This window comes from Pseudochaenichthys georgianus, chromosome 17 (genome assembly GCF_902827115.2).
Source record: "Pseudochaenichthys georgianus chromosome 17, fPseGeo1.2, whole genome shotgun sequence".
NCBI classification, from domain to species: domain Eukaryota; kingdom Metazoa; phylum Chordata; class Actinopteri; order Perciformes; family Channichthyidae; genus Pseudochaenichthys; species Pseudochaenichthys georgianus.
In genome coordinates, this window is record NC_047519.1 from 42,147,906 (window position 1) to 42,292,084 (window position 144,179).

General features: G+C 42.5%; 6 protein-coding genes and 1 pseudogene across 6 annotated transcripts; 2 read left to right on the forward strand and 5 right to left on the reverse strand.

The window, feature by feature from the left end:
- The first annotated feature begins 28,240 nt into the window (after positions 1 to 28,240).
- On the forward strand, positions 28,241 to 37,623 carry LOC117462664 (uncharacterized). The gene is made up of 3 exons (XM_071206414.1): positions 28,241 to 28,321; positions 32,834 to 34,302; positions 37,363 to 37,623. Exons 1-3 carry the CDS (start codon positions 28,267 to 28,269, stop codon positions 37,621 to 37,623), a joined length of 1,785 nt encoding a protein of 594 aa, XP_071062515.1. The 5' UTR covers positions 28,241 to 28,266.
- A 1,279-nt stretch (positions 37,624 to 38,902) lies between these two features.
- LOC117462257 (GTPase IMAP family member 4-like) lies at positions 38,903 to 40,988 on the reverse strand. The gene has a single exon (XM_034104396.2). The coding sequence runs from the start codon at positions 40,930 to 40,932 to the stop codon at positions 40,114 to 40,116; it is 819 nt and encodes a 272-aa protein (XP_033960287.1). The 5' UTR covers positions 40,933 to 40,988; the 3' UTR covers positions 38,903 to 40,113.
- A 3,346-nt stretch (positions 40,989 to 44,334) lies between these two features.
- LOC117462665 (GTPase IMAP family member 9-like) lies at positions 44,335 to 46,838 on the forward strand (annotated as a pseudogene).
- A 5,313-nt stretch (positions 46,839 to 52,151) lies between these two features.
- LOC117462464 (GTPase IMAP family member 4-like) lies at positions 52,152 to 57,589 on the reverse strand. The gene is made up of 3 exons (XM_034104710.1): positions 57,490 to 57,589; positions 55,729 to 55,824; positions 52,152 to 54,261 (listed from the first exon to the last, which is right to left on the reverse strand). Exons 1-3 carry the CDS (start codon positions 57,515 to 57,517, stop codon positions 53,318 to 53,320), a joined length of 1,068 nt encoding a protein of 355 aa, XP_033960601.1. The 5' UTR covers positions 57,518 to 57,589; the 3' UTR covers positions 52,152 to 53,317.
- Positions 57,590 to 65,427: 7,838 nt separating this feature from the next.
- On the reverse strand, positions 65,428 to 75,023 carry LOC117462667 (GTPase IMAP family member 4-like). The gene is made up of 4 exons (XM_071206415.1): positions 74,960 to 75,023; positions 71,837 to 71,953; positions 67,175 to 67,921; positions 65,428 to 65,785 (listed from the first exon to the last, which is right to left on the reverse strand). The coding sequence occupies exons 1-4, from the start codon at positions 75,021 to 75,023 to the stop codon at positions 65,646 to 65,648; spliced, it is 1,068 nt and encodes a 355-aa protein (XP_071062516.1). The 3' UTR covers positions 65,428 to 65,645.
- A 22,910-nt stretch (positions 75,024 to 97,933) lies between these two features.
- Positions 97,934 to 100,081, reverse strand: LOC139435544 (GTPase IMAP family member 4-like). The gene is made up of 2 exons (XM_071206223.1): positions 99,986 to 100,081; positions 97,934 to 99,201 (listed from the first exon to the last, which is right to left on the reverse strand). Exons 1-2 carry the CDS (start codon positions 100,008 to 100,010, stop codon positions 98,315 to 98,317), a joined length of 912 nt encoding a protein of 303 aa, XP_071062324.1. The 5' UTR covers positions 100,011 to 100,081; the 3' UTR covers positions 97,934 to 98,314.
- Positions 100,082 to 102,911: 2,830 nt separating this feature from the next.
- LOC117462668 (GTPase IMAP family member 4-like) lies at positions 102,912 to 107,252 on the reverse strand. Its single transcript, XM_071206416.1, has 3 exons — positions 107,178 to 107,252; positions 105,485 to 106,402; positions 102,912 to 104,038 (listed from the first exon to the last, which is right to left on the reverse strand). The coding sequence occupies exons 1-3, from the start codon at positions 107,200 to 107,202 to the stop codon at positions 103,665 to 103,667; spliced, it is 1,317 nt and encodes a 438-aa protein (XP_071062517.1). The 5' UTR covers positions 107,203 to 107,252; the 3' UTR covers positions 102,912 to 103,664.
- Between the last annotated feature and the right edge of the window lie 36,927 nt (positions 107,253 to 144,179).

The following is a 144,179-nucleotide window of genomic DNA, read 5'->3' on the forward strand; positions in this document are numbered from 1 at the left end:
AGCATAAACAGCTAACCGCTAACGTTTGGCTAACTTGCTAGTTAGCTCTGCTCTATATATTACAAGCTAACATGACTAGCTAATGTCACAATGTGTGAACTAAAATACTTTTTGTATTACAACATCATACATGCTTGGTCCAAATCACTGCTAAAATTAATTATTTTTGAAAATGTATAGTAAAGAAACACTCAGCCATGCATGAAATAACATAGCAAAAATAATACGGGTAATGTTTGACCCATGTTGTGCCTTAGAAGTGTAGTGATACAAACATTATTTTTATTCAAAAAGTAAGAAAGGGAAAAATACAAATTGGTGTTGATCCAAAACAGGTTAATTGAGGAATACCTGGAATCCTGAATGGTTAAAGTAATTTATTGCAAAGATATTTACAATTAAAACTAATTCGGGTCACTTTTGACACATGTTGGTTGTATGTTGTTGTGTAACAAAGGGTTAACATGACGGCTGTGATGTTCACTCTTTTGACAGAGCACCAGTGGACAGCGAGGACTATGGAAGAGAAGATGTGATGGCTTTGTGTGGAAAGCTGCTGACGCCAGCCTGTGTCCCTCATCAGTCTCTCCAGGCAGCACCCAGCTATTCTTCCATCCTGGAGATGAAAAGACTTTGATATGTGAGTAATAACTAACTTGTGTCTAACATAGTATTGAATGTGGTTTAGTAAAGTATTTAAAAATACCCCACATTGTACATGTACAGGACAATCAGACCTTGTTCAACAAAGATCATAAGACAATTGTTTTGTCTTTGAGGTACAGCCGCAGCAGAGAGTCTGAGTTTGAAGAAAGCACTAACATTTTATTTAGTGTTGTTTAATCAATCAATATTTACTGGTCTTGAATTTCCTCACTGGATTACAAAATGCTTGAATCTTATTGTACAGGGACATTATGCAGATTTAATCACCTGAAGATGAAAATATAGATTCATCGATATGTACCATTTTAAGGAAATAGACTGTTATGCGGCTTTCACACCAGCGCTTTTCAGTTTCTAGCTCCGAGCGGGAGCTTTTCTGGTTCAGCTCCGGTTTCCCTTTTCAGCTCCCGCTCTGTGCACACCGCCCACTGGCGCCCCAGAGCTGCCCCTGCTGCGTCATGACGTCACCGTTTACATCGCTGATTTGCTCCCCAACGGCAGCCATTACGGCGCTCACAACAACAACTGCGTCGGGTCGATGATCGTGTTGCTTTTAATCACATGAAGCCAGAATAAATTGAATAACGACTTCTCCAACCTTATACTTTGCTCCAGAGTGCCGTGGTTCATTGTTTATTAATGTGTTTCTGCAGAATTTACCGACCACTGCAGTATTGGCTGCTCTTCCACGGGAGTTTATTCTCCCGTTAGCTCCCGGTTAGCTCACACTGCAGCGGCCGCTCTAAAGTATTCACTGTCCGACTCACACAAGCAGCTGATGCATATCCCCAGTTCCCCTTGGCCTAAGTGAATGTGTGTCAGTCTGAATTTACGCTGTTTGGTATCACAACGCTGTTATGAAAGTTTCTCTGGTATAAAACGGGTGATGTTGGCATAGCAACCGAAGCTAAACTGACTACTTGCATCCGACAGCTGCAATAATACAAAACAACACGTCTGCCTCTCTCCACAATGATCGATAACAGTGAACGGATGGTCAAAGTAAGGTACAAATAAACAGAATCACACGAAGCCTGGTTAGTGTTGCCTGACTTTATAAAGTGTGTTTATAAGCACACTGCTTGTAGGCAGGCATGACAGTCGACCCATGTTCAGGGGAGGTGGGTTTAGTTTCCTGCACGCCTCGACGTAAGAGAGACGTAAGCGACGTCGCCTCTTAGCTCCAAAGCTCTTGCCTCTGGACCGACAATTTTTTGGAGCTGGAAATGAAGCGGATTCCGGAGCTAAGAGCCGGCGCCGCTGCGGTGTGAACAGGAAAACCCGGCGCTTTTCAGGCTCTAGCTCCGAGCCGGAGCTGAAAAGGCGCTGGTGTGAAAGGGGCATTAGTGGTATTGACCGAAGCTCCGCAGCTGTAGCTAGGCGCTGCTAATGAAAACTCAAGTGCTCAATTTGTTGGTTTTTCTTTATTATTAAGAATTGAGCAAGCATATCTTCCTCTTCGAAATCCCAGTTGTACTTCGCTAACACGTAGTGCCTGGGAGGGTGTGTTTGATTGTTCCCACCCTTACCTCACTTATGGACTAGGTCATGTTAGACAAGCAATCCAGTGGTTAGTTTTAGGGTCACCTCCATTGTTTTATTTTTTATTTATTCACTTTAAGAGAAAGGGATTTCAGAAACAAGTCTCACAAGTTTGTCTCGAGGTAAAATTAACAAAAGCTAACTGTTGTTAGACTATGTTCCCCCCTTCTAAACTTATGAAATAATCAATGCCCTGATAATAACATCCATCATTATGGTTTACTAATAGTTATCACTTCACTTCCTCCTCCAGCACCTGGACACAGCAGGAACCTATGCCAGGATCCTGTTTGTGGACTTCAGCTCTGCCTTCAACACAACCCTCTGGCTGGAGGCTGCGTACCATCAGGACCAGAACCTCTCTCCATCAGGACCAAAACCTCTCTCCATCAGGACCAGAACCTCTCTCCATCAGGACCAACACCTCTCTCCATCAGGACCAACACCTCTCTCCATCAGGACCAGAACCTCTCTCCATCAGGACCAACACCTCTCTCCATCAGGACCAGAACCTCTCTCCATAAGGACCAGAACCTCTCTCCATCAGGACCAAAACCTCTCTCCATCAGGACCAGAACCTCTCGGCACCTCAACAAGGCCCGTCCCCCCCACTGACACTTTACCTCAGCCACAACGCAGACTCTGTAATATAGTTCGCTATCTGTGTAGTTTTTACATTTTTTTATTTGTATGTACGACACCTCCTCATACGTGTGAACATACCTGGCAATAAACCCGTTTCTAATTCTGATCTTGTTGTCCTCTAGGTTGCATTGCCACGTCTACAGTAGCACAGAATGGACAGAGGAAACATGATTGGGCCTCAAGTTTTTTGCAGCCAATATACATTATCCTACAAACTTGGGATAGGAGGGTGAGTGAACAAGTTATCCATTGGTTGGAACCTACATCCCCATTGTTAGACGTACTAAATCCTGCACACTGCTCCTTCACATTGACAATGTGAACATATGTCGCCATTTTGCCATTTCTGTTATTTTCAGTTGAATGTTTCAAAGTAATCTTAAAAAATTCAACTTACTTTTTGTTTCTACTGTTTATAAGTATGATGTTTAAATATGAAATGCTGTATTCATTAGTTGTACTATAATTCTACAAATATTTTTAAGTTTTCAGAGTAATTGTTTCCTACAGAACATTTTGTGATGTCATTTTGTTGAACCTGTTTGATTGGAATATGTTAGAAAAAAGCTGTAAAATAACAGTATTCTAGCTCTTTAGGTTCTGTATTTATTTTAGTGTTTGATCATACAAATCTAATAAAAGAAAATGTAAAAAACTGTTTTTCTCATCAGAACTTTATTTAAGGTATTTTAATGTAACATTTTAAGACAATGGATTTTGAAAAGAGAGGAAAGTTTCCTCTAAAATATTTAAGGACAATTTCTGTATACGAATTGCTTTTGCACTTTATTTCAGTTAAAGTATTTTTACTTTAATTTTATGGTTTTTGTTTGGCAGCCTGCTGCCAGTCATTTGACCGTTTTTTCCGGGTTTTTTTCCCATATAAGTTTTAGTGCTGTACTTTTATTAAACGTTATTGACTGTAAAAAGAGCAGATACATCTGTAAAACCTGTAAAATATTTAAGGACAATTCCCGTAAATTAATGTTATAAATTCTGCAGAACCATTTTATAGAAAACAATAGCAATGTTCTATAGATTATTTTACAGAATCTATAGTAAAATCCATAGGTAAATTCTATAGAATATTTGCCAATATTCTGCAGTATATTCTACAGAAATTCTATAGAAACATCAATAGATTCTATGGAATATAGGTCACAAATTCTATGGTATTCTCCAGAACAGTTCTATAGAAAGCATCCATGGGGTTTTCTATAGGATTCTATAGACTATTGTCTACAAAAAAAACATCTACAGTGTATATTTTCTATACTATAGTATTCTATAGATTATTTCCCAGAATCTATAGTAAAACACGTAGGCAATTTCTATAGTATATCCGCAAAAAGCCTGTAGTATTCTACAGACATTTTCTATAGAATGTGTGCATAGATTTTTCTATAGATTATTTCCCAGAATGTATAGTAAAACTCGTAGGCAATTTCTATAGTATATCCGCAAAAATCCTGTAGTATTCTACAGACATTTTGCTAAGGGTACTGTTCTATGAGTCCCGGATGACCGCCAGAGGCGGTGCTTTAGCACTGGATATGTCCATTGCGCGCATCCGCGGCTTGAGTACCAATACCAACAAAGTCACCTGTGACCCACGTAACACCGGCGATATATGTTCCCAGAATCTTCTTGCGAGCACACAATAATTCTGAGTGACAGGATACTCTGGCGGTCATCCGGGACTCATAGAACCGTAGTTACAGCCTTAACTATTGTTCTATTTCGTCCCTACTGACCGCCAGAGGCCTCTCAAACTCCGGACTGAACTGCAAATCAATCCGGACCGAACCCTGTGTCCCATTATTAATTTTTTTTTTTTTATCTGATTCTGATATCAATTAAAGTGGACCTATCATGCTATATTGGAAACAATATATTGTAGGGCCATACCTATACAAATATAGGTCTGTGAAGTTTTTTGCTTAAAATACCAAACAGATCCCCCATTGTAGCCATGCCTCATACTGCTCATACCCCTCTTGTGCAGCCCTGTTAGAGAAACGCGGATTTTTAGCTTGAAAAAAAAGAGGAGGCGGAGCTAATGCCTGATCAGAATTCTACCGGAGATAAAGTTAAATTATGTTGTAATAAAACGCCATCCTGTTCTTATCGACATCAAGGATTATTTCTGAAACAGTACTGTCTCGCTCTTTTCCGGCCTCCAGCTTTTCCTGCTGGAGCCCGCCGCTTAAAGGTGGCGGGCGCGGACTGGTCATAGAGCCCATGGAGTTAAAGGTGGTGGACTGTAACCTGTAAAATCCATAGATTTAGGAGGTCCCCTAGTGGCCGTTAGCTGTACAAATCCATAGATTAGCCGCACCGTTATATAAGCAGCAGGGTCGAAAGATGGGAAAAAAGGCGCGGCTTATAGTCTGAAAATTACGGTAAGTAGAAGCGCTCCATCTAAATGACTGCTGTATATGTTATCATTGGATCTCAAATGCTTTTTCTCTTGCGGGTTTATCACAAGGTGAGTTCCTTTTTTGATTTCCTGCTTTTTAAACACATGTGCTCTCCAGTACAGGTTAGCTCTGAGTGTTAACGAGGCTTACTAATGTAAACAAAGACGAGATTACGTCCAAAACACGTTCAAAACGCGTCAGGCAGTGTTTCTGATAGCAACTTTCTGTGGGTCCGCTGCCGATTTGACGTCAGATTGGCAGCAAATCTGTATCCTCTCGTTGTACCCCTGTTTTTAAAAGATTTGGGTACGGAGGAAAAGAGAGCGGGTTGTATTTTCTGACGCTGCGTGAGTTCCCCGACGCACCGGGGACACATATTTATGTATAAAAGACATCACAAAGTGCATTTTGCATGATAGGTCCCCTTTAATGTATATTGTCTTGTGTCTTACGCGTTCTGAGAATGAACGTGCATATATTTACTTATGTGCGCGAGTGTCACACGCATTTAAGTTAACCACAAGTTTACCTTGACTTTCTAATGCTTCTAATGCCATTTTTGCCGAGGTTCAAGGCATTGGCTACAGACAAACACTGCCATTTCTCCCACTAGTTCAAGCCATGATACTGTATGTATGTATGTATTGAATATCTGTGTGTATACAGGGGCGCCGTTTACCGACAGGCAAGTGCTAGGACCAGAAGGGGGCCTCCAAATAAGGTAGATTAATCCAATCCAATCCAACTTTATTTATATAGCACTTTAAAACCTCCTGACCAAAGTAAATGCATAGCGCGCCGAAACTGCTTCTTAATTTCAGATTCGTTGCTCTGCTCCGGGGGTGTGTGTGGGGGGGGGGGGGGGACTTTACTGGCATTGATCCGGACCATTGACCTTGTATTCACAAGTGGACCTTTAACAAAAAAGTTTGAGTACCCCTGACCTATACCAACCATGTCATGAAGAATCCAAGCACTTACTCACCTAGCTGGAAGCAGCGGAACTTGGCAACAGGACCACACCCAGAGTGTGAGGAATGGTGACATTGACCCGGTAGAACCTGGAGAATGTGCCAGAAGACGCCCATGCCGCCGCGGCATAGATGGTCTCCAGGGGCACCCCTCTTAGGGCAGCCCACGATGTTGAGATGCTTCTTGTAGAGTGGCATCTGACCCCTGATGGCGGGGGGCGGCCACTGGCCCCGTAGGCGCGTGTGATGGTATCAACCACCCAGTGGGATAGCCGCTGTTTCGAGAGAGCACGACCCTTCCTAGTGCCGCCATGGCAAACGAAGAGCTGCTCTGACTGCCGTATACAGGCTGTAGCATCAATATACGCCCTCAGGCCACGCACAGGGCACAGCAACTCAGGCGTGCCGCTCTCCTGTGGAATGTTAAAGCGTGCCAGCTGGATCGGCCGATTGGAGTGGGCTAGTGGAAGCACCTTGGGCAGGAACGCCACATTCGGCCAGAGAGCAACACCCGAGCCATCGGAGTTCCACCTCAGGCATGTACTGCTTACGGAGAGGGCATGAAGCTCTCCGACTCGCTTCCCTGAGGTTATGGCAAGCAGAAATGCTGCTTTCAGGGACAGCCACTTAAGCCCAACCTGGGCCAGGGGCTCGAAGGGAGGAGATGATAGGGCGTCCAGCACTAGGGGCAGATCCCAAGTCGGGGCCCTTGGGGTGCTAGGGGGACGCTGCCGTAGAGCCCCTCTTAGAAAGAGGGACACCAACATGTGGCGCCCCACTGTGGCGCCATGGACTCCGACATGTCGGGCAGAGATAGCAGCCATATACACCTTCAAAGTGGAGTGAGAACGTCCACTATCCAGAAGGGACTGCAGGAACTCTAAAATGGTGGCCACGGAGCAATGTCCCGGGTTCTCATTCTTACTCAAACATCAGTGGGAGAAGAGCTTCCATTTTCACTTATACTGAGCTCGAGTGGACGGAGCCCTGGCATTCAGGATAGTTTCCCTACCGTGAAGCCGCTCAACAGTGGGTCGGGCCCTGCAGAGGCCAAACCCAGAGCTGGAGGCGGTGAGGGTCGGGATGCCAAATCTCACCCTTGAGCTGTGACAGAAGGTCCTTCCTGTCGGTGAGACACCATGGTGGGCTGCAGCAGAGACTGCGCAGCAGTGGGAACCAGACTCTCCCCGGGACCAGAAGGAGCCTGTGCCCCCGAGTAAGGACCCTCTGAAGCGTCTGCAGTATCAGAGACGGCGGCGGGAAGGCATACATGAGAGTATCCAGCCAGTCGTGCGCCAGGGCGTCCTGACCCATCGGGCTGGTCACCTCTGTCCAGGAGAACCAGAGGGGGCAGTGTCTCGACTCTTCCGAGGCAAAGAGGTCTACCTTGGCTCTGCCGAAAAGGCTCCAAAATTGTCTCCACCACCTCTGGGTTAAGCCTCCACTCCCCCGGTGAAGGCTTGCGCCGTGAGAGGAAATCTGCGACCTGATTCATGTGTCCTGGCAGAAAGACTGCCCTCAGACTGGCGAGGTGGGGGAGCGCCCAAGGCAAGAGGCTCTGTGAAACGTGGAGCAGCTGTGTGGACCTGGTGCCCCCCTTGTGGTTGATTTGGGCAACGGCAGACATGTTGTCCGAACGAACCAGCACATGCCTGCCCGCCAGTTGGGGTAAAAAGTGCATGAGTGCGAGCAACACCGCCCGAAGCTCCAGCACATTGATATGGCGTGCACCTTCCTTGGCAGACCACTGACCCTGAACAGTGCTGCCCTGCCACACCACACCCCGAGAGACACGCATCTACAGTGACAGTCTCCCGGCGGGATGGGATTGTGCCCATGGACACACCCATCAGAAGATAGGCCCTGTCCCTCCAGCAGGACAGAGAGTGGAGGCACCGCTGAGACACCCTGACTCTCTTGTGCCTGTGCCGCTTGGCGTCCAAGTGAAAGTTGTTCAGCCACATCTGCATGGGGCGCAGTGACAGCAGGTCCAAGGGCACAACGGCTGAGGCAGCTATCAGTCAAGAGCCGGAGGAACTGGAGGTAAGGCAACCTCTTGCCTAGTCTGAAGATGCGAAGATGGTGGGAAATGTCGTCCACACGACGAGGTGTCAGGTAGGCCCTAATGGCGACCAAATCTAGAACCATAAGTAAGTAACAGGTAAGTAACCTGTTGGAAAGGGTCCAGGCAACTCTTCCCGGTGTTCACTATTAGGCCCAACCGGGCTACGTGGGATAAGAGGCACGCCGTATCCTGGGCCAGTTGGGGCCGGGACGGCGCGCAAACCAGCCAGTCGTCCAGATACGGCAGGGCCTTCATGCCCTGTGCCTGCAGGGGAGCGAGCGCTGCCGCAACGACCCTGGTGAACACCCTTGGAGAGAGGGAGAGACCAAAGGGAAGCACCCGGAACTGATAATGTCGGCCCTGAAAGACGAACCTCAAGAACTTCCGTTGATGGGATGCAATTGGCACGTGGAAGTAGGCGTCCCTCAAGTCCACGGTTGTGAACCACTCTCCCTGTGCGACAACACGAAGGGTGTCTGCTGTGGTTAGCATTTGAAAGGGCAGTACCTTCAAGAATCTGTTGATTCCTCTGAGGTCCAGAACTGGACGGAATCTGCTGACTTTCTTGCTCACAAGAAAGTATGCCGAGTAGAACCCCCCGCCCTGAAGCAGAGGGTCCACTGGCTCGATTGCACCCTTGGCCAAGAGGACGGACAACTCTTGGGCCAGAGCTAAGGCCTTCGCCGGGTCGTTGACAACTGTCATTGTATCCCTGGGTTAGGCACAGCAAAAGCACAGCAAGGGCAACTCCTGGGAGAGGGAACGGAAACACCTCCGTCACCGAAAAAGTTCAAGCCCAAAGCAAACAGACAGTAATCAGGACAACCAGGCTGGGAGAGGGAGCGAAAACACTGTCATCACCAACCAAGCCGACACCAACCTGTCCGAACGAAGTCTCTGCAGCTTCGCCAGCCACAGCTCCTGGAGGACGGGTAAGCCCGCGGCTCCGACTGGATAAGTCGCGAAGCTGCACGCAGCCAGCTGTTTGCAGAGAATCCTTGACAAATGTTCCAATCGAACGAATGCTGTCGGCTACAAAAATGTATCCACGGTACTCTCGCGCAGCGAGAAGATGAAAGGGAACAGATCCTCTGACGACACCGGCTGATATAGCCAGTGTCACGTGGGTCCCCCTGGGGGGCGCAGAAGCATGACAGGAGGGGCGCTTTAAAAAAAAAAAAGTTTTTAAAAGAAAAATCATAATTTGAAAAATTATTGATTCGAAAATAATATGATACAGTACTATTACGTCGGGGTCTCTGTGTTTCATTAAAGCTCGGCTGTGTGTGTGTGTAGAACGAGCCATTTTGTGAGAGAGAGAGAGAGCGCACCGGTACCGGAGATCGTAGTTGTTAGCTTCTGGTGCTAGCTAGCTACGGTAACGGATATAAAGAGTTTTTTCAACAACAAAGTGGAGGAGAGTCCTCTCCTGTCAGACTGAGAGATTCAGTGAGCTAAAGGACTCTCTCAGTGTTATCTCAGTGGGTCTCAAACGTTTTGGTCACCATTAATGTAAACAATTATTTCCGAGGCACACGTTTATATGATCATTATAGTTATAAAAAAATAAGAGAATAAATGAAAAACAGGTATGAAATACTATATGACAGTAAAAAAAGAATAAAGTTTAAAAGGGTGATTTGTAAATCTGTTTACAGTTCTGTTTCATATGGGTGTTGAGAGATGTATCCATAGATCTCTTCATTTTGCTCTCAAAGTGCACCAGATTGATGCTTTTAACTTCGATATTTAAAAATAAATCTTCCCGGGGGAGCTTGCCCCCGGACCCCCCTATGTGAGGTCCACACACCACCTATAAAAATAGCACTTTACCCCTGCTTACACCTATATGCCTCGAGCCTTCATTGTCACACTGTGTATATGTGTGGGGAGTGTTGCAGGAGAACATTCAACTGTAGCGCCCGGTACATTAATAGGAAACCCTAAATGTTCGACCACCCTCTATGAAACGTCAAGCTACCCCGCAGCACCCCAAAATAAATATCTGGCACCGCCACTGAGTCTGACTTTTTGTGTTGGGGGGCCTGACTTATTTTTTTCTCCAAAGGGGGGGCCTGACAGAAAAAGTTGGGGAACCCCTGCATTAGCTGATGTTAGTTTTTGACTTAACCTAACAGTCAGCATGTGAGTATCACTTAACGTTCATTAGATACAGTTAGTTCTAGAACATTCTACTACAGACGGAGATCAAGCAGTTTTAATGTGATGTGGATTTCTCTGTATTAATACTTAAGGTTGGCCATCATGTATGGAGAGCTATATCACAGACACATTATCTTTATGGCAGCATTGTTTTTTACTGAGAGAAAGTCTTACTAGAAATCCTCATAATTTGGGGTTGGCTGACCAGGCCTTGATATTGGCACAAAATGCATTTGAGAAGGAAGTGTTTAAAACATTCTGTGCCAGCAGGAGAAGGGAAAGACCAATATTTGGTTTTTGTATCTTTATTTACGTCCTCCTTCCTTCCTTGAGTTGTTTTTGTCATGGTCCTCTGCAGCAGCTCTGCAGGTATGCTGTTTAGCTAAACAAGGCCAACTGTCGTCTGAAGGAAGTGTTGAAACTATTCTGTGCCAGCAGCAAAAGAACAAGGTCCTTCTTTGTTTGCTGTAATGTAAAACATGTACGAAGGAACAGAGTTATTCACATCATGCTGTTGTCACAGAAAATATATAAACTAAATATATAGCTTAACAAATAAATAAATACTTTGAAATAACCTTAATAAAGAAATACTGTGAGATTACTAATATTTATGAAATATGCTTTATCTGCTATTACAGTTGCAATATTGGGGTGGGATTACAAATGCTACATTCATTTTAGAGTTAAGCTATTTGTGTAAAATGTATGAATGCTGATCTGTAATATATCTTCTTTGATCAGGGAGGCTGTGGCTCAGTGGGATTGTGGAACTTAGTGCGCTGAACTTTGAATCACGGGGTAGCAAGTTCGAATCCCACTGCAGTCAGCATGTCGTTGTATCCCTGAGACACTTCACCCCAAATTGCTCCTGTGGGGATTATCCACAGTACTGCATGTATGTTAGCCGCTTTGGATAAAAGCGTCTAATAAGTGACATGTAATGTAAGGTAATGTAATGATCATCTGCAGTTTGAGAAGTTACTCGCTATTGGGTAATCCCCACTGCACGTGTGCAGCACTGACAGACTTATTCCACGCCCACCTATAACGTGGGCCCCACCTCCAGGCTCAGTTCCGTATAAATAGGAAGTAGGCCCTACAATCCACTCCTACTTTTCTTCAGCACTCCGTTGCAGAAGCAAGGCCCACCGGGTAAGCCGGCTGCCCCTAACCTGTCGGTTATAGGCAGCATGGCTCACTGCATAACCGGCTGTATTTAAAACCTATTGGTTTTTAGGCAGCTCGGATTGTTTTCCTCTGTCCCAAACCTACCTCCTACACATGGTCGTAATGAGCCACGAGTGCCATTATTACAGTGAGGACAGCACTGCACAGAGCTCCGCTCATCCCTTAGGGGTGTTGAGCGTGAACGCACCTTAAATGTCCGGTTTACGAGCCTTCTCCTAAATGCGACATAAGGAGAGCCTGTGTGAAATGCAACGTCTGCTCTAGCGTGGCTCGTCACCATGACAAACACAGCACATCCAGAGCAGGTTCGCGCCTGGAGGACGGCGCGTGGGTTAGATGGACAGAGGGAAGTTAATATGCAGCAAGGCTCCCCGGTTAAGCCAGCTGCCAATAGCCTATTGGTTACTTGGCAGCATGGCTCGCTGCCTAAGCCGGCTGGGTTTTTTAACTTATCGGTTAATAAAACAGCTGGGCTTGCTATTCAAATCCGTCTACCGTAAACTTTTTGAATTTAGGCAGCATGGATTTTTCCTCTGTCTCAGACACCTCCTACCCACGGTCGTAATAAGCCCACGGAGGCCATTATTACGCCTCGTGTGGACAGCACTGCACACACCTCCGCTCATCCCTTAGTGGTGTTGAGCGTGAACGTGCAGTTTACGAGTATTCTCCTAAACGACGACATATTGAGAGCCTGTGTGAAATGCAGCGTGTAGGCTCTGGCATGGTTTGTTACCAACCACAGCACACCCAGACAATGTACACCCGGCACTATCAGAGTACTGTATGGTACTCAGGGTGGCGGCGAGTGTGTCTGATGGACAGATGGATGAGCAGGCGGATGGGCAGAGGATAGTCTCTGCAGTTCGCCTCTCCCCCCGCAGTTCTACGGGATACAGGGAACCCTGTCATCCCAAGAACAGTGTCTCGTGCTCCGTGCAGAGCGGCAGGAACTCTGGTTAAAAGAAAGCTTTTTTCCAGGGTTCCTCATGGGGAAGAAAATCAGGGGTTTTTACTCCCGCTATTTTCTGGTCCCGAAGGAGACGGGGCGGGGGGAATGAGACCCATCCTCGATCTGTCAGTGTCCAACAAGGGAATGGCCTTTTCCCATGCTAACGATCAAACAGGTGCTGGAGTGTGTTCACCAGGGAGACTGGTTCACATCCATAGTCCTGAAGGATGCTTACCTCCACGTAACCATCATCCCGAAACACAGCAAATTCCTGCGTTTCTCATTCCTGGCTCCACACACTTTTTTCAAAGTGGGTGGAGACGGTTGGAGCAGCTACTCAGAATGGGGATGAGGGTTATTTTGCCTGGACGACCAGCTATGGCTGGCTCGCTCCAGGGAGGAAGCGGTTTTTCAGACGATACAGCTCGTATCTCATCTGTCAAGCCTGGGTTTTCATGATCAACTGGAAGAAGAGCTGTCCTCTTCCCTCCCAGACATTTAACTGGGAGTGGAATTGAACTCAGCCCACATGAGAGCGCGACTCTCACAGCAGAGAATGGAGAAAGTGACAGCTCTCCTCCGGTGCAGCTGTTAACCTGTCGGTTAGCAGGCAGCACGGTTTTTCCTCTGTCCCAGATGTGCCTACTATACTACACACGGTCATAATGAGCCCAGGGCTGTTATTACGCACTGTGTGAATAGCACTGCACACACCTCCGCTCATTCCTCAGCAGGTTTGAGCGTGAACGCGCCTCAAGGTCCAGTTTACGAGCCTTCTCCTAAACAGAGACATGATGAGATGCAGCGTGTGGAGGCCCCCTCGCAGCCTTTGCGGACCGGGCCCCTCTTGGGTTGCTTCACGGGCAACAGCGGCTAGGGCTCTGACGTGGCTCGTCACCATAACAACCACAGCACATCCAGAGCAGGTCGCACGCTCTCAGAGTATTACTCAGAGTGGCGACGCGTTAAGCCGGCTGCCCCTGACCTGTCGGTTATAGACATCATGGCTCGCTGCATAAACCGGCTGTCTTTAAAAACCTATAGGTTTTTAAGCAGCTCGGACAGCTCTCCTCCGGCGCGTCACACCCCGCGGGGCGGTGACAGCCCTCTCCGTGATGCAGCTGTTAGGCAGGATATCAGCTGGTCACGTGGTTTATTTGCCTGCGTATCGACCCCGTGCGTCAGAGGAGACGCATGGTGTACATTCCTCCTTCCGTGGGTTGGGATTGAACCCATGGAAAAATCTCCACGTCAGTGGAGATTTTTTCAGGGTGCCCCTGAGCAGAGAGACGTCACACACCACAGTGTTCACAGACGCATCTCTCGCAGGCTGAGGAACGTGCATGTCGCAGGCAGTGGGGGGACAGTGGCCGGGTCACATGTCTCTCCATATAAACGTGCTGGAATTACTATATGGAAAGTAATCCAGCACTTCGTCCTGTTGCTGTACAATCAACATGTGTTGATTCGAACAGACAACAAAGCAGCAGCGGTGTTCGATCAGCGCAGCTGCTGAACACACATCCTACACAGCCAAATGGACAGCGTTCCGTGTGGTGTGTAGGGAAAAGCCTGGACCCCGTTACGGGCCCCCTGCCTCGTGCTGTTGTTCCTCCAGCTGTTGCTGGACAGGAATTGGCTTATAGCACGGTAAAAACATATGCTGCTGCCATTTCATCTTGCCACGTAGATTTGGGTCAGCACGGTGTTTAGTCACCCTCTGACAAAACGTTTTCTACGGGGAGCACAGAGACTCAGACATGTGTCACGCGCTTTGGCCCCTCCATGGGTTTTTGGCTTTAGTGTTACGCGCACTGAGGAAAGCTCCATTTGAACCTTTAGATCAGGTTCCCCTGAAGTTCTTGTCAGCCAAAGTAGCTCTGCTCTTGGCTCTCACATCAGCTAAAGGGTGAGTGATGTGTCTGCTCTCTCTGTGGCTCCGTCATCTCTCCAGATCCAAGGAGATGGCAGTTCAGCTGTTTTGCGCCCTAACCCGGTTTTTATGCCAAAGGTGATCACAAGCTCTTTTAGATCGAGAGGGATCACTTTGGATGGCTTCTTTCCTCCTCCTCACACATCAGAGGAGGAAGCCACATCTCATCTCCTCCGTCCCGTGCGCGCTGGCATGCTATGTTGCACGCACGGCTGCTTTACGCAAATCCCAGCGTCTGTTTGTTTAGGCTCTGTTCTTGGTCCCCTCCTCTTCTCCTTGTACACAAACTCGCTTGGATCTGTCATTAGCCCGCATGGTTTTTCATACCACTGCTACGCTGATGACACCCAATTAATTCTGTCCTTTCCCCGCTCAGAGACCCAGGTCGTTGCACACATCTCTGCTTGTCTAGCTGACATCTCTCAGTGGATGTCTGCTCATCACCTCAAGCTCAACCTTGACAAGACTGAACTGCTTTTCCTTCCGGGAAAAGATTGTCCCTCTCTTGACCTGACTATCAACATCGGCACCTCTGTTGTTTCCCCGACTCAGACTGCAAGGAATCTGGGTGTGACCCTAGATAACAACCTGTCCTTCACTGCAAACATCGCTGCTACAACTCGCTGCTGCAGATACACGCTTTACAACATCAGGAGGATGCGTCCCCAGCTGACCCACAAAGCCACGCAGGTTCTGGTCCAGGCTCTCGTCACCTCACGCCTAGACTACTGCAACTCCCTCCTGGCTGGTCTCCCTGCATGTGCCATCCGACCTCTGCAGCTCATCCAGAATGCAGCGGCTCGCCTGGTCTTCAACCTTCCTGAATGTTCCCACACCACGCCGCTCCTCCGCTCCCTCCACTGGCTTCCGGTAACTGCTAGAATCCACTTCAAGACCCTGGTACTTGCGTACCATGCTGCGAATGGATCTGGCCCTTCCTACATCCAGGACATGGTTAAACCGTACACCCCAGCACGTGCACTCCGCTCTGCATCAGCCAAACGACTCGCTGCAGCCGCACTGCGAGGGGACTCAAGTTCCCATCAGCAGAAACACGTGGGTTTGCTGTCCTGGCTCCAAAATGGTGGAATGAGCTCCCATTGACATCAGGACAGCAGAAAGCTTACACACCTTCCGGCGCAGACTGAAAACTCATCTCGTTCGACTCCACTTCGAGCAATAGAACTATTAACAAAGCACTTATATACTAATAAAGGACTGGCTTACCTAAAGCCAGCTGAGTAGCACTTGAAATGATTTTGCTCTATGAAGCCTGATGTACTTATATGATTCTGTTTTCTTCAAGTTTGTATTTTGTTGGTCGAACGCACTTATTGTAAGTCGCTTTGGATAAAAGCGTCAGCTAAATGTAATGTAATGTAATGTTTGTGCATTATAGAGAGCGCTCATTAGGGCAGTCTCTATCTGCACAGCGCCTGTCACACTGGCTGTGTGAGGCTGTGTCACAAGCGTATGTTTCCTCTGGGTTGGATCCCCCGGAAAACATTAAAGCGCACAGCACCAGGAGAATATCAACGTCTACGGCGTTGCACGGAGGAATGACAGTGGAACACATTTGCATTTCTGCGTCTTGGTCTTCACCCTGTTCATTTATTGGTTTTTATTTGAGGGATGTCTCCCATTCCTCTCTGACACTGGGGGGGCGCCAGAGAGCTTCAGGGGAGGCGCAGCGTGAGAAGAAAAAAAAACGAGAAACAGTGAAATCTAGTTAACTTCAGCTAAATGTATGCGAGCGGCAACATGGATCGATTTTTTGTGAGATTACCTAAAGTGAAAAAGGAGACAGCGTCTGGCAGAAAGCGTCAGATTTGTTTTGAAATAAAAGTTGTGGCTCATCGGACATTTATGAGAGAAAATCCTGAATGTCCGAGTGCAAGTGAATGCAGCACAAGACGCGAGCCTTGTAACCCCGGCCCTGGCGCGAGCGAGGAAATGTGATTGGCGGCGATTTCATTTGAACAGGACGACGCATTCGGACCCCAAGTAGACGGAAGGAATTATGTATTTGCGGTGTACAATACTACACTAACCACAATCCGGAGATATTGTTGTGATGACGCCTGTCCGCTTTGACAAACCTCGTGATAAGTCAACAAGCTCTGTGATTGGATGAAACTTAAATTCATACAAAAAAAGTGACGTAGATTTTACTCTCATATATTATTCAAAACCATTCTAATTATCTCCCATTGTACTTTTAGAGACTCTAGGAACAACCAACAACCATGCATTCTTGGAATGCAATGCCCTAGTAGGACAGTAGGGTATAATGAGTTATTTAAGGTAAGATGGCGCCTGCCCATTAGGGGCTTTGTAGGTGAGACAAAGAATTTTAAATTCTATCCTGTGTTCTATAGGGAGCCGCGTACCAACCGTTGCAAAAAGCATTAAAGTAGTGAGTGAGGGAAAGGAAGAAAGAGAGCAAGAACAGGCGGATGAGAGTTGGGATGATTGTGTGTCTGACAGCAGTGATGTGCCAGGTTTTATGAGCAGTAGCCAACAAAAAAAAATGTACTCGGCCGAAATGATAAAAAATTACCTGGTGCAGACAAAAAACCAACATAATGTAATCATAGAAGAATATTTCCCAGATTTGTCCGTTTTCTGTGCCTCAGCAAGACTCCACATGAGCCGGAAAGAGCAGTCTGTCCTGGATGAGCTGGAAATATACAGACTAAAAAGAATTGTTACAAAAGTGAGGAAGCAAATGGGCAGCGTTGATTTTAAAAACCTCGATGTCTGTGTTTAATTTATTTGTTTTTATTTTTGCTTTTAACATCTCACTCGAAATGGACACTTTTAGAGTGGGAAGTTTAAATGTAAATGGAGCCAGAGAGGAAAGAAAGAGGGCTTTAATATTTCAGACTGCAAAAATAAAACATATCGATGTCCTCTTTTTACAAGAGACGCACAGCGACGTTTTTAATGAGACGGACTGGAGAAAGGAGTGGGAGGGGGAAGTCATTTTAAGCCACAACACCTCTCTTAGTGGGGGGGTGGGCTTCCTCCTCTCCAAGTCTTTTAGTCCTGTCTCTCTGGAGGTCGAGCATTTTATCAATGGGAGGTTGCTTTTAATAAAAGCACGGTTTGACCTTTTTACAGCTGTTTTTGTAAATGTGTATGCTCCAACAAACGGTGCAGAGAGGAAGCTGTTTTTACTCAAAGTTAACGATGTTTTAAACGGTTGTGCCACGGAGGATTTTTTATTCTTGGGTGGGCATTTTAATTGTACAGAAAATGCATCTTTGGATCGCAACCATGCAGAGTGATCCACTCACTGCTGTCAGACACAGGGCAGGAAATAACAGAGCCAAGCCAGATCAGGAGGCGAGCTGTGAGCTTTTATTCCACCCTATACACAAGCGAGTATGAGGAGGGGGAAACTCTGTCCGAGGGGTTCTGCAAAGAACTACCTCAGGTCTCCGAGGAGACCAACTCACAGCTCGAAGGGCCGTTAACGATCCAGGAGCTGCAGACCGCCCTGCAAGGCATGCAGGGACGGCGAGCTCCTGGTATCGATGGCCTCTCCGTAGAGTTTTATAAAGCCTACCGGGACGTCTTGTCACATGACATTTTAGACGTTTTTAATGAAAGTCTGGCCTCTGGCTCGATGCCTATGTCCTGCAGGAGAGCGGTGATCACGCTGCTACCAAAAAAAGGAAACCTGCAGGACATCAAAAACTGGCGCCCTGTGTCTCTGCTGTGTGTGGATTACAAACTTCTGTCCAAGGCTTTGGCCACCAGGCTGGGGAGGGCTGTGGAGCAGGTCATCCACCGGGACCAGACCTACTGTGTGCCCGGCAGGTCCATGGTGGACAATGTCCACCTAATTCGAGATGTTTTGGAGGTCTCCAGCTCATTGGGCATTGATACTGGTCTGATTTCTCTAGATCAGGAAAAGGCTTTCGACCGCGTTGAGCACAGCTTCCTCTGGAAAGTAATGGAGAAGTTTGGGTTCAGCGCTGGTTTCATAGCCAAGATCAAGGTGTTGTACAATAAGATTGAGAGTGTGCTGAAGTTCAACGGTGGGCTGTGTGCTCCGTTTAGAGTGTGTAGAGGGGTCCGACAGGGCTGTGCTCTGTCTGGCATGCTCTATGCACTCTACTTAGAACCCCTTCTCAACAAAATACGCTCCAAACTGCAAGGGCTGTTTTTACCTGGTTTTAGTGGAGGCATGGTTTTATCAGCATATGCGGATGACATCATTATTTTTATTAGAGACCAAAAAGAGACAGACATTTTAGTTAACATCGTGAGGGATTTTAGTTCAGCATCGGCAGCGAGGGTGAATTGGAGGAAAAGTGAGGTCCTCGCTGTCGGTGAGTGGAGTGGCGGTCTCCCAGTTCTTCCCCAGAACATGCTATGGAAGAAAGATGGGCTAAAGTACCTGGGTGTGTTCCTGGGTAATACAAGCATAGTCCTGAGGAACTGGGAGGACGTCATAGCAAAGATAGAGGGAAAGCTGTCCAAGTGGAGGTGGCTGCTCCCTCAGATGTCTTTTAAAGGTAGAGTGTTGGTTTTAAACAACCTTGTGGCATCCCAACTGTGGCACCGTCTCACCTGTGTGGACCCTCCCTCAGGCTTACTAGCCCAAATACAAAAGAAGTTGGTGGATTTCTTTTGGGAGGGTCTACACTGGGTGCCACAGGGGGTGCTGTTTTTATCTAGAGAGGAGGGGGGACAGGGCCTTATCCACCTGGCCAGCCGAACAGCCACTTTTAGGATACAGTTTTTACAGAGGTATCTGACTGGCCCGGCTGATTTGGTGTGGAGAGATGTGAGCAGCTGCATTCTCCGACGCGTGAGTAACCTGGGGCTGGATGCTGCTCTGTTTTTAACTGATTTAAACATTTTAAAGTTGTGGGCTACCTCCTTTTTATCAGGGTGTTTTTAAATCTTGGGCCCTTTTTAACCATAAGAGGTGTCCAAAGACTGACTCTCTGTACTGGTTGTTGAGGGAGCCTCTCATTCACAGAGCCAGGTTGGACGTGTTATGGAAATCTAGGGCCCAACACAGCGCTGGAGAGTACAAGTCAAATGAACAATACAAATAAATGGTGAATCAAGCAAAGCTGTCTTTTGGTTATTTATTTGAAGCTTCAAATACACGATACAATAATATAAATATGTCACAAGTCGCACAGAGTATAAAATAGTCTGCGCGAGAGTGCGCAGAACAATGGAAAAGCAAAGGTTATATAGAAAAGGAGTGGGAAAGAGAACAATCTCTGTTCACACAGTCAGATTGTTGATGAGACACCCAGTGGCCTTGAGTAGATAGCATAACGGTTCTCAGAGCAGGCTGTGTATGAGTCTCCCAGTCTGCTGAAACAGCTGTGGCCTTGCAGAGACTGGGAAACTCATAAGAGAATATAATAGAATAATAATAGTAAAAGCACAACAAGAGGAAATAAGAAGCATTTGGTTTAAACGTATGAGGAATATAATAAGGATAATAATAAGGATGATAATAATAAAAATTTCCACTACATTCTCCCCTTTTGATCATACTTGATCAATAGAAAAAAACCAAATGATAGGATAGACTGATATAACACATCAATGAATACACTCCATCGCTGGTTTAAGTAAACACATCACAAATATATCATAGAAAACTGGCTGTTTTTGTGGAGGACAGACTCCAATATAATGTAAGCATAAGAGAGGAGATACACACATGATTATATTGATAAATCGGAATCAGACTCTTCTGATTCTAGCTGATCTATCTCACTGTGGCGCAAAGGATTGTCTTGTAATGGAATAGTAGTATACTGAACGAAAGCTGAGGATACCATGCTGGAAACGCATTTCTTCAGTATTGGGATTATCAAACAGGTACAACTGATTAATAGGCCAAAAATGATCGCCAGGGGTGTAACTATACTAGCCAGCCATGCTTTCCACCCGCCTGATGTAAGCCAGGCCCACCAGTCCCAGCCACCTGCGTTGGATATGTCATCAGCTTTCATGTCAGCTAACAGGTTGTTAAGATGCAGCACGGTGTCAGTGATGTTCTTGGTGGCATCGGGAATGTAAGTGCAACAGGAGTCACCGATCACATGACACAGGCCACCCTTTGAGGTGAACAAAAGGTCAAGAGCAAATTGGTGCTGCATGAGCATGTTCCTAGAGGCTATTATGAATGGGGTCAATGCCTGGAAGCCTTGCGTCGTCTCATAAGTCAGATTCTCTAGCCGGACGTGTAAGGTATCTATTTTATGGGCATTGTTTACTGTACCCCACCATGGGAACAGGCCACCCATGAATTTAGCTCCAGCGGACGTCATATCTCTTTTTACCTTGTGGTGGTCGGGGTGTTGGAACTCTGGGTAATGATGTGTCGTGTGCATTAAGGACGTGAGTACAGTGACTGCTGGATTCAAATCCACTAGAGTGCATGTACCTATCCCAAGGGGAGCCAGAACTTGATAGAGCTTGTTGCCGCACAACCAAACGTAATCTTCTGGCGCGCTAAACCCAGCATCACTGGGCCACGCCAGTTGGAGGGAGATATGTTTAACATCAGGGAATGCTACGTTAGAAAGGATTGTTTCAGGGGCACCGGATATGTGACAATACGAGATTTTGTAAGCACCGTCACCGCATGTGTTCCGTAGGATGCGAGTACAACCAGTAGTAGTGCCTAGGAAAAAATAATGTGGTGTAAGAGACGTTTTGTGGTAAACTCTCTGGATGCAGAGGCTGTGTTTCATCCCTCTCAAATGACTGGGGTGCACATGGCTGACGGGTTGGTACTTTGCGTATGTGGTGTCAAGCGTGGATGCACGCAAAGGGGAGTTAGACCGATTACTGCATGGTGGGGGAAGCTGCCTAGCATAACGCCACTCGGTTACGCTGTCTTCACCCTTGATGGGCTTTGTCAGAGCCATAAACGCGCAGTGTTCAACCTGGGTCAGAGAGCGCGGACGAACTGGCACGGACATTGATGAGTCCTGGGGGAAAAGGGTGCATGCATAACATGACCCATTTTGTCCTGCGGCCTGCAAGAATGATCTCAGAGTGTGCCGCCAGACGTTACCGGTGATCCCATTACTGGTCTGACCCACATCAATGTTGCTATGGTCGCCTATGTATAGATTAAATGTAGATGTACCTATGGATGTCAATAGTGGCGTCAAAGGTTGCTTACGTTTTTCCGGGTCTGAGTTTTGGGCGCGATGTCTATGTAAAATGTGCCACACGGGTCGGCGCCGGATACATACATACAGACAACAAAATAAAATAAATGTGGTTCGCCCTGCTTTCCCCAAGTACCTCTTAGATACCTCGATTTTGGCTGACATGCTGTGTGCTGAAATGGATACATAAAATATAGGACTAGTCCTAACACAACTATCATGGCAAGTATGCAGAGGAACCATTCTATGAGTGTCCAGGCTCTCCAGTAATATTCACATTGCTCACGGTTGCGTTGTCGTCTCTCCAGGCGAGCCCTCATCACGAGGGGGAAATGTTCCATGGGGTGTGTGAGTGTATTCTCTCGGTCGATTTCGTGACACGGACCGTCAGACTTCGCACACTGATAACACAAACGAGGAACCAGAGAGCATATGGAACCGCTCAGCTGGCACTCGCTCGTGACACCTTGTGTGTAGTGTGTTTTGGTGTATGTAGTGCAAGTGTGGTGCTGGTGGTGACTAGGACACGTCACTTGCTGTCATCTCTGTTGGTGACTTGGACACGTCACTTGTTGTCATCTGTTGGTGACTTGGACATGTCACTTGTTGTCATCTGTTGGTGACTTGGACATGTCACTTGTTGTCATCTGTTGGTGACTTGGACATGTCACTTGTTGTCATCTGTTTCTATCGTTTCTCCTTTCCTGTGACCACGACCTTGCAGTGGCTGGCGTGGACCCATGTAGCTCTCTCGGCGACCTTGACCGCTGTCTGGGTGACGAGAAGCACCTGGTAGGGACCTGCCAACGATTGGATTTCCAGCTCTTTCTCCGGAAATCCTTGACCAGCACGAAGTCGCCCGGTTGAAGGCGGTGAAGCGGACCAGTGGCAGTCGCTAAAGTGGATGATAGGTTAACACAATATGACAACATAGCATCCTCACACAAAGTTGTGGAGGGAAGAGGACATCCTGGAGCCTTGAGTCCAATCTGTGGAGGAGCCCCAAAAAGGATTTCAAATGGGCTGAGTTGACTCCGTGTTCTTTTCCGCATCCTCATGTACATCAGCACAACGGGCAGAGCTTGTGTCCATGACAGACCTGTGTCTGCACAGCATTTTGCTAGTTTGTAATTTTGCATAATGCAGATTAGCATGCTTCACAGTGCTTTTGAGCTGTTACTGTGAACCCCCTTGTGAACCACTCCTGATTTCTCCTGACTCTAACATCCCCCCTTTTGACACATGATCCCACCCATGTGTCAACTTAGCGAAATGAGGGAAAAAATTTCTTTGGGCCAACCCAAAAACAGCCCCAGCAGCCTTCCATTGAGCCTTCTCAACTGGCGTAGCTAGCTGCTGCATGGAAGTCAGTGATGACATTTTGTCAGTGAAGGAGGAGACAGGGATTTTAACAAATGAGTGTGCGTGAGGTGCGAGAGGAATCAGGGCAGCTGCCTTTGCGGCTGAGTCAGCAGACGCATTTCCTAGGGAAACTGGGTCTGTACTGCTTGCGTGTGCGGCACATTTACAGACTGCAACCTCAGATGGGAGCAGAATGGCGTCTAGTAAGCCTGCAACCAGTACATGGTTAAGTACTGGTTTGCCATCAGATTTAAGAAATTGTCTACACTTCCAAATAGCCCCCAAAATCGTGTACTACCCCGAAAGCATATCGTGAGTCAGTGTAAATAGTCACGGTTTTGCCTTCTGCAAACGTGCAGGCTTCAGTTAGTGCGATGAGCTCTGCTGCCTGTGCTGAGAGGTGACATGGAAGCGGTCCAGAACGGAGTACAGCAGAATCTGAAACAACAGAAAAACAACCAACAAAAAAAAACCAACAAAAAAAACCAAACAAATAAATTAGTGCCCCCTTGGTCGCGAGAGGCAGACCCATCAACATACAAAATGAGGTCAGCGTTGGTCAGAGGAACGTCTTTTAAGTCCAAACAATAAAAAAAAACCCTGTCTGTCTGTTAAGTCCGGTCTAGGTGTGCACACCATGGAAAGTACGTCAACCGTCTTCAGGCAATGTTCAAACTAAATGAAGTCTCTCCTTTTGAAACATCATGTGTTGAAATAAACACCTGCAGTTCAAAAAAATAAAAAAATGAATTGCCTAATATTTTTGTTGTGGAATCAATTAATTTCTTTCTTTAAAGGCAAAAACATGAAACAGCTAAGAGAAAAACCCTATTGAATACAATATTATTTGGAGCAACTTAATTTATAAATAGTTGTCAACTTAAAAACATGTGTTCATGTTCAACATGTGGTAATTAAGTACATACAATTTAAGATTATATTTAAATAATACGGTAAAACAAGTTGGAACCTTGGAGTAATCAACTTAAAAACTTGTGTTTATGCTACCAATTATTAAGTGAGTGGTAATTGAAAACACCTCTGATTGCAGAGGAAAAGCCTTCTCCCCTAACCCAAATAACTTTGTTGCTTTACCAACATTTCAATAGAAGTTGTCTTAACTCAATAACCATCGATGCAACCTATTGCCTTGATTTTCTTTGTTTAGCCAAGGCATTTGTTTTTAGAGTGTATGTAGACTGGGCCTCCCATATAACCTGGCTGAGCCGATATAAAAACCAATCAGCAAATAACTTTTCTATACATTATTGATTACTATTTTTGAGGTACTTTTAGGTTGGAAGTGAACATAAGTCATAGGTACATGGTGTACTTTTCCTTCACTACATGTATGTAATACCTTCAGTTACTTCACAGATCTGGATGAATGATGTGAAATATAATCAAGTGTTAAATCAGACTTTAGTTCCACCTGGAGTAAATCCACCAGCTACCCTGCAGAATACAAAGCCATTCAAACTAGCTGCACCTTCACCAGCTTTGAGAACACTTTAATGATCAATAATTATAATCAAAACATATCATATCTATTATTCTGAAATGGACCAATCTGCACAACGACTACTTTTACTGTCTTTACTTTCACTATATTCTGATAATACTTTTCTACTTTTACTTGAGGAACATTTTGAATGCAGGACTGTTACTGTAACACTCTGGTACTTCTACTTTTACTCAAGTACAATATCTGAGTACTTATTCCACTTCTGGTAGTATATTAGTCTGAATTGTAGCTGCAAAATCACACAGAGCTGCATAAAAATAGAATAATATGTACACGTGTGTACAATGATTTGTAGGTAATTTTGACTACTCAAGACACCTCACTTATACATCTTCAAAGTATTGGCTTTCAGAATATTAAACTTGTTTCGGCAAATTCAGATGATAAAATACAACTTTGAAGCTTGTAACGGCATAATTACAAGCAGAGAACGGACTAATGTAACATCACAGCAAGCATAACAACAGCCGTGTGTTATGAACACATACGCAAGAATGACATCATCTGTCGCTTAGTGACTTTTTTAACATTTAGTCTTAACACAAACGTGTGAATGTGTAAGGTTTACCATTATATTCAAATGTGAACAAAAATTGACTGTCTTTGTGTACCGGAACACTGGAAAAAATGCATTTGAGACATCTATGGCAGTAAATATGTTGCAGAGGCTGGAACTTGGGAAATAATCAGATAAGGATTCCGGACGAGCGTGCATGCACAGCTGCATTTACATCGTAAATCCTGGACAAATCTCCACTCGTCAGGAGGTTTGTCTCTGATCTTTTTGACAGGAAACACTGGAATCGTTACACGGAATAATGACCCCTTGTTTAAGCAGAGAGGTAAACACTGGCCATCAACAGCTTCACGTTTCAATGGGTACGGTACGTGAACGTGGACATTAACCCTACGTCATATCTGTGAGCTGCCCAGAGTGAGTATGGCACATCTGAAAGCGCGGCAGGAAGCTCAGAGATATGAGAATTACCTTATCCTCAACCAACAGCAATGTGCGCAGAACGGCTACGTTCGTGCACATTTTCCTTTGATACGCGTCACGTGACATAGAGTACATGACATATTCTGTGTGTGTAGGTGCCCAATCAGTGACTGACTCCCAATCTTTAACGATTGGACCCAAATCCCTCCATCTATCAGTGGGGCCCCCTGGCTAGTGAAATGTGTGGACCGCCCCTGGGATTTGACACAGCTGGTTGTGTCTTGTGTGTGTGTGAGTCTAACAGAGATAGTGCTACCCAGCGAATTCCAATACATTTTTAAATATGAGCTCATCATTCACACATTCTAACAGTAAAACTCTCATCATAGCATTTACACGGATCTTTCAACCACGTTAGCAGTACAATGCAAAATGAGAAGTTTCCACACAGCAGGTGGAAAACCACGTTGACCAGTCAAACGCAACAACGCCTGAGAATCAGGATATGTCAGCAGCCCATTGATACACATTCACCAGTTCTTTATCATCAAATGACACTTTTTGAACCATCGTAGGAGATGGCTGTCGGACTTTAAGACCCTCATTTGTGGAAAAATGAGGTCCAAGCCGAACCAGAGAATCAGATCTCTGCCCAGTAAATGTGTTGGGCAGGCAGATGATAAAATAACTGTTTTTTACTGATGTGGGAAATGGATTACTGTCAACACCGTTATCTCCACTCTGAAGTGGTACAGAAACTTCTCCTTTTCATAAACCCAGCACATGAATAAATCTATCACTAAATTTGCATTCAGGCAAATCTACCCTTTTTTACCACAGAATGTGTAGCCCCAGAATCAACCAAAAATGTGTGGGACATTTCTTAACGCAAACATTCACTGTCATATTTCAAATATGTACCCTTTTTAATTACAGACATGTCCTCTAATTCTTCTAATTTCTCAATAGCATGTATGATGCGTGTGTGTGTGTGTCACTTCCCTGGTTTGATGCTGCTGGCTGAATTTCCATCTCGCTCGATTGGGCCCCTTCCTTGCTGTCCCCCTCTGCCTCCACTCCAGTGTTCTGTGAGCAGTCCCATAATCCAATGTTCAACACTTCCACACTTGGAAACATCTTTCTTCAAATGAACGTCTTGCTTCTTGTCCTCTGCCTCTGAAAACCTCCTCTGCCTCTCCCTCGGTATTGTGAGCGGCCAGCATTTTGTTTAGCTTGCGCTGTGTCTGTGAGTCCGTTGAGAAAGGCATTACTGAGGTTTGTTTCCCAAACACCTGCTTGGTCTCCTAGGGCATCGGGTTTGTTTATCCCGCTGTTGTCGAGCTTGGAGTTGACGCTGACTGCATGGCTGGGGCTTGTAGTGGAGGTGGTTGAGGTGTTCCAACCAGATTGCCAGGGTTGTACGCCGGAGGAGGGAAGGGATACCCAGTCGAGGAGAGGTCATTGAGGCCTGCAATGGAAGGACACAGAGATGTCTGGGGTTTACATGTCTTTTGGAAATAATGTATTTCTTTTCTTCACATTCATTTTCAACCTTAATATTTTATTTAATCCCCAAGGCCAACTGCCTTTTTTTTACTCCCCAGTATTATAAACACTTTCTATGAGTGTCCAGTTTTTCCAAGTCTTTTACTTTAATTGTACTCTTCTTCTTCATTCCATCTTCACACTCTTGTAATTTATCCCTTAGGTTTTTGATTTTTAATTTACTCAAAGAACCTCCCTTAGGAAATCCGAACATTTCCGTCCATATATTTAATTTAGACAGACTTTCTTCACCATATTTTGCTCGCATGACATCAACTATCGGACCCTCAGGAGGCTGTACATACCCCCTCGCCTGCTTTGCCCCCATAGCAAAGTCTTTTAAAGTGTCACCAAAACACTCCGTGTCACCAAAACACTATTAAAGTGTCACCAAAACACTCCGTGTCACCAAAACACTATTTTTCATCCGTCGATGCTAGATATGCCAAATATCTCTGTTTTCGAGCAGTCCCTCTCCTGATGTCATGGAGTTTTAATTACGTTTAACTTTAAACAATTTAGACTTTGCACATCTCACCGAGTATTGAAAGCCCTTTGAGTTCGTTGGATCTCGTGAAGTCAATCGGTTCCACCCCGGCGCTGGTCCTCTCGTCTCGTACGGTTTCTGTCGAGGTAGAGGAAAATCCAAAGATCCTGGAGCATCCACCAGCGTCCGGAGTGGTTCACAATCTAACTTACAGAGATCCTGCCGACAACGCCATTTGTTATGGAAATCTAGGGCCCAACACAGCGCTGGAGAGTACAAGTCAAATGAACAATACAAATAAATGGTGAATCAAGCAAAGCTGTCTTTTGGTTATTTATTTGAAGCTTCATTTGACTTGTACTCTCCAGCGCTGTGTTGGGCCCTAGATTTCCATAACAAATGGCGTTGTCGGCAGCAGCGAAACACCCGGCCTGACGGTGGCGCTGTGCCGATCCAGGACCCTGTGCCTTCAGCAGCTGGTGGATGCAGTGGGGCCGGAGCTGAGCGATGCCCGGGCCTTGGGCTCTCTGCTGGGTCTGCACTCTGCCCGGGTGGCCGAGAGGATCCTGCAACTATGGAGCCAGATCCTCTCCCCTGATGACAAAAGTCTTTTAAGGAGCTATGGACAGGGAAGAGCCAAGCCGGACCCAGCAGACCCTTTCCCGGAGATCTACCTGAGCCCAGGGCTCGGAGATGCAACTCCGAGATGCTATGGGTGCAACTATGGCCAGCAAACATGCTCAAAATGGTAAGTGAATAAACTGTATTGTTAATGATGATTGCAATTTATCTAAATACATATTTATAGATTGGATATGGGTCAGTGTATGTTTTGGCCATTGGATTTTCTTTTCACAAATTGATATTCAAAAACAAAAAACGACTGGATATTTAATTTTCGTTTTAAAATTGAAATTCAAGGCGTTTTTCTTTATCATGGTCTAAAAGGGATTTACTAAACTTAAAAAACGGGATGATTTTCATTTTCTACTTCTCAAAACGAAAAATAAAATTACTAGAAAACTGAAACAAAAAAAATCCGTGGATCTACCGTCCAATTGTTTTTATTTATTAAACACGAAAACGGAAGAGCGTTTGAGAGGCCTTTTTGCTTTTTACCTTACTAAATGGTCAAATGGTCATTGGAGCGAGGGGCGGGGCCAAACTCACGGAAGTGATTTCAAAACAAAAGTGGTGATAATATTATAAACAAAGGACACAAGGTGAATTTAGCGATCACAATGAAAACGGCCAAGACACATATTGAGCCCAGAAAATGGATGTTATTAAGGGCTGTAAATATAATAAGCCTATATCTAAAATGGTTGTTGTTAGGAGATTTAAACTATACAGCGGTTCTGCGCTGCGGTCACTCAGCCGCCTCTCGCGTTTGTTTTTTCAAATCAGCTGCTCTTCATTTTTCCTGCTATATTTGACGAGTGATACAAATATGTTTTACCTCAAGTTCTGAAGAAAACTGACTCTGTTGGACTCGGTTCTAGTTTGACATCTACCAGAAATAAAATGAAGTACTTTTGCTGTTTACTTTGTGAGTAATCCTCTGTCAGAGTCACCTCCATAATGCATGTTTTTCTGCTATCTTTGATGAATGATACAAATATAATGTTACCATTAGTTCTTAATGAAATTGATACTGTTTGACTTTGTATTAGTTAGCCTACTACTTACAATACATTGAAGTACTTTTACTGTGTATTGTTTGAGAAATACTCAAAGTCCCCTGCTGAGAACACAATCAAGCCTCTTCTGCTGAGTTTGATGAGGGAATTCTTTGTTGTTGCCATTAGTTCTTCGTGAGATTGATCCTGTTGGACTCAGTACTACTGAAACTACCCCCACAAGTACTATGAAGTACTTACTGTGTACTTTCCCAACAATCCTCTGTGAATGTCCCCTCCTGAGAACAATAATGCATGTTTCTCTGCTATTTTGAATAAGCGTTACAAAACCTTTCTTCATGAGACTGATATTGTTGTTGGACAGAGTATTTTAAGAGGATAGACTTCAGCAATACTCCGGCAGCAGCATTGTTGCACCTTGGAAAGTCTTTAGAGTCTGGCCTGGATAGCTGGTTTATCCTTCAGCACACTGACACACTCTGTCACTCTTGTTGGCCTCTTATGAAGCTGCTGTCTTTTAATATATGATTATGTCTCAGCTGCTAGTTCATTCCTCGCCAATTCTTCAGTCTCATCCTTCCATCAGCCTCCAGCACACTTCCAGTGTCTGACTCCATATGGTATTGTCCTGATGCTGTAAGGGTGATGCCCCATGATCACAACATGACCCCTCTAGAGTGCCAAGGACCTCATATTATGTATGTCATTCATGTTACATCACACATTATAACAATTTGCTTTCCTTTTTCTCTTCTCTTAACTAAATAGTCCTGTCTTTAAGTATAATACAATGTAAAGTCCTTTTCCTGCACCATGTTAAGGCTTCAAAACAGGCATTTTTTTTGTGTTTGGAGAAATCACAATCAATGGCCCAGAATTGTACTTTATAAACTCTGAATCTTGTGGTGCTTGAACAAATACAGACTGGCTAAACCTGCTAGGTATATACTGTATATGCCTTTTTTGGAGCCCTTTTTTGCAATATTTATTTAAAAAAAAATGTTTTTTCTGTTTTCTAGTGATTTAATTTTTTGTTTTGAGAAGTAGAAAATGAAAATCATCCCTTTTTTTAAGTTTAGTAAATCCCTTTTTGACCATGATAAAAAAAGCCTTGTATTTCAATTTTGGTTTTTCAATTTGAAAACGAAAATTAAATATCCAGTCGTTTTTTGTTTTTGAATATCCATTTGTGAAAAGAAAATCCAATGACCAAAACATACACTGACCGATATGTAGGTGGTCATATTTCCTAATAAACTGATCAAAACAGTCCAATACAAATACAATTCCAAGCATTTTGAGAGCCTGGGTGATACACTCCCAATGTTGGGAATGTATCACTGCTTTTACTTGATTTTACAGAATGTTCACAAGACTACATGAAACGTATTAAAAATAATAAGAATATGTTGGTCTCCCTTGAAAAAGAGATCAATGATCTCAATGGGACCTACCTGGTTGAATAAAGGTTTGACATGAAAAGAAAAATGCATTTTAAGAGCCTGGGTGATTTTGATGATACTTGCTTGTATTACATTCTTCCCAAGACTACATTATTATGTATTATTAAGAATATTTAGGGGTAGCCAGTCAGAAGTTTGTTTGGGCTCCTGATTATAACTAAAGGCAACTTATACCCTTAAAACTTTGTTTAGGCCCACAATGGGGTAATGTGTAGAAGTACGAAAGATAAAAACTAAACATGTTGTAGTGACTATTTGTCAAAAAGGTTTTCTCATTAAAATAAACGTACAGCTAGAGGCCACTGCTGCACCATGTCAGTTCAGGTTGTACACAGGCAGTTAAGAAGTCAAACATTCAGGCAAGATTAACATTTAGTTTATTTTAATTTCCAGTATTTGTGTTCATCATGGTGCCTCTCTCTTTCTCTGGTAAAATAAAAAACAAGGTCCCTTCAAGGTGCATCACTTGCCTTTGACAGACCCTCTACCTTTATCACCAAACCTGCCATTGACCTAATAAACGCTTTCTATGTTGAGAATAGCGTCTACAGCAGGGGTGCCCAACCTTTTTTGAACCGAGAGCTACTTTTAAAGTTGCCAGTCTGAGAGATCTACCAGTCCAAATAGAGGCGTAGCCATTACTGACAGCCTACTGCCAGGTAAATACACACTTCTACTTGTATAAAACTGACCTTTGTACGATTAATACTTCATAAAATACTGCAGATCCTTTATCTTACCTCTTTTAATCTACACACACATACAAGTATTTAACTGAAGTGACACAACAGTGTTGGAGTTTATTCACACGTCACTACAGTGGGTAATGTTTTCAAGAAACATTGAACATTGCTGCCACATATGACACAGGAAAAAAGAAAAGACTCTGAACCCTTTCTTTGCCATTATATAAAAATAGTGTTGCTACAAAAGTATAAATTAGGCTTACTAATAAGACGACTCAGATCTGAAGCTACTCAGGAATCTGCTGCCAACGTGCAATAAAAAAGACACAATTAATAGAATCAAACCATTTTTTGTGTTGAATTTTAGTAGAGTATAAAAATAAATGCCTTTTTAAAATAGGATGCAAGCAACACTAGTTTCTTAACCTGAATTGATAATAGACTATAATCAATGTAAACAGAACAGATCTTAATGTTTGCATTCTTATACCATTTTGTACAATAATTATAATGAATAAGTTCAAACAAACTAAAACTTACAGCTGATTAATAACGGTATCTAACTTGAGTTTTTATTGTATCAAAAACCTGTTGAAATGCTACTGTTATTTTTACTGTCCCCCAAAAGCGCGTCGGCAGCCTCCAGGAAAGCTTCTTTCACAACTTCACCGTCTTTGAAAGACTTAATGTGTTTCGCAAGAACGTGACTGACACGATGAGATGCTCTGGAGCAGCCTTGCTCTTGTTGCTGGGCCTGGTGAAAATGGACTTCTGTGCATTTAGCTGTCCTTTCAGGCCCCTCCCCTTTTGGAGCGTAGGGCTGAATTAGGAGGGAATTCCGTCTCGTAGCGGTTGTGCACTGTTTTGAAATGCCGCTCCTAAATTACCCTTCTTCGATAAAGCCACGCTCGCATTGCAGATGAGACAGATGGACTTTGAATTGGAATAGATACAAACATAATCATCCTCCCACTCTGAGTGAAAATGATATATTTGGGGCTTTTTTGCTTCTGCCATTGCGGTCTTGTGTGTGTGCGGACTGGTCACTCCTGTTGACACGGACAACGTCAGCGAACTAGTGCCCACTGCCCACAAGCCACGCCCCGACACATGGGGTCACGCCGGCCAATCACAAAGCTTTGATGCGTTCAAGTGCATTATTCTGGCGGAGGAAGATTATGTTATAGGACATTAACGATACAACTGAATATTGTTGTTCTATTTTTAGACACATCTCGCGATCGACTGGGAATCTCCCCGCGATCGACCGGTCGATCGCGATCGACTGGTTGGGCACCCCTGGTCTACAGGAATACATGAAAAATATCAATTGAATGACATAGCTTCTACACCCGCTCTAGATTATTTAAACCACCTTGAGCCCACCCCCCTCACTGTCAACATTGGTCATTTGGTAGTTGAACCATTTTATAAATACAGAGATTGCTAAATATTTCTCCATGTTTTTCAGCCCTCCGATCAAAATCAAACACATACAATAACGAGGAATTCCGGATTGTGTTGGTGGGGAAGACCGGAGCTGGGAAGAGCGCCACCGGAAACACCATTCTGGGGAAAAAGCTCTTTATATCAAAGTGCTCTGCTGAATCTCTGACTGTAGACTGTTCTAATGCCTTTGGGGAAGTTGATGGACAAAGAGTTAAGGTTATTGACACTCCTGGTCTGTTTGACACCAAGATTGAAGAAGGGAAGACCAGAAACGATGTTGTTCAGAGCATTACATATGCTGCTCCTGGACCGCACGTCTTCCTGGTCGTCATCAGACTCGGCAGATTCACAGAGGAAGAAAAGCAGACAGTTCAGACGATTCGGGAAATCTTTGGAGAAGATGCAGACAGATACAGCATGGTTCTCTTTTCCCACGGTGATCTGCTTGAAGACCAGACTATCGAAGAGTTCTTGAAGGATGATGAAGATCTGCAGAAACTTGTGGCCAGATGTAACGGCCAGTACCACGTCTTCAATAATAAGTTGGAGGATCGTTCTCAGGTCAGAGAGCTGCTCAACAAGATCAGAAACATAGCAGAGAAGAACGGAGGAAGCCATTACACCACTGAAATGTTCCAGGAGGCAGAGAAGGCCATAGAAGAGGCAAAACAAAGGATCATTGAAGAGAGAGAAGAAGAAATACACAAACAGGAAGAGGACATTAAAATGAGATTAGATCAAAAGTATGAGGAACAATTGAAGAAAATCGAAGAGGATAGTGAGAGGTCAGACAGGCAGATAGAAGCTCATGAAAGAGAAATGGAGAAGGAGAGGAGGAGAATGAGAGAAGAGGAGGAAAGGCAGATAGAAGCTCATGAAAGAGAAATGGAGGAGGAGAGGAGGAGAATGAGAGAAGAGGAGGACAGGTTGAGAGAAGCTCATGAAAAAGAAATGGAGGAGGTGAGGAGGAGAATAAGAGAAGAGAAGGAAAGCCTGAGAGAAGCTAATGACATGGATATGGAGGAGAAGAGGAGGATGAGAGAAGAGGAGGAAAGGCTAAAAGCAGCTAATGAAATAGAAATGGAGGAGAGGGGTAGAATGAGAGAAGAGGAGGACAGGAGGAGAGAAGCTTACAAAAGAGAAATGGAGGAGGAGAGGGAGAGAAGGAGAGAAGAGGAGGAGAGGAGGGGAGAAGCTTACAAAAGAGAAATGGAGGAGGAGAGGATGAGAATGAGAGAAGAGGAGGAGAGGAGGGGAGAAGCTAGCAAAAGAGAAATGGAGGAGGAGAGGGGGATAATGAGAGAAGAGATGGAGAGGAGGAGAGAAGCTAGCAAAAGAGACATGGAGGAGGAGAGTACGAGAATAAGAGAAGAGAAGGAGAGGCTAAAAGCAGCTCGTGAAAGAGACATGGAGGGCGAGAGGACGAGAATGAGAGATGAGGAGGAAAGGAAGGCCAGGAAGGATGCTGAGGACAGCCAGTCAATACAATACGTACTCTACTCTATTGTGAAAAAAGGTTTTAGGATCTGTGATGTCTGGGTGCACAGGTTTCCTGATACAGTCTTGACCCTCTGGAATACCTCCTTGTTAATCTTCAGTCACCTTTTTGATTTTGTTGTTTGATGTGATTTACAGTAATATCAGTTATTTCAGTGGTGAGTTTTAATTAAATACTAACAGGATGTTAACATTCTAAACTATAGTAATGTACTGTAAACTAATTTGTTCTTTGATTGCTTTTACAAGAAAAAAAATATATATACATCATGAATTAATGCTTTTAAAATTGTATACGGATGCGTTTTCTTTGGCTTTCCTGTAACTGAAGGCGTAATGTCAATGTTGGGTTTTGTAAAAACGAAAGGTTAAATCTACATACAGTATGTAATTAATTGTGTAATTCAATATGAAAAGGTTGGAACTCAAATGAATGTGTAAAGACAAACATCTAGCTATCAATAATGTCTCATAATCAAATAATGTTGAGTTCACATTGAGTGTGTTATGTAATTTGGTTGTTTAATAAACATTTTAAAAGTGAGTTGTAAGGGTCTATCTTAACATAAATCACAGTATTATTCACAACTGGATCTAAATAAAAATGTTTCATGTAAAAGAAAAGAAGAAATAAAGCCCGAACACATTAAAAGCAAACATGAACGTGTGCTAAATCTGAGCGTTTTAAATCGTGGTAACTTTAAGGATTTTCCATTGTTGACCTTTGTATCCAGAAAATACCTTAAACTCATTAATTATCTCAACAATAGCTGAACTTTTTAATTGGTTTGGACAACCAATCACAGCTTTGGTGAGGAACTTTAAGGACAATCTGGTAAATGCATTTGTTTGTAGCATGACACTTCTTCTGAAAACACAGCCAAGCAGTTTGCATCAACACATGTATCTAAAGAGATAAGTTATCATGGAACTATTTAAGTTTGTTTTAAACAAGAGTTTGAGGAATTTTGGTTTACTTTTTAGAGAAGAGCATTTATCTGTTACAACCCGGCTCGTGGGCTGGAACATAAAGCAGGGAGGCGAGACGAGGGGTACGAATAATATAGTTTATTGTTTAAACACAACAAACTAACACCAGCATCAGGTCCCCGAACTGGCGCAGAGAAAGTGCCCAGAGGAGTGAGAGACACGCAGCCGGCTGGGCTCCTCCTTTATCCCGCTTCATCAGGTGTAGCACATCAGATAGGCATCCGCCCACAGGTGAGGCTCATCAACACCTGAAACAACCAGAACAAACCACACACACACAAACACACGGCACCCCACGTGGTGTGGAGGGGTCGTCACACTCCCCCCCATAAGAAAGGAGTTCCCCTAGAACACCGTAAACTACAATAGTAACATTGTAATTCTGAACGGATCCATACAGACCGTTTTGTAGTTCCTGACTTTCCTCCTTCCCACCTCACCAGCTCCGGCCCCCGAAGATGCATTTCAAAAGCTCGGAGCTCTAGACACGCATCGGCTACCACGTTATCCGAACCCTAATGTGTCGAATGTCCAGGCAATGGGCCTGTAGGTACAGCATCCACCGCATTAACCTACGATTTGGACAACAAACTGAGTTCAAGGAAGTGATGGGGTTATGGTCTGTGTACACAACCAGCGGAACACTAGAGCCTAATACACATCAAAATGCTGTAATGCCCAGATGAGCGCGAGGGTTTCCTTTTCGGTTTCCGAGTAGTTCAACTGAAACGAGTTACATCTTGGAATAGAAACTCACAGGGCGGTCCACCCCACTACCATCAGCTTGGAACAGTACGGCTCCTGTCCCGACATCACTTGCATCACACATGCAGTTGAAAAAGGTCGAACCATGCAAGGAGCGGCCAGCACAGGAGGTGAAGACAGAACAGTCTTGACATTACCAAAAGCCTGCTGGAACACGTCTGACCAAACATACCGGGCTTTCCCTCTCAGCAAATCGATCAGGGGAGCTACCACAGTTGAAAGTTCTTACAATAACTGCGATAATACCCAACTAACCCAAGGAACCGCTGAAGTTCTTTTTTGGTAGTAGGAACTGGGTACTTTGTTATCGCACTTACTTTAGCCTCAACGGCACACCACAGTCCCCTGCCCTACCTTGCCCAAACACTTTGCCAAGTTCACCGTCAGGCACCCTTCACTCAACCGGTCAAACAGTCTCTTAAAGTCCAAATATTCTGCCGGAACCCCTGTGACATCCGTAACCAGGTTCATATCCACAGATAGTTGAGGTGCGGAAGCCTGGCTTGAGGCAAACCTGATGACAGGAGGAACTCCAACCTAGAATGGACCCAGTTGCCCAGTCAATGTTTGGGTTGTGGGCGGCGGAGCCACGGATAACCCAAATCAGAGGGATTTGGAGGGACCGTAGCACATGAAACTGGATTGTCTCATGGTGGTTCCCCGACATGAGCATATGTACCGGCGTCGTCTGGTGTGTCACCGTTCCCAGTAGGTGACCATCCAAAGCATTAGCCGGTACCGGCTGGAGCAACCGAATCTGTTGGATGCCCAGCTGTAGTGCAAGCTCCTCGTCAATGATACTAACATCTGATCCAGAGTCGATAAAAACAGCCAGAGCCTGAGATTTGCCTGTCAGGAGGAGTTGAGCATGGCACACGGGTCTTAGATTGGGGATCAGCTCAGAGGTTTGGCCCACCAGTATACTCCCCATTACTGATGAGCTCTGCCTTTTACCGGACAACGGGAAACATATGTCCAGCCTGACCACAGTAAAGGCAAAGATTACCTCTTCGACGTAATTCCCTCTCCTCAGAGGTAAGACTGGTACGACCCACTTGCATGGGCTCGACCTCCCCGTACCGTGAGTCAGAGTAGGAATGGGAATTCTCCGCTGAAACCGGAAGTCGAAATCTCCCGGAAACCGGAAGTTGTTGTCGCGAGCGTCTGTCTGTTTGCTCTCCTCTCCGGGTCTGGATTCGTCTGTCAATCCGAGAGGTGAGCTCAATCAACCCATCCAAGGAAACAGGGAGATCATAGGAAACCAGCTCATTCTCTCATATAATCCGCTAATCCTCTCAGATATGCGTCACACTGCGCCGGCTCGTTCCAGCTGCTGCGGCGGCTGCTGGTGCGGAAGTCAATAGCGTAATCCACCACCGTGCCGGAACCCTGGCTCAAACTCAGCAGACCTCCGGCAGCGTCGGAGCTCCGGAGCGTATCCTGTCGGGCCAGGGGCTGGAGCGAGCATCGGAGCTGCGGGCGGAGGGACGGTTAGCAGCCATGGTAGCAGCTAGCTGTTGTACGGTGGCGGCCATCTGTTGCATCTGGGAGGTAAGGTAAGCCATCGTTTGTCCCTGGATTGAGGTTGCCTGGTGGGTCTCGGTAGCTAAGGTAGCTATCGTGACCTCCTGTCTTGGATGGCATCCTCAACCCTCTCAAAGCGGTCTCTAGGAGACCTGGTGTTTGCTTGGTCCATTTCTGGCCAGATCGTTCTGTCACAAACGAGCTGAGGACCAAAATGCAGAACACGGGAAACCAGGGATAGTCGGTAACCAGCTTATTGAAGGCAATAGGCTGGAAGGAGACAACATGGCAGATAGGAGGCAAAGGGCTGGTCGGGGACAGGCGAGGGTTCCAGGAGAAAGCAGGATGGGAGTCGCAGGTACAGACCGGGTCAGGGAGCAGGCGAGGCAGGCTGGTCAGGGACAGGCAGGGTCGAAACCGGGAGAGGCAATCTGAAGGGTAATGCGGGAAAGACTGGCATGCTGCAAAGTACGATCTGGCACTGAGGTGAGAGTGAAGGTGGCCTAAATACTAATGGAGCTGATGGGTGTAACAGAGTGAGAGAGAGACAGGGTGTGACTACCAGGTGACTAAGGAATGTTAATGCAGAAAAATAGGTGAGTGAGAAAGCAGACTGTGACATTAGCACAGTTTACAGTCAAGGATTTAAAAGAGAACTTTGATATAGAGGACCCTTTTCCCAGAATGCTGTTTCCTGTGGCGCTCTTCCCAGCTCCGGTCTTCCCCACCCAACGCAATCCGGAGCTCAGCGTTATTGTATGTGTTTGATTCTGATGGGAGGTCTGAAAAAAATGAAGACATATTTTGCAATCTCGTTATTTATAAAATTGTTCAACGACCAAATGAACAATGTTGACAGTGAGGGGGGTGGGCTCAAGATGGCTGAACAACCAAGGGATAACAATGTAACCATTGAAAAGTACTGTATGGGCCTACCCTTCTGTTCCACTACATCTTAGAGGTAAATATACTTATTGAGCTTGAGATACTTTTCAGATTTCAAGTTTTTCCTCCCCTTCCTGTCCAGTGAAAATCATGTATCTCCAGATGTGTTGATTTTGGTTTATATTAAGTAGTCTTTCGCTCTTTTCTTGCTGTAACAAATGCAATTTCCCCTCTGTGGGATGAATACATTATCCCACTGATTTTTATATAAGTGACAAAACTTAAGGATGGAGTGTTAACACCTTCTTACAGGGCGACCTCTTCCTGCACGATCAGAAATCAGAAAACCTTTCTTCCTCCCACAGAATTTTACACCTTTTCTTTAGGATTAATTGTCTTTTTACATACCTCGAATGATGTCAGTAAAGCATTACTCATTTATTATCAGCTTTATTTCATGATCACTGAGCAACACATTATTCACAATCTCTACATAATTATCATTGTCTGGTGCAGTCACAGTGATTACCTGGAAGACACTCATGCACTCCACACGTTTCTTACATCACTGAGATAAACGACCCATTAAACCACAAAACCCAGATTTATGTTCGATAGTAAACAAAAGAGTATTAATATCACACATGTGTTGCATGGAGTGTGATTTGCTGGAAGTTACAGACATTGCACACCTTGCACCACTTTATATGTCCACTATGTGGTGCTAGAGAAACACTATTAACAAACAGAATGTCACTAAACATCAATTGTAGACCACACATTGTTATTTCATGATGTTTGCCACATGAGGCTGACTTCCTGTTGCCTTTAGGTGTTGCTATGACTTATCAAGCACGCAACATTGGTAGTTTGGAGACTGCACAATGAAGTTACAACAACTTCCTGTTTCATGGCGAGTGTCTATATGGCTGCCAGCGTTATGGAATTAAAAAGATACTGGACAAAAGTTAAGTTAATACCTGATAGATATTGTAAATCTACAGGTGAAATTAAGCGCAAGGGCTTTGTTAAAGTTGTGTTGAGGGAGCTATCGAGCCAACTTGCCTAACTGACGAAATATAACCATATCAGTTAACTAAGTGTATGCGTGTGCCACGTTTTGTGCGTCTAAATGCAACCCTTAGCCCTAAAAAAATCTGTTGAAGCCGTTGAACGCAGACACACAACTTTCACTATCCAGATTTCCCCATGTCTTCCGCTTTACTCACTACATGTCAGAGAGATCTGCATAACCTACGGGAGGAGGAATTTAAAGTACAAAACCTTACGACCTTCTTTCTTCTTTTTTCTTTATCAAGCAAACAATGAAAACACAACATCTGAAAAACATTGTTCAGTTGAAATCAGATTAATAACACCACTTTACCTTATTAACATCTTTGTTCTTGACATTCTGTGACACAGTTAGTGTTTGGTCAAAACTCACCCCTGGTATAACTGAGAAACTATAAATCACACATTGAAATTCAAAAAGGGGGACGGTGGAGATTAACAAGGAGTCAGACAGTCAAAGGTTTGCTGAATGTGCTGCCGTCCAGCATCAAGCCTGACTGTCTCACGCAAACCGGCTGTTATTTAAAAAGGGATTTAACTACTTAATTACGCCATTTATAAACCTAATTATGTAAGGGGTGTTCTCAGCTTCCTGTCTGGCCCTCCTTCATGCTCTTCTCTAAATCTCCTCATCTCCTCCTCCATTTCTCTTTCACGAGTTTCATGTGGCATTTTCAAACCGACATCTTTCATTTCCTTCATTTGTTGCTCATACTTTTCCGACATTTTCTTCTCAATTTTCTCCTTCTCTTTGCGCATTTCCTCTTCTCTCTCTTTAAGGATTCTCTGTGTTTCTGCTTCTATGGCCCTCTCTGCCTCCTGGAACATCTCAGTGGTGTAATGGCTTCCTCCGTTCTTCTCTGTGATATTTCTGATCTTCTTGAGCAGCTCTCTGACCTGAGAACGATCCTTCTCCTCATTATTGAAGACGTGGTACTGGCCGTTACATCTGGCCACAAGTTCCTTCAGCTCTTCGCTTTCTTTCAAGAACTCTTCGATAGGTGTTCCTTTGAGCTGGTCACCGTGAGTAAAGAGAACCATGCTGTATCTGTCGGCTTGCTCTCCAAAGATTTCCTGAATCTTCTGAACCGACTGCTTTTCTTCATCGTTGAATCTGCCCAGTTTGATGATGACCAGGAAGACATGGGGTCCAGGAGCAGCAAAAACAACGCTCTGAACAATATATTTTCTGGTCTTCTCTTCATCAATGCTGGTGTCAAACAGACCTGGAGTGTCAATGACAGCAACCTCTTGTCCATCCACCTCACCAGCAGCCTTAGCACAGGCTTTAGTCAGAGATTTAAAAGAAAACTCTGATTTAAAGTGCTCTTTTCCCAGAATGGTGTTTCCTGTGGCGCTCTTCCCAGCTCCAGTTTTCCCAACCATCACAATCCGGAGTACCTTATCATTGTGGCCAGAGTATTTGTTGTGGCAGTTTGTAGAAGGTTTGAGACGAACAGACTGAAAAACAGAAGAAAAAACATTACATTTGTTACAAACACAATTGTTTAACTTTTGAGGTTCCAATAGAACCTGTTATGGTTATACAAATAAACCACAAGGAGTGCCTGTCAGACCCTCTAACATCTGATATCACATTTACATCAAACCAAACAATATAATCTAAAATCACATCTTATTCAATCAGAAGAAACCCAACTTGTGCAGGAGCATTGACAGAACACAGGGAATCACACAAGGAACAAATAAAACTAGACATCAGGAATCAGAGAGGATCAGAGACAACGTATCGAAGCGAACAAAAGTGAAGGACAATATCAGACAAACAGGCGGGAAACACAAAGACAGGAAGTAAAAACAGACATCACACACGGAGGTAAATGGACTGTACTTATAAATCTCTTTATCAGGTATTCTGGACCCCTCAAAGCTCTTTACACACTGCGAGTCATTCACCCATTCACACCTCATTCATGCAGAGCAGCACTACTTGCTGTGAGCTCTGAGGGCTAACAGCTAACGGCTGATGTTGGTTTTCTGTGGTTCGCATTGAAGATGACGTCACGGCTCCGCCTACACTGCGTTACTATAGTTACTGCCCCAGCTACTAAACTGTAATGGAAACGCAGCATAAAGTGATCCTGGCCTACCAAGGCCTAACGATACCGTACTAAGCCGTGCGAGGCCCTGCAGTGGAAATGCGCCATAAGCTTCCCTAGGCTCCTCATATCTGTTCAGAAACTAGACAAAGTTAAACAAGTACAAACCACAGACTGCCTGTGTCATGGCGAATACAGTCGCTGGTTTATTTATGTCTGTAGGCCGATGTTGTGAGTGTGGACGGTCGGAGCATATACAACGTTAGCTTAGCCGATCTCCATTCAGAAAACACGCATTTTAAAAGGGTGTTTCTCTGCCGTCTGTCTGCAGACTTGTCAAAGCATTACTTCATGGTTTTTACTAACCGCTATCAGTATGTTGTTACTTTGGCATCATTTTGAAACGTGTATTACAATTAAATCATGGTCAAATATGTTCATCTTGTTGTAGTTGCCAGCGATTCTCTCACTACTTTGGCATATTCAGCCCGGTGTTGGCCCGGAAAGAAACTCGATTTTTCCGAGCCAGAAAAAGTGAAAAAGTACCCGCTAGCCGGAACTATGCCTAGTGGAAACGCAACCAACACACACACACCACACACACACACACACCACACACACACACCACACACACACACACACACACACCACACACCACACCACCACACACACACACACACCACACACACACACACACACACACACACACACACACACACCACACACACACACACACACACACACACACACACACCCACAACACACACACACACCCCACACACCATTGGCAATCAGGAGCAACTCAGGGTTCATATCTTACCCGAGGAATCGTCGACAGGTTGATGGCACGGGCTGGACCCAGAACATCCTGGTTGAAAGTCGACCGCACTCCCAAGCAGCCAAAGTCGCAGGAACACTTTTCAAAAGCATACAAAACACGTGAAACACAAAAAACATGATCATGACAGACACACGGTCGGTTTCCAGATATCCCTGATAATGCTGTCAACATAATTCAGCTCGGAAGGATTCACGGGGAATGACCGTGAACTATAGGAGGGTAGCTGGAAAGGGGCATAGGAACTCGGCAGACAGCCTTCGATTGAAACAGTTGTGGAGCAAATGCCGTACATTTTTACACAGAAAGCAAGTTTTTATTTAAGAAATCTGATGGGGGCAGGGGGAGGATGAAGAGGCATCCTCAGGAGTATTTTTTTTTCATTCAAAGCCCTCGCTGACACTTGCATTTCGATATGAATAACTGAAGATTAAGTGAATGGAGCAATAAACAGGCTTTTTAATGCGCTCAGAGCCGATATTGATAAGACCGCTTTTAATAAAGGACATGATGAGGGCTTTTCTCCGGGGTGTGAAGTGAAGCTTTAAGCTACGACTTTGAAGGAGTTTGTACCGTTTACGCATAGTGCTAATACTCATAAATGCACAGTTATCATAGCCCGAGCAGCAGCATGGTGTTGCCTGTTTACCACACACCGCAAACTAATAACCTAGCCTATTACAAGCTTAAACCCAATACATTTAATTCTGACAGACAAATGCCCCTACACCCTCACATTAATTGTAGGCCTGTACGTAAAAGTAATGGATGAATAGAAAATTATAGTCCTGTCTTTAAGTATAATACAATGTAAAGTCCTTTTCCTGCACCATGTTAAGGCTTCAAAACAGGCATTTTTTTGTGTTTGGAGAAATCACAATCAATGGCCCAGAATTGTACTTTATAAACTCTGAATCTTGTGGTGCTTGAACAAATACAGACTGGCTAAACCTGCTAGGTATATACTGTATATGCCTTTTTTGGAGCCCTTTTTTGCAATATTTATTTAAAAAAAAATGTTTTTTCTGTTTTTCTAGTGATTTAATTTTTTGTTTTGAGAAGTATAGAAAATGAAAATCATCCCTTTTTTTTAAGTTTAGTAAATCCCTTTTTGACCATGATAAAAAAGCCTTGTATTTCAATTTTGGTTTTTTCAATTTGAAAACGCAAAATTAAATATCCAGTCGTTTTTTGTTTTTGAATATCCATTTGTGAAAAGAAATCCAATGACCAAAACATACACTGACCGATATGTAGGTGGTCATATTTCCTAATAAACTGATCAAACAGTCCCAATACAAATACAATTCCAAGCATTTGAGAGCCTGGGTGATACACTCCAATGTTGGGAATGTATCACTGCTTTTACTTGATTTTACAGAATGTTCACAAGACTACATGAAACGTATTAAAAATAATAAGAATATGTTGGTCTCCCTTGAAAAGAGATCAATGATCTCAATGGGACCTACCTGGTTGAATAAAGGTTTGACATGAAAAGAAAAATGCATTTTAAGAGCCTGGGTGATTTTGATGATACTTGCTTGTATTACATTCTTCCCAAGACTACATTATTATGTATTATTAAGAATATTTAGGGGTAGCCAGTCAGAAGTTTGTTTGGGCTCCTGATTATAACTAAAGGCAACTTATACCCTTAAAACTTTGTTAGGCCCACAATGGGGTAATGTGTAGAAGTACGAAAGATAAAAACTAAACATGTTGTAGTGACTATTTGTCAAAAAGGTTTTCTCATTAAAATAAACGTACAGCTAGAGGCCACTGCTGCACCATGTCAGTTTCAGGTTGTACACAGGCAGTTAAGAAGTCAAACATTCAGGCAAGATTAACATTTAGTTTATTTTTTAATTTCCAGTATTTGTGTTCATCATGGTGCCTCTCTCTTTCTCTGGTAAAATAAAAAACAAGGTCCCTTCAAGGTGCATCACTTGCCTTTGACAGACCCTCTACCTTTATCACCAAACCTGCCATTGACCTAATAAACGCTTTCTATGTTGAGAATAGCGTCTACAGCAGGGGTGCCCAACCTTTTTGAACCGAGAGCTACTTTTAAAGTTGCCAGTCTGAGAGATCTACCAGTCCAAATAGAGGCTTAGCCATTACTGACAGCCTACTGCAGGTAAATACACACTTCTACTTGTATAAAACTGACCTTTGTACGATAATACTTCATAAAATACTGCAGATTCCTTTATCTTACCTCTTTTAATCTACACACCATACAAGTAGTTTAACTGAAGTGACACACAGTGTTGGAGTTTATTCACACGTCACTACAGTGGGTAATGTTTTCAAGGAAACATTTGAACATTGCTGCCACATATGACACAGGAATAAAGAAACGACTCTGAACCCTTTCTTTGCCATATATAAAAATAGTGTTGCTTACAAAAGTATAAATTAGGCTTACTAATAAGACGACTCAGATCTGAAGCTACTCAGGAAATCTGCTGCCAACGTGCAATAAAAAAGACACAATTAATAGAATCAACCATTTTTTGTGTTGAATTTTTAGTAGAGTATAAAATAAATGCCTTTTTAAAATAGGATGCAAGCAACACTAGTTTCTTAACCTGAATTGATAATAGACTATAATCAATGTAAACAGAAAGATCTTAATGTTTGCATTCTTATACCATTTGTACAATAATTATAATGAATAAGTTCAAACAAACTAAAACTTACAGCTGATTAATACGGTATCTAACTTGAGTTTTTATTGTATCAAAAACCTGTTGAAATGCTACTGTTATTTTTACTGTCCCCCAAAGCGCGTCGGCAGCCTCCAGGAAAGCTTCTTTCACAACTTCACCGTCTTTGAAAGACTTAATGTGTTTCGCAAGAACGTGACTGACACGATGAGATGCTCTGGAGCAGCCTTGCTCTTGTTGCTGGGCCTGGTGAAAATGGACTTCTGTGCATTTAGCTGTCCTTTCAGGCCCCTCCCCTTTTGGAGCGTAGGGCTTGAATTAGGAGGGAATTCCGTCTCGTAGCGGTTGTGCACTGTTTTGAAATGCCGCTCCTAAATTACCCTTCTTCGATAAAGCCACGCTCGCATTGCAGATGAGACAGATGGACTTTGAATTGGAATAGATACAACATAATCATCCTCCCACTCTGAGTGAAAATGATATATTTGGGGCTTTTTTGCTTCTGCCATTGCGGTCTTGTGTGTGTTGCGGACTGGTCACTCCTGTTGACACGGACAACGTCAGCGAACTAGTGCCCACTGCCCACAAGCCACGCCCCCGACACATGGGGTCACGCCGGCCAATCACAAAGCTTTGATGCGTTCAAGTGCATTATTCTGGCGGAGGAAGATTATGTTATAGGACATTAACGATACAACTGAATATTGTTGTTCTATTTTTAGACACATCTCGCGATCGACTGGGAATCTCCCCGCGATCGACCGGTCGATCGCGATCGACTGGTTGGGCACCCCTGGTCTACAGGAATACATGAAAAATATCAATTGAATGACATAGCTTCTACACCCGCTCTAGATTATTTAAACCACCTTGAGCCCACCCCCCTCACTGTCAACATTGGTCATTTGGTAGTTGAACCATTTTATAAATACAGAGATTGCTAAATATTTCTCCATGTTTTTCAGCCCTCCGATCAAAATCAAACACATACAATAACGAGGAATTCCGGATTGTGTTGGTGGGGAAGACCGGAGCTGGGAAGAGCGCCACCGGAAACACCATTCTGGGGAAAAAGCTCTTTATATCAAAGTGCTCTGCTGAATCTCTGACTGTAGACTGTTCTAATGCCTTTGGGGAAGTTGATGGACAAAGAGTTAAGGTTATTGACACTCCTGGTCTGTTTGACACCAAGATTGAAGAAGGGAAGACCAGAAACGATGTTGTTCAGAGCATTACATATGCTGCTCCTGGACCGCACGTCTTCCTGGTCGTCATCAGACTCGGCAGATTCACAGAGGAAGAAAAGCAGACAGTTCAGACGATTCGGGAAATCTTTGGAGAAGATGCAGACAGATACAGCATGGTTCTCTTTTCCCACGGTGATCTGCTTGAAGACCAGACTATCGAAGAGTTCTTGAAGGATGATGAAGATCTGCAGAAACTTGTGGCCAGATGTAACGGCCAGTACCACGTCTTCAATAATAAGTTGGAGGATCGTTCTCAGGTCAGAGAGCTGCTCAACAAGATCAGAAACATAGCAGAGAAGAACGGAGGAAGCCATTACACCACTGAAATGTTCCAGGAGGCAGAGAAGGCATAGAAGAGGCAAAACAAAGGATCATTGAAGAGAGAGAAGAAGAAATACACAAACAGGAAGAGGACATTAAAATGAGATTAGATCAAAAGTATGAGGAACAATTGAAGAAAATCGAAAGAGGATAGTGAGAGGTCAGACAGGCAGATAGAAGCTCATGAAAGAGAAATGGAGAAGGAGAGGAGGGAGAATGAGAGAAGAGGAGGAAAGGCAGATAGAAGCTCATGAAGAGAAATGGAGGAGGAGAGGAGGAGAATGAGAGAAAGAGGAGGACAGGTTGAGAGAAGCTCATGAAAAAGAAATGGAGGAGGTGAGGAGGAGAATAAGAGAAGAGAAGGAAAGCCTGAGAGAAGCTAATGACATGGATATGGAGGAGAAGAGGAGGATGAGAGAAGAGGAGGAAAGGCTAAAAGCAGCTAATGAAATAGAAATGGAGGAGAGGGGTAGAATGAGAGAAGAGGAGGACAGGAGGAGAGAAGCTTACAAAAGAGAAATGGAGGAGGAGAGGGAGAGAAGGAGAGAAGAGGAGGAGAGGAGGGGAGAAGCTTACAAAAGAGAAATGGAGGAGGAGAGGATGAGAATGAGAGAAGAGGAGGAGAGGAGGGGAGAAGCTAGCAAAAGAGAAATGGAGGAGGAGAGGGGGATAATGAGAGAAGAGATGGAGAGGAGGAGAGAAGCTAGCAAAAGAGACATGGAGGAGGAGAGTACGAGAATAAGAGAAGAGAAGGAGAGGCTAAAAGCAGCTCGTGAAAGAGACATGGAGGGCGAGAGGACGAGAATGAGAGATGAGGAGGAAAGGAAGGCCAGGAAGGATGCTGAGGACAGCCAGTCAATACAATACGTACTCTACTCTATTGTGAAAAAAGGTTTTAGATCTGTGATGTCTGGGTTGCACAGGTTTCCTGATACAGTCTGACCCTCTGGAATACCTCCTTGTTAATCTTCAGTCACCTTTTTGATTTTGTTGTTTGATGTGATTTACAGTAATATCAGTTATTTCAGTGGTGAGTTTTAATTAAATACTAACAGGATGTTAACATTCTAAACTATAGTAATGTACTGTAAACTAATTTGTTCTTTGATTGCTTTTACAAGAAAAAAAATATATATACATCATGAATTAATGCTTTTAAAATTGTATACGGATGCGTTTTCTTTGGCTTTCCTGTAACTGAAGGCGTAATGTCAATGTTGGGTTTTGTAAAAACGAAAGGTTAAAATCTACATACAGTATGTAATTAATTGTGTAATTCAATATGAAAAGGTTGGAACTCAAATGAATGTGTAAAGACAAACATCTAGCTATCAATAATGTCTCATAATCAAATAATGTTGAGTTCACATTGAGTGTGTTATGTAATTTGGTTGTTTAATAAACATTTTAAAAGTGAGTTGTAAGGGTCTATCTTAACATAAATCACAGTATTATTCACAACTGGATCTAAATAAAAATGTTTCATGTAAAAGAAAAGAAGAAATAAAGCCCGAACACATTAAAAGCAAACATGAACGTGTGCTAAATCTGAGCGTTTTAAATCGTGGTAACTTTAAGGATTTTCCATTGTTGACCTTTGTATCCAGAAAATACCTTAAACTCATTAATTATCTCAACAATAGCTGAACTTTTTAATTGGTTTGGACAACCAATCACAGCTTTGGTGAGGAACTTTAAGGACAATCTGGTAAATGCATTTGTTTGTAGCATGACACTTCTTCTGAAAACACAGCCAAGCAGTTTGCATCAACACATGTATCTAAAGAGATAAGTTATCATGGAACTATTTAAGTTTGTTTTAAACAAGAGTTTGAGGAATTTTGGTTTACTTTTTAGAGAAGAGCATTTATCTGTTACAACCCGGCTCGTGGGCTGGAACATAAAGCAGGGAGGCGAGACGAGGGGTACGAATAATATAGTTTATTGTTTAAACACAACAAACTAACACCAGCATCAGGTCCCCGAACTGGCGCAGAGAAAGTGCCCAGAGGAGTGAGAGACACGCAGCCGGCTGGGCTCCTCCTTTATCCCGCTTCATCAGGTGTAGCACATCAGATAGGCATCCGCCCACAGGTGAGGCTCATCAACACCTGAAACAACCAGAACAAACCACACACACACAAACACACGGCACCCCACGTGGTGTGGAGGGGTCGTCACACTCCCCCCCATAAGAAAGGAGTTCCCCTAGAACACCGTAAACTACAATAGTAACATTGTAATTCTGAACGGATCCATACAGACCGTTTTGTAGTTCCTGACTTTCCTCCTTCCCACCTCACCAGCTCCGGCCCCCGAAGATGCATTTCAAAAGCTCGGAGCTCTAGACAACGCATCGGCTACCACGTTATCCGAACCCTTAATGTGTCGAATGTCCAGGCAATGGGCCTGTAGGTACAGCATCCACCGCATTAACCTACGATTTGGACAACAAACTGAGTTCAAGGAAGTGATGGGGTTATGGTCTGTGTACACAACCAGCGGAACACTAGAGCCTAAATACACATCAAAATGCTGTAATGCCCAGATGAGCGCGAGGGTTTCCTTTTCGGTTTCCGAGTAGTTCAACTGAAACGAGTTACATCTTGGAATAGAAACTCACAGGGCGGTCCACCCCACTACCATCAGCTTGGAACAGTACGGCTCCTGTCCCGACATCACTTGCATCCACATGCAGTTGAAAAGGTCGAACCATGCAAGGAGCGGCCAGCACAGGAGGTGAAGACAGAACAGTCTTGACATTACCAAAAGCCTGCTGGAACACGTCTGACCAAACATACCGGGCTTTCCCTCTCAGCAAATCGATCAGGGGAGCTACCACAGTTGAAAAGTTCTTACAATAACTGCGATAATACCCAACTAACCCAAGGAACCGCTGAAGTTCTTTTTTGGTAGTAGGAACTGGGTACTTTGTTATCGCACTTACTTTAGCCTCAACGGCACACACAGTCCCCTGCCCTACCTTGCCCAAACACTTTGCCAAGTTCACCGTCAGGCACCCTTCACTCAACCGGTCAAACAGTCTCTTAAAGTCCAAATATTCTGCCGGAACCCCTGTGACATCCGTAACCAGGTTCATATCCACAGATAGTTGAGGTGCGGAAGCCTGCTTGAGGCAAACCTGATGACAGGAGGAACTCCAACCTAGAATGGACCCAGTTGCCCAGTCAATGTTTGGGTTGTGGCGGCGGAGCCACGGATAACCCAAAATCAGAGGGATTTGGAGGGACCGTAGCACATGAAACTGGATTGTCTCATGGTGGTTCCCCGACATGAGCATATGTACCGGCGTCGTCTGGTGTGTCACCGTTCCCAGTAGGTGACCATCCAAAGCATTAGCCGGTACCGGCTGGAGCAACCGAATCTGTTGGATGCCCAGCTGTAGTGCAAGCTCCTCGTCAATGATACTAACATCTGATCCAGAGTCGATAAAAACAGCCAGAGCCTGAGATTTGCCTGTCAGGAGGAGTTGAGCATGGCACACGGGTCTTAGATTGGGGATCAGCTCAGAGGTTTGGCCCACCAGTATACTCCCCATTACTGATGAGCTCTGCCTTTTACCGGACAACGGGAAACCATATGTCCAGCCTGACCACAGTAAAGGCAAAGATTACCTCTTCGACGTAATTCCCTCTCCTCAGAGGTAAGACTGGTACGACCCACTTGCATGGGCTCGACCTCCCCGTACCGTGAGTCAGAGTAGGAATGGGAATTCTCCGCTGAAACCGGAAGTCGAAATCTCCCGGAAACCGGAAGTTGTTGTCGCGAGCGTCTGTCTGTTGCTCTCCTCTCCGGGTCTGGATTCGTCTGTCAATCCGAGAGGTGAGCTCAATCAACCCATCCAAGGAAACAGGGAGATCATAGGAAACCAGCTCATCTCTCATATAATCCGCTAATCCTCTCAGATATGCGTCACACTGCGCCGGCTCGTTCCAGCTGCTGCGGCGGCTGCTGGTGCGGAAGTCAATAGCGTAATCCACCACCGTGCCGGAACCCTGGCTCAAACTCAGCAGACCTCCGGCAGCGTCGGGAGGCTCCGGAGCGTATCCTGTCGGGCCAGGGGCTGGAGCGAGCATCGGAGCTGCGGGCGGAGGGACGGTAGCAGCCATGGTAGCAGCTAGCTGTTGTACGGTGGCGGCCATCTGTTGCATCTGGGAGGTAAGGTAAGCCATCGTTTGTCCCTGGATTGAGGTTGCCTGGTGGGTCTCGGTAGCTAAGGTAGCTATCGTGACCTCCTGTCTTTGGATGGCATCCTCAACCCTCTCAAAGCGGTCTCTAGGAGACCTGGTGTTTGCTTGGTCCATTTCTGGCCAGATCGTTCTGTCACAAACGAGCTGAGGACCAAAATGCAGAACACGGGAAACCAGGGATAGTCGGTAACCAGCTTTATTGAAGGCAATAGGCTGGAAGGAGACAACATGGCAGATAGGAGGCAAAGGGCTGGTCGGGGACAGGCGAGGGTTCCAGGAGAAAGCAGGATGGGAGTCGCAGGTACAGACCGGGTCAGGGAGCAGGCGAGGCAGGCTGGTCAGGGACAGGCAGGGTCGAAACCGGGAGAGCAATCTGAAGGGTAATGCGGGAAAGACTGGCATGCTGCAAAGTACGATCTGGCACTGAGGTGAGAGTGAAGTGGGCCTAAATACTAATGGAGCTGATGGGTGTAACAGAGTGAGAGAGAGACAGGGTGTGACTACCAGGTGACTAAGGAATGTTAATGCAGAAAATAGGTGAGTGAGAAAGCAGACTGTGACATTAGCACAGTTTACAGTCAAGGATTTAAAAGAGAACTTTGATATAGAGGACCCTTTTCCCAGAATGCTGTTTCCTGTGGCGCTCTTCCCAGCTCCGGTCTTCCCCACCAACGCAATCCGGAGCTCAGCGTTATTGTATGTGTTTGATTCTGATGGGAGGTCTGAAAAAAATGAAGACATATTTTGCAATCTCGTTATTTATAAAATTGTTCAACGACCAAATGAACAATGTTGACAGTGAGGGGGGTGGGCTCAAGATGGCTGAACAACCAAGGGATAACAATGTAACCCATTGAAAAGTACTGTATGGGCCTACCCTTCTGTTCCACTACATCTTAGAGGTAAATATACTTATTGAGCTTGAGATACTTTTCAGATTTCAAGTTTTTCCTCCCCTTCCTGTCCAGTGAAAATCATGTATCTCCAGATGTGTTGATTTTGGTTTATATTAAGTAGTCTTTCGCTCTTTTCTTGCTGTAACAAATGCAATTTCCCCTCTGTGGGATGAATACATTATCCCACTGATTTTTATATAAGTGACAAAACTTAAGGATGGAGTGTTAACACCTTCTTACAGGGCGACCTCTTCCTGCACGATCAGAAATCAGAAAACCTTTCTTCCTCCCACAGAATTTTACACCTTTTCTTTAGGATTAATTGTCTTTTTACATACCTCGAATGATGTCAGTAAAGCATTACTCATTTATTATCAGCTTTATTTCATGATCACTGAGCAACACATTATTCACAATCTCTACATAATTATCATTGTCTGGTGCAGTCACAGTGATTACCTGGAAGACACTCATGCACTCCACACGTTTCTTACATCACTGAGATAAACGACCCATTAAACCACAAAACCCAGATTTATGTTCGATAGTAAACAAAAGAGTATTAATATCACACATGTGTTGCATGGAGTGTGATTTGCTGGAAGTTACAGACATTGCACACCTTGCACCACTTTATATGTCCACTATGTGGTGCTAGAGAAACACTATTAACAAACAGAATGTCACTAAACATCAATTGTAGACCACACATTGTTATTTCATGATGTTTGCCACATGAGGCTGACTTCCTGTTGCCTTTAGGTGTTGCTATGACTTATCAAGCACGCAACATTGGTAGTTTGGAGACTGCACAATGAAGTTACAACAACTTCCTGTTTCATGGCGAGTGTCTAATATGGCTGCCAGCGTTATGGAATTAAAAAGATACTGGACAAAAGTTAAGTTAATACCTGATAGATATTGTAAATCTACAGGTGAAATTAAGCGCAAGGGCTTTGTTAAAGTTGTGTTGAGGGAGCTATCGAGCCAACTTGCCTAACTGACGAAATATAACCATATCAGTTAACTAAGTGTATGCGTGTGCCACGTTTTGTGCGTCTAAATGCAACCCTTAGCCCTAAAAAAATCTGTTGAAGCCGTTGAACGCAGACACACAACTTTCACTATCCAGATTTCCCCATGTCTTCCGGCTTTACTCACTACATGTCAGAGAGATCTGCATAACCTACGGGGAGGAGGAATTTAAAGTACAAAACCTTACGACCTTCTTTCTTCTTTTTTCTTTATCAAGCAAACAATGAAAACACAACATCTGAAAAACATTGTTCAGTTGAAATCAGATTAATAACACCACTTTACCTTATTAACATCTTTGTTCTTGACATTCTGTGACACAGTTTAGTGTTTGGTCAAAACTCACCCCTGGTATAACTGAGAAACTATAAATCACACATTGAAATTCAAAAAGGGGGACGGTGGAGATTAACAAGGAGTCAGACAGTCAAAGGTTTGCTGAATGTGCTGCCGTCCAGCATCAAGCCTGACTGTCTCACGCAAACCGGCTGTTATTTAAAAAGGGATTTAACTACTTTAATTACGCCATTTATAAACCTAATTATGTAAGGGGTGTTCTCAGCTTCCTGTCTGGCCCTCCTTTCATGCTCTTCTCTAAATCTCCTCATCTCCTCCTCCATTTCTCTTTCACGAGTTTCATGTGGCATTTTCAAACCGACATCTTTCATTTCCTTCATTTGTTGCTCATACTTTTCCGACATTTTCTTCTCAATTTTCTCCTTCTCTTTGCGCATTTCCTCTTCTCTCTCTTTAAGGATTCTCTGTGTTTCTGCTTCTATGGCCCTCTCTGCCTCCTGGAACATCTCAGTGGTGTAATGGCTTCCTCCGTTCTTCTCTGTGATATTTCTGATCTTCTTGAGCAGCTCTCTGACCTGAGAACGATCCTTCTCCTCATTATTGAAGACGTGGTACTGGCCGTTACATCTGGCCACAAGTTCCTTCAGCTCTTCGCTTTTTTTCAATGACTCTTCGATAGGTTTTCCTTTGAGCAGGTCACCGTGAGTAAAGAGAACCATGCTGTATCTGTCGGCTTGCTCTCCAAAGATTTCCTGAATCTTCTGAACCGACTGCTTTTCTTCATCGTTGAATCTGCCCAGTTTGATGATGACCAGGAAGACATGGGGTCCAGGAGCAGCAAAAACAACGCTCTGAACAATATATTTTCTGGTCTTCTCTTCATCAATGCTGGTGTCAAACAGACCTGGAGTGTCAATGACAGCAACCTCTTGTCCATCCACCTCACCAGCAGCCTTAGCACAGGCTTTAGTCAGAGATTTAAAAGAAAACTCTGATTTAAAGTGCTCTTTTCCCAGAATGGTGTTTCCTGTGGCGCTCTTCCCAGCTCCAGTTTTCCCAACCATCACAATCCGGAGTACCTTATCATTGTGGCCAGAGTATTTGTTGTGGCAGTTTGTAGAAGGTTGAGACGAACAGACTGAAAAACAGAAGAAAAAACATTACATTTGTTACAAACACAATTGTTTAACTTTTGAGGTTCCAAATAGAACCTGTTATGGTTATACAAATAAACCACAAGGAGTGCCTGTCAGACCCTCTAACATCTGATATCACATTTACATCAAACCAAACAATATAATCTAAAATCACATCTTATTCAATCAGAAGGAAACCCAACTTGTGCAGGAGCATTGACAGAACACAGGGAATCACACAAGGAACAAATAAAACTAGACATCAGGAATCAGAGAGGATCAGAGACAACGTATCGAAAGCGAACAAAAGTGAAGACATATATCAGACAAACAGGCGGGAAACACAAAGACAGGAAGTAAAAACAGACATCACACACGGAGGTAAATGGACTGTACTTATAAATCTCTTTATCAGGTATTCTGGACCCCTCAAAGCTCTTTACACACTGCGAGTCATTCACCCATTCACACCTCATTCATGCAGAGCAGCACTACTTGCTGTGAGCTCTGAGGGCTAACAGCTAACGGCTGATGTTGGTTTTCTGTGGTTCGCATTGAAGATGACGTCACGGCTCCGCCTACACTGCGTTACTATAGTTACTGCCCCAGCTACTAAACTGTAATGGAAACGCAGCATAAAGTGATCCTGGCCTACCAAGGCCTAACGATACCGTACTAAGCCGTGCGAGGCCCTGCAGTGGAAATGCGCCATAAGCTTCCCTAGGCTCCTCATATCTGTTCAGAAACTAGACAAAAGTTAAACAAGTACAAACCACAGACTGCCTGTGTCATGGCGAATACAGTCGCTGGTTTATTTATGTCTGTAGGCCGATGTTGTGAGTGTGGACGGTCGGAGCATATACAACGTTAGCTTAGCCGATCTCCATTCAGAAAACACGCATTTTAAAAGGGTGTTTCTCTGCCGTCTGTCTGCAGACTTGTCAAAGCATTACTTCATGGTTTTTACTAACCGCTATCAGTATGTTGTTACTTTGGCATCATTTTGAAACGTGTATTACAATTAAATCATGGTCAAATATGTTCATCTTGTTGTAGTTGCCAGCGATTCTCTCACTACTTTGGCATATTCAGCCCGGTTGTTGGCCCGGAAAGAAACTCGATTTTTCCGAGCCAGAAAAAGTGAAAAAGTACCCGCTAGCCGGAACTATGCCTAGTGGAAACGCAACCAACACACACACACACACACACACACACACACACACACACACACACACACACACACACACACACACACACACACACACACACACACACAACACACACACACACACACACACACACACACACACACACACACACACACACACACACACACACACACACACACACACACACACACACACACACACACACACACACACACACACACACACACACACACACACACACACACACACACACACACACACCATTGGCAATCAGGAGCAACTCAGGGTTCAGTATCTTACCCGAGGAATCGTCGACAGGTTGATGGCACGGGCTGGACCCAGAACATCCTGGTTGAAAGTCGACCGCACTCCCAAGCAGCCAAAGTCGCAGGAACACTTTTCAAAAGCATACAAAACACGTGAAACACAAAAAACATGATCATGACAGACACACGGTCGGTTTCCAGATATCCCTGATAATGCTGTCAACATAATTCAGCTCGGAAGGATTCAGCGGGGGAATGACCGTGAACTATAGGAGGGTAGCTGGAAAGGGGCATAGGAACTCGGCAGACAGCCTTCGATTGAAACAGTTGTGGAGCAAATGCCGTACATTTTTACACAGAAAGCAAGTTTTTATTTAAGAAAATCTGATGGGGGCAGGGGGAGGATGAAGAGGCATCCTCAGGAGTATTTTTTTTCATTCAAAGCCCTCGCTGACACTTGCATTTCGATATGAATAACTGAAGATTAAGTGAATGGAGCAATAAAACAGGCTTTTAATGCGCTCAGAGCCGATATTGATAAGACCGCTTTTAATAAAGGACATGATGAGGGCTTTTCTCCGGGGTGTGAAGTGAAGCTTTAAGCTACAGACTTTTGAAGGAGTTTGTACCTGTTTACGCATAGTGCTAATACTCATAAATGCACACAGTTATCATAGCCAGAGCAGCAGCATGGTGTTGCCTGTTTACCACACCGCAAACTAATAACCTAGCCTATTACAAGCTTACTAACCCCAATACATTTAATTCTGACAGACAAATGCCCCTACACCCTCAACATTAAATTGTAGGCCTGTACGTAAAAGTAAATGGATGAATAGAAAAATTATTTATATTGTATGAAGAAAGTGGTTTGTGCTCTTTTTTGTTGTTAAAGGTCATCATGCTATTTTTAGGCAATAGCATAGGTCTCAGATATATAAAAAACATGTCTATAAAGTGTTTGCTCCAAATACCCAAACAGATCACCCATTCTAGCCATAGCTCCTATCCCTCTATTTCACTTCCTGTTTCAAAAGTGTTGATTTGGTTATAAAGCTTTATAGGGGGTATGGAGCTCAAAGTAAGGTAAATAAATAATAAAATAAAGGTCTTTTATTTTGAAACTCTACTTCAGATTGTCCTGATTTTCTCTGAGTGACTAGATGGGGTATCCTGCTATCACCCTGAAGTGAAATAAGTATTTGATACTGGAGGGTCTTTGTTTTATTCGCATCTAAAACAGAGGGATGATAGCTCATGACACTTCAAAGGTCTTTTATCTTGAAACTCTTTAAGTTTTACATTCACTCAGTTATAATGTGGTAGTTATACGTAGTTCATCTTACTTTATTATTGATCAGATTTGCCCTATATAGTATATCTTTTTAATATGTTTGGTATAATTGTTATTGACCGAGTAAGCACTTTTATTTTGAAGGCAGTTTTTCCAGGCTGCTACCGTAATGCATAGGATACTCGCGCACCGCAAAACAACGCGGATGCTGGCTTGACTGTGTTTTCCAAAGTGGAGGCTGGTTTGACCGCAGATTAAGTTAACAAGGGATTTAAAAAAAAAATTATTATTCTGGAAGATCCACTCCCACCCCTCACCGATAAAAACAGCGCTGGCCTGTAAAATAAAAATACTTCCCTCTCCACTCACAAAGGAGTTCATATACTGCAGGTTTCAAATCAAAAGGTTTGGCTTGTAAGCGTTTGATGTATGTGTAACGATAAATATAGATTTAAATGAAAATGTTACAATCAACAGCATGAATACAGTTTATCAACGTACCATTCAGCAGGGCAAATGTGCTGGCCATAGTTAGTTATGGAGGGAGCAGCTGGTCTGCTGCTGAGCTGAGGAAGTGAAGTTAGTCTGCAGCAACACTTCCTTAAACAGAGACTTCATGAAGCAAACCACACCCACACACTGCTGACATCACAGTCTGAAGTTCAGCTACAGTGGGATGATTCATAGATTAAAAAGTATAAGATCCTTCCCTTAAATTGTGGAGGACAGAGCACATGTGGAGCACTACATTTTTTCATGCAACCACACCTCTCCACGAAAGCTTCCTCCAGCAAACCACACCCATATCACCATGTTGACAGCAAAGCAAAGTGAAGATGAGGTTTGTATAGTTATTTATCTGCAGAGTGTTTTCTTGGTCTGAACACTCACAAGAAGCAGCATTTTATACTAAAAGTAAAATAGTACTTACTTAATGTACCATTAATGTATTTGAAAGCTAAAGTCAATCCACCATAATGGTAATACGTTTATAAATGACTTCAGATGTACTCAAACATATTGGAGTATATTGTCCATCTGTTTTGGGGCATTTTGTTCATTTGAAGTGTGCTCAATACTGGTTTTCTTTGTAGCTCTAGTGTACAGTCTTCATATTCTAATATATGTGAGAATAAAATGGATATATGTTTATATACATACAACTCTAAAGAGAAACCCCTTCAACATGTTTAGTTTTTCTGGTTTTACTTTTTATTATTCATTTGATGAAACAATTAATAAATAATAAAATGTGATCTATGAACTTCGACCAACATATCTCCCATATTTCAAGTACATTTCAAATATGGTGATTTAGACCCTTTCTTTGTAAAAGAAGGACAACCGGTCAAAATCACGAAATGATTCAAAGAAGACGTGTTCATATTCAGTTTTAAAGAACACAAAACATATCTTTTAACGTAGGAATAGTTTAGGAATCAATACAGCAATGATTGAGTCCACCACTGTTGACATCAACTGCAGAAGTTTATCAAATGCCAAATATATGAATGTTTCCAAAAGATCAATGCTGTCTGAGATATCAAATGTGAGTGGAAATGTGTGACCGAATGTCGGCCAGGTGCTGTGAAATGGAGAAAGATCATGTTTGGGTTACAGCACCCCCATGTGTCCAGCGAATAAAATACTTCCGTGCTAGATCTGAACATTTCTACCAAAGGCTCCATTACTAATGCAAATGATAAAGGAGATAAAGGGCATACTTATGTTATACTTTAACTTATTAGTTAATGAGAATACATTGAACCATTAATGGAACCTGAGGCTTGGTGTGTAGAAGTTGTCCAAACCAAAGACAACGTTCAGCTATTATTGAGATCATTAATGAGTTTGATGTATTTTCTGGATATAATGGAAAATCCTTGAGACCCAGATCCAAATGAGTTGAGACGCAGTGGTGATTAATACTGTGATTTATATTAAGATAGACCCTAAAAAAATATCTTAGATCCTTTGTTAAATAACAGAAGCACATTACACCCGCTATGTGAACTCAAGAGTTTTTTATTATGGGACATTATTGATCACTAGATGTTTGTCTTTACACATTAATTTCTGTTCCAACCTTTTCATATTGAATTACAAAATTCATTGCATACATACATTTTAACTAGGACTGTCAAGTTAACGCGTTAATAAAAAAAAATTAACGCCACTAATTATTTTAACGCGATTAACGCATGTGTATTTTTTTTCCTCGGCCGCCCCGTAGTTTCAGAGCGCATCGAGTTTAAAATACCATCTACAAACTGATGCTGCTGACAGCCCCACTCCTGCCGCCTGCTTGCAGCATACCACACTTCCACGCTCACCGGCAGGCACCGACTGGCCATCGGGAGGACCGGGAGGGTGTGTGTATGTGTGGCCCGAGCGAGCGAGAGAGAGACCTTACGTGCATTGTTGTTGTTGTTAGCATCGGGTGCTAGCTAGCTGCGCTAACGGATATAAGGAGCTGTTTAAATGAAAACAGAGGAGCTCTATCCACACAACTGCGCCGAGCACTTGACTTTATGCAGGAAGCAGACAGCGGGACATTGTACGAACAGTCAGCACACTCATGATTGCAGCAACATGATTGCAGCGTCCAGGCAGCTCCCGTTCGAGCATATGCCTTGAGTTGCACATAGCTTCAACGATCCAGCACACACACACACACACACACACACACACACACACACACACACACACACACACACACACACACACACACACACACACACACACACACACACACACACACACACACACTCGCACACACACACACACGCACACACACACACACACACACACACACACACACACACACACACACACACACACACACACACACACACACACACACACACACACACACACACACACACACCTTTTGTATTGTATGAGAGAGGTTCCAGGTTGTTGTGTTTAATATTCATGAGAATATTTGTCATTGTTCAAATGATAATAAACATTAGCATAAAGCATATTTGTCCACTCATATGTTGATAAGAGTATTAAAAACTTGAAAAATATTCCTCTAAGGTACATTTAGAACAGATCAAAAATGTGCGATTAATTTGCGATTAATCGCGATTAACTATGGACAATCATGCGATTAATCGCGATTAAATATTTTAATCGACTGACAGCCCTAATTTTAACCTTTCATTTTACAAAATAAAACATTGACATTACACCTTTAGTTATTGTGGAAAGCCAAAGAAAACACATCTGTATAACATTTTAAAAGCATTAATTCACGATGTACATATTTTTCTTGTAAAAGCGAAAGCTATCAAAGAACAAATGAGTTTACAGTACATTACTATTGTTTAGAAGTTTAACATCTTGGTTCTTGACGATCTGTCACCCTGTTAGTATTTAATTGTAACTATCCGCTGAAATAATTGATAATACTATAAATTACATCAAACAACAAAATCAAAAAGGTGACTGTGAAGATTAACAAGGAGGTATTCTAGAGGATCAGACTGTATCATGAAAACCTGTGCAACTGTTTGTTTATCCAAAACACCAACCCCAAATATTTTCCACAATGGTACAAATGTTGTCAATTTGTGAAGGTCTGTCCTCAGCATCCCTCCTGGCCCTCCTTTCCTCCTCTGCTCTTATTCTCCTGCTCTCCTTCTCCATTTATCTTTTGATAGCTGCTTTTAGCCTTTCCTCCTCTGCCGGCGAGGGGCAATCGGGCTTAAGTGGTTAAATGCCTGAAAGGTACTGAATAAATGTTTCGCAAATAATCACTTTTGTCGAAGGTATGATATGAGAGTTGAAATGTGTGACCTAATTAAGCTCAGATGCTGTGAAACAGAGAAAGGTGAACTATGATTTAAAACCTTGAGATACAGCACCCTCATGTGGCTGGTAAACAGGGGTGGAAGACGAAAGAGAACATATTACTGTAAGGCCTACATTTATCATTTATATTCAAGAAAATATTACAATCGCATTACCAGCTAAATGTACTAGAAGTACCAACAACGCCCATTAGGTGACATAATGACCCTGTGTGAGTGGTATATTATGTTTTTTTGTTTTTATTGTGTGCTAGTAGTATAAATAGCATTGTAATGCTGCCAAGGATTTACATTGTAAAGATTTTAAATTTGCCCACAAACAAAAGGCAAGTCCCTGCAAGTGACTGTATACTCATGGGCCCCACAACATCCCTAATACAGGTACACAAACTAATTTTAAATACATGAAGCCACACATTGAGTTACAACATTTTATTGACATTCTTGAATTCAATAACATAAAAGCACATTTTGTTAATGTATGTTGGTTCTGGCATGTCTTTGAACTAAGTTTAAAGATGTTTTCACTTTCAGTTAAATGCATGGAAGCAACCGTCATACAACTTGAAGATAAATGAAAAACACTAACATTTTTGATCAGTTTACTAAATATTAAAACATATATTTTAGATAATGAAGCGTGAACCTGCCTGAACTCTTATTCAGAATTTGCACTTATTTTTCGTATACAGCTATCACATGTGAGCAAGAAATGAACTGCAGCCTCTACAAAGTCCTCTTAGGCACTGATAAACAAACATGTCTATTGTTATATTATGCTAATACAAGGCATTACATGAATCATTCAAGAGGATACATTATAAATTGCTTCATTCAAAGATTCTTTATTCTAATCTCCTTAATACCGTAGATTTCTCCTAAACTCACCAAAAGTCAGCATCACATAAAGCCTCATTTGCATATGTAAACATAACTAATAATATAAAATATACAGAATTTAGTTTTTAAAGGTTTGTAATGTGATCTTGTGTAAAATAAATATATTTTGATCAACTCCTTCCCTCTGATTGGTCGAGGACTCCCTGCTCCAGAGCTTATTAAGTGTCTCCTCTTCTATAACCCAGATTAGTTTGCATGTAGTGATTGGTTATCCTAACCAATTAAAAAGTTCAGCTATTATTGAGATAATTAAGGAGTTTAAGGTATTTTATGGATATAAAGGTCAATAATGGAACATCCTTAAAGTTACCACAATTTAAAATGCTCAGATTTACCACACGTTCATTTCCAGTTGGTTTTAATGGGTTCAGGCATTATTTCTTATCTTCTATAATGATATATAAACAAATAATTTAGATCCAATGGTGAATAATACTGTGATTTCTAATAAGATAGACCCTAAAAACGCTCTTTTAATCTTAGATAAACAACAAAAACACATAAAACACTCAATGTGAAGTCAACAGTCTTTTATTATGGCACATTATTAATCACCTGATGTTTGTCTTTACACATTAAGGTGTATACCACACTCTAAAAACGAATTCAGGCGATCTTTCACCTCCATGCATTAATTAAATGCATGTTTGCAAGATACAAATGTGAGTTAATTGATTTAGATAAACATTTTAAGTTGCAAACATTAATTTATAAGTTGTGTTGACGTAATAATGTTGGTAATTACATCAACTTAATATTGTGTGTAATTTGAACTCTGATTTCTGCGTTAATTGACTTAAAACAAAATTCAAGTTGTAGTAAGTAATGCAGTTGGCTTGATAACTTAATTGTTCTACACCTTGATTTAAGGTTTTCAAGTCCACTCCCACTTAACATGCCTGGACAAGTTCGCACAGTAAAGACAAATATAAATATACAAAGGACATTTTAAGGTGAGTATCATCTTTTGTCATTCAAATACAGTAGATAGCCTTGTCGTTGCACTGTATAGGCAAATTGCTGTTTGACCAAAATGAGCCGCCTTTGAACTGTGAATAGTTCTGTGAGAGGATACAAAGTAGTAGAGGCTACTGTGAGAGTAAAAATACTTTGGTTACTATTGTGATATCGCTTTTTATTAAAAATGAATCGCGGTGAAGCAGATCAAGGGCATGCTGAGAAGGTACACTAAAACTTGCACGGTTGGGATTGACAAAATCTGTACACATGCATTTAAACACTAGGCAAAGTACTCAAAACCACCTCTGTGTGTCTTCAGGACCACATTGCCATGACGACGCACACATTCAGACTCAATAGGGGAAAATACTACCGGCGTTGCTTCAGCAGCTGGTAATAATGGCTCTGAATTCGCTAAGAGTGACAGTTTAAAAAGTATGCAGTTACCTAATTCATTATCTCTGATGCCTATTATTTAATGAACCTATTATTTAATGTGCTTCAAAAGGACATGAATATCGACTTCATCAGTGACCGGTCCACCCACGATCTGACCATACGATGGCAACCATCGTGGTCGAGGGAAACAAATGAATGAGCATTCTGCATTAAATGTGTTCATACTGTTTGAAATAATGACTGCCGGCAGTGTAAACATCTTTGTTACATCTTTTGTCAAATGGATGTGTGTGATCTGCCGACTGATGGCCATTGAGAGTTTGTTTCTGTAGTTCTACAAAAACTTTACAGATTTTACATATTAGGCGCTGGTTTTAAACTTGCAAAGGCCTCTAACTTCGATGTGATGGCAGCATGTACTTGCTGTTTCCCCATGTCCCATGGCAATATGGCTAATGTGTTTATTTATTATTTGTGGGGCAATTTAAATTTGTGTTATTCATCTTTTTTTTCAAGATTGAATTGAAGCTCAGCGCAAGTTCTTTCAGGAAGACTGGGTGTGTATACATTCACTCCGCAGCTGCTTATAACCAGCTCATCACAGGCGTTCTCTTTAACCTATTACATTTCACCTCATTCTCCAGCAGCCAATCACTGCGCTGCAGCCAAACTATAAAATGGTTCTCCTCTCTCCTGCAGTCAGCTGTAATTTCAGGTGTTCATGCACCTTATCGTACTGTATGGCATGTGTTTTTGTGTTATTTATTAACAGTAGTGCAAGTTTTGGTATGAAAATAAGGAACTCTAACATTTGGAATCATTAACTGTATTACACAGTTAAAAACAAACCACAAACAGTAACACTCAGATGGCCATATTATTTATAATGGCTGATGTCAAACAAAAAGGTTAAATAAGCTGAACAACTAAAAAGAATGTCTTGAAAATATTAAAAATAAATAATAAGAAAGTGTTTCAATCACAATCAATAAAAGGCAATACAGAACTGTATAACATCTCCTGATGTCAAAATATAAAATAATATAAAATAAAATCTGTACGTTTAGGAGCAATGTCTAACATGTGTAATTAACTTGTGAGTGTGTGAGGCCATTATGCCTAAATAAAAGTACTCAAGCTTTACTCTATTTTCAAGTTTTTCTTCAAAAAGATGAGTTTGTCTACGTTGTCAGCAGTGAGGGCAGATCTGTTGGCGGTAACTATGTCACCTGCCGTCGAGAAAACCCTCTCGCTGGGGACTGAGACTGACTCGGATGTGATTGAGCATGTTTGACGTGTTACCACTAGCATACCGCACCGCTGTCGAACAACGCCGACACACCGTCCTCGTCCGATCCACACCTCGCACCCCATCATTGTTGTAGTCCACCCCATCATTGTTGTAGTCCACAGGGAATCCGAAATGTTCCCACACACCTGATTTAAAAGAAGCAGGTGGGTCTTCTAGCTCCTGTGTGTTGTGTGAACTCGCCGTAGCTACTAACTTTTCTTCTTCATGTATTGTGTTCGTTTTGTTGTGTTTTGTTCTTGTTCTTCATTTGTTATTTATGGGCGGCTGGCTTTTAGGCGCAATACCGCCCCCTGGATTATATATAGTGTAATACTGCCCTGAGTGACAGACTTTTTTCCCACTCGTAAAAAAAGGCGTATTCGCCGTGTGACTGCATGCCAAACCGTGACGTCCGAACTGTGACGTCCGAACCGTGATGTCCGAACCGCGACGGTACGGGACAAATACGGATACCGTTAGACCCCTATCATGTGTTGAAATAAACAACTGCAGTTCAAAATAAACAGTGAATTGCCTAATGCTTTTGTTGTGGAATCAATTAATTTCTTTCTCTAAAGGCATACAAAAATGAAAAAGCTAAGAAAAATAACTATTGAATACAATATATTTGGAGCAACTTAATTTATAAATGGTTGTCAACTTAAAAACTTCTGTTCACAATTATGGTAATTAAGTACATACAACTTACAATTCCTTTTAAATCATGCGGTAAAACAAGTTGGAACAACTTAATTTTTTGAGTAATCAACTTCAAAACTTGTGTTTATGCTACCAATTATTAAGTAAGTGGTAATTAAAAACACCTCTGATTGTAGAGGAAAAGCCTTCTCCCCTAACTCAAATAACTTTGTTACTTTAAGACAATTTCATTAGAAGTTGTCTTAACTCAATAAACATTGATGCAAACTGTTCCGTTGATTTTCTTTGTTGAGCCAAGGCATTTGTTTTTAGAGTGCATCCTTTTCATATTTGATTTCAAAATTAATTACATACAGCATAAAGATTTGAACGTTTCGATTGTTATAGCAATCAAAGAGAAAATCAGAGATCTTAGTTCTGGACAATGTGTGACATTTGTTTAGTATTTGGTCACACCACGTAAACCTAGAAATAACTGATATAACTATAAATCACACCAAACAAATAACTCAGAAAGGGGACTGAAGATGAACAAGGAGGTTTGGTAAATCTGCTGCTGTCCAGCATCAGAAGGTCAGAATCTCTCATGCTACACATCTCAGTTGTTAGGTATTATCTAAAAAAGGAATCTATAAAATTGTACAGCTAGATTGATTTCTCTCAGCTGCCTGTCTGGCCCACCTTCCCTCCTCTTCTCTTATCCTCCTACTCTCCTCCTCCATTTCTCTTTTGTGATCTGCATTTAGCCTTTGCACCCTCTCCACGTCATCTTTAGCCGCTTTCACACCGCAGTACTTGGCGTACTTTAGTGCCGGCACTAAAGTACCACGGCACTGAATCCGTCAGGGGGCTAGTGCCAATCGCATTCACACCGCAGTACTTTCCCTGAGGCAAGATTACGCTGACGTCACTTCGTCTTATTCTTCTCTGGGTTTACTGGCAGGCCGCAAAACCACTTCACGGCGAGTACAAACAAAAACGAGAGAAGAAGAACTACACGGGGGGAGGGGGTATAAAGCCCACCCGCTGTATGAGGCGTTTGTTTACTTTCCGACCTCAGACATGATGGAGTTCATAAGGGTAATTTACAAATAAAATACCCCATTATAACAATGGACTTTATCTTTATGTATTTATTATATATTACCCCCTCAGGCTGATTTTGAAAAAGGACATTAACCATTATTTATCTAAAACAAATTACATGATAAATTACTTAGTGTTTATGTGTGTAAGACTTGTGTTTCTGCCCCTGCCATTGCTGCACAAGGTTGCAACATTGTAGATACATTCAACCACCGACACCTGTCTGCTCTCACATTCTTCTATTCTGCAAATTTGGGGTGGGACACAATAAATAAAGCTTCGTCAGTTTGTTTGTTTTATTGCACAGTCAAGACATAACAATAACGGCATCACGCTGTTCCAGGTGTGTCGTATGCATGTAAATAGTAGTTAAATAAAAGTGTGAAATGTAAAATAAAGTAGTTTCAAAACAATGTAACAGTGGCAGCAGCAGCAGACACACCTTAGTGCAAGTTAGGTGTCAGTATTAAAAAAACAGTGGCAATATATATATATATAATAACAATAGAACATCGTTACCACTCTTATTATTATGGTCTTTAATTTTTATATAGTCCTGCCTGAGTTTCTTTATTTTTACCCGGCATCCGTGTGCACTGTGCACGATTCCCAGCTCAAGTAGCTTTTGCAAACATCGCTCAAAACATTTGGAGTTGGGAACTGCTTTCTGTGGAAGCTGCTGCATCCCGTCCTCGGAGTAAATTGCCAGAAGCGCCGACACTTCCTCATCATTCCACCGCTCCGGTGTTGTAGTACGTGTGGTCATAACTGCTTTAAAGTACAAAAAAACTACTCGCTCAGGTGTGGATGTGGTTTTGTAGCGAGGAAAAAAATGGCTGCCTAACAAAAAAAATTCAGAGTCTAACGGTGCGTGGTTTGCAATTCGCCCAGCCAATAGAAATAGAATATAAATCGGCACTCTTTTATCACCAGGTTCGTACCACCTCTCTCGCAGGGACTGAAAATGGCCAACATTGTTCCCGGCACTGAGTAGTCCCGGTGGTGTGAACGTGACATTATTGGTACTAACGGAACTAAAGTACCAGGGAAAGTCCTGCGGTGTGAATGCGGCTTTTGACTTTTTTTAATTCTTCCTCATACTTTTTTGCTATTCTCTTCTCCATTTCCTCCTTCTCTTTGCATATTTCCTCTTCTTTCTCTTTAAGGATTCTCTGTCTTTCCTCTTCTAGCTCCCTCTCTGCCTCCTGGAACATGTCAGTGGTGTAATGGCTTCCTCCGTTTTTCTCTGTTATATTTCTGATCTTGTCGAGCAGCTCTCTGACCTGAGAACGATCCTTCAGGGCATTATTGAAGACGTGGTACTGGCCATTACATCTGGCCACAAGTTCCTGCAGCTCTTCACTTTCCTGCAAGAACTCTTCAATAGTTCCTTCAAGCAGATCACCGTGGGTAAAGAGAATCATGCTGTATCTGTCTGCATCTCCTCCAAAGATTTCCTGAATCTTCTGAACCGACTGCTTTTCTTCATCTGTGAATATGCCAAGTTTGATGACGATCAGGAAGACATGGGGTCCAGGAGAAGCAAAAGAAATGCTCTGGCCAACATCGTTTTTGGTCTTCTTTTCATCCAATTTGGTGTCATACAGACCTGGAGTGTCAATAACCTTAACTTTGTGTCCATCAACTTCACCAAAGGCATTAGAACAGTCTACAGTCAAGGATTTAACGGAGAACTTTGATGGAAAGTGCTTTTTTCCCAGAATGGTGTTTCCTGTGGCGCTCTTCCCAGCTCCGGTCTTCCCCACCATCACAATCCGGATGACATCATTATTGTACGTTTTCGATTCTGACGGGAAGGCTGAAAAATAAAGTTCAAGGTGTTCAACTTATTCCTTACAATAAGTTACATGGGGAAGTTTGTACTTCATGTTGTTTTTTGATTTTTTTTTAAATATTGAAGTTGAAAGCATCAATCTGGTGCACTTTGAGAGCAACATGAAGAGATCTATGGATACCGCTCTCAGCACCCAGATGAAACACAACTGTAAACAGATTTACTTTTTCTTTATGGATATTTTACAAATCACTCCCCTTTTCAAACTGTATTCTTGTTTTACTGCCATATAGTATTTCATACCTGTTTTTCATGTATTCTCTTATTGTTTGTATAACTATAATGATCATATGAAGGTGTGCCGTGGAAATAATCTTTTGAATAATTTGTAACAAAACCGTTCTAAACACTCAGAGAGTCCTTTAGCTCACCTGAGCCCCTCAGTCAGTCTGACAGGGGAGGACTCTCCTCCAGCTTGTTGTGGAAACAGCTCCTTATGTCCGTTAGTGCAGCTAGCTAACCAGATGCTAACATCACGGTCCCCGCTAGCACCGGTCCCTCTCTCCCTCTATCTCTCTCCCTCTCTCTCTCTCTCTCCCCCTCTCTCCCTCTCTCCCTCTCTCCCTCTCTCTCTCTCCCCCTCTCTGCCTCTCTCTCCCTCTCTCTCTCCCTCTCTCTCCCCCTCTCTCTCCCTCTCTCTCCCCCTCTCTCTCTCTGCACACTAAATGCGCTATTGCCATACACACACAGAGCCGAGCTTGAATGACACAAGCACACGTGTATTTCCATGCAATTCTCTGATTGGTCTGGTGACTTGCCTCTGTTGCATTCACTGAACATGGGAAATTGCAGTCCTGCCGTCCTCTCTTGTGTCATGATGAGGTTCACGTAAAGTACGGTTAATGTATTATATTATTGAGGTGTCTCAAATATAAGTCAATCAAGTGGCACCTGCTAACGGGGTGGTGGATGATAGGTTTACATCTAAAAACTTATTTTTCAAACATTATTATTTTTCTTTTTCTTTCTTTTGTTACTTTTTTTTTACTGGTTGGCGACCACAGGATTAGATAGTTAATGGTTAGTTAATGAGGAGTTCCTGAGTGACCAACCCAGTCTCACAACTAAACGTGTAATAACTACGTTGGTCCACAACTTGGGACGTAGTATTTCTACAAAAACGCCTCTGAAATTGTAAGATCCCTACGTTTTTTTTCACCATTCATTTCCAATGGCTGGCATCTATGTCACGTGATCTTCAACTTTCTCTCCACAAAAAAAAAACATGGCCAACCTTCGTTTTATTCTCGGTGGAAAATGCCTATTTTAAGGTTAGTTTGGCCATTAAAATGCATTTTGATGTCATTTGATGCGAGAAATATGAGTTGTTATTTCAGATTATTTGTGCAGTGGATGTGCAGACCTCATTTCAGACAGTTTGAAATGCGAGGGCTGTGGCCGGCAAGGGGTCTGCACTGAAAAAAAGGGGAAGGTGGGGTTGTTCAATTTGCAAATATGCAGTTAATATATGAGATAGAATGTATTCATGTTTCTCATCGAAACATCAATCAATCATGTAGAACTATTTTAATCTTGAGGGGTGTACGTTCTATAAGTCTCAATCATGTTAAGAAATAAGAAAAAAGTTATGTTTCTGTAACTCCGCCCACTGAGCACATACGTCAGCAGCTTGCTCTGCAGCTGATTACTCAGCTTTTAATTATTATTTACAAATATTTTATTCACAAATCAAAATGGTCGGACTCAAAACTGTACTTTAATAGTTTTGTAATTGAACCTGAACAATATGGCACTTTAAGGGACAAGATGTAAAGCAGAAAAAACATCGCAAAATGTCTTTATTTTAACAATGTGAAGCTTTTTTATTTATTTAATTTATTTGTTTAAAGGGGGGTGGGGGGAGGGGTTCTACCATCTTTTCTTCCCGTATCGGAGGAGTAAGCTGGTTCTCTCCCGAGAAGATCTCTACAAGGTAAAAGTTATTAAAAGTTATTACATGTCATCAATTGTTCGTCATCGTTACAGGTTATCACAAGACGCATTGTTTGCAAAAAGCAGATCGTTCACATTTGCCGTTACAACGAGCAACGTAAATACAGCTGTTAATTTGTAAACATTGTCATTCACTCACTGGTGTTAGCTAGGATAAAGCCATGAACATCATAAGGTGAGTTTATATTGATTGACAGCGTGTTTTTAGTGTGAGTATTTGTAGAGCGTAAGTCCGGCAGTTGCTTGAACCTTGTCCAAAGTTATGCACATTAAACCGAGCTCAGGCTCTGCATGTCTAGGCTACTCTTGTGTCGACTTTTAAGGGCGCTGAGGCAGGTTGTAGGCCTACCTTACATTAAGCGACCATCTTTACCCATTTAAGGTGTTGATTGTTAAAGATATATTACAATATTGTCTGTGGGACCGCAGTGTTTTCCCAAAAAAATTGTGTATAAAATGTTTTGGTGTAAAAAAAAAAGTATGTAAACCATTTTTTTTGCAAAAGGACTCTGCTTTGATCCGCTCTGTGTTCATGTAAATACCGTAAATACAGTGGATCAAAACTGAGACACAATGTTGTGTGTGGGGGTGTGTCCCTGAAAGCGACACTTGTGATTAGTTGTTCCTCGTCATGCACGAGCCGTGCGTGCAGTTGAAGGCCGTGTCCTGAAAAAAAGACATTGGAAGCCAGTGCACGTCTCCATTGATGAAACCAATGGAAATTAGCTCGCAACGCTGATGTGTATGGCTCCGTACAAAGTTGTACTTATTTGTGTGTGAATAATGAAATAATTGCAAATATGTTTTTCTGTGAAAGGTAATTAGTATGGAGAAGATCGACCTCAGCCTTTCTTTGAATATTGTTCAAAAGGCTCTGTAGTAAATGGTGAGTATTCAAATGTTTTGTGTGATTTACTTGACTAATTGAAAACTGGTATTGGTCTGACAATTTCTGAATATTTATTCATAATATTTACATACTGCAAACATTGCAGGGATATACACATGTTCTGATTTATTGGGCAACAGTTATTCAGAAAGTGAGAGGCAAAAGCCAAACATTCTGCGATAAAGCCTCCTTCACAAAAGGGATCATGTTTTGTTTTTTGAAATGGCTATAAGGGTGTTTCTTATATGTAGTATTACATTACAATAATACTTATTTTAAGTCGCTTTGGAAAACAACATCAACTAAATGAAATGTAATGTAGTCTAACCTGGTTGTTCTTCATGGGTGTACTTGATATAAAAAGTAATTCTCACTATATCACAACACCATTCAACAGCACCACAGATTCCATCCTCCAAAAAGAGCTTTTGTGAAAAAACCTGAGTTTTAACAAAAAGTAAGATCACCTCCATGAAGGAAGGATTTATTGCAGGACTTGTGTATTCGACTGCGTTTGATTTTGCTACTTTAGATTAACCTAATAAACTGACAGATGAGTTTGCACATTTAAATATAATATATAGTAACTTGCCTTGCCTTATCTTTCTCTCTACAGTGAATGTGGAAGTGTAAGGGGTGTCCAGTTGCTGTAGCAAGTAGGTCTGCACTACTTATACATTATAAACTTGAGCATCCACATTTTGGACGCACCATTCGCTATCCATGTACATATTTGAAATGCCCATGCACATTTAAGACATGGAATGCTTTAATTGTACACCAGAGTAAAGTGCATTCCACACAAGTTAGTCAGACCCAAAAAGAGTTATCTACTTTCAGTTGTCACATAATGTAAGTGCAATAAGGTATCTAATGAAAGGGAGTACTTTGTTCATATCAACACACATCTGAGAAAAAGTGAAAATGTCCCTTGCATGTTTGTTGGCTGTAGTTTTTTTTTCAAACTAGTATTTATGGAACATTTAAGTCCCATAAGAGTCGTCGACACACACCTCACACCTTAACTGATTTTGCACCTGGTATTGTGAAAACAACTACATCATCATCATCATCATCATCACCACCATCATCATCATCATCATCATCATCATCATCATCATCATCATCATCATCATCATCATCATTACATGATTCTTTTGATCATTGTCAGGACGAGGAAGAGGACATTTCTGTGACATCCTTAGATCATAAAAGCCAGGACAACGCACTCCCAAGAATTGTTGAGCAGCAGCTTGCAGCAGCGTTGTTGAAGTTGGAGTATTTACTGCATGTGCAAGGTACAGAAATTGATGAATTTCTGCAAGAACTCTACTACTTACTAAGCTCAGCATCAGTCCCACTTTCTAGAGGTTTAGTAAGTGAGATCCTTGAGCGTCATAACGTCCAAGTGGATGACTCTGTAGTGACTGAAATCGCCACAGCAGTTTGTTCATCTAACCCAGTTCATAAAGCAATTGAAAAAGGTGGCCCACTTAGCACTTCGTATCAACGTAAAACATTTTACAAAAATAAATTCAATGTTGTGGAACCAATCACCTACATACTTGATCGTAAAAACAAACACACTTTTCAGTATGTCCCATTGTTAAAATCCTTGCAGCAAATATTGAATTGCAAAGTCATTCTTGAAAAGATTATTGAAAGTCATTGTGGACAGCAGGACATAGAAATTGACCAATCGTTTGAATTCAGGTCCCCCGAAAATGGTTTGCATTTTAAAGAGAACAGCTTTTTGAATGCTGAGGAATCACGTATAATTACGTATATCACTGCGTAGCCTTTCCACTTCAGCTACCGCTTATGATGCTGGAGAATCCTCATCCTTGACTAGTGAGTGTGTTGACACTGAAGTACTCTCCTCAACAGAATCCCCTGGATCAAGGTCAGTTTGGCCCAGCATCTTCCCTGTTCCTCACTTTTGCTATGATGCAGAGTTGAAACTTGAGCGGGTTAATGCAACCTATATCGAAAATGGTACCTCACTTCTTCCAGATTTTAAACTGAGGTCGAACATTCTTCAAGGACTGGTGCAAGAAATAGTCCGGTACAAAGTTTATGTCAGTGATGAGCAGTTTAACATGGTTGGAATGGCCCTCATCTCAAAACATCCCTGCCTGACTGAGAAAGGCTCCCTTACTGAATATGCTGGTTGGAAAGCTAGCTTAAAGAATAAACTGGCCATCTACAGCACTCAGTTGAGAAAGCTTGGGTGTCCTGAGGTGATGGTTAATTCTGTTAAGAAAGGACCAGAGGGCAAATCAAGTCCTGCTTTTGGAATAAAAAAACCAAAGCGTTCAGAAGTAAACTACTGCCCCCTTTATCCTCTTGGAGAATCTGACGTGAGCCTTGAGAGTCTGAGAGTGGAGCTTCTATCAGATGTTAAGAAGAGGAACAACAGGGAGGTGGTTAAGAGGAAAATGGAAAATACTTTTGCATACAGGAGATATGAAGTGGTACGTGACGCACCCAAGGTACAAGACTTTCATGCAAGATGGCCAGCTCTCTTTGATATAAATGAGGTATGTCAATCAATCAATCAAAGTTTATTTATATAGCCCCCAATATCACAAGTTCAACCTATGTCTCAGGGGATTTTTAAGTTTGTACAGTATATGAATACCTAACAACCTGATACCATGATAACCTGCCAGGTGACAGACACAAACATCTCCGGGGAAGCTAGATTAGTACAGTACATATTTGGGATGCGAGTATACAGGTACAGAGAAAAAAAAGAAAGATATAAGGTGTCCACAGACAGTTTGAGCCTATCGCATGTAGTGGACATTTTTATTATATCCTTATATGCTTAAACCAAATGCTTCTCATAAATGTCATGTGCTGTTTTCTTCCTCTTCTCCTTTGGGTTTATTCCCAGGCGCTTCAAGGCCACAGAGCTGCTTTGGCTACTGGAAGACTCACACACAGTCATACAAGAACTTCCCTACTCTGAGAACCATTATGCTATCTACCGCTCAAGGACAGGTGTCTAATAACAATGTGACTGTGTGAACACAGATTTCTCACGTTCCCACTCATTTCCTATATAACCTTCGCTTTTACATTGTACTGCGCACACTCTCGCAGACTATTCTATGCTCTGTCAGACATGTGTCTATATTTATTGTATCATGTTATTTGAAGCTTCAAATAAATAACCAAACAGACAGCTCTGCTCGATTCACCATTTATTTGTTTTGATCACTTTGACTTGTACTCTCCAGCAGTGTTGGGTCCTAGATTTCCATAACAAGTGGCGTTGTCGGCAGGATCTCTGCAAGTTCGATTGGGGACACCTCCGGATCCTCGGATCCTCCTCTACCTCGACAGAAACCGTACAGGACGAGAGGACCAGCGCCGGGGTGGAACCGATTGACTTCACGAGATCCAACGAACTCAAAAGGCTTTCAATACTCGGTGAGATGTACAGAGTCTAAATTGTTTAAAGTTAAACGTAATTAAACTCGACATGACATTTATGAGAGGGACCGCTCGAAAGTAGGATATTTGGGATATCCATCGTGATTTGGGATTACGATCAGTTTTTGTGTGATTTGTACTGAGAAACAAATATCACATCATCGACGGATGAAAAAATAGTGTTTTGGTAACACGGGTGTTTTGGTAACACTTAAATACTTTGTTATGGGAGCAAAGCACAGGGGGTTTGTACACCCCCCTGAGGGTCCGATTGTGGATGTCATGCGAGCAAAATATGGTGAGGACAGTCTGTCTAAATTAAGTATATGGACGGAAATGTTCGGATTTCCTAAGGGAGGTTTTTTGAGTAAATAAAAAATCAAGAACCTAAAGAATAAATTACAAGAACATGAAGATGGAATGAAGGGTAAAAATAAAGTTAAAGTAAAAGACTTATAGGAAACTGGACACTCACAGAAAGTGTTTATAATACTGGGGAGTAAAAAAAAGGCAGTTGGCCTTGGGCATTAAAGAAAATATTAAGGTTGAAGATGAATGTGAAGAAAAGAAGGAAAATACATTATTTCCAAAAGACATGTAAACCCCAGACATCTCTGTGTCCTTCCATTGCAGGCCTGAATGACCTCTCCTCGACTCTGGGTATCGCTTCCCTCCTCCGGCGTACAACCCTGGCAATCCGGTTGGAACACCTCAACCACCTCCACCGCCACTACAAGCCCCAGCCATGCAGTCAGCGTCAACTCCAAGCTCGTCCACCCCCATCAGGCCCAAGTAGATGGGGACAACAGCGGGATAAACACACCCGATGCCCTAGGACACCAAGCAGGTGTTTGGGAAACACACCTCAGTAATGCCTTTCTCAACGGACTCACAGACACAGCGCAAGCTGAGCAAAATGCTGGCCGCTCACAATACCGAGGGAGAGGCAGAGGAGGTTTTCAGAGGCAGAGGACGAGAAGCAAGACCTTCATTTGACGAAAGATGTTTTCAAGTGTGGCAGTGTTGATCATTGGATTATGGGACTGCTCACAGAACACTGGCAGTGGAGGCAGAGGGGGACAGCAAGGACGGGGCCACCATTCACAAAGACTGACCTACACCAGATGGGGAGGAAGGGGCCCAATCGAGCGAGACGGAAATTCAGCCAGCACCTACACACACAGAATATGTCATGTACTCTATGTCACGTGACGTGTATCAAATGAAAATGTGCACGAACGTAGCCGTTCTGCGCACATTGCTGTTGGTTGAGGATGATGAGGTAATTCTCATATCTCTGAGCTTCCTGCCGCGCTTTCAGATGTGCCATACTCACTCTGGGCAGCTCACAGATATGACGTAGGGTTAATGTCCACGTTCCGTCCCGTACCCATTTAAACGTGAAGCTGTTGATGGCATTCGGCCAGTGTTTACCTCTCCGCTTAAACAAGGGGTCATTATTCCGTGTAACGATTCCAGTGTTTCCTGTCAAAAAGACAGAGACAAAACCTCCTGCCGAGTGGAGATTTGTTCAGGATTTACGATGTAAATGCAGCTGTGCATGCACGCTCGTCCGGAATCCTTATCTGATTATTTCCCAAGTTACATTTTTGTTCACATTTGAATATAATGGTAAACCTTACACATTCACACGTTTGTGTTAAGGCTAAATGGTAAATGGTAAAAAAAACTCCAATATGTACAAAGAACAGTTACATTTGTGGGTCATGTCATTTCAGGAGAGGGGAAAGCGCCTTCAGATAAGCGTATTGCATCATTGGCTGCTCTGCCAAAACCTATCACTAAGCGACAGATGATGTCATTCTTGCGTATGTGTTCATAACACACAGCTGTTGTTATGCTTGCTGTGATGTTACATTAGTCCGTTGTCTGATTGTAATTATGCCGTTACAAGCTTCAAAGTTGTATTTCATCTGAATTTTCCGAAACAAGTTTAATATTCTGAAAGCCAATACTTTGAAGATGTATAAGTCAGGTGTCTTGAGTAGTCACAATTACCTACAAATCATTGTACACATTAGTACATATTATTTTACACTTGTTACCATTGTGAGTCTATTTGTATGCAGCTCTGTGTGATTTTGTAGCTACAATTCAGACTAATACACTACCAGAAGTGAAATAAGTACTCAGATATTGTATTTGAGTAAAGGAATAAGTACTCAGATCTTGTAGTGAAATTATAAGTACTCAGATCTTGTACTTGAGTAAAAGTAGAAGTACCAGAGTGTTACAGTAACAGTCCTGCATTCAAAAGGTTCCTCAAGTAAAAGTAGAAAAGTATTATCAGAATATAGTGAAGGTAAAGACAGTAAAAGTAGTCGTTGTGCAGATTGGTCCATTTCAGAATAATATATCTGATGTGTTTTATAATGATTGATCATGAAAGTGTTCTCAAAGCTGGTAAAGGTGCAGCTAGTTTGAATGGCTTTGTAGACTGCAGGGTAGCTGGTGGATTTACTCCAGGTGGAACTAAAGTCTGATTCAACACTTGATTATATTTCACATCATTCATCCACATCTGTGAAGTAACTAAAGGTATTACTATTTTTGAGGAACTTTTAGGTTGGAAGTGAACATAAGTCAGAGGTACATGGTGTACTCTTCCTTCACTACATGTATGTACATGTAGTGAAGGAAGAGTACACCATGTACCTCTGACTTATGTTCACTTCCAACCTAAAAGTTCCTCAAAAATAGTAATCAATAATGTATTGAAAAGTTATTTGCATCGATGGTTATTGAGTTAAGACAACTTCCATTGAAATTGTGTTAAAGCAACAAAGTTATTTGAGAAAGGGGAGAAGGCTTTTCCTCTACAATCAGAGGTGTTTTCAATTACCACTTACTTAATAATTGGTAGCATAAACACAAGTTTTTAAGTTGATTACTCCAAAAGTTCCAACTTGTTTTACCGTATAATTTAAATGTAATCTTAAAGTGTATGTACTTAATTACCACATGTTGAACATGAACACATGTTTTTAAGTTGACAACCATTTATAAATTAAGTTGCTCCAAATAATATTGTATTCAATAGGGTTTTTCTCTTAGCTTTTTCATGTTTTTGCCTTTAAAGAAAGAAATTAATTGATTCCACAACAAAAATATTAGGCAATTCACTTTTTATTTTTGAACTGCAGGTGTTTATTTCAACACATGATGTTTCAAAAGGAGAGACTTCATTTAGTTTGAACTTTTCCTGAAGACGGTGAGGAACACGACTGTGTTGCCGTACTTTCCATTGTGTGCACACCTAGACCGGACTTAAAAGACGTTCCTCTGACCAACGCTGACCTCATTTTGTATGTTGATGGGTCTGCCTCTCGCGACCAAGGGGGCACTAATCGGGTGGGTTTTTCTGTTGTTTCAGATTCTGCTGTACTCCGTTCTGGACCGCTTCCATGTCACCTCTCATCACAGGCAGCAGAGCTCATCGCACTAACTGAAGCCTGCACGTTTGCAGAAGGCAAAACCGTGACTATTTACACTGACTCACGTTATGCTTTCGGGGTAGTACACGATTTTGGGGCTATTTGGAAGTGTAGACAATTTCTGAAATCTGATGGCAAACCAGTACTTAACCATGTACTGGTTGCCTGCTTACTACCATGTACTGGTAGCCATAGAATCCCGGCTCCGCATCTTAGAAAGTAACTCAGCTAAAGTAAAGCCCATGTTAGCATGTGCGGACCGGCAAAAGGTAGCTCCTCTTAGCCGTCCCCCGGCAACTCCCGAGCAGCAGGGAGGCTGGGTGACTGTTCAGAAGGGGCATAACGCGAAACCCGCAGGTCCCCACCAACCCGTTCACGTATCTAACAGATATTCCCCACTCAGCGAGACACCCGCTGAGAAGCCAACTCTGGTTATTGGTAGCTCTATTATGAGACACGTGAATTTAGAGACCGAAGCCTCCACAGTCACATGCATTCCGGGGGCCAGAGCGGGCGACGTTGAGGCGCATCTTAAACTGCTGGCTAAAAATAAACATAAATACGGTAGGATTGTTATTCACGTCGGTGGTAATGATGTTCGTTTACGCCAATCAGAATGCACCAAACTTAATGTGGAGTCGGTGTGTAGTTATGCTAAAACAATGTCGGACACCGTAATCTTCTCTGGTCCCCTGCCCAATCTGATCAATGATGACATGTATAGCCGCATGTCATCATTTCAGCGCTGGTTGTCTTGGTGGTGCCCAGCAAACAATGTGGGCTTCGTAAATAATTGGACAGCCTTCTGGGGAAAACCTGGTCTGATTAAGAGAGACGGCATTCATCCTACTTTGAAAGGTGCAGATCTCATTTCGGCAAACATTTCAGGGCTTTGTGGACTTAATCCATGACAAACTGGAGTTAAGACCAGGAGGCAGAGTCGCAGTCTTACACGCTTCTCTGCGCTCTCTCCTAGGCAGTCACCCATAGGAATCCCGAACCCAATAAAATACCCAATATTAACGGTGTGTGTGTCTGCCCAAGGACAATTTAAGGTAAAACCTAATAGAGGTGTCATACATAATAACCTAATAAAAGTAAATGTAACAACTACTACAGTGCAACAAAACAGGAAGATTAAATGTGGTCTCTTAAACATAAGATCTCTAGCATCTAAAGCAATATTGGTAAATGATTTAATATCAGATTATAATATTGATATATGCTGTCTCACTGAAACTTGGTTGAGACATGAAGAATATGTCAGCATAAATGAGGCCACTCCACCCAGCCATGTCAACACTCATATTGCTCGAGGCACGGGCCGAGGAGGTGGAGTTGCAGCAATCTTTAACTCAAGTTTACTTATCAATACTAAACCAAAATTAAATTATACCTCTTTTGAAAGCCTCGTTTTTAGTCTTACGCATCCGACCTGGAAAACTTTGCAGCCAATCTTATTTGTTACAGTGTATCGTGCACCAGGTCCTTATTCAGAATTCTTATCAGAATTCTCTGAGTTTTTATCAACTTTGGTTCTTAAAACAGACAAAGTAATTATCGTAGGTGACTTTAATATTCATGTTGACGATGATAAAAATATCCTTACTGTTGCATGTAACTCTATATTAGATTCTGTTGGTTTCTGTCAGAGTGTAAATACACCAACCCACTGCTATAATCACACTCTCGACCTTGTTCTGACTTATGGTATTGAAATTGAGCAACTATTAGTCGAACCGCATAATCCTGCTTTATCCGACCATTTCTTAGTAACTTTTGAAGTACTGTTACTAGACTACAAAGCATTAGTCAAAAGCTCTTGCAGCAGAAACCTATCTGTTAGTGCTATAGCCACATTTAAGGAAGAGATTCCACCAATACTTAACTCGATAGCATGTCTGCATGTAGGGGAGGAAACTTATACAAAATGTACACCACCCCAAATTGATCATGTTGTTGATAGTGCTATAGATGCGCTGCGAATAAAATTAGACTCTGTTGCTCCTTTGAAAAAGAAGAAAATAAAACAACATAGATTAGCTCCATGGCATAATGCCGAAACCCGCAAAATAAAGCAAAAGTCTAGACAACTTGAAAGGATATGGCGTTCCACTAAACTTGAAGAATCTCGTTTAATTTGGCATATTACTCTCAATGAATATAAGAAAGCACTGCGTAAAGCGAGAGCAGCCTACTACTCTTCATTAATAGATGAGAATAAGAATAATGCAAGATTTCTTTTCAGCACTGTAGCCAGGCTGACAGAGAGCCACAGCTCCATTGAGCCTTCTATTCCCATAGCACTCTGTAGCAATGATTTTATGTGCTTTTTTAATGATAAAATTGTTACTCTTAGAAACAAAATTAATGACCTTGTTATGATTCTGTTTAGTTGTATTTTTGTTGTGTGCTTTTGTGTGCTATTTCCTGTCTCACCCCTCTCTTCTCTGTGTTCCTCTGCAGGGCTGGTGTGTGACAGGGAGTTGGCTGGCTCCTCCCAGTAGCAGACGAGGCACACCTGTTTCCACTCACCTCTTCACCTGTAGAGATAAAAGCCCGGTCCTCATGCCACTTCCCTGCCAGATAATTCCTCTGTGTTTCGACCCTCCGGTGTGTCTCGCTGCTCTCCTCGTTGTTTGGATTATTGTTTTGATTTTTGCCAGCCAACTTCCTGACTCCACTGCCGTATTTTTTGTTCTCTGCTTGAATAAAGCTTTTTGTTTATCGACCATCTCTCTCCAGTCTTTTGCTTTGGGGTCCAAAATCCTATAGGCCGTAACAGAATTATCTGGCCAAAGCATGGACCCCGCAGAGACTGAGAGATTGAAGCAAGCTATTTCGACACAGGGAGCTCGTGTGGGGCAGCACGAACAAGCCCTACAAAGTATCATGGAATCCCTCCACAACCTTAATACCGGTTTCACTCAACTCAGCGGCCGCTTGGACCAGTCTTTCACCCAGCTCAACACTCTGACGGCTCCAGCTCCTGCGCCACCGCCTCCAGCTCCTGAGATTCCAGTCATTCATCCCGGCCAACCCCGTGAACCATTCATCCCCACCCCTGTGAGGTATTCAGGTGATTCAGGGACATGCAGTCAGTTTCTTCACCAGTGCTCCATAGTTTTTGATCAGCAGCCTTTAACTTACTCCTCTGACAGAACTAGAGTAGCTTTCGTTATGAGTTTGTTATCGGGTAAAGCAGCTGCATGGGCGGTAGCCATAGCCAAGAGTAACCCAGCTATCTATAACTCCTTTCCTGTGTTTGAGACCGAGATGTATCGAGTTTTTGACCACCCGCTTCAGGGTAAGGAGGCTGGTAATCGGCTCCTTTCTTTACGCCAGGGTTCTGAGTCAGTCTCCACTTACTCAGTTGATTTCCGCATTCTCGCAGCAGAGAGCGGGTGGGATGAGACGGCTCTACAGATAGTTTTTTCCCGTGGATTAAACGAGGAGTTAAAGGACGAGCTAGCTGCTCGAGATGAGACTTCGTCCCTTGAGGAGTTAATTTCTTTGGCCATTCGCTTAGATAATCGCCTCCGTGAGAGGCGTAGGGAGAGAACAGACAGGCAGAGATTCCCTCTCCCCTTTTCCCAATCCAAGTCACCATGTCCGCCTGGACAGTCTGCACCTCCTCACCAACGCCTGGAGCCTTTCTCCTACCGGGACCCACCCACCGTCTCCTCATCCCTAAGCCCAGAGGAGCCTATGCAGCTGGGGAGAATGAGGCTTTCACCTGCTGAACGGGAACGCCGTTTCCTCCAGAGGCTCTGCATATACTGTGGTCAGGCTGGCCACATTCGAGCCAACTGTTCCGCTCGGCCAAAAGAGCAGGCTCAGCAGCCGGGGGAGGGGCGCTGGTGAGCCATACTTCTGTCTCCCCTTCCCACGCTAATCGTCTCCAGTTAAAGGGTACGGTTTCTAGTTCTCAAGTTTCCCTTCCTCTCCAAGTCTTAGTTGATTCAGGGGCTGATGAAAATTTTATTGACTCTGACCTGGTTTTCCAGTCTAATCTCCCCTCAGAACTCCTTCCCGAGCCCAAGAACATTTTTTCCCTTGATGGTAGGCTTCTTGCCCGTGTAACTCACCGTACTGCCCCAGTGTCATTGTTACTCTCAGGTAATCATCACGAGACCATTTCCCTGTATCTCATTCCCTCACCCCTTTCTCCGCTGGTGTTAGGTCTCCCCTGGCTTAAACTCCACAACCCACACATAGACTGGGCCACCTTATCCATCGTCAATTGGAGTTTGTTCTGCCACTCTCACTGTTTACACTCTGCCATACCCACCACTGTTACTTCAAAACCTGTTCCCCCCCGACCTGTTGACCTCACGTCAGTTCCCTCTGAGTATCATGACCTCCAGGAGGTTTTCAGCAAGGATCGTGCCCTGTCTCTACCACCTCATCGACCTTATGACTGTGGCATTGACTTGCTCCCCGGTGCTCCCTTGCCTTCGAGCAGACTTTATAATATCTCCAAGCCGGAGAGGGAGGCCATGGAGACCTATATCACTGACTCTGTTGCTACTGGTCTCATTCGCCCTTCTCGCTCTCCATTGGGGGCAGGGTTTTTTTTTGTTGACAAGAAGGATAAGACTCTACGCCCCTGTATTGATTTCAGGGGCTTGAATGACATTACTGTAAAGAATAAGTATCCTCTTCCACTCATAGACTCAGCTTTTGGTTTCCTCCATCAAGCCACCATCTTCTCTAAGTTGGACCTCCGAGATGCCTACCACCTAGTTAGGATAAGGGAGGGAGACGAGTGGAAGACTGCGTTTAAGACGCCCCTGGGACATTTTGAATATTTAGTTATGCCTTTTGGGTTAACTAACGCCCCTGCTGTGTTTCAGACACTCATTAATGATGTCCTTCGTGATATGCTTAACAGATTTGTCTTTGTGTATCTTGATGATATCCTCATTTTCTCTCGTGACCCCCAAGAACATGTCCAACACATGAGGTTGGTGCTGCAGAGACTTCTGGAGAACAGACTTTATGTTAAGGCTGAGAAGTGTGCCTTTCATGTTTCCTCTGTTTCATTCCTGGGTTTTGTGGTGGAGAAGGGACAGGTCAGAGCCGACCCTGCCAAAGTCATGGCAGTGGCCGAATGGCCCACTCCTACAACGAGAAAGCAACTCCAAAGGTTTCTTGGTTTTGCCAACTTTTACCGCAGGTTTATTCGTGACTATAGTCGAGCAGCCGCCCCACTCACCAAGCTCACCTCAGTTAAAGTTCCCTTTGTGTGGTCATCTGAAGCTGAGGCTGCTTTTGCTATGTTGAAGTGTTTGTTTTCCTCTGCTCCTGTGTTATCTCACCCTGATTCTTCAGCCCCTTTCGTGGTCGAAGTGGATGCCTCCGACACTGGTGTAGGGGCAGTCCTCTCCCAGCGCTCAGCCTCCGACCAGAAGTTGCATCCCTGCGCCTTCTTTTCCCGCCGGCTCTCCCCGGCAGAAAGAAACTATGATGTGGGAAATCGGGAGCTTCTGGCAGTAGTCTTAGCCCTGCAGGAATGGAGGCACTGGCTTGAAGGCACAACTCATCCGTTTGTGGTATGGACGGACCACAGAAACTTAGCTTATCTCCGTTCTGCTCGCAGGCTCAACTCTCTCCAGGCTCGATGGGCACTTTTTCTGGGCCGGTTCAGCTTCACCTTCACCTATCGGCCAGGCTCACGGAACATCAAGGCAGATGCCCTGTCACGTCAGTTCGCTCCTCCGGTTGAGGAGCCATCCGCAGGAACCATTCTTCCATCCTCCTGTGTGGTGGGAGTAGCCAGGTGGGAGGTTGAGAGGGTGGTCCTGGAGGCACAAGAGGACCATCCAGCTCCTGAGGGTTGTCCACCGGGTCGGCTGTTCGTTCCACCGCACGCCAGATCTTCAGTGCTCCAGTTGGGACATGATTCGAAGATAGCTTGCCATCCAGGAGCACTTCGGACTCTAGGCCTCATCCAACAACGCTTCTGGTGGCCCTCCATGTCCTCTGACGCCAAGAAGTATGTCGCCGCCTGCTCCATCTGCGCCCGCAGTAAGGCATCCCACCGCGCCCCTGCTGGTCTTCTCCGCCCTCTTCCCATTCCTCATCGGCCTTGGTCTCACATCGCCATGGACTTCGTGACGGGTCTTCCCCCATCGGAAGGAAATACAGTTATCCTGACGATTGTTGACCGCTTCTCCAAGGCCGTACACTTCGTTCCCCTACCTAAGTTACCTTCTGCTCTGGAGACTGCTACACTAATCACCCAGCATGTTTTTAGATTGCATGGCATTCCTCTGAACATTGTTTCTGACAGGGGTCCGCAATTTGCCTCTCGAGTCTGGAAGGCCTTTTGCCAGGCATTGGGGGCGTCGGCCAGTCTGTCATCAGGTTACCACCCGCAGACCAACGGCCAGACTGAGCGTGCGAATCAGGACCTGGAGGCAGCCCTTCGCTGTGTCTCTTCTCACCATCCAGTCTCCTGGGCCTCCCACCTGCCTTGGGTTGAATATGCCCACAACTCCCTGGTTTGCTCCGCCACAGGAATGTCTCCATTCATGGCTTCTGTTGGGTTCCAACCCCCTCTCTTCCCCGCCCAGGAGAGGGATGTGGCAGTCCCCTCAGTACAGGGGCATCTTCGGCGGGCCCGCAGAGTCTGGCATGAAGCTCGGGCAGCTCTCGTTCGCACTGCTGCTCGCAACCAGAGGCTTGCAGACCGCCATCGCACTCCAGCCCCGGACTACCAGCCCGGTCAGAAGGTCTGGCTGTCCTCCCGTGATCTGCCACTCCAGACTGACTCCCGCAAACTGGCACCCAGGTACATTGGCCCGTTTGTCATTGAACGGATTATTAACCCCGCTGTGGTTAGGCTCAAGTTGCCTGCTGCCTTGAATGTCCACCCATCATTTCATGTCTCACTTCTCAAACCAGTTTCCTCCAGTCCTCTGAGCCCTCCGGCCGAGCCCCCTCCTCCCCCCCGGAGTATTGACAATCATCCTGCTTTCACCGTCCAGCGGTTGTTGGATGTACGAAGGCGAGGCCGGGGGTTCCAGTACTTGGTGGATTGGGAGGGGTACGGACTAGAGGAGCGTCAATGGGTCTCCCGCTCCCTGATTTTGGACCCTGCTCTCCTTAGGGACTTTTATGAGAGGTACCCGGACAGGCCTGGTAGGACGCCAGGAGGCGTCCGTTGAGGGGGGAGTACTGTTATGATTCTGTTTAGTTGTATTTTTGTTGTGTGCTTTTGTGTGCTATTTCCTGTCTCACCCCTCTCTTCTCTGTGTTCCTCTGCAGGGCTGGTGTGTGACAGGGAGTTGGCTGGCTCCTCCCAGTAGCAGACGAGGCACACCTGTTTCCACTCACCTCTTCACCTGTAGAGATAAAAGCCCGGTCCTCATGCCACTTCCCTGCCAGATAATTCCTCTGTGTTTCGACCCTCCGGTGTGTCTCGCTGCTCTCCTCGTTGTTTGGATTATTGTTTTGATTTTTGCCAGCCAACTTCCTGACTCCACTGCCGTATTTTTTGTTCTCTGCTTGAATAAAGCTTTTTGTTTATCGACCATCTCTCTCCAGTCTTTTGCTTTGGGGTCCAAAATCCTATAGGCCGTAACAGACCTCTTGCCTTTGACCAGTATAGTGTTATCAACAGCTCCCGGAAACGTAAGTTCTAATATTACACTAGATAGGAAACTAGAATGCTTTTCAGCCATAAGCCTTGAACAATTAAATGCAATGATTCTCTCTTCTAAACCATCAACGTGCATGTTAGACCCAATTCCAACTAAGCTGTTGAAGGAAGTTTTTCCATTAATTAGCACTTCTTTATTAAATATTATGAATATGTCTTTATTATCAGGCTATGTTCCACAATCATTCAAAGTAGCAGTGATAAAACCGCTTCTTAAAAAGCACAACCTCGATCCAGAGGTTTTAGCCAACTATAGACCTATTTCTAATCTTCCGTTCCTCTCAAAAATTCTTGAGAAAGCGGTCGCAAAATAGTTGTGTGATTACTTAAAAAACAATGATTTATTTGAAGACTTTCAGTCTGGCTTTAGAACACATCATAGCACAGAGACAGCTCTGGTTAAAGTCACAAATGATATTCTAATAGCCTCAGACAAGGGACTTGTCTCTATTCTTGTTTTGCTCGATCTCAGTGCTGCATTTGATACTATCGACCATGATATCCTATTGCAAAGACTAGAGCACTTAGTTGGCATACAGGGAACTGCTTTAGGCTGGTTTAGGTCCTATCTATCTGAACGCTCTCAGTTTGTACGTGTTAACGATGAATCTTCCACGCAAACCAAAGTTAGCCATGGAGTGCCACAGGGCTCAGTGCTCGGACCTATTTTGTTCACATTATATATGCTTCCGTTAGGCAATATTATAAGGAATCATTCTGTAAACTTTCATTGTTATGCGGATGATACTCAACTATATTTATCAATCAAGCCTGATGAAATTAATCATCTAAATAAAATTCAAGACTGCCTTAAGGACTTAAAAACGTGGATGACCTTAAACTTTTTGATGTTAAACACGACCAAAACTGAAGTTATTGTACTTGGCCCGAAGAATCTACGAAACAAATTATCTAAAGATATACTAACTATGGATGGCATTAATTTGGCCTCCAGTGAGACTGTAAGGAATCTTGGTGTTATATTTGATCAGGATTTATCCTTTAACGCCCACATAAAATCCATTTCAAGGACCGCCTACTTCCATCTACGTAACATTGCAAAAATCAGGCATATCTTGCCTCAAAACGATGCAGAGAAACTAGTCCATGCATTTGTTACTTCTAGGCTGGATTATTGTAACTCTTTATTATCAGGGAGTACCAAGAAGTCAATCAAGTCGCTTCAGCTGATTCAAAATGCTGCGGCTCGTGTACTAACCAGAGTTAGGAAAAGGGACCACATTACTCCTGTTCTGGCTGCCTTACACTGGCTCCCTATAGAACACAGGATAGAATTTAAAATTCTTCTTCTCGCCTACAAAGCCCTTAATGGGCAGGCGCCATCTTACCTTAAAGAACTCATTGTACCCTACTGGCCTACTAGGGCATTGCGTTCCAAGAATGCAGGGTTGTTGGTTGTTCCTAGAATCTCTAAAAGTACAATGGGAGCCAGAGCCTTTTCTTATCAAGCTCCACATTTGTGGAATCAGCTTCCAGTTTGTGTTCGGGCGGCAGACACCCTATCCGTTTTTAAGAGTGCGCTTAAGACCTTCCTTTTTGATAAAGCTTATAGTTAGGGCTGATTAGATTCAGCCCCTAGTTTTGCTGATATAGGCTTAGTTTGTCGGGGGTCATCTTACTTCTTCCTTCTCTCTGTCTATACCCGTGTACTCTCATGTTCCGATTAACCCAGCTTCCCCAAATGTCTTTCTTTTGGTGTCTATATACGCTGGGATCCGGAGTCATGGATGATCCTGCGGTCCTGTGTCCTGGATCGCGAGCGCTGGATCTTGAGTCGTGGCTGTGGTCCTGGATCATAGGTCCTGGATGGATATCCTCGTGGATTCATCTTCCTATTATACACACATGCATTTCCAAACATCTGGACTACCTATGTTGCAAATGTATTATCTTTTCAATTTACACACGGCATCTATTGCACGTCTGTCCGTCCTGGGAGAGGGATCCCTCCTCTGTGGCTCTCCCTGAGGTTTCTCCCATTTGTCCCTTTAAACTGGGTTTTCTTTGGAAGTTTTTCCTTGTACGATGTGAGGGTCTAAGGACAGAGGGTGTCGTATTGTCATACTGATATTCTGTACACACTGTGAAGACCACTGAGACAAATGTAACATTTGTGATATTGGGCTATATAAATAAACATTGATTGATTGATTGATAGACGCCATTCTGCTCCCATCTGAGGTTGCAGTCTGTAAATGTGCCGCACACGCAAGCAGTACAGACCCAGTTTCCCTAGGAAATGCGTCTGCTGACTCAGCCGCAAAGGCAGCTGCTTTGATTCCTCTCGCACCTCACGCACACTCATTTGTTAAAATCCCTGTCTCCTCCTTCACTGACAAAATGTCATCACTGACTTCCATGCAGCAGCTAGCTACGCCAGTTGAGAAGGCTCAATGGAAGGCTGCTGGGGCTGTTTTTGACCCAACCTCCAGCATCTGGGTTGGCCCAAATTCCAATCCATGTCTTCCCAGACATTTTTTCCCTCATTTCGCTAAGTTGACACATGGGTGGGATCATGTGTCAAAAGGAGGGATGTTAGAGTCTATCAATCAGGAGTGGTTCACAAGGGGGTTCACAGTAACAGCTCAAAAGCACTGTGAAGCATGCCTAATCTGCATTATGCACAATTCTGGTAGACCAGTAAAGGTTACAGGACCCGGAGCACATCCACCTCCCACCAGGCCATTTGAGCACCTAATGCTGGATTTCATTGAGTTTAGCCCATCAGAGGGTAAGAAGCACTGTCTGGTGGTGGTCGACATGTGGTCCAAATGGGTTGAAGCTTTCCCAGTAAAAGCACAGACAGCAAATGCTGTGGCAAAGGCACTACTGAGGGAAATCATTCCTAGATGGGGACTACCAGACACAATTTCTAGTGACAACGGTTCACATTTTGCTAATGAGGCCATTACGCAGATAGGAGAATACATGGGCATGGACATCAGAAAGCATTGTGCTTATTTGGGGTGGAAAGAGAGAACCGCACAATCAAAAACAAACTAGCAAAATGCTGTGCAGACACAGGTCTGTCATGGACACAAGCTCTGCCCATTGTGCTGATGTACATGAGGATGCGGAAAATAACACAGAGTCAACTCAGCCCATTTGACATCCTTGTTGGGGCTCCTCCACAGATTGGACTCAAGGCTCCAGGATGTCCTCTTCCCTCCACAACTTTGTGTGAGGATGCTATGTTGTCATATTGTGTTAACCTATCATCCACTTTAGCAGACATCCGACGTCAGGTAGCCGCAGCCTTGCCTACCCCTGCGACTGGTCCGCTTCACCGCCTTCAACCCGGCGATTTCGTGCTGATCAAGGATTTCCGGAGAAAGAGCTGGAAATCCAATCATTGGCAAGGTCCCTACCAGGTGCTTCTCGTCACCCAGACAGCGGTCAAGGACGCCGAGAGAGCTACGTGGGTCCACGCCAGCCACTGCAAGGTCGTAGTCACAGGAAAGGAGAAACGGTAGAAGCAGACGACAACAAGTGACGTGTCCAAGTCACCAACAGATGACAACAAGTGACGTGTCCAAGTCACCAACAGAGATGACAACAAGTGACGTGTCCAAGTCACCAACAGATGACAACAAGTGACGTGTCCTAGTCACCACCAGCACCACACTTGCACTACATACACCAAAACACACTACACACAGGGTGTCACGAGCGAGTGCCAGCTGAGCGGTTCCATATGCTCTCTGGTTCCTCGTTTGTGTTATCGGTGTGCGGAGTCTGACTGTCCGTGTCACAAAATCGACCGAGAGAATACACACACACACACCATGGAACATTTCCCCCTCGTGATGAGGGCTCGGCTGGAGAGATGACAACGCAACCGTGAGCAATGTGAATACTACTGGAGAGCCTGGACAATCATAGAATGGTTCCTCTGCATACTTGCCATGATAGTTGTGTTAGGACTAGTCCTATATTTTATGTATCCATGGTCAGCATACAGCATGTCAGCCAAAATTGAGGTATCTCATGCCCCTTTCACACCAGCGCCTTTTCAGCTCCGGCTCGGAGCTAGAGCCTGAAAAGCGCCGGGTTTTCCAGTTCACACCGGAGCTGCGCCGGCTCTTAGCTCCGGAATCCGCTTCATTTCCAGCTCCAAAATTTTTTCGGTCCAGAGGCAAGAGCTTTGGAGCTAAGAGGTGACGTCGCTTACGTCTCTCTTACGTCGAGGCGTGCAGGAAACTAACCCCACCTCCCATGGGTCGACTGTCATGCCTGCCGACAAGCAGTGTGCTTATAAACACACTTTATAAAGTCAGGCAACACTAACCAGGCTTCGTGTGATTCTGTTTATTTGTACCTTACTTTGACCATCCGTTCGCTGTTATCGATCATTGTGGAGAGAGGCAGACGTGTTGTTTTGTATTATTGCAGCTATCGGATGCAAGTAGTCAATTTGGCTTCGGTTGCTATGCTAACATCACCCGTTTTATACCAGAGAAACTTTCATAACAGCGTTGTGATACCAAACAGTGTCAATTCAGACTGACACGCATTCACTTAGGCTAAGGGGAACTGGGGATATGCATCAGCTGCTTGTGTGAGTCGGACAGTGAATACTTTAGAGCGGCCGCTGCAGTGTGAGCTAACCGGGAGCTAACGGGAGAATAAACTCCTGTGGAAGAGCAGCACTGCAGCGGTCGGTAAATGCTGCAGAAACACATGAATAAACAATGAACCACGGCACTCTGGAGCAAAGCATAAGGTTGGAGAAGTCGTTATTCAATTTATTCTGGCTTCGTGTGATTAAAAGCAACACGATCATTGACCCGATGCAGTTGTTGTTGTGAGCTGCCATTGGGGGGCAAATCAGCGATGTAAACGGTGATGTCATGATGCAGCAAGGGCAGCTCTGGGGTGCCAGTGGACAGTGTGCACAGAGCAGGAGCTGAAAAGGGAAACCGGAGCTGAACCAGAAAAGCTCCCGCTCGGAGCTAGAAACTGAAAAGCGCTGGTGTGAAAGCCGCATCAGAGGTAAAGGAGGGCGAACCATATGGGTCGAGGGACTGGTTAAGACAGGGATTGGTAACATTACTCTAAGGGTATCCGGCACCGACCCGTGTGGCACATTTTACATAGACATCGCGCCCAAAACTCAGACCCCCGAAAAGCATAAGCAACCTTTGACGCCACTGTTGACATCCATAGGTACATCTACATTTAATCTATACATAGGCGATAACGACCATAGCAACATTGATGTGGGTCAGACCAGTAATGGGATCACCGGTAATGTCTGGTGGCACACTCTGAGATAATTCTTGCAGGCCGCAGGACAAAATGGGTTATGTTATGCATGCACCCTTTTCCCCCAGGACTCATCAATGTCCGTGCCAGTTCGTCCGCGCTCTCTGACCCAGGTTGAACACCTCTGCGCGTTTATGGCTCTGACAAGGCCCATCAAGGGTGAAGACAGCGTAACCGAGTGGCGTTATGCTAGGCAGCTTCCCCCACCATGCAGTAATCGGTCTAACTCCTCTTTGCGTGCATCCACGTTTGATACCACATACGCAAAGTACCAACCCGTCAGCCATGTGCACCCTAGTCATTTGAGAGGAATGAAACACAGCCTATGCATCCAGAGAGTGTACCACAAAACGTCTCTTACACCACCTTATTTTTCCCTAGGAACTACTTCTGGTTGTACTCGTATCCTACGGAACACGTGCAGTTACGGTGCTTACAAAATCTCATATTGTCGCATATCCGGTGCCCCTGAAACAATCCTTTCTAACGTAGCATTCCCTGATGTTAAACATATCTCCCTCCAACTGGCCTGGCCCAGTGATGCTGGGTTTAGCGCGCCACAAGATTACGTTTGGTTGTGCGGCGACAAGCTCTATCAAGTTCTGGCTCCCCTCTGGATAGGTACATGCACTCTAGTGGATTTGAATCCAGCAGTCACTGTACTCACGTCCTTAATGTACACGACACATCATTACCCAGAGTTCCAACACCCCGACCACCACAAGGTAAAAAGAGATCTGACGTCCGCTGGAGCTAAATTCATGGGTGGCCTGTTCCCATGGTGGAGTACAGTAAACAATGCCCATAAAATAGATACCTTACACGTCCGGCTAGAGAATCTCACTTATGAGACGACGCAAGGCATCCAGGCATTGCCCCCATTCATAATAGCCTCTAGGAACATGCTCATGCAGCACCAATTCGCTCTTGACCTTTTGTTCGCCTCAAAGGGTGGCCTGTGTCATGTGATCGGTGACTCCTGTTGCACTTACATTCCCGACGTCACCAAGAACATCACTGACACCGTGCTGCATCTCAACGACCTGTTAGCCGACATGAAAGCGATCATTTTTGGCCTATTAATCAGTTGTACCTGTTTGATTATCCCAATACTGAAGAAATGCGTTTCCAGCATGGTATCCTCAGCTTTCGTTCAGTATACTGCTATTCCATTACACGACAATCCTTTGCGCCACAGTGAGATAGATCAGCTAGAATCAGAAGAGTCTGATTCCGACACTACAATATAATCATGTGTATCTCCTCTCTTATGCTTACATTATATTGGAGTCTGTCCTCCACAAAAACAGCCAGTTTTCTATGATATATTTGTGATGTATTTACTTACACTAGCGATGGAGTGTATTCATTGATGTGTTATATCAGTCTATCCTGTCATTTGTTTTTTTTATTGATCAAGTATGATCAAAAGGGGAGAATGTAGTGGACATTTTTATTATATCCTTATATGCTTAAACCAAATGCTTCTCATAAATGTCATGTGCTGTTTTCTTCTTCTTCTCCTTTGGGTTTATTCCCAGGCGCTTCAAGGCCACAGAGCTGCTTTGGCTACTGGGAGACTCACACACAGTCACACAAGAACTTCCCTACTCTGAGAACCGTTATCCTATCTACCGCTCAAGGACAGGTGTCTAATAACAATGTGACTGTGTGAAAACAGATTTCTCACGTTCCCACTCATTTCCTATATAACCTTCGCTTTTACATTGTACTGCGCACACTCTCGCAGACTATTCTATGCTCTGTCAGACATGTGTCTATATTTATTGTATCATGTTATTTGAAGCTTCAAATAAATAACCAAAAAGACAGCTCTGCTCGATTCACCATTTATTTGTTTTGATTACTTTGACTTGTTCTCTCCAGCAGTGTTGGGTCCTAGATTTCCATAACACGCAGCAAGGCTAGGGTAGAAATTAAATGATTTTTATGACTGTGACATTTTGTTTTCTTAGATAAATGCGGAGTTTAAGCGCATAACAATCCTGCCCCTCCAATCGAGATTTCTCTCTCAGCTGGATGTGTTTTCTGACAAACTTCAGAAGATCTTTGAGAAGAGAGGAGGACCGATGGGCCAGCGTCTGAACGGTAACATGTCAAACATGACTCAAGTAAGAATGCATTTTATTTTAAATGTTATACATCGAGTCAATAGTGTACACATTTCATTGAGCAAAACAGATTCTTTATTTTGTTATTCCCCTTCACTTAGGTTGATGATGTCGATTTAGGGCGGGAATGTCTTCTGAAGGGGCTGTGTGTGCACCTCAATGAGGACCCAGAAGATCTGCTGAGAGAGTTTGTGGTCAGTAGAAGTAATATCTGACCATTTGATGATTTTGTTGGGCATTAAAAGTATGTGAACATCCCTATTTTTTGTTTAATAGCCAGACTACACTGAAAAGCTAGAGGGCTTTTAATTTAAAATGGATACAGGAAGTGAACATTTTTGTATCAGGTCAGACAGGAGTATATCAGATAACAAGGAGGCTTAAAAGTACTGAAATCTGACCAAATGTACTTGTTAAACACAGGGATTTAGTAATGGGTATATATATTTATTGATATGTTAGATCTCACTCTGTTCCTTTTGTGACTGTGCGCTCTGCAGGCAGAAGATAAAGAAGTCCTTCTGCGGTCCATTGAGCGGATTACAGTGGGACTTTATGTTGTCAAACCCAATTCCACCATGAGAGCAGAGGATATTGGGATTGTCCTGGAAGGCCAACAGGTACTAACCGATGTGGACAACATTGCATTAGCTGCTACCATGCTGTTCGGACTCATGTATGTGATGAACCTGAACTACCCCCCTAAACTGAAGTACACGTTCGAAGTGCTCCAATAATTGTTTTGTAGCTAGAAGGCAACATGCTCTCCAAGAAAGCCCAATCGTTAAAAAACAAACTATTTGAGTGAGCTGTTGCCATGGACCATTGCTGATTGGTCCACCTGATGATACAGCAGTATTTCAGCTGCAGCCATGCAGTCCATCTGCCCTCTCATCGACCTCTCCTACTCCAAACTCTGTGTCTGTGGTAGAAGATCTGATCTGTTATTCTGTGTTGTACATTTTTTTTCATTATTGTAAAGCTAAGCTAATGTAACCTGTCTTGAGGACACGCTTTGTTTTGTTGGAATGAGAAACTTTTTTGTTTAACCCCTTTTCCTCCTGTTTTTCTGGTAGGAGTTAGGTAAGAAGCCTGACATTTTTTCCTTCTTTTTTGACTAGGTTTTGGCATTTTTTATTAATGAGTTACAAAAATAAGCTTTTTTTTGCCATTTGGCACAATAAACCTTTATTTTAGTCGGGAGAATTGTTTCCTTTAAAGGGGACCTATCATGCAAAAAATATTTGAGCGAAATGAGGAATGGCTAAAATGCATGATCTGTTTGGTATTTTGAAAAAAGAAAAAGTATAAATATGCCTTAGGTATGGTCCTACACTATATTATTCAAATATAGCATGATAGGTCCACTTTAAGCTTCCTTGCTGTGTTCTAACACAAGAATGTATATATACATGCAACACAAACATTTTTTATTTATTTATTTTCGATGTATTTGTTAATTCTCCTTTAGGCTGCATTACAGGCCAATATCAAACCTGCCATGTCTAGGTAAAATCATTGAAAAAGTAGTTTTTCAACAGTTGAGTAATTTCTTGCATTTAAATAACTGTTTGGATGTGTTCCAGTCAGGATTTTGTTGTCTGAATGTCTTTCATTTTTGTAAAGCACCTTGAATTGCCTTGTGTTGAAAGGTGCTATATAAATAAACTTGCCTTGCCTTGCATGATGGAAAAACCAAAAGCTCATCTGGATGTGTTGTTGGATGTTGATATTGATTTATTTTTTGAGAAACATACATGAATGTTGTTCAAAGAAATGTGTTTGTCTTTATTGACTATTTGTTTTAAAATGTTATGATAAATGTTGTAGATAAGAGATTAGGATGGATCCTATAGAAGAATGTACAAAATGCCTCTATTCACATGAAATAAATAATCTTATGTACCCCTTGAGCAGGCTAGGTAGATTAAACAGAAAACTATAGCATGTAGTTTCAACAAAACATGAATGTGGCTTTAACAGGTACACATGAAATATACTGAGTATATTAAAAGCCTAAAATGAACATTAAAAAGTCATGTTGGTTAAACATAGGATAAAGGAATATACCTAATATTAAAGGAACTATTCAAATGAACATAACAATTGAATGTTTCTTTGACAAAACATAGTTGTGTGTCTTTAACATAATGGAATATTTTTGGATACACATGATTTAATATGTGCAACCGATGTCCATCTTTTTTATTATGTAAGTCCAACAGACTTTTTACAGTGAAGCTTACATAAAGAAATCATGTTGCTTTAACAGGTACAAGTTAAATATACTGAGCATATTAAAAGCCTAAAATGAACATAAAAAAGTCATGTTGGTTAAACATAGGGTAAATGTATATACCTAATAATAAAGGAACTATACAAATTAACATAACAATTTCATGTTTCTTTGACATAAAATAGTTGTGTGTCTTTAACATAATGGAATAGTTGTAAGTACACATATTTGAATATGTGCAACCGATGTCCATATTAAAATCATGTGAATCCAACAGCCTTTTTTTTCAGTGTGCCCTCGCTCAAAGGAAAACCTCCAGCGTGACTTGAGACCGCCCCCTTGATAAATAAATTTAATTATAATGAAGCCAGCTACAATGGGTTATTGATCCACCAGGGGGTGCAGTGGGGTTCCACACTGGAGCTCAGGTGAAATAAACTCTGATACAGTATATATATATATATATATATATAGTAGATTTATGTCTGGTACTACTGTATAGCGGATTAAGATCCATATGTCACGGAGAGGATCATACTCTGTGCTAAATAAGATACATATAATAATTTACAAAACATCACCATGTTTTTTTTAACAAAATAATGTTATTTAGTCCACAACTACTGTACAAAAAACATCAGGAAGCCCGCCTGCTCCAAAAACGAACGGGAGGAAATGCTGCCCGGCTCTCGATTTTTAATCCTAATTTAATCATCATCTTCACCACGATCATTTATGTTTATGTTTGCCAAATTGACATGAAAGCACTGACAAATAGGAATATACTGTGGTCAGCTTCATTAAAACGTTATTAACGTGACTAAACTCAGTAATTCACTAAAAATATTTATATTTTAATGGAGCCAGATCAGGATCCCGACGCGTAGCGACGGTGTGATTTTAATGACCAAGTTGCTGCACATTATCCCGCTTATTACATGACCACATTCTCAACAAATTAACGACATGACTCTCAATATTAATTGAAATGCTTTTATGGATTTAGAAAATGTTTTTATTAATTTAAAAAATAGTTGTATTGTATATATTGATTTAAATTGAAAAAATAGTCCGTTGTTACCGTTTTTTAGCTGTGTGTTTACACACCTAATGGCCCATCAGCCACAGCTCTCTCCCCCCCCTGAACTTTCTTCTCCAGCAGTTAAGTTAACTGTAGGTTACTCTGAGTGACAAGCTTACAGTTAGTGAAGTAACACTTTTTTTTTTCAGCCTGGATTTAAAAGTAGTAAGAGCTGCAGCGGACCTGCGGGTTTCTGGGAGTTTGTTCCAGATATTTGGAGCATAATAACTGAACTTCTCCATGTTTAGTTCTGACTCTGTCGACAGGAAGCAGACCAGAAGACCTGAGAGATCTGGATGGTTCATAATTTAGCAGTAGCTCGAAATGTATTTTGGGCCTAAACCATTCAGTGCTTTATAAACCAGCAGCAGTATTTTGAAATCAATTATTTGACACACAGGAAGCCAGTGTAAAGACTTCAGAACTGGAGTGATTCACTTTCTTAGTGTCAGTGAGGACTCGAGCAGCAGCGTTCTGAATCAGCTGCAGCTTTCTAATAGAGTACTTGTTATATTGTGTATTATTTAGATCAGGGGTGTCCAATCTTTTTTCCACTGAGGGCCATATACAAAAACTACCAAGAGCTGAGCCTCTCACTAGAGGTGAGGTATACGGTCTCAGAAGTGAAGTTATAAGTTAGCAAAATCAATCAAAAGTAGGTAAATTATTCTTGATACTAGAATATGCTTCAAGAATCAAAAAGTTTCATCTCAGCTCTCCAGAGGGTTTACTTTATTTAGTGTTTTCATCTCATTCCTTAACACAGAAGCTTCATATCTGCTTATCGGCTTCGCCCCTCGAGGACCAAACTCCGCACAATGGGGGATCGGCTTTCTGTGCAGCTGCTCCAGACCACTTGAGGACTCCCAGACCACCTGAGGACTCCACAGACCACCTCAGGACTCCACAGACCACCTGAGGACTCCCAGACCACCTGAGGACTCCCAGACCACCTGAGGACTCCCAGACCACCTGAGGACTCCACAGACCACCTGAGGACTCCACAGACCAACTGAGGACTCCCAGACCACCTGAGGACTCCACAGACCACTGACGCCTTCAAGAAAGGCTTAAAAAACTTTCTTTTTAAAAAAGCTTTTGATTCAACTTTTGTTTATTTTGTGTTTTTATTATGCCTCCTGTAGCACCTTGGGATTGCTGTGAGCAATGAAAGGTGCTTTATAAATCGAATTTATTATTATTATTATTATTATTATTACTACTTATAAGGGGAAATATGAAGGGTCTATTTCAAGCTTGTTCAAGTTATTAGGCTTTTAAAAAAAAAACTAAGATTTGTTAGAACATGTTTTAATTGACTGAATGTATTTAAACAGTGGGCTTATTAACACGTGAATGCTGCTGGGTAATATCTGTTTATAAAAAACCCTCATGTTTAAAACAAAGATAAATAGTTCCATGATAACTTATCCCTTTAGATACATGTGTTGATGCAAACTGCTTGGCTGTGTTTTCAGAACAATTGTCATGCTACCAACAAATGCATTTACGAGATTGTCCTTAAAGTTCCTCACCAAAGCTGTAGTGATTGGTTGTCCAAACCAATTAAAAAGTTCAGCTATTATTGAGATAATTAATGAGTTTAAGGTATTTTCTGGATATAAAGGTCAATAATGGAAATCCTTAAAGTTACCACAATTTAAAATGCTCAGATTTAGCACACGTTCATTTCCATTATTTCTTCTTTTCTATAATTACATGAAAACAAATTATTTAGATCCAGTTGTGAATAATATTGTGATTTCTAATAAGATATACCCTTAAAACCCTCTTTTAATCCTTTGTTAAACAACAAAAGCACATAACACACTCAATGTGAACTCAACAGTCTTTTATTAATGCACATTATTGATCACGTGATGTTTGTCTTTACACATTAATTTGTGTTCCATCCTTTTCATATTTTATTTCAAAATTCATTACATATAAAGATTTTAACGTTTTGATTGTTATAGCAATCAAAGAGACAATCGGAGATCTTAGTTCTGGACAATGTGTGGCATTTGTTTAGTATTTGGTCACACCACACAAACCTAGAAATAACTGATATAACTATAAATCACACCAAACCAATACATCAGAACGGGGACTGAAGATGAACAAGGAGGTTTGGTAAATCTGCTGCTGTCCAGCGTCAGAAGGTCAGACTCTCTCATGCTACACATCTCGGTTGTTAGGTATTATCTAAAAAAGGAATCTATAAAATTGTACAGCTAGATTGATTTCTCTCAGCTACCTCTCTGGCATTCCATCCCTCTTCTCTTATTATCCAACTCTCCCCCTCCATTTCTCTTTCGCTAGCTTCTTTTAGGTTTTGCAACCTCTCCATGTCATCTTTGGCTTCTTTGAATTGTTTCTCATACTTTTTTGCCATTTTCATCTCCATTTCCTCCTTTTGTTTGCGTATTTCCTCTTCTCTCTGTTTAAGGATTCTCTGTGTTTCCTCTTCTATGGCCCTCTCTGCCTCCTGGAACATTTCATTGGTGTAATGGCTTCCTCCGTTCTTCACTGCTATGTTTCTGATCTTGTCGAGCAGCCCTCTGACCTGAGAACGATCCTCCTCCTCATTATTGAAGACGTGGTACTGCCCGTTACATCTGGCCACAAGTTCCATCAGCTCTTCACTTTTCTTCAAGCATTTCTCCATGGGAGTCCCTTTGAGCAGATCACCGTGGGTAAAGAGAACCATGCAGTATCTGTCTGCTTCCTTTCCAAAGATTTTCTGAATCTTCTGCACCGTCTGCTTTTCTTCCTCTGTGAATCTGCCCAGTTTGATGACGACCAGGAAGACATGGGGTCCAGGAGAAGCAAAAGAAATGCTCTGGCCAACAACTTTTCTGGTCTCCTCTTCTACAACCTTGGTGTCACACAGACCAGGAGTGTCAATAACCTTAACTCTTTGTCCATCAACTTCACCAAAGGCATTAGAACAGTTTACAGTACAGGATTCAAAAGAGAACTCTGATTTAAAGTGCTCTTTTCCCAGAATGGTGTTTCCTGTGGCGCTCTTCCCAACTCCGGTCTTCCCCACCATCACAATCCGGAGTACATCGTTATTGTATATGTTTGATTCTGATGGAAGGTCTGAAAAAAATTAAGAAATATTTAGCAATGTCGGTATTTTATAAAAATGGTTCAACTACAACATGAACAATGTTGAAAGTGAGGGGGGTGGCTCAAGATGCTTTAATAATCTAGAACATGTCTAGAAGTCATTCTATTGATATTTTTCATGTATTCCTGTAGATCCTATTGGCACCATAGAAAGCATTTATTAGGTGAATGGCAGGTTTGGTGATAAAGGTACTGGGTCTGTCAATGTCAAGAGATACACCTTGAAGGGACCTTGTCTTTTCTCTACCAGATCAAGACAAATACTGAAAATTAAAATCAAACTAAATGTTAATCTTGCCTGAATGTTTCACTTCTTAACTACCTGTGTACAACCTGAACTGACATGGTGCAGCAGTGGCCTCTAGCTGTATGTTTATTTTAATAAGAAAACCTTTTTTACTAATAGTCACAGTTTAGTTTCTATGTTTCGATCTTCTACAAATTACCCCATTTTGGGCCTAAAAAACGTTTAAGTAAGTTGCCTCTAGTTATAACCAGGAGCCCAAACAAACTTCGTACTGGCTACCCCTAAATATGTAGTCTTGTGAAGAATGTAATGCAAGCAAGTAAAAGCTGTGTCGCATTCTCAAAATCACCGAGGCTCTTAAAATGCTTGGAATATAAGAAATATCCATTTTGTATGAACTGTTTTGATCTGTTCATTATTAGGAAATATGACAAGCTACATATCCATCTATACATGTGTATTTAGATAAGTTGCAATCCTCATTAACAGTACAGTTTATTCACTTGCCATTTGGGGCGGGTTTGCTGGCCATAGTTGGTTCTGGAGGGAGCAGCTGGTCTGCTGCTGAGCTGGAGAAGTGAAGTTAGTCTGCAGCAACAGCTCCTTAAACACAGACTGCATGCAGCAAACCACACCCACACACTGCTGACATCACAGTCTGATGTTCAGCTCCAGTGGGAGGATTCTTAGATTACAAATTATAAAATCCTTCCCTTAATAAACAGAACAAGGGGAAATACAGCCTCATGTGTTCGGATTTGTTTTTATTGAACGGATTATATATTTTAGATATAAGCCCTCGATGCTCTTTACATTTCAACATTCACCCGTTCACACACATTCATAGAGGCAGACGCTGCCATGCAAGGTGCTCAGGGAGACTAACATTCACACACACTCACACACGTTGGCCATACCAATGTGTGGTTAAGTAATCTTTCCCAAGGTCACATGGACATGTAGAGATACTTTTTATTTACAGTTTGACTGCACCTCCAACAGTCTGCAGCTCTCAAAGCGTTTTAAAGAAACATGGACAGTTAGCTTCAGCATTCAGCATAATAGTGATTTAATCTAATCTGGCTTCATATTATTAAAAGCAACACGAGCATCAACCCGACGCAGTCCGCCATTGTTGTGGTTGTGAACGGCTGGAAACACAACTGGGACTAAAAAGGAGAACCAGTTCAGAACCAGAAAAGCACGGAGCTAGAACCAAACTGGTTTGGTGGGAAGGGGCATGGATGTGTTTAAACTGCCATTTCTTTCCCGCTAGGTTTTCACATTCATGTGATCTGATTTTATTGCACCTCTTATTCAGGGTCTGATTGACACCCTTACTTTTCCCACCTGCTTGCTTCACTCACCGTAACAACATTTCCCATTAGAATGTATTTTATTTTCACTTTTAGACGACTGCCCTCAGTTAACCCTGCTCCCCCTCCCTTCAGCATTTACAAGAAATGCTCTCAGTTCTTCTAAATCCCACAACAACCTGCAGACTGTAGTCAACACTATGAACTGTAGCTCTCTGTCTCTGTTCATTACAGAATGTCATATTATGCTGCAATCACAAGCTTGGAAACTTTCAAAACCTTCAGCAGGGCTTTGAAATAAACAAGTTGTTCTTCACTTCCTTTTTCAATTAAACTCATACTGTTTAATCCTCATATAAACTTCAAGTCAAAGTTGTTTTGCTTTTATTGAAGATTGTAGTGTACGGTGCAAGGGATTCATTTCAAGTTCTGATTCCCATAAGGCTGTTCCCTGTGGAGCTCTTCCCAGCTTCAGTCTTCCCCTCCATCACAATCCTGAGCCCCTCATCATTGTATTTGATATCTGAAATGTCAATGCACAAATGGGATTTATTTTCAGATACTGACACAGAGTCCAGCTGAATGCGATTTGAGATGCTACTTTTAATTGACTATTTATAGTTTGACTCCAGCTCCTTCAGCAGCTGTTGTGTGGGAGTGATCCACACTCTTACATCAGCCTGAACTTTGTCAAAGTGTTTTCAAAAGAAACATTGACAGGCTGATTCAGCATACAACATAATAGTGATTAAACTGACCATGTTCATTTATACTGACATTTCTTTCCCCTCTAGGCTTTCACGTTCATGTGATATGATTCTATTCAACCTCTTATTCAGGGATTGAAATGATTGACACCCTTAATGTCCGAATGTATTTTCCTTTCACTTTTAGATAACTGCCCTCAGTAAACCCTGCTCCCCCTCCCTGCAGCATTTACAAGAAATGCCCCCTGTTCTTCTAAATGCCACAAAGAAACTGAACGTACAGAGTGAAGCCAGGCCTTTAAATTGCAGCATCTCTTTGTCTGAGGCCATGATACTCCGAGGAGGGAATGAGTCCTCAGAAAGTATTTGCAAACATTAATCATAAATAATATATATGTTAAGACTGAGATATACTCAAAATATGTTAGGGATTGTGTATGTTCATTTAAATGTCTGTATTTTTGTACACAGCCGCTATCCTGGCTCGGGTCAATTTGAGTTGAAGTACCAAAGAGTGCAAAATGTGAACAGAACACAGGGGTTAATTAAGTCTTTAAACTTTAACGTAATCATTTACATTGCAGGGATGTGACTGACTACTCATGGGCCCCACAGCGTAACTTATACAGGTACACAGACACACACTGATTTCAAATACAGGAAACCACAGACTGAGTTACAACATTTTATTGACATTCTTGAGTTCCATTACATACAAGTACATTTTTAAAATGCATTTTGGTTCTGACATTTCACTTTTGGTTAAATGCATGGAAATGGCACAACCGGAAGATACATACAAACTGTTTACTGAATATTTAAAAGGGTATTTTATTTAATGAGTCTGAACCTGCCTAAACTCTCATTCAGAGGTTGGAACATTTCTTTGTCATATTCAGATAATAAATGTGAGCTCATCCTCCATTTCTTTTTTCACCATCCGCCCTCTGGAACATTTCAGCTTCTTCCTTCTTCTCTGTTTTATTTCTGATCTTGTTAAACAGCTCGATGAGGAGTTTATCATCCAAGCTCACGAGACTGCTGGAGGTTTGAGAAATGTTGAACTGTTTCTCTTTCCCCGTCACTACGCTGTTTCTATCTGTTCATTGTGAGCTTTGAAAAGCTATATCTTTATATAAATATGTCATTAGATGGATTGCACTCAACACTAGATTTATTGACCTAACATTTCTCCTTAAATACAGACTACATTGCTGACATCACAGTTTATTGATGTCTTAACTTACACTACAGTTGAACGTTTAACAATTCAGTTGTAGAAAAAATCTGCTGCCTTTATAAACAGAAATTTAAAACACATTCATTTCCAGTTTACTTTTAATGGCTTCATAAAAAAAATGAATTGAGACCCAGTTGTGAATTAAACTGACATTTCTAATAAGATAGACTCTTAACACTCTCTTTAAAATAAATTATTAAACAACAAAACACATTACACCCTCAATGTGAAGTCAACAGTCTTTTATTATAGGACATTATTGATCACTAGATGTTTGTCTTTACACATTCGTTTCGGTTCCAACCTTTTCATGTTGAATTACAGCATTCATTATATATATACATTTTAACCTTTAATTTTTTACAAAAAAGCCAACATTGACATTATGCATTCAGTTAGTGTGGAAAGCCAAAGAAAACACATCTGTATAACATTTGAAAAGCATTAATTCATTATGTATATATTTATCTTTTTTCTTGTAAAAGCAAAAGCAATCAAAGAACAAATTAGTTTACAGGACATTACTATAGTTTAGAATGTTAACATCTTGGTTGTTGACGATCTGTCACCCTGATAGTACTGTATTTAATTTAAACTCACCACTGAAAAAACTGATATTACTGTAAATATCATTAAACAACAAACTCTAAAAGGTGACTGAAGATTAACAAGGAGGTATTCCAGAGGGTCAGACTGTATCATGTATCAAGGAAATATTTCACACCTGTTCCCACAACTTTTTCAATAGCTTTCAAAACTTTTCCCACAGCGTCCACACCTGTTTACACAGCGGAACAAAGGGCTTCAATCCATGAAGCGTTGTCCTCAGCATCCTCTCTGGCAGTCCTTTCCTCCTCTTCTCTTATTCTTCTCCTCTCCTTCTCCATGTTTCTTTCATGAGCTTCTATCTGCCTTTCTAACCTCTACCCATCCTCCTTGATTTTCTTCAATTGTTCCTCATTCTTTTTCTCTAATCTCTTCTCCATTTCCTCTTCCTGTTTGCGCATTTCCTCTTCTCTCACTTTAAGGATTCTCTGTTTTTCCTCTTCTATGGCCCTCTCTGCCTCCTGGAACATTTCAGTGGTGTAATGGCTTCCTCCGTTCTTCTCTGTTATATTTCTGATCTTTTCGAGCAGCTCTCTGACCTGAGAACGATCCTTCTCCTCATTATTGAAGACGTGATACTGGCTGTTACATCTGGCCACATGTTCCTGCAGCTCTTCACTTTCCTTCAAGAACTCTTCGATAGGTTTCCCTTTGAGCTGATCACCGTGGGTAAAGAGAACCATGCTGTATCCTCAAACATGAGGATACAGAAACATTTGTAGTTTTCACAGAAAAGGCAGGAGAATATATTGTACGCATTTCTATCCAGCAGCTCAGTCTGTTAAATGCTAATATACTCAAGGACTTGTATAACAGCCGTGTTAAAGTCACAGGGTGAGCCACTGTAAGGCGAACAACAACAAGCTTACATGAGAGAAAATATAAATAAAGGAGACTTTATGATACAATGATTCCATGGTAAAGCACATTGACCGACTGCTTCAGCCTATAGCCTAATTGGTTTGGGATCACCTATTTTTACTTCCATTTCTTTCCTAGCTAGGTTTTCCCTTTAGTGTGTTGTGCACTCGTGATGTTATCTAACCTCTTGTTCAATGATTGATTACATTATTCACACCCTTTATTGTCCCGTATCATTGTATCTAATTACCGTTAGATGCGTAAACAACAGCCTGTGACCTAGGATTTTCATCATCACTGTAGCTATGTACGTAAGACCAATAAAAGCCTCAAAAATAAAAGCCTTGAAACCTTGAACAAACCCTTTTCACCCCTCCAAAAAGCCTTTACAAGTAATGCAGCTGTTTTTATAAATGCCATTCATAAGGCACTGTACATATAGAATGTAACCAGCCTTTGTGAATTGTAGCTTGTATCGTTATGTTGGCTTGTATCGTAGGTTGTAGTGTGATTTGCATATATTTGATTTGATTACATTAATTAATGTTTAAGTTGAGATTTAGAAGAAATATTTTAACTGCTACTGTGTTAAGGGGAAAACTGCTGTTAAGAAGCACCTAATTTGTTCAAAGTGTTAGCAAACCAAATTATTATTATTGTTATTGCACTTTTGTTCATATAGCAGTACCTTTAAAATGCAGGGTTACAACACACTACTTTGGAATTCATTATAGACTTTTGCACATAACAATGCGTTTAATAGCGATTCAATATTGTAATGATAATGGTATCAATACATTGTTGCTTCTTTTTCTATGATGACATTATAAAAATGAATTTAGACCAAATAGTGAATGAACTTGAGATTTATTTTAAGATGGGACCTTCAACCTCTCTTTTTAAATCCTTCATTGAACAATAAAAGCACATTAAACACTCAATGTGAAATTATATTATTTTATTATATGACATAAATGATCATCAAATGTGTGTCTTCATACATAGATACAGTATGTATTCTTGCCTTGTTTTCTACACCAGCAACTTATTTCTAAATATTTAAACTTATATAGACAGATGTTGGTGCTTTTTGTTCAGTTTTATTTATTGCTGTTTTTGTTTCTCTCCCGTAGTAATAAATCAAAGCAAACAAGAACATTAAAAAAGTGGGCTATGAAGATTTAAAATGAGTCAGACATTCAAAGGTCTTGTAAATCTGCTGCCGTTCGGCATCAGAAGGTCTGACTGTCTCATGCAAACAAGATCAGCTGTTATTTTATAAAAAAAGAAAGCACTACTTTAACTATGCCAAATAAAATGTCAAGTATTGAGCCTTTGTCCTCAGCTTCCCGTCTAGCCTGCTCTTCCTGCTCTTTTCTTAATTTCCTCTTTTCCTCCTCCATTTCTCTTTCGCGAGTTTCAGTGAGCCTTTTCAAACTCTCTTCTTTGAATTCCTTCATTTGTTCCTCATACTTTTTAGATATTCTCTTTTCAAGTTCCTCTTCCTGTTTGCGCATTTCGTCTTCTTTCTGTTTAAGGATTCTCTGTTTTTCCTCTTCTATGGCCCTCTCTGCCTTCTGGAACATTTCATTGGTGTAATGGCTTCCTCCGTTCTTCTCTGTTATATAACTGATCTTGTCGAGCAGCCCTCTGACCTGAGAACGATCCTCCTCCTCATTATTGAAGACGTGGTACTGCCCGTTACATCTGTCCACAAGTTCTATCAGCTCTTCACTTTTCTTCAAGCATTTCTCTATGGGAGTCCCTTTGAGCAGATCACCATGGGTAAAGAGAACCATGCAGTATCTGTCTGCTTCCTTTCCAAAGATTTCCTGAATCTTCTGCACCGTCTGCTTTTCTTCATCTGTGAATCTGCCCAGTTTGATGACGACCAGGAAGACATGGGGTCCAGGAGAAGCATACAAAATGCTCTGGCCAACAACTTTTCTGGTCTCCTCTTCTACAACCTTGGTGTCACACAGACCAGGAGTGTCAATAACCTTAACTCTTTGTCCATCAACTTTACCAAAGGCATTAGAACAGTTTACAGTACAGGATTCAAAAGAGAACTCTGATTTAAAGTGCTCTTTTCCCAGAATGGTGTTTCCTGTGGCGCTCTTCCCAACTCCGGTCTTCCCCACCATCACAATCCGGAGTACATCGTTATTGTATATGTTTGATTCTGATGGGAGGTCTGAAAACAATTAAGAAATATTTAGCAATGTCGGTATTTTATAAAAATGATTCAACTACAACATGAACAATGTTGAAAGTGAGGGGGGTGGCTCAAGATGCTTTAATAATCTAGAACATGTCTAGAAGTCATTCTATTGATATTTTTCATGTATTCCTGTAGATCCTATTGGCACCATAGAAAGCGTTTATTAGGTGAATGGCAGGTTTGGTGATAAAGGTACTGGGTCTGTCAATGTCAAGAGATACACCTTGAAGGGACCTTGTCTTTTCTCTACCAGATCAAGACAAATACTGAAAATTAAAATCAAACTAAATGTTAATCTTGCCTGAATGTTTCACTTCTTAACTGCCTGTGTACAACCTGAACTGACATGGTGCAGCAGTGGCCTCGAGCTGTATGTTTATTTTAATAAGAAAACCTTTTTTACTAATAGTCACAGTTTAGTTTCTATGTTTCGATCTTCTACAAATTACCCCATTTTGGGCCTAAAAAACGTTTAAGTAAGTTGCCTTTAGTTATCCCAAACAAACTTCTGACTGGCTACCCCTAAATATGTAGTCTTGTGAAGAATGTAAAGCAAGCAAGTAAAAGCTGTGTCGCATTCTCAAAATCACCCAGGCTCTTAACATTCTTGGAATATAAGAAATATTCATTTTGTATGAACTGTTTTGATCTGTTCATTATTAGGAAATATGACAAGCTACATATCCATATATAAATATCTGTTTAGATAAATTGCAATCATCAATAACAGTACAGTTTATTCACTTGCCATTTTGGGCGGGTTTGCTGGCCATAGTTGGTTCTGGAGGGAGCAGCTGGTCTGCTGCTGAGCTGGAGAAGTGAAGTTAGTCTGCAGCAACAGCTCCTTAAATACAGACTGCATGCAGCAAACCACACCCACACACTGCTGACATCACAGTCTGATGTTCAGCTCCAGTGGGAGGATTCTTAGATTAAAAAGTATAAAATCCTTCCCTTAATAAACAGAACAAGGGGAAATACAGCCTCATGTGTTCGGATTTGTTTTTATTGAACGGATTATATATTTTAGATATAAGCCCTCGATGCTCTTTACATTTCAACATTCACCCGTTCACACACATTCATAGAGGCAGAGGCTGCCATGCAAGGTGCTCAGGGAGACTAACATTCACACACACTCACACACGTTGGCCATACCAATGTGTGGTTAAGTATCTTGTCCAAGGTCACATGGACATGTAGAGCTACTTTTTATTTATAGTTTGACTGCACCTCCAACAGTCTGCAGCTCTCAAAGCGTTTTAAAGAAACATGGACTGTTGGCTTCAGCATTTGGCATAATAGTGATTTAATCTAATCTGGCTTCATATTATTAAAAGCAACACCAGCATCAACCCGACGCAGTCCGCCATTGTTGTGGTTGTGAACGGCTGAGAACACAACTGGGACTAAAAAGGAGAACCAGTTCAGAACCAGAAAAGCACGGAGCTAGAACCAAACTGGTTTGGTGGGAAGGGGCATGGATGTGTTTAAACTGCCATTTCTTTCCCGCTAGGTTTTCATATTCATGTGATATGATTTTATTGCACCTCTTATTCAGGGTCTGATTGACACCCTTACGTTTACCACCTGCTTGCTTCACTCAACGTAACAACATTTCCCATTAGAATGTATTTTATTTTCACTTTTAGACGACTGCCCTCAGTTAACCCTGCTACCCCTCCCTTCAGCATTTACAAGAAATGCTCTCAGTTCTTCGAAATCCCACAACAACCTGCAGACTGTAGTCAACACTTTGAACTGTAGCTCTCTGTAAGGATTTGCAGTACTCCATTCCTTCTGCTTCCCTTTTTGTTTGTTGTCTGTCTGTCTGTGTTTGTCTCCCGGGCTGGGCGTGGTTGACCTACTTCTGGTTCCTGCCAATTCATCTCCGCAGCTGCTTCTCATTCATCCTGATCATCTACTCATCCACACCTGCTTATTAACCCGGTCTCCTCATCCAGTCTCCACCAGTTCGTCGACAAGATTACACTGGTAAACGTATTGCTTTCTAGCTTAGCCTGACACAACTCTGGAATAAGTTTTTGTCTTACCTGTTTGTCTCTCTATCCAGAAACCCATCATCACCTCCTCCGCTAGCCACGTCCAGCCACTTCCTCGTCGGATTCATCCGCTCTCCACGCTACCCGCTCCAGCCTACTCGCTCCCCTCGCTCTGAAACCCCTGCTCGCCACACTCCTGTCTGGTAGGACAAACACTAACCCTTACTCCAACCTACTCGCTCTCGGGAGCGTACAGACTCAGGCTCAAGCCACCTCTCATCTGCCTGGCGATATCCCCAGCTCACTCCGGAGCCTCGGCTGAGGATCTCCATTCCCTAGTTTTTGAATCCCCTTTCCTGGACTATATTACTCAGTTAATATCCCCTGTCACGATACAAGAATAAACCTTTTGCTACAAACTCCTGTTTTTCTGTCCGTGTTTATATTGTGGGTTCAGTCCTGAAAAGCGATCACGGAGCTTAACACTCTCAGTCTCTGTTCATGACAGAATGTCATATTATGCTGCAATCACAAGCTTGGAAACTTTCAAAACCTTCATCAGGGCTTTGAAATAAACAAGTTGTTCTTCACTTCCTTTTTCAATTAAACTCATACTGTTTAATCCTCATATAAATTATATGAGTATTGTACGGTGCAAGTGTACGGTGCAAGGGATTAATTTCAAGTTCTGATTCCCATAAGTGCCAACGGAGAAGGGGCTCAACAAAGCAAAACCGTTCGGCGCTTCGGCCCGAAGCCCTGGACACTTTTCCACTCCCCCGTTGCAACTTGCAACGGAGAGGGGAATCCAAGCCTCCCCTTCTCCGTCCAAAAAATTAATACATCATTTTCAGACTACTATCTGCACGAAATCGGAAACCTGGTTTTTCAGAGGTGACAGAAAAAAACCGGCTGTGTAATTTCATGGAGGAATGCATCCGCTCTATGTGCACTCTGGCTCGGATACATGTGTTGCCCGGAGACCACCCCAGCATGGCTCTTACCAAACTTTACGTTTTTGAACTGGTCTCTGGAGGAATGCAAGGGGAGTTGTCAGGGGACTCTACCCGCATTATGAGGCCCTATTTTTGGATACTTTTTTTAATTTTCACCCCTTTTCTATGGATCTCCAAAAAGTTAACTTAGACTTTTTCTGAGTCTGGAGGAATGCAAGGGGAGTCGGCAGGGGACTCTACCCGGATTATGAAGCACTATTTTTGGATACTTTTTTCATTTTCACCCCTTTTCTATCGATCTCCAAAAGGTTAACTTAGACTTTTTCTGAGTCTGGAGGAATGCGAGGGGAGTTGGCAGGGGACTCTACCCGCATTATAGGCACTATTTTCAGATACAATTTAACACTTTTAGGCCTTTTTTATGGTTCTCCAAAAAGTTAACATAGACTTTTTCTGAGTCTGGAGGGGACTCTACCCGCATTATGAGGCCCTATTTTTGGATACTTTTTTTCATTTTCACCCCTTTTCTATGGATCTCCAAAAAGTGAACTCAGACTTTTTTCTGATTTCTCACTGATCGAATGGCAAACGCGACACGCCATCGGAGGGCCTCCGCCAGGCCCGGCTTTGTGCCGGTGCTCTGACGGTTGGTTCCTCCGAACTGCGGGTTCGACTCTGATGGCCGGGAGGGTGTGCTGCGTGGGGGCAACCCTGCGTGTCTCTTCCCTCCCGGGCCAACCGATATGAAGTGTGACCAGGTCCCGCAGTGGGGTGGAGGTTCCGGGCTTGAAGCTCCGGGCACCGGTTCCCACGGGGACCAGTGTTTGGTGGCTTCACATGATATAGGGTCGACCCTACTTCATCACAGGCTACCTGGTTGATCCTGCGTAAACACATATGCTTGTCTCAAAGGGGTAACGGCCTGGTGCAGCTCGGGTGTTTCTCTACAGCTTGTCCAGCCTTAAGCTCTGATATGAGCAATTGGTCCTGCGGAAGCTGAAGATGACAGCAATCTGAAACTTAAAGGAATTGATGGAAGCGTACCACCAGGAGTGGAGCCTGGGGCTTAATTTGACTCAATCCGGGACACCTCACCCAGCCCGTACACGGAAAGGATTGACAGACCATGGGACTCTACACATTGCTTGTCTGTAAACCCCCAATTGAGGGGTGGGTCTGAGGGGAGGGCTCTGGCTGTTTCTGCAGCCTCCGCTTCTCTCTTCTCTCCCCCCCCCCCCCCGAGGCGAGCTTGTGCTCCCGCTGTAAAAGGCGGGTGCGCGGGCAACCCACTGCCACTCGCTCTGAGCCTGGCTCCCGAGCTGCACGTTCTCCCCGGCAGTCCGCCAGCAGATGAAAAACACTCACCTCTCCGCCTCTTCTGAGGGGGGGTCTGCTGGAGGCTCCTGCCGGGTGCTCCGTCCTGCGTTTCACCGGGACCTGGCTCGATAAACTCGGAACTCTGACTCCATTGCGGTGTGGCGGCCTCGCCCTGGCCGTCCACAATGCGCCTCCGGGTACCTGATTCCCCTGCCTCCTCCGGGGGCAGGTGCGAGGGGTTCAATGCCTCCTCCCCCCGCTGCGTCGAAGGCCGGAGCGGGATGGAGCGCCCGGAGGTACTGTTGTCCCCACGTTACCATGTTGTCTGGAGGATTGCACCGATAGATGACATACTCTCTACCCGAGTTACAAGTCACTATTTTCGGACCCTTTCTTTGCTTTACCCCCGGTATGGATCACCTTTCCTCAACTCAATATTCTTCCCCCAGCCCCCCGGTTCTCCTTACTGACGCCCGGTTACGGGTCAGTTTGTGACTCATTTGCTGGGTGAGTAACATGAATTGATGGCTCGGATATGAGTGTCCGTCTGGTACTCCGGGCACTCTCTAGCTCAGTGTTGGTAATGGAGTCGGAGCCCCCCTTCTCTGGATAAATATGATTTACCCAGCAATGTTGAACGCAGATGGAGCCTCCCATCTTCCGAAATAGCGTACCTTTCAATCAATTTCAATCTGCTTGTGTCTCCAAAGGTTCGGCTAATATGACTTCAAAGATACGGTCCAAGATGCAGTCCAAGATGACGACAGAATGCCCGCTATGTCACCTGAAATACCGCTCTCTCCCAAGACACTTGGTGTTCTGGCACCTAGTCCGCAACAAAACTGAACGCAGCATTATCCTACGCATGGCCAATGGAAGAATAAACATTCGCCTGGAGCCCTGCTCTGTTGTTAGTTGTGCATACCATGGCACAAGGCTGGACCGGCATCTCAAAACTGAGCACCCGGAGCTCAGCCAACAAGAAGCAGACTTGGTACTGCGAGAAATGAAACGCATGGTGGGGCTTAAAAGGCTGAGGGAGCTCTGGCAGATCAATCCCCCAGTACACATGACAACGACACTTGATGTGGAATATGGTGCTTATGATGAACACCCAGACTCCTTTTACGGGGAAATTGACCTCGACTACGATGAGGGAACAACACACAGACTGTTAAGGCTGGAAAACGTCGCACTGAAGGCTCAAAAGAGGCCCTCAATAAAGAGGTGTATTTTCTAAGAAATAAGCTGAAGCAGTTGAAGGCTTCCAGTGCCAAGAGGGACCTCCGTAGCTCGTCCACCGGCTGAAAGCATTACGATCCAGCAGCCAGCAAGGCCAGCTTCCTCCAGCAGATATCCCCCCTTGGTTGAACTCGGCAGGCCTCAATCGAAATACGTTGGCGATGAGGAGTCTAGGGGCGAAGGATTAAGGAGACCGATGTCTGCTCCCCCAAGTGTAAACCAAGTAGACTTGTCTCGGCCGCGAGCAACCATGCTGAGTTCCTCAGGGGTGAAGTGCAAATACAAGCAGAAAAACACATCACATGAACATGGCTCTAAGACGGGCCGTGATGAGGGTCGTGGTGGTGTGGGAACCAGACATTGTGATGAGCTGCATGGGGACTGTGAGGACTGTGAGGACTCTGATGATCGGACCATGACTAACGTGGATGAGCCGGAGATGGCAATTGAAGTCACGGAGGTCCTCATGGGTCAAAAGCAACCCACCATCCCAATTATCTCCTGCATCATGACTCCAGTGACACAGCCCACGTCAGTGTCACCCGCCTACACAGTAGCATTTTAAATGCTGCAGCCATTGTCAGGGCTCAATCATCCTCCACCAGCAGGACATGGCCATCGTTCCGTACCCCTGTATTGCTCAGGAACACCGAAGGTCACCGGTCCCTGTGGCTGGGAAAGCGTCACCCACACCTTCCAGGCCCTCTGGTAGTGGGCGTGCGAATACAATGCGGTACATCACACTTCCACCCAGCATGGAAGCGGTAATGACAGAGTACCGGTACTACAATGCGGGGGTCGATCCAGACACAAAGTTGTCTGAAAATGTGCGGTCTAAGGTGAGCCGGGTCAAGAACTTTCTACTATTTATGGGGCGAGACTCTCCCATCTGTCGGACTGGCTGTTCCTGAAGGACACTTCAAAGATCCGTTCCTGGCCACATGACCTGAGAGAAAACTCCAACCTTGCCGTCACGACGGTTGCCTTTTATATAAAAAATATAATGTAGTTTATCCGGTACTTGATGGACTCGCATGTGAAAACAAACAGGCCCAGTGTGTCTGACATGAAGACCATAAAGCGGGAGTTGCAAGGATGCCTGGACTGCACAGGGATGTGACAGTGCATCAGTTCCATGTGAAGAGGCGTAAGCTGGACAGCCTGCCTGGCTATGGTGATCTTGAAAAGTGTCTTTCTGCCTCTGTCAAGCGCATCCCGGAACTATTGGATCGAATGGAGCTTTCCCCTCTGTAGAAGCCCGCTACCTCTTATACGACTATTTCTCACTCCATTGGTCCCTGCTCTATGGTCACCATGCAGGAGTCTACACAAGCATGTTTCTCAACCTTGCATGGACTGATCTAGGGCTTCAGGGTTCCATTTCCCACACCCTGCTCTGCACTGCCCTGGCAGACACTGTGAGTTTGGTAATGACTGCACATTTAACTGTTACCAATTCCAGTTTGACTAATTATCGGTGTCTTTCCAGGTGAAGAGATACCAGGACCCATCCAAACGTGAGGTGCTGTCACGGTTTATGTGCCACGACTTAAGGACTTCTAACCGGTACTACGCTAGCAACCCCGGTGTTAAGGAGGCCTTGGGCATCAGATACATGTTTCAGCAGTCGTTTTCACAGGCGACAATGGATGCACAAGCCGAGGCCGGGATGGAGCCTGAAGCAGCAGGTCCCTCCGCTGCCCCGGAGCCAGAGCAAAAGGCAAAGCGAAAGACATCCTCCGTTCGAGCAGGGCGAGCTCCAGCCCATTGTCCCGAGTTCAGCAACAGCAGCGAAGATGAATTAACTCTAGTTTACCAAGATACCACCAGTGATCCCTCGGAGGATGAAGCCGATGCAGAGTTCCAGGCTGGGTTGCTGGAGCGGGCGAATAAATGGGAGAAAGAACCAAATGAGACTCTCGTCGATTCTGCTGACAATGGCGACAATTGTGACATGGTGACAATCCCTTAGAACAGGGGTCAGGAATCTTTTTGACAGGGAGAGCCATAAAAGCCAAATATTTCTAAATATATTTCATTGAGAGCCATATAGTATTTTTAACGTATAATAAATTAAATATGTCTTACTTTTAATGTGACTTCTGGTGCTGCATGGTTTTGCTGATGGCCTTGTAGTCTGGTTCATACGTGGTGAGGTTAAGCTTCATGCAGGCGTTGAGGCTTCCATCAGTTAAACGTGAGCGTAGGTTGGTCTTAATGTTCCTCATATGCGAGAATGACTGCTCACATGCATATGTAGAGCCAAACATGGTCAATACGGCAATACTCACACGCTGCATTGTGTGGTATGTCACAGGAAGCTCGTTCCAAGTTTTAAGAATCAGCTGGCCTTCAGGTTGAAGATTTTTCATTTCTGTCCACTTGTGTTCCCTCGCCAGCTCTGCTCGCTGTCGCGTAAGACTTTCCAACTCTCCATTAAGTGACTTGAACTTACTCATCCACATGTCTGATGCCTTCAGGTCAGCAACTTCAAGCTCAAAGTCTCCGATAGAGACCCCGGGGATGCATGTCAGGTCGATGTTGTCCACTGCACACTCATGTGGATGAGTGATGAACTTGAAAAGACCAGTGCGCGCACGAAATTCTCCAAAACGTGCTTTGAATGACTGCAGGAGATTGGACGTAAAGCCAGCTAGCTGCAGGAGATCCAGATGTTGAGTGGAGTCACTTGCTAAGCATGCATCTCTAAATTGTTGCAGTCTTTCATAGTGCAGAAGACGACCTGTTTCAATGTCCCTGAGAAAGACTTCCAGCTTGCTTTCAAATGCAAACACTGCTTGTTGAAGGGATGAGATTGTATTTCCAATACCTTGCATTTTCACATTGAGCTGGTTCAGATGGCCAGTTATATCCATGAGATAGTGAAACTGCAGGAGCCAGTCAGTGTTGTCTAGCTCAGGATGCTTGACGCCTTTCATTTCAAGAAAAGTCCGGATTTCACTCAGGCAAGCTGCAAAACGGCTGAACACCTTCCCCCTTGACAACCAACGCACGTTGCTGTGTAAAAGCAGACCGGGATAATGATTCCCAACTTCTTCTAACAGAGCTTTAAACTGGCGATCATTTAAAGCTCGGGCAACAATAAAGTTGACCACTCGAATGACCAGCGACATCACCTCACCAAGCTCCTGGCCACACGTCTGAGCGCAAAGTGCCTCCTGGTGCAGGATGCAATGAAAACTTAGGATGGCTCTCTTTTCATGTTCACGGAGAAGCGCTACAAATCCTTTGTTCTTTCCCAACATACAGGGTGCACCATCAGTACAGACAGAAATAAGTTTGTCCATCGGTAGTTTTTTTTCTTTAGCAAACTCCATAAAAGACGTGAATAAATCCTCTCCTCTTGTTGTCCCTTTCATTGGCAAAACAGCCAAGCTTTCCTCACGCAGTGTGTCACCTGTAGCGTACCTGGCAATTATACTGCACTGAGATAGATGGCTAACGTCTGTTGACTCATCTAACGCGAGAGAAAAGTATGTCCCGGCGTTTATGTCCTTAATTTGTGTTTCCTCGACTTGATTTGCCATCATGATGCTACGATCGTGCACAGTTCTTTCTGACAGGGGCATGTCTTTTATTCGTTTGATTATCTTGTCTTTATTTGGGAAGTCATCAAACAGTTCATTGGCCACATCAAGCATGAATGTTTTGGCATACTAGCCATCTGTGAATGGCTTTCCATTCCTTACTATTGCCAAAGCACCCGCAAAGCTAGCGGAATTCCCGTCACCTTGCTTGGTCCACACACATAGTTGCTGCTGACTCGTCTGCACTCTATACACACGCCGCTTTATATTTGACCGTTTCATCGATGCAATTTTATCATTGCATATTAGACATACCGCATATCCTGCTCTCTCCAAAAATGCAAATTCCTCTGTCCACGCAGCCTGGAATGCACGGTAATCATCGTCTTTTTTTCTTTTCGCCATCTTTTCCGTTACAAGGGTTGAAGCGGATAAACTTGATTTCTTCACCTTTACAATGACCCGGACATGCTCTCGAGCCATTGGTTCCCAACCCGACCCACGGGTGACCCGTGAAATGTATCTTCAAAACCAATTTCTGTTTACTTTAAAATGACACAGTATCATTAAGAAATATCAAAAGTATTTTAAAATCAGTTTCAAACTGATTTTTTTTTTTTCAACTCCAAATTGTCTGGGAGCCATATGCCGTCACCGGAAGAGCAATATATGGCTCGCGAGCCATAGGTTCCCGACTGCTGCCTAAGAGTCTACTTGCTTATCCAAGACTCTCCAGGAGCGAATTCGCTAAAGACTCACTGTAAATATGCTTATGTGTATACATGTTCTTGTGCAATTGAAAATAAATATATTGTCATAATTAAATACTGTTTCTTCTTTTCAAAATGCACCGACACACCCACAAAGTCAGCACTGGACTATCAGAGTGGAGGCTCTTGGTAAAAACTCTATTTTAACCCACGGTGGTATGGTTCCCAGGGGCACCAGCATAGATGCTTTCCATCAGCACTGGTGCATTTGTTGACCGTTGAGGCGCTGTCTACAGATGTAGCACTCCAGATCAGACTCAAATGGGTGTGTCCCAGTCAAAAGCCCAGCGGATGCCAGTGGCTGGGGGTGTTGCCAAATTGCTAGAGAGCGTTGCCCAATTTCCCCATTTGTTCAATTACAGGATTTAACCATGAGATGGCGCTTCATTCACAAAATACACAATGGGCGTTGTAGAAACATCAATATTTTAGATCAAATACAGTATATAGTTTGCTTTATGCAGTATATTTCTTGTAATATTGTACAGTAGATTGAAGTAAATCAACTTATACATTAAGATAAGATAAGATGGACCTTTATTAATCCCGTGGGGAAATTCAGTAGTTCAAACAGCAACAGGGTGAGAGTGAAAAACAGGACAGCACAGATTCACACAGATTAATAAAATCAAAAATAAGATGAGCGATACAAATAATAATAATGAGAAACTATGATATAAGAAATGAATAAAACTAAAATGTAATTATCATATCATATATTGTAATGTATTGTATTATTAAGTAATATCATACATTAACCCCATTATAGCAGATGCCACATTAAATGGATGAACACATGTATGCATCAATAATTACAACAGAGTATTTCTAAATACAAGTTGTAAAAATACTTATATGTATTTAATATTAACCCTTTGGAGTCGACCGTCACGCCGGCGTGATCAGATCACATGACCTGTTCAAGCCGGTGCCGCATAAAAACAACAGTCCGGACAACATTGCCGTTTGTTTCTGTCAAAAGTACTGGCTTGAAACTATATCCCAGTCTTTGTTTCATGCAAAAAGACCCAGTAAACACGGAGATACGTTGATATAAAGTTAATACATTTCAAAAGTATGAAATATGGAAGCACATATTTGAATATCTTCGCCGTATTTGATCATTTTACGAAACGGAAAATACTGGAAGCTGTAGATCCTGCTCAACAGAATGTATATGTGTATTTCTGTCGAAAGTACTGGCTTGAAACTATATGCCAGTCTTTGTTTCATGCAAAAATACCCAATAAACACGGACATACGATGATATAAAGTTAATACAGATATATTTCAGAAGTATGAATAATGGAAGCACATATTTTAATATCTTCGCCGTATTTGATCATTTTACGAAACGGAAAATACTGGAAACTGTAGATTCTGCTCAACAGGATGTATTTACCAGGGAGGGGGTGAGGTAATCAGTTAAACGGAGTGACACGAAACGAGACGAAAAGAGACGAAGAGGGACGGCGGGAACCGAAGAGAGACGGCGGGAAATGGAGAGAGACGAAGATATACGAAGACAGGCGGCGGGAGATGAAGAGAGGCTGCGGGAGACTGCGATTGAAGTAAAGTGACAGACAAACATTGAGAATTTAGATATAGTTAGATAGATTTAGAGTTTTGAAGACTATGATGAAGAGAACTCTGAACGTGAGTCAAGCTTTAAGCTTGTTTTTTGACATGGAGGAGGAGGAATCTGTGATGTTGCCCTCTGTGTCGTAGTTGACAGAAACCGCTTTGAAGTGTGGCACAGATAAAGACAGAAAAAACAGATTGTTGTACATAATGTGTATATATATATATATTTGTATTATATTTATAATAACACTTTTGCCTTATCAGAATGAAATCCCATGCTACCTCAATCAAACTTTCACATTATCATAGTCACATCCCATGTATATATTTCCAGCTTTTAAATGGTTTCGTTGTGTATGTTTGTGTTATGAAAAATAAAATCATTTTCAAAATCTGTTTTTACGTTTTTTTTGTGATTTTGGGTCCAAAATGTTCATATAGTAGAAGATCACTGCTCTAAACAAAGTCAAAAATCCTACATCCGGACTAAGGTGTTAATGATGGACTATCGGACATTCAAAATGCAGCATATTTCCCCCAAGTGTCTGTCAAAATGCATTTTACGTTTCTAACTTGCAATATCATTATTTCCGCTCTCTTCAGAAGAGCGATCTCCCTCTCTGTGTGCTGGGGATCACAGGTGGGGGGGGGGGAGCTGTGGAATGTGACACACATTCCGATGGCCAATTAGTTTTAAACAAAGGGTCCCCAACATACATAGGACACATGGGGGGTTGGGCTGGTGAACGGGTCTGCAGCACATCACAGAGGCATTTAAAAAGTGAAGACAATACATTCTGGAAATGTTCACATCAGGCACCTTCAAGTTAAACAATACTACTGTACAGTAAACAATTAACACAGTAAATTATGTGGATTAAATCACATTTATTTCGTTAAAAATAAACGAAATGACTCGGTTTGCATTCATAAAGAATGCACAAACGTGTTTAATCGTTAATGTCAGATATGTACTAAGTAAATAGCCTACATTAGTTCCTGCTCAAGATTAGATTCAACTTTATTGTTATTGCACAGATTACAGGTAGGCCTACTGAGACAACGAAATGCAGTTTAGCTTCTAACCAGGTGCAACACGCAGTAAAGTGAAAAGTAATGTTCACAATCTACAGAATAAAATATATAATGAATTGAATGATGAATAAACAGTGAGGGGTATGAATACACTAGATATCAGCCTGTGAGCAGTATGAACAGTGTGTTAATCATTAATGTCAGATATGTACTAAGTAAATAGCCTATATTAGTTTCATGATGGATTAAACCACATTTATTTCGTTAGAAATAAACAAAATGATTAAATGTAGGGTGAATTGCCCTAATGTGGAACATTTTTGCATTTCAGACTTCGGGAATATATTGCGACATGAAGCCGATACAATAAATCAAAATCCAGTAACATTCTGAAATACCCAGGATGTGTCCTAATCAAACCAAAAGAGAACATGCAGATATTAAACTCATAACAAAAATGGTAGACATATTAGTACTCTTAGTGCCAAGTTGTCTCAGACAATCTGTTTTCCTAATGTGGGACAGTTCTGTGCAAAATGTGGAACACTGAAAAGTCTATATTAAAGCCTCAGTCACCTTCATTCATGTAATAAAAAAATCTCAGGCCAGTAACACTCAAAGCTACGGTAAATGTGCAATACCATGCTATGTTACTATTTATAATGTTATTGTTGTTACAACAGAAGATGTTTTTATTTAAATTGAAGTTAAATGCATCAATCTGGTGCACTGAGGGCAAAATTAGTAGATTTGTGGATACAGCTCTCAACACTCATATGAAACAGAACTGTTCTTAAAATGTGTGTTGGAAGGTATTAAATTACTATGCATATTTTATTGTGTAAACACACAGCTGATCACCTGAGAGCTGCCGTTTCATTCAGAGCGTTTAAAAAAAACGACGGTCTGATTTCAACAACTCAATGTGTGATTATTATAGCAGTAATATTAGACACTAATAATACAGTAAACTATGAACACTGTACATATTATTGTTTGCCCGTGGGATTAGGGTGATCGGTAGTGAGAGCCGCTGCATTTTCCTCCGTCGGATGTGATATAAAAACAAAGCAATTATTATTGTTGTCGTAAACTCACGTGGATTAAATGTAGTGCATTCATTTCAACTCGCGAACATAGATACATTAAATGAATGCGAGGATGACGATCGAACATCGTTTGTTTGACCCTGGATGCATTTCCTGATCTAAAAACATAGCGATGGTTTTGTACTTACGCCAACGTGAATTAAACATTATTTTGTTAAATAAAAACATGGTGATGTTTAGTAAATGATTACATGTCTCTTACTTAAGCACAGCATATGATCCTATCCGTGACATATATGGATCTTAACAAATATCCGCTATATCAGATACTTGTAGATCAGCTGTTTATTTCACATGAGTTTCAGTGTGGCAGCTTTTCACGTCTCCCCCTGGTGGATCCATGATCCATTGCAGCTGGTTTCATTATAATGAAATGTATTTATCAAGGGGGCGTTTCAAGTCCTGCGGGGGGGTTTTCCTTATCAGCAGGGGCCCACTCCGTGACGATCACGGACCCGCACGGGTAGGCGTCTGAAACGAAGCGCTACATCTGTACCTGCTGTTTTTCTCTCTGGGACTCTGTCAAAGTGCTGGCACCTCCATGCGCACCGTGAGGGCCCAGGTACCCACACTTAAGCACACATCCTCTGACAAAAAACAGAAATGAATGACTTGCATACAAGCATACCCCTGGTCACCTAAACTTGTCTGAATGTCTGGTAGTCACGTGGTTGTCCGCTGTAGGATGCTTGAGGGCAGACGATAAAACACCACAAAATCCACCCCCCTTTTAGGGTTCCCAGGGGCACGAGGTTCTGGAGGGTGTGATCCTCTGGGTTTAGTCCGTGGGGGAGTGCTTAAGTCCGGGGGCCCGGGGACCCATGGTGCGCAAGGTTATGGAAGTGCTCATGTTAGGGAGACATGCTGGAGCTGCTTAGTCCGTCCTTTGGGTGTCTGTGAGCCACCACAAAGAGGTGATTTTCCCGGTCTATTTAATGGAAGTCTGACATGAGCAGAGTGCCCATGTTAGGGAGACATGCTGGAGCTGCTTAGTCCGTCCTTTGGGTGTCTGTGAGCCGCCACAAATAGGTGGTTTTCCCGGTGTCTGTCCTGGATGAGTGAAATAACCTGTTTGCCATGTGAGGGAGAGATGCTGGAGCTGCTTAGTTCGTCCTCTGGGGTTCTGTAAGGGGCTACAGAGAGGTGGTTTTTCCCCGCCTTTCAGAGACTCATTGCTGGGTAGAAAAGCCATGTGCATCACCCTGGATCTCTGCATGTGTGTGTGCCTGTGAGTCAAGGGCGCCGGAAGCGGGGGGGGGGGCAGGGGGCTATTGGCCCCCCCACGTTACGGCCCTGCCCCACATTTTCGCAGCAGCGGATCCTGTGGAACACTGTACACATCCCATTTAAATAATTCCCCTCTACTCTAAAGTCGCATCTAAAAAGAACGCCATCTGATCTAGCTGTGTATATTTTGTTATTTTTGATTGTTATATTCAATCTCAGTAGCTACAGGCATTTGTTAAGCTTGTAAAGGGAAGACCACAGCTCGCCTCTCACTCGCCACTCTGCTCTTCCACATCGCCGCTTCCCCTCCCTCCGCTGACATTATGAATGTAAGGCATAGTAATCATAGATAACACCGCAGGGTCCGTTAAAGTTTGTTTTCATCTGATTTCAAATAAACAAAGTCTTGGATTTCAGAATATTAAACTTGTTTCAGCAAATTCAGATGAAATACAACTTTGAAGCTTCGGCATAATTACAAGCGGAGAACGGAGTAACTTATCGTCACAGCAAGCAGAACAACAGCCGGTGTTTCTCCTGAGTTTTCCCCGGGAAACAAACGAAAAAATACACAAACACACACACGTATACACACACTCGCGAGCTTCCCCCAGACCAGTAATCCAAACGAAAATATCTTCCCTCCGTACTACTTTGATAATTTGCTCCACTAATAATCAATCAGATCGATCCAGAGAAGAAGAAACTTTAAAGGCCTTTTTCTCAAAATGATGACTCGTTGACAGTCATTATATAATGTGACATATTTTACTTAATATTTGGAGTACAACAACAATCCTGATATAATTAGAAAGCTATGAATCTCCTCTTTCCAACAGTGTATACAACTCAAAATGTGTCTTCGGATCAATGCACTTATTTCGATGGAGCAGGTCACTTTAAAACACAGGTAAAATACAGCAGGCAGACATAACAGGAAGAATATGTACATTTTAATCCAATCAAATAGGACATTGTCACACCATTCAAATGTATCCATGTACATTACAACCAATAACAAAGCTTAGATGTGTTTATTTTTTACGTTGTTTACGTAATGTGTTACGTTGTTCTGTGTGTGTCAGCCGTTAACCTAGATAGTGCAGCATCTGATATTTAAGAAGTGTGTTACATTTGAAAATGGCAGAAAGTCTTGTTGCAATTTCCAGATATTAAAAGAGGTCCTTTGAGTTCCTCTGGTAATTATCAAATAGTAGCAGTTAAGTGAATACTGTTCAAACAATACCTGTGTTTGTGTTTTATATTGATTTATCTGTTTCATCCTTTCATAAATGTGAGGACTAAAATGGCGGTAGACAAAGGGCTGTTAAGGGTTTTATTGCTGTGAGGGAGCTGGAGCAAGACCCCACTGTGGTCTCTGGAATGTGGGGGGGATGTGTGTATGTGTGGAGGCTGCAGAAATAGGAGACAGTGAGTGTCAGAGGTGTTTGTTTGAGATGACTGGAAAAGACGACCAGTTATCCTTAAACTCCACCCCTTCTTGTATCATTGGTATGAAAGCCTATCCAGCTTTCTGTTCTGCCTCTCTCTTCTCGCGCCACTTGGACCGGGAGGTCGTGGCGGCCTGTGAACAGGGGCCAGGAGTGGGCCTACTCCTGACATTATGCATATGATATGATATGGTTTTGTATGGTAATGTATTGATTGTATTGCATTGTCATATTACCATTAAAGTGGATTATTGTTTAACGGTTAATTGTATGCTCTGGACTCCTTCCTGTAATATAACCAGCTTGTTTAGGGACGCGCGGAGATTTGAAAAAGCGGACTAGTTGTCCATTCATATCTCTAACAAATGGTGATCCGACGTGCCAGATATACAGAGCTGTGGAGGGATTCAGACGACCGGAATGGGTCGGGAACAAACACTGTTAGACATCTCAGACAAATAAGCAGGGCCCTGCAACTACAAATAAGGTAAAAAAAACTTTAGGATTGTCTGTAGGCGTTTCACAGTGTTTTTGAAGTTTAAATGGAATATACAATGCATATTTTACTATGTTAGGAAAGTTATATAAAACACGTGAACGTTGATCGCAAGGTAGACAGAGAGTCCTGCGTGGCGAGATATAAAGCGGTTTGGCGTGGATCTGAGGTAGTTTATTCCTGAGTGGCGTGGAAACGGTGCAGTTCGTCGGTTGTGAGGTGAAATTCCTACACGACGAAGCCTGGAAACTCGATATTTCAGATCGAGTCGCCGTTTAAAACTGGGGTTAAATAGCAGACTAAGGCCAATAAGCAAAAGTGCCAGCGGACTGCTATATGTTCAATTCTTGGGAGAGAAGGCAAACGTCACCGAAATTGTGACGGGACCGGCTCTCTTTTCCCTTGTCTGTAACAATTAATTTGAAAGGCTGACGTGTGATAAAGGGCTCGCATCATTCGTGGTCTTGCTTGTCTGTTGAAATAAACATCACATTATCAAGCTGGACAAACTGTACGGGGAATAAATCTGTGTGATTTTTACCTAAAAACCTGTGTGAGCGATTGTCTGTGGAGCACAGACAATGCACTCAGAAGAGTGAAGCTCATTTGTGCTCTGCTGCTGCCATCTAATGGCTGAAAGGGGGGGGAAGCACGTTAACGACGACAATAGACAAGTGAACACATATTTATTAAGTCAGATAAATAAAAGCGAAGTCAATATGGAACATCAGAAGAGTAGAGACAATTCTGAGACAACTCCAGGGAGTTACCGGCAGCAATGGGAACAGATTAAGAGATTGATTTTAAGTGGAATCAAACAGGGAGCGAAAGAAAAGGCTTGTATATTTAAATAAATAAGCTGTCTGTAGGTTGTCATTGTTGATTAGTAAAGACCTTGTTTTATGTTGGTAAATGTAATGGTACAAGAGCAAGCTATTCATCACAATTGTATTTTTAGGTTATGAATAAAACAAAAAGTAGTAGCCTAAGTGATAAGCAGAAGGGTTTTTGAACGCTTGTCAGTATATGACAGGGGTGCTTATGCCCGCTTCGGTTTTCAATGTGCGCCATCACGTCAAAACAGTGGATTGGTGGCATTTTCAGTTCATTGCTTGCTTCCACACGCCTTCCCCCTCCTTGTCTCTTTCACGACTTTAGTTAATGCATTAGAACGATTGTTAACTTGCCGTGTTTCTAGAAATCAAACTCACTGTTCCGGAACGGCCTTTCAAAATAAAAGCCAAAGGCCGCTGTTCGCCAGAGATGCCTTCACAATAAAACAGTAATTAGCTTAGCAATATATTTAACTTATATTACGTCCTTAAATATTGATTTTAATTCAATACAGATCTAACCTGCTTGTAACACAACTTAGATAAACAATTTCAAAAAGAATAGAATAAGCAAGTGGTTAAAGGGGGTTTCCTGTCTGGCTCATTTGATTTAGAACTGAAGTAAGGAAGAATAGTGTTTTATGAGAACTGTCATTCCTCATGGTTTCTAAAGATAAAAAAGAGATTTTACAATGTGGTTTTACTACTTTTAATGGAGTAAAGAATCTTGGTAGACTACTGCCATTGATTTGTTTTAACATTCACATGTTTCAGCATTCCTGACCATATAGACACTCAGCCGTTTTATTTTGTAACCCGTTGGGAGAGAGATTTAAATTGAGTTTTTCTCAGTAGCTGGAATGTGATTACAGCAGCATTGGATAGTTCTGCACCACCTTTTGGGTTCTCTGAATCAGTGTGTTGGTGAAGAGTTGCTCACTGCGAACAGAAGAAGTGTGCAAAGAATGCATCTCTGAGGAGATATTGACTAGGGGTGTTGAAAATAATCGTTTCTACGATGCATTGCGATGCGGACGTGGACGATTCGGTCTCGATGCAGTGACGGAAGATAATCGGTTATAGAGTAGTAACGTTGCTTCCTGATTTTCCGGCCGCGGCTTTACTATAACGTTTTTTCTGTCACTTTAATATCAAATCGGTCGGTGACGCAGAGATCAGGGAACATACGTGACAGCGGCACAGCAACACCGAACACGGAGCAGTCTGCTTTATCCACCAACACAAGAACACCAGTCCAGAACCCACAGCAGAAGGACCCGCTCTGAATCACTCCGTGTTGCTGCGGCTCAGAGACACAGACAGGGATTTATGTTTTTCAAAAATAATCGCGTTACAATCATGTCAGGTTTTTGGTGTATTTAATTAAGTCTTGGATTGCAGAGTATGAATGTCCTCTAGCAATTTTCAGATGATATATACGTGTGTAAAGTTTGTGAAGGCAGGAGGAAAAAAGCTTCCGCGATCACCGTCTCCTCTCCGTTCCTCCAAGCCCCGCCCCCTCCCTGAAAATAATGAGTGACATGCTTATAGTGACCCGATAGAAACTTTATTATTCACTTAATCACTGAGATATAATGAAGCTAATTTTATCTTTCATTCATTGGATTTATGTAACAGTAAAACAGAGAATGTAAGTGTGCACCCACATGCAGTATTTTAGTTTGTATATGCTGTTGTAAATACTCCTGTTGTCTGCTGTGTTCAGACTCACGTCCTGTGTGTGATGCCTCATTCAGGACATTCAGTGTCCTTTCTTAACAGAAGGCCGTGGCTAGAAGCTGCAGCTAGACTGCAGAAGCATTAGCTTTTTGTTTTTGAGGATGGAACAACTTCACACACGGAGGCTAGACCTATACAATTCATTTATTTTGGTTTATAAATTAATGTCAAGACATTTATGTTATTGATTTCTGAAGCACTTTCTAAATAATAAAAAGAGAGTTCATATGTATTGACTGCATGTATGCATTGATGAAAAATAAGCCATGTGCAGTAATATAGAAAATTGAGGATGCAACGCATTGGTATGAATCGAGATGCACCGGGATGCACCGGGATATCGAACCGAATCGAATCGTTGACAGGATAATCGTAATCGAATCGAATCGTGAGACCAGTGAAGATGCACAGCCCTAATATTGACATTATGCTTGTGCCTCGTTGTCAAGGCAACAGTGGTGTGAAGAGGTACTGCGGTTTTGGGGGATTTCTGCAGTACAGAGGACAATGTGTGTCTGCCAAGTGATTCCTTCCCTCATCTCAGAGCCAGGGAGAGTTTCCTTGGAGCCCACTGACCAGGGCCGGTCCTAGCTTTTTTGGGGACCCTGCCACTGACTACAGCTGCAGAGGACAACGTGTGTCGGCTGATTGTAGGACATTGATCCAGAGGTTCCTTCCCCCTCAGGACATCCCAGTGCAAGAGTTTCATTGATCCTATTGACTACAGCTGCAGAGGACAACGCATCACTGACTGTGCTCATTATGACAAGATCTTGAGACATGCTTGTCTCAGATTGTTCTGGAGGAATGATGCAATGATTTTACAGCATAATTGTGCAAGAGTTTCCCGGTTGGTGGTGTAGAAACCTTAATGCTTAGTGTTTAGATAAGAGGCTGCTTGTTTATAGGATGGTCTGGAATGCTGAAAAGGTTAAGGTTTAATATTCTTGGGTAGCAAACAAGACATCTGATTATTATGTCACACATAATAGTCTTGTTATAGAAACTAGCTATGGGTAAAACGTGTGGTTGTTATACCATTGTTATCATGAACAAAGCATAAATAAGGACATAGTATCTGCTTGAAGGTGAATGGATTTCATATCCTAGAGGGGATTAGTTATTGTGAATACTCCACAAGGTATCTACTAATGTATTGTAAAGAACTTGAATTGACTTGATAAATAAGTGAAGATAAGAAGATGTATTGACCATAAATTAGTCAATTGGTAAATAAAAAATAGCGGAAAAGAGGAGAACTATTAAATTGAAGTGGAAAATCATTCTGAAACACACTGATAGGAACAGGGGGGGGGCATGAAGGAAGTATGCACTGGACTTTTTATTCGTGTGTGAATTTGGTAGTGTTTTAATTTGTTACATTAGGGAGTAATTGTTGCATGTTCGGACACCCAGAGTTCCACGCACTGTTAAAGAAGGTAACATTGTTCTTTAAGTGCACCAGAATTGAAGATAAATTGATAGAATGAGTTATGGAATACATAGCAGAGCTTTACAGATCCTAGTAATGTTTTGACACAAGATAGTGATGTACACAAGTTTCTGAAATAGATCTATTAGTCATTTTAATACTAATTAGGTGTAAATGAATTGCAGTAATAGTAGTATTATAATAAGGAAGTGACATTTGTTGGCTAACACTTTTCAGGGAATTTGGGAAACCGCTGTTCCAATGAAAAGTTAGAGATATCTTGAACATTATAGTTGTAATTGTGAATTAATAAATGATGGTGCTCCATATATACAGATTTGTATAGACGGAGGATGCTGGCCTGTGCTGGAACATCTCGGCAGAGCACGACACATGGCCAAAAAGACTGAGACCAACTGACCTTTGACCCTGACCGACAGGGTAACTTGGGAAGGCACTGTCAATGACTGACTCTGAGGTGTACCTGACCAAACCTGACCAAACCTGACTTTACAACCTGACAGTGTGAGTGTGAGTGAGTGTATGTCTGCACCTGATCAGTGCAACTACATGATTTAAAACGATGACTAATCAAGCATGTTTTGGACTAACACATTATTTTTGTGTGATAATAATGTGTGAAATGAGAGGTTTCCTAACATTGCACAAAAGGGGAAACCGTATCTAATCTGCTTGATGATATTTCACTCCCACAGGAGGTGGCCGTTTGCAGAATGTGAAGCTCAAACTAAAACATGAAGATTCTGTTTCTTTTAGGACTGAAAGATGGAGAGAAACACTTACTGGAGTGTTTACTGTGGGAAATGATGGATGTACCTTTGGGAAAAATGTTTGGTATTGTCTTATAATCCATTATGACCTGAAGGTTTTCTTCCCATACAGGTTTTTGTTTACACATGAGATAATGTGTAAAAAAGGGGGAGTGTAAACTTCACAATGTACATTTTTCATTTAGGGATTGAAAGGAACCGGCTGCTCCAACTCCATTGTTCAATCTGACCATTGATTGACAGTTTTAGAATTGACCTGCTCCATATCTGGGGATAACACACTGTTTGATGAAGGTTGACAGGTCTCTAATATTGATTGAGTTATAGCAGGTAACACAGATAAAGAATCAGTGGCCAAGGGGCTGCTGGGAGAGATGTAAGTCCAGAATGGAATACTGAAGAAGCTGACCTGTGAGTAATGTTTCAACAGACAACATCATGTAACTAGCCTGGTAAAGAAGTAAAAGCCATAGACTGTATTGTTTAGGTCATTATGGGGATATACATTTCATCTACATTTATAATAGAAAGACATTTGATGACAGTTTGTTGGAATTCTGTATTCATTTTTTCAGTAGGATAATATCTAAGCACTGACAGGTAGAAGCAGTATCACCAGGAAGCCATTCACTTTGTTAGTATTGTGATTTTGGTTGTTTTTGAATCCATAACATTAGTGTGTTTCTTTACCAGAAACATTAGCAGTTCAAATCATATTTAGATTTTTAATGGGATCTCAGGGATTTCATTTAAAAATAAACACAGATGCTTGTCAGAAATTCAGAGCTATTGAAATATGTTATTTAGTTCACCTAAAGATGTTGGGGTTCTTATTTAGTTGGCACAGTCCAAGTATTAAGATTCTGAAGCTGGTCCTTCAACCATAGAACCAGCGCAGCCAGATGAACCCCAGCAGCAGCTCTGCGGCCGCAGAGGCTGTCAAAACCGCCGCCGCCGGCATCGTTGAAGCGAAACAGGCTGGTTCCGACTGCATGGAGGTTTGTTCTCGGGACATTATGACGGGCAAATAAAAGCTTATTTGGGCAAAGAGACAGGTACTTCAATGCAGAATGGTACAAAAACAGAGAGTGGTTAATTATTTGCAAAACCACTAAACGAGCCTTCTGTGAAATATGCAGATGTGCTGCTGTCAAACGGTTTGTAACTTTCTCCAAATGTGGAGATGACAGCTTTGTAAATACCGAGTTAGTAACTGGAACTTTTCACAGAGCTTACTTCAGTCAAACACCAGTCAACATTCAGCTTGTCCAACAAGAGCGTAGCAGGAAAAAAGAAGAGATGGAATGAGTCATATGTCATGTGTGGGCTGGTCTGTATAGTTTAATTTACAGGAAAGGAGTGAGCAGAGGGTTGAGTTGTCCATTCTTGTTCTGTTTTCTCGGACTATCTTCCTCCTGAAGACCCTCTCAGACTTTCATTTGCTCGCGCTACTAAAGAGACACGTTACCATGGAAACCAAACAATGGTGTAGTTGTATTGAAGTCTGAGTGGAAACAGTAACATTTGGTGTGTTATGTTAGAATGAAACAAATCAGATTGAGTCAGAAATCTGGAGAAATGCGGGATAGATATGACCCCGGGAGGAAAACGGGAGTCTCCCGCGAAAATCGGGAGGGTTGGCAAGTAGGCTATGTCACATGCCTACACACGCACTTTTTGCCCCCCCCCACTTCTGAAATGAATCCGGCGCCGCTGCTGTGAGTCCGAGACACTAACAGCAGTGACTCTGCTGTTTTTAACCTTCTTGTACATTTCGTGATTCAAATGTTAACGAAATGGACAGATTTCGTGGATCAAATCTTAACGAAATGGATAGATTTCGTTAATCAAATCTTAACGAAATGGATAGATTTCGTTGATCAAATCTAAACGAAATGGACAGATTTTTATTTTGTAATCATCTCGCGACCCCCACTCAGGGTCTCGGGGTCTCACCCCCACTTTGGGAACCCCTGCACTAATCCAATTTTAAGGCCAATGTGCTGCATTCATACATAAACAAATTAAATGAACACAATTATAAACTGACGAAACTGACAAAATATTTTGACCAAATAAGAAGGTAAATAAAAGTAAGCACACTGAAGACCAATAATAGTTTACAAATAAGACCTTGATCATCATATTACGGATGAAAACAATTCAAAATATGAATGCACAAATATTCCAAAAAGACACCTGTGTCACCGATAGATAAAGGATATAAAAACATGTTGATCCTGTCCTACCGTCTTTGTTAATAAAGCCTCCCATTATTGGATTGTAGAGAGCAGAGGTGCTGGTTTACAGTGAGGTAAAGACAGAGAGTTAAGAGACTGTTTGAAACAATTCCTTTTGTATGACCTGCTTGCAACAAACCACGCCCACTACAGACTGGGTGTGTACGTGTTATTTTACAGGCTGTTTATCCATTGAGACTAAATTAAAAAGGTTCAGCAAACTCTGTCTTTGAGTGATGTTTTTTTAATTTGTTTTAAATGCAGTACTGTCTTTATATGTACGATAAATTACATGTTTTGATGAATGTAGTCTTCAGTGTTTCTAGTCATGTCAAGTATTTTTTATTCATACATCCATACTTTGAAAATCACAAACTCTCCCACAAAAACAAAAAATGTCATTCTTAGACCCTAAATTGTTATGAGTAAAAACTGCCCAAAAAACCTTAAATGGTCAAATAAATGTGTAGAAACGTTGACGTGTTTACAGAAAGACCAACAATGCAAAATGATATTATGGACACTCGGAATGACAAAGTTAAACATAGCAAACACAAATAACTTTTCTACAAGTTGGTATGTCGCTTTATTCAAAAATGGTTTTAATGTAACCCACAACAGATCTACACAGTCTACAGTCTAGTCTATTATTTTCGGATAGAGTCACCTACATAAAGTAGCATCAAAATGTAACTGTTGCATTTATTCTGCATTTCACTTTACAATCTGTTACTTGTCGTGTTTTTTCTCAGCTCTTCGATGATCGTTGGAACTTGTTGATTCACGCCCTTTATTGTTCTGTTTTTAGCACAGCATGAATATCCAGTCCACCTGCATGTTCAGTGTTCATTTAGATAACTAGAGACAGCAAACCCGGTTCACCCTCTCATCAGCATTTACAAGAAATGACACCTGTTCTTTTAAAATCCACCAATATAAAATGCATGAGAGTCCAGCTAGCTCTTTGGATTTTTGCTCTTAGTTTATGTTCACGACATGATGGCAAATGTGCATGCGTACATATTATTCTGCACTTTTACGAGATTGTAAACCATCAAAACTGAACCAAATGTGTATTTAAAAAAACACTAGTTTCACCACTTTCACAACAAATTCAAAAAACTGTTGGAAAATTGAAGTGCTTCTCTCAGCTTCGTTTCTAGCGATTCTTTCCTGCATCTCTTCCAGTTGTTTCCTTGCCCCCTGCTTTTCTTTTTCCTGAGTTGCTATAACCTTGTTGAACCTCTCCCTGTCTGCCTCTGCTTCACGGAGTTGTTGCTCATACTTTTCTGATATTTTCTTCTCCTGTTCCTCCTGCTGTTTGCGTATTTCCTCTTCTCTCTCTTTAAGAATTCTCTGTTTTTCCTCTTCTATGGCCCTCTCTGCCTTCTGGAACATTTCATTGGTGTAATGGCTTCCTCCGTTCTTCTCTGTTATATAACTGATCTTGTCGGGCAGCTCTCTGACCTGAGAACGATCCTTCACCTTATTATTGAAGACGTGGTACTGCCCGTTACATCTGGCCACAAGTTCCTGCAGATCTTCGCTTTCCTTCAAGAACTCTTCAATAGTTTGGTCTTCGAGCAGGTCACCGTGGGTAAAGAGAACCATGCTGTATCTGTCTGCTTTCTCCAAAGATTTCCTGAATCTTCTGAACCGACTGCTTTTCTTCATCTGTGAATCTGCCCAGTCTGATGACGACCAGGAAGACATGGGGTCCAGGAGCAGCAAAAACAACGCTCTGAACAATATATGCTCTGGTCATCTCTTCATCAGTGCTGGTGTCAAACAGACCTGGAGTGTCAATGACAGCAACCTTTTGTCCATCCAAGGCCTTAGCACAGTCTTTAGTCAGAGATTTAGAAGAAAACTTTGATTTAAAGTACTTATCTCCCAGAATGGTGTTTCCTGTGGCGCTCTTCCCAGCTCCAGTTTTCCCAACGATCACAATCCGGACAATCTTATCATTGTGGACTACCACAATGATAAGATTGTCCGGATTGTGATCGCCCGAGTATTTGTTGTGGCAGTTTGTAGAATGTTGAGACGAACAGACTGAAAAACAGAAAAAAACTATTTATTGCTGTGTTCATACGTTTTTGTTCTTTTCAACTCCACAAAATACCTTTGAGGTTCCAAATATAACCTTTTATGGTTATACAAATAAACCACAAGGAGTGCCTGTCAGACCCTCTAACATCTGATATCCCCTCTCTTTGTACATTAACACATTTACATCAAACCAAACAATATAATCTAAAATCACATCATAACACATTAAATCAGAAGGATAACCAACTTGTGCAGGAGCATTGACAGAACACAGGGAATCACACAAGGAAAATATAAAACCACAAATCAGGAACCAGAGGGGATCATAGATAGGGTTGGGTATCGATCCGGTTCCGGTTCGGAACCGGATCCAACATTTCGATTCCAACGGCATCATTTAGAAATGTGAATTTCGGTTCCGCTTTTCGATGCCTGAGGAAATGTTTCTCGCCGCTCTCCGTAGCCTATTGTATGACTGCGGCGGGAAATGTAGCATTGTACCCGGTTGTACCCTGTACCCATAGATATATATATATATATATATATATAAACACGTGTTTATATCATAGGTTTATATATATCTATGGTTGTACCTACACCTCCTACAGCGTAACCTGAGACCAGGGCCGGCCCGTCGCACTGGCGTTATAGATGTTCGCATAGGGCGCCAGATCTGTGGAGGCGCTGCGCTGACAGCTCTGGGAGAAATTATTTTTTTTTGACCATTGGTGCTCATCCTAATTTTCGGCCTTGATGTAACAACATTCATAATTAAGTAAATGTAACACCCTTTTCATCCCGGTTACACTTTTCATTCGCCCTGTACGATGGGCGCTGCAAGTGATGCAAATGGGGGATGTTGGCTTATCTGGCACCCGTCAGACTGAGGCTGATAACTACAGCTCAGTGAGGTAAAGGACTCTGAGTGTTTAGATAGTTGACTTTAGTCTAAGTTATCTCAGTGGGTCTCAAACGTTTTGATCACAATTTATGACACATATTTCCAAGGCACTCCTTTATAATGATTGGGATAAAACAGGTTTGAAATCATTCCAATGTATACTATAGGACAGTAAACCAGACAAATCGTTTTAAACTGGAGAGATACGAAAAATATGCATAAATAAAAAAGTAAAATAAGATATGAATGAACAACAAAAATAAACTACGATACATGTATTTTTTATTGGCTATGGTAGGTTATTGGTTATGTTCACATACTTATTTAATTATTAAAATGTAAACCGATCTTTTTCATATGGGTGTTTAGAGTTGTACCCCCTAGATCTAGTCTCTAGTCATTCTGCTTAAAGTGCACCAGATTGAAGCATTTTACTTTAAAATGTTCAAACATTTCTTCCCGGTATGCCTGAAAGGCAGATATGCTTGTTTTTCTCAACAAGAACTGTTCTTTAAAAGTTGGACTGTTGCACTGTTGTAGCTTCAGTGGTTCTCAGGTTACAGTTACATAGCAGTGAATATAAACAGACTGATTAATGTGAATATTACTGTAAACTAACCTGTGTGAAAGTCTCTCGAATAAATGTAATTTTTTTTGGTGGAAGAAGCATGTATCATTCTTTTACCCTGCCCCTCAAAGAATCGGAATTGAGAACCGTTAAGAACCGGAATCGAAAAGTAGAATCGGAGTCAGAATCAGAATCGTGGAAATTCAAACGGTACCCAACCCTAATCATAGACGACTTATCGAAAGCGAACACAAGGGAAGACATATATCAGACAAACAGGCGGGAAAACACAAAGACAGGAAGTGAAAACAGACATCACACACGGAGGTAAATGGACTGCACTTATAAATGTCTCTGTCTTTAACTCTTTATAACACACACACACACACACACACACACACACACACACACACACACACACACACACACACACACACACACACACACACACACACACACACACACACACACACACACACACACACACACACACACCATTGGCAATCGGGAGCAACTCAGGGTCCAGTATCTTACCAGAGGGATCGTTGACATGTTACAGAGAACCGCAGTGACGCGTCCTAAAACCCGGAAGTAAGTTAGCATTTTTAGCACTTCCGGTTCCTTCGTCAAAAAAAGCAATGCATTTTCTCCATAGGGTTTTGGAAAATAGCTCGAAATAAAGTCTGTGGTTGACACAAATTTAAGAGATAAATCACGTTTTGTTTTACGACATTAAATACATCAGCAGTGACCCCACTGGTGATTTTTTAAGAGTTTACGTGTCTGAAAAACGATGGTTGTTACCGAGTGGCTGAATAGGACTACAGAAATTGTCGAGGCCGTTGTACGTCATTACGCCGAACACGTAAACACTCCCGCTAAGTTTGTTTTCCCCTGTGTTCTGCTTGAAAGCAAGTACCTGCCTATCTTTAGTAACTGTAGTATCTTTAGTAGGCCTATCTGTATATCTATATCTGACCATTAGAATCTGTATTTTTGAAATTGTCATTTTTAACACCGTAGTTTTACAAATTATAGAACAATTAATTACGAGTGTTTTCCAATTTTACTCGGCAGTTCGTTTCGTTGGCTAACGTTAGCTAAAGCTAGCGCTACTAGTTAGCTACACAATGGTTTGTTGCTTTGCTCCGGGTTGCAGCCACAGGTCTTCGCATGAAACGTGCTTGTTCTATCGTTTCCCGGCCAATGTTTTCCAAAGGAGAGTCTGGATTCGTGCCATGAGGTAAGCTGACGTTACATTTTTGTCCATGTCACGGTGACATTTAAATTATGGGTAGTGACTGTTTCGCCGTTTTAGAGATGGCGCTGCTGAAAAGATCGCAACATAAGTAAAGATAATGAATACATCCTATTAAAACCTGTGTGGCTTATATGATAAGTCTAATTAGTACAAGCAGCATATGGTTCAAGAAGAGAGGGAAAATAATACTGTAAGGCTTACATTTATCATTTGTATTCAAGAAAATATTACAGTAGCGTTATCAGCTAAATGTACTAGAAGTACCAAAAGCGCCCATTAGGTGACATAATAACCGCTTTCACACCAATTACTTTGCCGTACTTAGTGCCCCCATGGAACTAAGTACAGATCGTGTTCACACCGGAATAAGTTCCCTGAGGGAAGATTACGCAAATGAAGCCGCTGACGTCACTTCTTCGGCTTTGGGTTTACTGGCAGGCCGCAAACAACTTCACGGCGTATACTGCCACCCGAAGTCCCCGGCCGGAGGTCCCCGGAGTTGGGGACTGTATTGATGGGAATTATGGCTCTTCGAAGGGAGTCGGATCTTATGGCTCAGTTCCTTTGCGAGAGCCGTTCAAAAGAGCCGTTCAAAAGAGCCGTTTTTTTTAAGGGGGCGGGGTTAATAAGTGTATCTGCGAAATATACCACACGGACGGGTCTTCAATCTGAATTTTCTTTAAAATAAAAAACATCTATATTGATTCTGACTTTTCTACATCCAACTCACAGGTTTATCATTGCTTTGAGAAAAAAGATTATTAATTTAACCCTTTTAGAAGGGAAGATATGGTCATTTGTTCTGGGAATGTCATTTTCGAGACTGAAACCTGAAAAACAGGCTTGGGGCTGAGCCGCAAATGCGGCGCACCTATGCAGCGTGGCGCGGCATACTTTCGCCGCTGCGAAGCTCCACTAGCACCCAGAGCCCGACTGGTGCTGCCGCTGCTGCGTCATGACGTCACCGTTTACCTCGCCGATTTTCTCCCCAACGGCACCCACAATAACAACAACAATGGGGCACTGCGTTGGGTCGATGGTCCTGTTGCTTTAGTTTAGTTTAGTTTATCTATTTATAGTGTCGTGGACGGTCCCCATCTATTAACTGTCACAAAAACAGTAAATGGTACAGCTTTAACCGACATGGCTAATTTCCAGCTGTTGTCCCCGGCCAGATGGTAATAGACACCCTTAAAATTACAATATATCAACAGCATTAGTTATAAGAAAATATATAAAATAAAATAAAAAGGAGGAAAAACAAGTAGATACAGGTGTGAGAATAAAAGAGAACAATAAACAACACACGATACTACATACAGTACATGTCACATATAGCACATCACAATCACATAACAGAAACGAGGGGCAACATCCATGATCACAACATGTAACACTCACGCCGTGTGCAGGTGTAGTTCTCAGTGAACCATGTTTCTAAGTGAGCTGTGAAGGTGGTATGTGTATGTATGTCTTTGATTTGAGTGGGTAGAGAGTTCCAGTTTTGTATTGCTGTGACCGAGAATGATGACTGACCAAAAGTACTCTTCCTGAATGGGACTGATAGGTCGCCACGTGTGGAGCTTCTAGTGGTCCGTCTGGTGTTGTTACGTTGAGTATAATGAGTTAAGAGGTGGAGGGGCTGTATTGTGCAGGATTTTGTAAACCAGATTGATGTTCCTATACTTTATTAAATCTTCCCAACTCAGGATGTTATGCTTGTTGAGGATGGTACAGTGATGGGAGCGGTTAGGTTTCTGGTCCAGTACTTTGAGGGTTTGTTTGTACAGGGTTACTAGTGGCTTCAGTGTGGAGCTGTTAGTTTGCCCCCAGCTAGTGAGACAGTATGTGAGATGTGACATGATCATGGCATTCATGTATCATTTGGTAGAATTCAATGTCATTGTGTTTTTTATGGATTTAAAATTTGCTAGGCTAAACTTAACTCTTTGGGTCACTTTTTTGACTTGTGTTTTGAATGTTAAATTAGAGTCAATCTTTAAATCACACGAAGCCAGATTAAATTAAATAACTACTTCTCAACCCTTATACACTGTGTGCCGTGGTTCATTATTTATTAATGGTTTTCAGCAGCATTTACCGACCGCTGCAGTGCTGCCCGCTGTTTGGCATCACAACGCTGTTATAAAAGTTGATCTGGTATAACATTGGTGATGTTGGCATAGCAACCGAAGCTAAACTGACTATTTTGACTACTTAGCCATCCTATTGAAACACAAGCCGTTTTCTACAGGCACATTTTACTGGCGTATTTTTCATTATGGTTCTACTAGTGATAGTAATTTTGAGTTATTTAGACACAATTAACACTTATAGTTTAATGTCTTGTTACATAAGAATAGATCATATGTGTTAAGTGTTATTATGGGAGAGTTTTGCACATTTCTTTTTCGTATACAGCTATCACATGTGAGCTAGAAATGAACTGCAGCCACTACAAAGTCCTCTTAGGCACTGATAAACAAACATGTCTTTAGTCATATTATGCTAATAGAAGGCATTACATGAATCATTCAAGAGGATACATTATACATTGCTGTGTGTCTTCATTATGAAATCAATGTATTTTAATGTACAAGGCATGATAAATAAATCGAATGACATTTCTATTAAGATAGACACTCAAAACTCTCTTTTGGATCCTTTATTAAACAACAGAAGCACATTACACACTCAATGTGAACTCAACAGTCTTTTATTAAGGGCAATTATTGATTGTCTTTACACATTCATTTGTGTTCCAACCTTTTCATATTTAATTACAAAATGCATTACATATGTAGATTTTAACCTTTTATTTGACAAACGCCAACATGGCCATGACGCCTTCAGTTATTGTAGAAAGCCAAAGAAAGCTTAATGAAGAGCTCTTTATCCGTATAACAATTTAAAAGCACATTTTCTGTTATGTTGAATTGTTTTTGGTTCTTTGGTGAATGCTCTCTCTCGCCCTCCCTTCACTCTTCTCCTTCTCTGTAGGCTTGTACGTGGCATTCTCCTCCTGGCTGCAGACGAGGCACCTCTTCCCAATCACCCAACCAACCTGCTCCATAACAGCCCAGTCCTCACTCCACTTTTCTGCCAGATAATTCCATGTAGTTAGATGAACCAGCGTGCCTCTCTGCAGCCTAGATCCATGATTTCCAGATATCCAGTGTTCTGCGAACTCCAGTGTGTTTTGCTCTCTGCTGCCCAGCTAGCTTGCTAGCTATCACTGCCTGCCTTTTTGTTTGCATTTTCCTTAAACACCTTTAAAACTTGAACCGAATCCGTCTCTGCTTTGGGGTCCTTTAAATAACAGAGCATCATATTTTCATCATATTAATTCATGATATATATTTATATATATATATACATTTCCTTTTTTTTGTAAAAGCAATAGCAATCAAAGAGCAAATCAGAGATCTTGGTTCTAGACAATTTGTGACATTTGTTTACTATTTTGTCACAACACACAATCCTTGAAATGGTCTGCATATGAACAATGTGCTACAAAAAGGTTCAATAAAACACATCATATCCAAATCACATTTACATACCATAGAAGCTATAATAAAGGAGCAAGGAGACACCAAAGGCAGAGCTATCCGAAAAACTCAAACTCATTTACAGTCAAAAAAACCGAGTGAAGTGGTTTTTAATAATCCTGGACTCATTTACTTTTTGCTGGAATGGACCCTCACTCTTTGTGAGAGCATAATATATTGTATCTGTTCTAAATCAACACCATTATATTCATTCTGTGTTTGCATTACTCATCTCTGGAGTAAATAGAATTAAAAAGTAGGAGAGTTAGTGCAACTTAGCACTCTAACATTAGCCTTCCCCTGCCAGTTCTTCAGCATTCCAATACATCAGGTAAAGGCACATAAACATTTGTAGGCCATTAGGAACAGAAAAAACTGAAAATAAAACACAAGGGGTCTCTCAGTGTCACGATCACAGGTACAGATCAGAACCCAATAGCACGACTCAGATACAACCAGTGTTTTGAAATGTTCAGTTTATTCAGGTCAGGGACAGGCAGTGTCAAAACCAGGAAATCCGCCCGACAGGCAACCAAAACCAAACAGGGAGCAGGCAGGAACTCGAGATCTGAATACAGGCAGGCAGGGGTCAAAAACCAGGCAGAACAAAAATCGGGCTAGAGAATAACACACACTGGAGAGCTTGGCGGAAACGACAAGACAATCTGGCAAAGGACAAGTGATAGTGAGGTGGTATAACTACTGTGGGGTGATGAGGGAATGAGTAACAGGTGAGGAGAAGGGCTGGGAAGACCAGTTGAGTGAAGTGAGCTGATTACAAGGGCCTGGAGGAAGGAGGGATCTGAAATGACAGGAGAGTTAAGATGAGCCAAACCAAAAAAAGGCAAGTTTATTTATATAGCACCTTTCAAGGCAAGGCAAGGCAAGGCAAGGCAAGTTTATTTATATAGCACCTTTCAAGGCAAGGCAAGGCAAGGCAAGGCAAGTTTATTTATATAGCACTTTTCAACGCAAGGCAATTCAAAGTGCTTTACAACAACAACAAAAATGAAAGACATTAAGCATTAAAAAAGGAAAGCTAATAAAATAAACATTAAGGAAAAATACATGGATAAAAGTTACAGTGCAGTCTAAAATATGAATAGTTCAATTAAACATTACAAGAAAAAGTACATGGATAAAAGTTACAGTGCAGTTTAAGATGTGAATAGTTCAATTAAAAGCAGCGACAAAAAGAAAAGTCTTCAGCCTGGATTTAAAAGTAGTAAGAGTTGCAGCGGACCTGCAGGTTTCTGGGAGTTGGTTCCAGATATTTGGAGCATAATAACTGAACACTGCTTTACCATGTTTAGTTCTGACTCTGGGGACAGAAAGCTGACCAGTCGCTGAAGACCTGAGAGATCTGGATGGTTCATAGTTTAGCAGGAGGTCAGTAATGTATTTTGGGCCTAAACCATTCAGTGCTTTATAAACCAGCAGCAGTATTTTGAAATCTATTCTTAAGAATTCAGAACAGGAGTGATGTGATCCACTTTCTTAGTGTCAGTGAGGACTCGAGCAGCGGCGTTCTGAATGAGCTGCAGCTTTCTCATAGATTTTTTAGTGAGACCTGTGAAGACACCATTGCAGTAGTCGAGTCTACTGAAGATAAAGGCATGGACAAGTTTTTCCAAATCCTGCTGTGACATTAGTCTTTTAATCCTAGATATATTCTTTAGGTGATAGTAGGCTGATTTAGTAACTGTTTTAATGTGACTGTTGAAACTCAGGTCAGAGTCCATGACTACACCTAGATTTCTGGCTTTATCTGTTGGTTTGAACATTGCACACTGAAGCTCAGCGCTAACTTGTATACGTTCTGCCTTGGCTCCAAAAACCATTACCTCAGTTTTATCTTTGTTTGATTGGAGAAAGTTCTGACACATCCAGTCATTGATTTGTTCAATGCACTTACTCAGTGTTTGAATTGGAGCATAGTCTCCTGGTGAAATTGTTACGTACATTTGTGTGTCATCCGCATAGCTATGGTAACTTATTTTGTTGTTTTTCATTATCCAAGCCAGTGGTAGCATGTAGATGTTAAAGAGAAGAGGCCCGAAGATGGAGCCTTGAGGTACCCCACATGTCATATTTGTCAACTAAGATGTGTATTTACCTATAGAAACAAAGTTGTTTCTGTCCTTTAAGTAGGATTCAAACCAATTTAGAACTGTTTTCGAAAGTCCCACCCAGTGTTCTAGTCGGTCGAGAAATATGTTGTGGTCAACAGTGTCAAACGCAGCACTGAGATCTAAATAATACTAACACTGAAGTTCTGCCACTGTCTGTGTTTAAGTGGATGTAATTGAAGACCTTGACAAGAGCAGTCTCAGTGCTGTGGTTTGGACGAAAGCCTGACTGGAACACATCGAAACAACTATTTAAATGCAAGAAATTACTCAACTGTTGAAAAACAACTTTTTCAATGATTTTACCTAGAAATGGCAGGTTTGATATGGGCCTGTAGTTGTTCATTACTGATGCATCTAGATTATTCTTTTTTAAGAGCGGTTTAATGACTGCAGTTTTCAGGGCCTGTGGAAAAATACCTGAGTGAAGAGATTTGTTTACTATATGAAGTAGATCTGAGGCCATGCAATGAAAAACATCTTTGAAAAATCCTGCCTTGATATCCCCTAATATCAAGGCAGCAGGAGGAGGACTTCAGAAGTTGTATAATGTCCTCTAGGTTTTTATCATTAATCTGATGGAATTGTGTCATGGTGTTTGAATTGATATTAGGTCGACATAGGGACAACACATTCTGTACCTGATGCAGAGGCACTGACTGCTTGTCTGATTTTCTGAATGTTGTCAGTAAAGAAGGAGGCAAAATCATTGCACACCCTGGTGGATAGAAATTCAAAGGCTACTGACACTGGAGGGTTAGTTAGTCTGTCGACGGTAGTGAACAAGGCACGTGCGTTGTTTTTGTTTTTGGTAATGATGTCAGAGAAGAAAGACTGTCGTGGGTCTTTCAATTCCAAATTATAAAGGCCAAGTCTCTCTTTATAGATTTCAAAGTGAACCTGGAGATTTGTTTTTCGCCACCTGCGTTCAGCTTTTCGACACTCTCTTTTTTCTGCTCTGACGGTCATGGCCTTTCTCCATGGGGATATTTCCTTCCCAGTCACTTCCTTTACCCTAGTTGGAGCAATGGCATCTATAACATTTTTAATTTTTGAATTAAAATGATCTACTAGCTCGTTTACTGAGATGTTAGCAGGGGCAAGTGTGGAAGAAAAATTCTGAGTAAACATTTCCCTAGTGTTTTCAGTTAAATATCGCTTTGTGGCTACCTCTTTTTGAACATTTGAACAGTGAACAGAAATAGAGCTCTCAAAGAAAACACAGGAATAATCAGAGAGCGCAACATCAGTCACCACAACCTCAGAGATATTCAGACCCTTTGAGATAATTAAGTCCAGAGTGTGCCCCTTATTGTGCGTGGGCTCCGTCACATGCTGAGTCAGTCCATAGCTATCAAGAACACAAAACAGTTCTTTAGCCCCTCTGTCCTGGGGGTTGTCAACATGGATGTTAAAATCACCAACAATGACTAGACGGTCAAAGTCAATACACACTATAGACAGCAGTTCAGTAAAGTCATCAAAAAAGCTTGCACAGTATTTGGGTGGTCTATAGATATTTAGGAACAGAGCTCGAGAGGAGCATTTCAGCTGAAGGGCCACATATTCAAAAGAAGCAAAGTTCCCATAAGATGTCTTCCTGCATTGAAGGGAATCATTGAAAAAAATAGCAACTCCACCCCCTTTCTTATGCATTCTTTCCTGACTCATAAAACTAAAGTTGGGAGGGGTTGATTCGATAAGAACAGCTGCACTGTTATTTTTTTCAATCCAAGTTTCCGTTAAAAACATAAAATCAAGATTGTGCTCAGTGACAAAATCATTCATTAAAAATGTTTTTCCTGCCAGAGACCTGACATTTAATAAAGCTAGTTTAAGTTTGTTAAACACACTATCAGTAATATGTTTTGTGACAAGCTGTGGCTGACATGGAATCACTGCTACATTTGATAAACTCACACAAACGTTTGAGCACTTCCTGTTTCTAAGATGATTCACCGCTCTTAATCTATTACCTATCAACACAGATATCGGCAAAGCTACTGGCAGGCAGGGCCCTGGCATGTCCTGGAAAGAGTTGAGAGTGCCATACGCCCTTGAGCCTGGACCCAGCAAATATCAGTGCGGTTGTGGAGCGACGGCTGTGATTGGTGACCCTACGATCGGCTGGACCCGAGCCGTGCGGAGCTGTGCGTTGTCTGGAGTGACACCACATCTGACGACCGGGGTGGCGTCTTGCGGTTGTGGAGCTGCGGCTGTGATTGTCGACCCTTCAATCAGCTGGACCCGAGCCATGCAGAGCTGTGCGTTGTCCGGAGAGACCCCGCATCTGACCTGCGGACCCAGGCTTCTTATCAACGACACACCGGTGCCTGTTCCTCGAGTCCAAGGGGAGCTTTATGATACATTTCAACAAGGTAACTCTGGCACCACTTCTGAACGATCATCTCACGCACCCAGTGGCAAACAACACTCTAACTTTCAGCGCACTATTTGCAGCGATGTGAAGACAAAACAACATGACGCCAAAATGTTTCAAACTGTAAATCATGCAAAGGTGTTATGGGACTCAAATGTCAAACCTAAGGGCATTTTCGGTGGACACTTAAATATCAGAAGCATGACGTCAAAAATGGAACAACTGGAGCAATTATTAACAAACTCAAACCTTGATTATTTATGCCTTTCTGAAACCTGGCTACACCCTTCAATTCCGTCGGATATTGTTAATATCCCAGGATATAACATTTATAGACTAGATCGTAATCAAGGTAAGGGAGGGGGTGTTATGATTTATGTTAAGAAAAGCCTGCAAAGTAAACAAATCGAATTATCCTGTGATACCACTGAATGTGTGGGAATAACTATCTCACTATCTCAGGAAATGTGTTTTAATGTAATTGTTGTATATCGACCACCGACAGCAAAGAGTGTTTTTTATGATAATTTAACTAGTATTCTCAAACAGAGTAATGGTAAAGAAACAATCTTAATGGGTGATTTGAATATTAACTGGTTAGACAAAAAAGGCAGGATGAAATCAAAGTATATTAGTGATAGATTTCAAATGAGTCAATTAATTAAAAATGCAACAAGAATTACTAAATCTTCACAAACATTGTTGGATTTAATTTTAAAGAACAAAGAGGATCGCGTCTCAAAAACATACAATCTTGTTACTGGCATGTCCGATCATAACCTTACTCTAGTTGCCAGGAAGCTATCCAAGCTTCGTTACAAAAATCACAATATAACAAAGGGTACAAAATATATCTCGTACATCCCAAAGCGGGACATGGGAATTCTGGAGAATGAAATAACGCAAACTGACTGGTTTGATTGGACATATGGTGAAAATTGTGAGGGGGCCTGTGATAATTTGAAACATACCTTAAAACAAACCGTAGCTAAATATACAAAAACAATGCCTCAAAAGCGTATTGGCAAACAACTGTTACCATGGTTTAACACTGCTCTATGGGAATTAATGAAAAAAAGGGATGTAGCTCTAAAGAAATCTTTAAAATCAGGACTAGAAACAGATCGCTTAATATAC

Excerpts from the sequence above, each read along its gene's own strand:
- LOC117462664 (XM_071206414.1), top strand. The coding sequence starts at position 28,267 with ATGCAACTCCGAGATGCTATGGGTGCAACTATGGCCAGCAAACATGCT. Across the intron at positions 28,322-32,833 it reads CAGCAAACATGCTCAAAATG|CCCTCCGATCAAAATCAAAC; the intron begins GTAAGTGAATAA and ends CATGTTTTTCAG. Across the intron at positions 34,303-37,362 it reads ACAGCCAGTCAATACAATAC|ATATGCGTCACACTGCGCCG; the intron begins GTACTCTACTCT and ends TAATCCTCTCAG.
- LOC117462257 (XM_034104396.2), bottom strand. The coding sequence starts at position 40,932 with ATGGTTGGGAAAACTGGAGCTGGGAAGAGCGCCACAGGAAACACCATT.
- LOC117462464 (XM_034104710.1), bottom strand. The coding sequence starts at position 57,517 with ATGGCCAGCACATTTGCCCTGCTGAATG. Across the intron at positions 55,825-57,489 it reads CACATTTGCCCTGCTGAATG|TGTTCCTGCGACTTTGGCTG; the intron begins GTACGTTGATAA and ends GCTTTTGAAAAG. Across the intron at positions 54,262-55,728 it reads ACCTGTCGACGATTCCTCGG|TCTGTTCGTCTCAACCTTCT; the intron begins GTAAGATACTGA and ends TCTGTTTTTCAG.
- LOC117462667 (XM_071206415.1), bottom strand. The coding sequence starts at position 75,023 with ATGGGGGTGGACGAGCTTGGAGTTGACGCTGACTGCATGGCTGGGGCT. Across the intron at positions 67,922-71,836 it reads AGTTGTTTTCACAATACCAG|CCTTCCCGTCAGAATCGAAA; the intron begins GTGCAAAATCAG and ends TTTATTTTTCAG. Across the intron at positions 65,786-67,174 it reads AGAATTAAAAAAAGTCAAAA|ATGACGTGGAGAGGGTGCAA; the intron begins GCCGCATTCACA and ends AAGCGGCTAAAG.
- LOC139435544 (XM_071206223.1), bottom strand. The coding sequence starts at position 100,010 with ATGGCCAGCAAACCCGCCCCAAATG. Across the intron at positions 99,202-99,985 it reads CAGCAAACCCGCCCCAAATG|ACCTTCCATCAGAATCAAAC; the intron begins GCAAGTGAATAA and ends AATTTTTTTCAG.
- LOC117462668 (XM_071206416.1), bottom strand. The coding sequence starts at position 107,202 with ATGGCCAGCAAACCCGCCCAAAATG. Across the intron at positions 106,403-107,177 it reads CAGCAAACCCGCCCAAAATG|ACCTCCCATCAGAATCAAAC; the intron begins GCAAGTGAATAA and ends AATTGTTTTCAG. Across the intron at positions 104,039-105,484 it reads AGTGCTTTCTTTTTTTATAA|GATACAGCATGGTTCTCTTT; the intron begins AATAACAGCTGA and ends CTCATGTTTGAG.